Genomic DNA, 144,179 nt, shown 5'->3' with positions numbered 1-144,179 from the left:
ACAGTACTAGTGGGGATAGGTCTGTCTCTGTATAACACTGGGGTACAGTACTGGTGGGGACAGGTCTGTCCCTGTATAGCACCGGGGTACAGTACTGGTGGGGACAGGTCTGTCTCTGTATAACACTGGGGTACAGTACTGGTGGGGACAGGTCTGTCACTGTATAACACTAGGGTACAGTACTGGTGGGGACAGGTCTGTCGCTATATCACACTAGGCTACAGTACTAATGGGGACATGTCTGTCACTATAATACTGGGGTACAGTACTGACGAGGACAGGTCTGTCACTATAACATGGGTATAGTACTGACTGGGGCAAGTCTGTCACTGTAATACACTGGGGTGCAGTACGGATGGAGGTAGGTCTGTCACTGTATAACAGGTACAGTACTGATGGAGGTAGGTCTATCACTGTATAACAGGTACAGTACTGATGGAGGTAGGTCTATCACTGTATAAACCCGAGTACAGTACTGGTGGGGACAGATCTGTCACTGTATAGCACCGGGGTACAGTACTGGTGGGGACAGATCTGTCTCTGTATAACACTGGGGTACAGTACTGGTGGGGACAGGTATGTCTCTGTATAACACTGGTTTACAGTACTGGTGGGGACAGATCTGTCTCTGTATAACACTGGGGTACAGTACTGGTGGGGACAGATCTGTCTCTGTATAACACTGGGGTACAGTGATGGTGGGGACAGGTCTGTCACTGTATAGCACTGGAGTACAGTACTGGTGGGGACAGGTCTGTATAATGCTGGGGTACAGTACTGGTGGGGACAGGTCTGTCACTGTATAGCACTGGGGTACAGTACTGGTGGGGACAGATCTGTCTCTGTATAACACTGGGGTACAGTACTGGTGGGGACAGGTCTGTCACTGTATAACACTGGGGTACAGTACTGGTGGGGACAGGTCTGTCTCTGTATAGCACTGGTTTACAGTACTGGTGGAGACAGATCTGTCTCTGTATAACACTGGGGTACAGTGATGGTGGGGACAGGTCTGTCACTGTATAGCACTGGAGTACAGTACTGGTGGGGACAGGTCTGTATAATGCTGGGGTACAGTACTGGTGGGGACAGATCTGTCTCTGTATAACACTGGGGTACAGTACTGGTGGGGACAGATCTGTCTCTGTATAACACTGGGGTACAGTACTGGTGGGGACAGGTCTGTCACTGTATAGCACCGGGGTACAGTACTAGTGGGGACAGATCTGTCTCTGTATAACACTGGGGTACAGTGATGATGGGGACAGGTCTGTCACTGTATAGCACTGGAGTACAGTACTGGTGGGGACAGGTCTGTATAATGCTGGGGTACAGTTCTGGTGGGGACAGGTCTGTCACTGTATAGCACTGGGGTACAGTACTGGTGGGGACAGATCTGTCTCTGTATAACACTGGGGTACAGTACTGGTGGGGACAGGTCTGTCACTGTATAACACTGGGGTACAGTACTGGTGGGGACAGGTCTGTCTCTGTATAGCACTGGTTTACAGTACTGGTGGAGACAGATCTGTCTCTGTATAACACTGGGGTACAGTGATGGTGGGGACAGGTCTGTCACTGTATAGCACTGGAGTACAGTACTGGTGGGGACAGGTCTGTATAATGCTGGGGTACAGTACTGGTGGGGACAGGTCTGTCACTGTATAGCACTGGTTTACAGTACTGGTGGGGACAGATCTGTCTCTGTATAACACTGGGGTCCAGTACTGGTGGGGACAGGTATGTCTCTGTATAACACTGGTTTACAGTGGTGGAGACAGATCTGTCTCTGTATAACACTGGGGTACAGTGATGGTGGGGACAGGTCTGTCACTGTATAACACTGGAGTACAGTACTGGTGGGGACAGGTCTGTATAATGCTGGGGTACAGTACTGGTGGGGACAGATCTGTCTCTGTATAACACTGGGGTACAGTACTGGTGGGGACAGGTATGTCTCTGTATAACACTGGTTTACAGTACTGGTGGGGACAGATCTGTCTCTGTATAACACTGGGGTACAGTACTGGTGGGGACAGATCTGTCTCTGTATAACACTGGGGTACAGTGATGGTGGGGACAGGTCTGTCACTGTATAGCACTGGAGTACAGTACTGGTGGGGACAGGTCTGTATAATGCTGGGGTACAGTACTGGTGGGGACAGGTCTGTCACTGTATAGCACTGGGGTACAGTACTGGTGGGGACAGATCTGTCTCTGTATAACACTGGGGTACAGTACTGGTGGGGACAGGTCTGTCACTGTATAACACTGGGGTACAGTACTGGTGGGGACAGATCTGTCTCTGTATAACACTGGGGTACAGTACTGGTGGGGACAGATCTGTCTCTGTATAACACTGGGGTACAGTGATGGTGGGGACAGGTCTGTCACTGTATAGCACTGGAGTACAGTACTGGTGGGGACAGGTCTGTATAATGCTGGGGTACAGTACTGGTGGGGACAGGTCTGTCACTGTATAGCACTGGTTTACAGTACTGGTGGGGACAGATCTGTCTCTGTATAACACTGGGGTACAGTACTGGTGGGGACAGGTATGTCTCTGTATAACACTGGTTTACAGTGGTGGAGACAGATCTGTCTCTGTATAACACTGGGGTACAGTGATGGTGGGGACAGGTCTGTCTCTGTATAACACTGGGGTACAGTACTGGTGGGGACAGATCTGTCTCTGTATAACACTGGGGTACAGTGATGGTGGGGACAGGTCTGTCACTGTATAGCACTGGAGTACAGTACTGGTGGGGACAGGTCTGTATAATGCTGGGGTACAGTACTGGTGGGGACAGATCTGTCTCTGTATAACACTGGGGTACAGTACTGGTGGGGACAGGTATGTCTCTGTATAACACTGGTTTACAGTGGTGGAGACAGATCTGTCTCTGTATAACACTGGTTTACAGTACTGGTGGGGACAGATCTGTCTCTGTATAACACTGGGGTACAGTACTGGTGGGGACAGATCTGTCTCTGTATAACACTGGGGTACAGTGATGGTGGGGACAGGTCTGTCACTGTATAGCACTGGAGTACAGTACTGGTGAGGACAGGTCTGTATAATGCTGGGGTACAGTACTGGTGGGGACAGATCTGTCTCTGTATAACACTGGGGTACAGTACTGGTGGGGACAGGTATGTCTCTGTATAACACTGGTTTACAGTACTGGTGGGGACAGATCTGTCTCTGTATAACACTGGGGTACAGTACTGGTGGGGACAGATCTGTCTCTGTATAACACTGGGGTACAGTGATGGTGGGGACAGGTCTGTCACTGTATAGCACTGGAGTACAGTACTGGTGGGGACAGGTCTGTATAATGCTGGGGTACAGTACTGGTGGGGACAGGTCTGTCACTGTATAGCACTGGGGTACAGTACTGGTGGGGACAGATCTGTCTCTGTATAACACTGGGGTACAGTACTGGTGGGGACAGGTCTGTCACTGTATAACACTGGGGTACAGTACTGGTGGGGACAGGTCTGTCTCTGTATAGCACTGGTTTACAGTACTGGTGGAGACAGATCTGTCTCTGTATAACACTGGGGTACAGTGATGGTGGGGACAGGTCTGTCACTGTATAGCACTGGAGTACAGTACTGGTGGGGACAGGTCTGTATAATGCTGGGGTACAGTACTGGTGGGGACAGGTCTGTCACTGTATAGCACTGGTTTACAGTACTGGTGGGGACAGATCTGTCTCTATAACACTGGGGTACAGTACTGGTGGGGACAGGTCTGTCACTATAACACGGGTACAGTACTGGTGGGGACAGGTCTGTCACTATAACACTGGGGTACAGTACTGGTGGGGACAGGTCTGTCACTATATAGCACTGGTTTACAGTACTGGTGGAGACAGATCTGTCTCTGTATAACACTGGGGTACAGTGATGGTGGGGACAGGTCTGTCACTGTATAGCACTGGAGTACAGTACTGGTGGGGTCAGGTCTGTATAATGCTGGGGTACGGTACTGGTGGGGACAGATCTGTCTCTGTATAACACTGGGGTACAGTACTGGTAGGGACCGGTCTGTCACTGTATAGCACTCGGGTACAGTACTGGTGGAGACCAGTCTGTCACTGTATAACACTGGGGTACAGTACTGGTGGGGACAGGTCTGTCACTGTATAACACTGGGGTACAGTACTGGTGGGGACAGGTCTGTCACTGTATAACACTGGGGTACAGTACTGGTGGGGACAGGTCCGTCACTATATAACACTGGGGTACAGTACACTTGCTGGTGGCAGATCTCTCACTGTTAGTGATGACCTCTTCTGGCATTAAATTAGCAGGAACAATGGCAGAGCATGGTGACTGCATTAGACCACCAGCTGATATCAAATGTTTAGAGATATTAGGACAGTTATTAGAACCAGAGGGAAAAGTTTTGACGATGAACCCATGCTACACCAGGAGTTTCAGTCTGGTGTCAGGATGTTTTGGTCTCAAGTCCCACTCCAGATCGTGGAGCACAAAGCCCTGACTGAAACTCCCAATGCATTTCCAAGGGATTGCTGCAATTGAATGAAATCTTAAACTGAAACCCCAAGTGTTTGCTGCGCTAGATCTGAGAGACGGTCCTGTTGGAGGAAGGGTGTGGTGATTTCCATACCCCAACCAAAACTGCTTCCCCGCTCTTGGTTATCAGTCTAAAATCCATGAATAAATTAAAAGCCTGATGGGATCATAGAATAGTTCTCGTAGGCTATTCCACACGTTTATGTCAGAGCTCTGCAAAGAACACGTCACACCAAGTGAGATCTCTTTATTGTGTTTGATGAATATAAAATTCTCATGGAATGTTGCACAGGAATTCTATGTGCACTGGGAAATCTGCTCAAAACTTGCTCTGTGCAGGGACTCTCTATTTGGGATGGCTCGGTGGCTCAGTGGTTAGCACTGCTGCCTCACAGCATCAGGGACCCGGGTTCAATTCTACCCTGGGGCAACTGTCTGTTTGGAGTTTGCACATTCTCCCCGTGTCCGCGTAGGTTTCCTCTGGGTGCTCCAGTTTCCTTCTACAATCCAAAGATGTGCAGGTTAGGTGAACTGGCCATGCCAAATTGCCCCATAGTGTTCAGGGATGTGTGGGTTAAGTGCGTTGCTCAGGGTAAATGTAGAGTAGTAGGGAAATGGGTCTGGGGGGGTTACCCTTCAGAGGTTTGGTCTGGACTTGTAGGGCCGAATGGCCTGTTTCCACACTAGGATTCTCTGATGATTTGGCTTGCAACAATGAATCATTCACCATGAAACGCCTTCACTCGCTGCACAAAGAGACAATACTGTAGCCTTATGGTTTTCCATAATTCCACCCCTTACTCCCTCCCTTTTATGTTCTCTTCCCTGAGCTTAACTGATCTCTTGCAACATCAAATCCTTTTGGAAGGTTTGAGCCACAGTTGCAGGAGGAATATTTTAACACAGCAAGTGATAATAGCTAGGAATGCCCCCTAGGACAATAAAAATGAAAACTAAATGAATTCAAAATGGAACTGGATGGGCATTGGAAGATAATCAAGTAACCAGGAGTAAGAGGACAAAGCAGTCAATGGGTCTAATTGGATTGCGCTGTAGGGAACTTTATCTCTTTATGATGACAAATAAAAAGTGAAAGAACTGCAGATGCTTTAAATCAGAAACAAAAACAGAAATTGCTGGAAAAGCTCAGCAGGTCTGGCAGAACCTGCGGAGAGAAATCAGAGTTAAAGTTTCAGGTTATACGTTCCTCAGTTCTGAAGAAGGGTCACTCGTCTCGAAACTGTAACACTGATTTCTATTGATGCTGCCAGACTCGCTCAGCTTTTCCTGCAATCTCTGTTTTCGTGACCATTATTATGATGTTTGACTGTCTCTTGAAGTTTACTGGCTCATCAAAAAATATTGAGTCATGTACAATATGTTTGGCCAATAGGCTTGATGAGCTGAGATTAGCATGAGCGGTCAATATATCTAAGCATCAACCTTGAAAGTATGTTTGCAACTAGCTTTCTAAGCATTTGTTCAAAGATTCTCGTATCAAAGAATTATACAGGTGCAAAATGTGACTATAATCTTCATGGTAAGGTCCTGGGAAAGAGACCTTGGAGTGCAGGTTCCTTAAAAGTGGAGTCAGAGGTAGATAGGATAGTGAAAGTGTTTGGTATCTTTGCCTTTATTGATCAGTGCATTGATGATAGGAGTTGGGAGGCCATGTTGTGGCTGTGCAGGGTATTGCTGAGGCCACTTTTGGAATATTGCATGCAATTCTGATCTCCCTGCTATAGGAAAGATGTTGTGAAACTTGAAAAGGTTCAGAAAAGATTTGCAAGGATACTGCCAGGGTTGGAGGATTTGAGCTATATGGAGAGGCTGAATAGGCTGGGGCTGTTTTCCCTGGAGCGTTGGAGGTTGACAGGTTACCATATAGAGATTTATAAAATTATGAGGAGCATAGATAGGGTGAACAGTCAAGGTCTTTTTCCTGGTTTGGAGAGTCCAGAACTAGAGGGTATAGGATTAGGATGAGAGGGGAAAGATTTAAAAGCGACCTAAGAGGCAACCTTTTCACACAGAGGGTGGCACGTGTATGGAATGAGCTGCCAGAGGAAGTGTTGGAGGCTGGTACAATTACATTTAAAAGACATCTGGATGGGTACATGAATAGTAAGGGGTTACAGGGACATGGACCAAGTGCTGGCAAGTGGGACTAGGTTGGGATATCTGGTGGGCATGGATAATTTAGACCAAAGGGCCTGTTGATGTGCTGTATGTCCTTATGACTCTGACTGTAATTTTACAGGCTTTTACCGAAACACAGAAGAAAAGACTATTCTCCTGGAAGCAGCAAGTGTTTAAGCTGCTGAGGTCTTTTCCTAGGAAGGCCTTGCTAGAAATGCCAGGCGTTCGCCAGAGAAGGTGAGTTTTCTGCATCAAAATGACATACGTTTGTGGATTTTGGTGGTATGCAGTTCACTGTGCTGAGAATCAGAAATAAAAGTATCATAGAGATGTGCACCATGGAAACAGACCCTTCGGTCCAACCCATCCACGCTGACCAGATATCCTATATTAATCCAGTCCCATTTGCCAGCACTTGGCCCATATCTCTCCAAACCCTTCCTATTCATATACCCATCCAAATGCCTTTCAAATGTTGTAACTGTACCAGCCTCCACCACTTCCTCTGGCAGCTCATTCCATACACGTACCACCCTCTGCGTGGAAAAAGTTGCACCTTAGGTCCCTTTTAAATCTTGCCCCTCTCACCCTAAACCTATGCCCTCTAGTTCTGGATTCCCCCACTCCAGGAAAAAGACCGTGACTGTTTACCCTATCCATGCTCAAGATTTTATAAACCTCCACGAGGTCACCCCTCAGCCTCCGATGCTCCAGGGAAAACAGCCCCAGCCTATTCAGCCTCTCCCTATAGGTCAAACTCTCCAACCCTGGCAACATCTTTGTAAAACTTAACTGAAGCCTTTCGAGTTTCACAGCATCCTAGGAAGATCAGAATTGCACACAATATTCCAGAAGTGGCCTAATCAATGTCCTGTACAGTTGCAACATGACCTCCCAATTCCGATAATTAATACTCTGACCAATAAAGGAAAGCATACCAAATGCCTTCTTCACTATCCTATCTACCTGTGACTCCACTTTCAAGGAGCTATGAACCTGCACTCCAAGGTCTCTTTGTTCAGCAACACTCCCCAGGACCTTACCATTAAGTGTATAAGTCCTGCTCTGATGTGTTTTTCCAAAATGCAGTACTTCATATTTATCTGAATTAAACTCCATCTGCCACTCTTCAGTCCATTGGCCCATCTTATCAAGATCCTGTTGTAATCTGAGGTAACCTGATTCGCTGTCCATTACACCTCCAATTTTGGTGTCATCTGCAAACTTACTAACTGTACCTCTTATGCTCACATCCAAATCATTTATGTAAATGATAAAAAGTAGAGGACCCAGCACTGATCCTTGTGGCACTCCACTGGTCACAGGCCTCCAGTCTGAAAAACAACCCTCCACCACCACCCTCTGTCTTCTACCTTTGAGCCAGTTTTGTATCCAAATGGCTAGTTCTCCCTGTATTCCATGAGATCTAACCTTGCTAATCAGTCTCCCATGGGGAACCTTGTCGAATGCCTTACTGAAGTCCATATGGATCACATCTACTGCTCTGCCCTCATCAATCTTCTTTGTCATTTCTTCAAAAAACTCAATCAAGTTTGTGAGACATGATTTCCCACACACAAAGCCATGTTGACTATCCCTAATCAGTCCTTGCCTTTCCAAATGCACATACATCCTGTCTCTCAGGGTTCCCTCCAACAACTTGCCCACCACCGACGTCAGACTCACTGGTCTATAGTTCCCTGGCTTGTCTTTACCGCCCTTCTTAAACAGTGGCACCACATTTGCCAATCCCCAGTCTTCCAGCCCCTCACCTGTGACTATCGATGATACAAATATCTCAGCAAGAGGCCCAGCAATCACTTCCCTAGCTTCCCACAGAGTTCTCGTGTACACCTGATCAGGTCCTGGGGATTTATCCACGTTTATGTGTTTCAAAACATTCAGCATCTCCTCCTCTGTAATATGGACATTTTTCAAGATGTCACCATCTATTTCCCACATTCCAAATCTTCCATGTCCTTTTCCACAGGAAACACTGATGCAAAATACTCGCTTAGTTATCTCCCCCATCTCCTGTAGCTCCACATATGAGCTATCTTGTTGATTTTTGAGGGGCTGAAAAATGTGTTGCTGGAAAAGTGCAGCATCAAAGGAGCAGGAGAATCAATGTTTCGGTCATGAGCCCTTCTTCAGGAATGAGGAGGGTGTGCCAAGCAGGTTAAGATAAAAGGTAGGGAGGAGGGACTTGGGGGAGGGGCGTTGGAAATGCGATAGGTGGAAGGTGGTTAAGGTGAGGGTGATAGGCTGGAGTGGGGGTGGGGGCGGAGAGATCGGGAAGAAGATTGCAGGTCAATAAGGCGGTGCTGTGTCCGAGGGTTGGGACTGAGATAAGGTGGGGGGAGGGGAAATGAGAAAGGTGGAGAAATCTGCATTCATCCCGTGTGGTTGGAGGGTTCCTAAGCGGAAGATGAGGTGCTCTTCCTCCAGGCATCATGTTGCCATGGTCTGGCGATGGAGGAGGCCAAGGACCTGCATGTCCTTGGCGGAGTGGGAGGGGGAGTTAAAAGTGTTGAGCCACGGGGCGGTTGGGTTGGTTGGTGCGGGTGTCCCTGAGGTGTTCTCTGAAACGTTCCACAAGTAGGCAGCTTGTCTCCCCAATGTAGAGGAGGCCACATCGGGTGCAGCAGATGCAGTAAATGATGTGTGTGGAGGTGCAGATGAATTTGTGATGGATATGGAAGGATCCCTTGGGGCCTTGGAGGGAAGTAAAGGGGGGAGGTGTGGTCGCAAGTTTTGCATTTCTTGCGGTTGCAGGGGAAGGTGGGGGGTGTGGACCTGACAAGGGAGTCACGGAGGGAGTGGTCTTTACGGAACGCTGGTAGGGGAGGGGAGGGAAATATATCCTGGTTGTGGGGTCTGTTTGGAGGTGGCGGAAATGACGAAGGATGATACAATGTATCTGGATGTTGGTGGGGTGGTAGGTGAGGACCAGTGGGGTCTGTCCTGATGGCGATTGGAGGGGCGGGGTTCAAAGGCGGAGGAGTGGGAAGTGGACGAGATGCGGTGAATAGCATCATCAACCACATCAATTTCTGGGGGGAAATTGCAGTCTTTGAAGAAGGAAGCCATCTGGGTTGTTCGATATTGGAATTGGTCCTCCTGGGAGCAGATGGGACGGAGGCGAAGGAATATGGGATGGTGTTTTTACAGGGGGCAGGATGGGAGGAGGTGTAGCCTAGGTAGCTGTGGGAGTTAGTCGGTTTATAATAAACGTCTGTGTTGAGTCGGTCATCCGAGATAGAAATGGAAAGGTCTAGGAAGGGGAGGGAGGAGTCTGAGATGGTCCAGGTAAATTTGAGGTCAGGGAGGAAGGTGTTAGTGAAGTGGATGAACTGTTCAACCTCCTCGTGGGAGCACAAGGTAGCACCGACACAGTCATTGATGTAGCGGAGTAAAAGGTGGGGGGTGGTGCCAGTGTACATTCCTCTCTATTCCTTAACAAATTCCTCTCAAGGATGCCTTCCTTGAAGAAGCTCTCTTCCTCCCTCTACAAGAATTTCAGTGAGTCCGCCTTCCTAACCTGCAATCTTCTTCCTGACCTCTCCGCCCCCACCCCACTCCGGCCTCTCACCCTCACCTTGACCTCCTTCCACCTATCGCATTTCCAACGCCCCTCCCCCAAGTCCCTCCTCACTACCTTTTATCTTAGCCTGCTGGACACACTTTCCTCATTCCTGAAGAAGGGCTCATGCCCGAAATGTCAATTCTCCTGTTCCTCGGATGGTGCCTGACCTGCTGCACTTTTCCAGCAACACATTTTTCAGCTCTGATCTCCAGCATCTGCAGTCCTCACTTTCTCCTAGAAAATTCCTCTCTATCTAAATCCTTAACACTATGGCAGTCCCAGTCGATGTTGGAAAGTTAAAATTCCCGACCATAACCACCCTATTATTCTTACTCCTAACAAATTTGTCAATTTCCTGCTGACTATTATGGGGTCTCCCCCTCTCTGAGGATGAAAGATCAGTCCTCAGCAGGGGCCTCACCTTCGTTCCCCTACGCCCTCGGATTAATGAGTTCAACACGCGGCGAGATATTGAACAATTCTTCCGCCGCCTTCGCCTCCGTGCCTACTTTCACAACCAAGACTCCCGCCCACCCTCTGACGACCCCTTCTCCCGCCTCCAACACACCCCATCCACCTGGACACCCCGTGCAGGCCTCCTACCCGCCCTCGACCTCTTTATAGCCAACTGCCGCCGTGACATCAACCGACTCAACCTGTCCACCCCTCTCACCCACTCCAACCTCTCACCCTCAGAACGTGCAGCCCTCCACTCCCTCCACTCCAATCCCAACCTCACCATCAAACCCGCAGACAAGGGAGGCGCGGTGGTAGTTTGGCGCACTGACCTGTACACCGCTGAAGCCAAACGCCAGCTCGCGGACGCCTCCTCTTATCGCCCCCTTGACCACGACCCCACCTCCCACCACCAAACCATCATCTCACAGACCATCCAGGACCTCATCACCTCAGGGGATCTCCCATCCACCGCCTCCAACCTCATAGTCCCACAACCCCGCACCGCCCGTTTCTACCTCCTGCCCAAAATCCACAAACCTGCCTGCCCCGGCCGACCCATTGTCTCAGCCTGCTCCTGCCCCACCGAACTCATCTCCCAATACCTCGACACGGTCCTGTCCCCTTTAGTCCAAGAACTCCCCACCTACGTTCGGGACACCACCCACGCCCTCCACCTCCTCCAGGATTTTCGCTTCCCCGGTCCCCAACGCCTTATTTTCACTATGGACATCCAGTCCCTGTACACCTCCATCCCCCATCACGAAGGACTCAAAGCCCTCCGCTTCTTCCTTTCCCGCCGCACTAACCAGTACCCTTCCACTGACACCCTCCTTCGACTGACTGAACTGGTCCTCACCCTGAATAACTTCTCTTTTCAATCCTCCCACTTCCTCCAAACTAAAGGAGTTGCCATGGGCACCCGCATGGGCCCCAGCTATGCCTGCCTCTTTGTAGGATATGTGGAACAGTCCATCTTCCGCAACTACACTGGCACCACCCCCCACCTTTTCCTCCGCTACATCGATGACTGTATCGGCGCTGCCTCGTGCTCCCACGAGGAGGTTGAACAGTTCATCAACTTTACTAACACCTTCCATCCCGACCTGAAATTCACCTGGACTGTCTCAGACTCCTCCCTCCCCTTCCTAGACCTTTCCATTTCTATCTCGGGCGACCGACTCAACACAGACATCTATTATAAACCGACTGACTCCCACAGCTACCTGGACTACACCTCCTCCCACCCTGCCCCCTGTAAAAACGCCATCCCATATTCCCAATTCCTTCGTCTCCGCCGCATCTGCTCCCAGGAGGACCAATTCCAACACCGCACAACCCAGATGGCCTCCTTCTTCAAGGACCGCAGATTCCCCCCAGACGTGATCGACGATGCCCTCCACCGCATCTCCTCCACTTCCCGCTCCTCCGCCCTTGAGCCCCGCTCCTCCAACCGCCACCAAGACAGAACCCCACTGGTTCTCACCTACCACCCCACCAACCTGCGCATACAACGTATTATCCGCCGCCATTTCCGCCACCTCCAAACGGACCCCACCACCAAGGATATATTTCCCTCCCCTCCCCTATCAGCGTTCCGCAAGGACCACTCCCTTCGTGACTCCCTTGTCAGATCCACACCCCCCACCAACCCAACCTCCACCCCCGGCACCTTCCCCTGCAACCGCAGGAAATGTAAAACTTGCGCCCACACCTCCACACTCACTTCCCTCCAAGGCCCCAAGGGATCCTTCCATATCCGCCACAAGTTCACCTGTACCTCCACACACATCATCTATTGCATCCGCTGCACCCGATGTGGCCTCCTCTATATTGGTGAGACAGGCCGCTTACTTGCGGAACGCTTCAGAGAACACCTCTGGGCCGCCCGAACCAACCAACCCAATCACCCCGTGGCTCAACACTTTAACTCCCCCTCCCACTCCACCGAGGACATGCAGGTCCTTGGACTCCTCCACCGGCAGAACACAACTACACGACGGCTGGAGGAGGAGCGCCTCATCTTCCGCCTGGGAACCCTCCAACCACAAGGTATGAATTCAGATTTCTCCAGCTTCCTCATTTCCCCTCCCCCCACCTTGTCTCAGTCGGTTCCCTCAACTCAGCACCGCCCTCCTAACCTGCAATCCTCTTCCTGACCTCTCCGCCCCCACCCCACTCCGGCCTATCACCCTCACCTTGACCTCCTTCCACCTATCCCACCTCCATCGCCCCTCCCCCTAGTCCCTCCTCCCTACCTTTTATCTCAGCCGGCTTGGCTCTCTCTCTCTTATTCCTGATGAAGGGCTTATGCTCGAAACGTCGAATTCTCTATTCCTGAGATGCTGCCTAACCTGCTGTGCTTTGACCAGCAACACATTTGCATCTATAATACAATCCCAAGGTGATCATCCCTTTCTTACTTCTCAGTTCCACCCAAATAATTTCCCTGGATGTATTTCCAGGAATATCCTCCCTCAGCACAGCTGTAATGTTAGCTCTTACCAAAAATGCCACTCCCCCTCCTCTCTTGCCTCCCTTTCTATCCTTCCTGTAGAATTTGTATCCTGGAACATTAAGCTGCCAGTCCTGCCCAACCCTGAGCTCTGTTTCTGTAATTGCTATGATATCCCTGTCCCATGTTCGTAACCATGCCCTGAGTTCATCTGCCTTCCCTGTTAGATCTCTTACATTGAAATAAATGTAGTTTAATTTCAGTCCCACCTTGTTCTCTGCCTTGTCCCTGCCTGCCCTGACTGTTTGACTCACTTCTGTTCTCAACTGTATCAGTCTCAGATTGATCTCTTTCCTCACCATCTTCCTCGGTCCCATCCCCTCAATTTTCTCGTTTAAATCCTCCCAAGCAGCTCTAGCAAATCTCGTTGCTAGTATATTAGTGCCCTTCCAATTTAGGTGCAATCCGTCCTTCTTGTACAGGTCACTTCTAAACCAAAAGATCTTCCAATGATCTAAAAATGTGAATCCTTCTCCCATACACCAGCTCCTCTGCCATGCATTCATCTGCTCTATCCTCCTATTCCTGCTCTCACTAGCTCGTAGCACTGGGAGTAATCCAGATATTACTACTCTTGAGGACCTCCTTTTTAAACTCCTAACTCTCTACATTCTCCCCTCAGAATCTCAACCTTTTCCCTTCCTTTGTCATTGGTTCCAATGTGTACAATGACCTCCTGCTGGCCCGTCTCCCCCTTGAGAATATTCTGTGCCCTCTCTGAGGCATCCTTGATCCTGGCACCAGAGAGGCAGCACACCATTCTGATTATCCATTGCTGGCTGCAGAAACATCTGTCCGTGCCTCTGATTAGAGAGTCCCCTAACACAATTGATCTCTTGGAACCTGACATACTCCTCAATGAATTAGGGCATGTCTTGATACCAGAAACTTGGCTGTTTGTGCTAAATCCCCCTGAGAATCCATCACCCCCTACATTTTTGAAAACAGCATTTTTGTTTGAAATGGGGATAGCCACAGAAGACACCTACACCACCTGTCCACCCCTCCTACCTTTCCTGGAGTTATTCTATCTTTGTGACTGTATAGGAAGGCTTGTCTCCCTTCCTATAACTGCCATCCATCACACCAACCACACCCCCCCCCACCGCGCTCTTGTAAATTCCTTATTGCCTCCGTCTCTCCAACTAGTCCATTTGATCTGATATGATTTGCAACCAACAACATTTATTGCAGAGAATTACATTTCCTGATGAAGGGCTTATGCCCAAAACGCCAATTCTCCTGCTCCTCAGATGCTGCCTGATCTGTTGTGCTTTTCCAGTACCATAGTCTCGACATTTATTGCAGATATAATCCTCAGTAACATGGAAACTCTCCCAGAACCCCCACATCCGACAAGAAGAACATACCACTCTATTAAAGGCCATTTTTGCTCCTTCATAATCTACAGACCCAGAAATTAGCACTGTCTTACTGCTCTAAAAAACAGTACTCCAGACTAACTTAGTACTTATGGTTTATATTTTTAAATATGACACCAGGTTATAGTCCAACAGGTTTATTTGAAATCAGAGCACTGCACCTTTGTCACCTTATTTATTATTAGACTTACAGTGTGGAAACAGGCCCTTCGGCCCAACAAGTCCACACCGACCCGCCGAAGCGCAACCCACCCATACCCCTACATTTACCCCTTACTTAACACTACGGGCAATTTAGCTTGGCCAAATTCACCTGACCTGCACATCTTTGGACTGTGGGAGGAAACCGGAGCACCCGGAGGAAACCCACGCAGACACGGGGAGAACGTGCAAACTCCACACAGTCAGTCGCCTGAGTTGGGAATTGAACCCGGGTCTACAGGCGCTGTGAGGCAGCAGTGCTAATCACTGTGCCACCGTGCCGCCCTGTTGGACTATAACCTGGTGTCATGTGACCTCTGACTTTGTCCACCCTGGTCTGACACTGGCAGCTCCACATCTATGACTCTAAGTCATAGAGCAGCTTCGAACTTTGAGCATCATCAGCCTGTCCAGTTATCCAGTGATTTTGCTATGAAGATTTTCAAACTGCGCCTACACAGGACAGTATCCTTCAGCATCAGGAAAGACACTGCGAGTAACCGTTGTACCAGTCTCGACAGAGTGTAGGAGCTGTCTGAACACAGAGGCGGTAAAAGTGCAATCCTCTGTAGCAGCGGGGTTTGTGAGGAAAAGAGTTCAGTTGCTATCGACAACGATCCAGATCAGGAATTTCCTATAGTTTTTCTCAGCCTAACAGGTGCTTAGAAGTTCAACAAATCCCAAATTCTGTCTGATCTGAGGTCATCAAGCTCTGCCCCACTGAGAGTATATCCCAGGACCAAATTAAGCAGTGGCTTTATCATCGGAAGTTACTTGATGACATTATAGCCTTAAAATGTCACGTTCCAGGATTTAATGACAGACATTGCATTAATCACGTGCCAGGTGAAGATTGCATTCTGATCAATAGCAGTGCACAGTGTAATCTGACAGGCCATACACTTCATGGTACAGGAAACACAGTCAACAGATGGAGATGGAATCTCTGAAAACAACATCACTTAATTACCCACAAATAATGTGGTCCATATTTACACTCAGTCAGTGCAGCAATTAAATCTTTAACAAAGCAGCTGTCTGTAGTGGTCCCCACACTGATTTCTAGCTTCTGTTTAAGTGTGTACATTAAAGTTATAAACTGGAAGGTTTGGATTACCAATTGAATTGGGGGTGTGAGGGGGGAAAAGGAATAGGACAACACTGGGCTTTCACCTCTGAGTCTTGTGTTTCAATCCAGTCTGAATGACAGATGGAAAATCCTGAACTTACAAGTCATTCTCAACTGGGTAATCATTTGCTATTGAGGGAGCAATCACACACAGGATACCTGGTGTAGGAAGTAGATAAGCTATCCTATTGGGGCAGGAGATTGAGAGGTTTGGGGACAACAGGGTGGTGAGATGTGTTAACGGGACAGTGTCAAACGAACTTTACATTGTACATCACAGGGCGTTATGCCGCAATACTTTGGTGCTTTGACGAACATAAAATTAGCACAAAGAAAAAAAAATCCAAAGACTGTGGATTCTGCAGCCTTTAAATAAATAGTGAAATAAAGAGAGTTATTATTTAAAGTTGATTCCCCCCAGCTTGGGAGTTGGAAGGAAGTTGATTTACAGTTCAAATTCTGTTATTTCACCTGGTGTCGAGTCTCCGTACTCGCACCTTCTGTTTGTAATGATATTCCTTCAGGTATTCCTTTAGGGTGTTGGGAATCGGGAGCAGGTCGATCCCGTCATAAGTGGAGCAGCTGGAAATGGCTGCCCTGCAGATGTGCTGGAGACTGAATGGGAAAGTCCTGTTGATGGGGTTGGAGAGCAGAGGTTCGAAAAACATGCAAGAGTTTGGATCCTTGTAGTGCTCAAGGAGGCCAGTGACAGTGGGAGCGTGGAAAACACTGGGGTCGTGGACATCGAAGCTGAAGTTGTGATTCCACTGCTCGATGCGTGCGTGCAGGGAGCGGCTGTATCGGCGGAAGCTGACAGAGAAGAGGTAATCCTCCTGGGCAGAATCACGCAGCAGGAAGGCTCCCTCTGGTTTACCCTCCAGCAGAGCCTCAGCTTGGTATCGGTCCATCACTCCCCAATAGCAGGGGAACGTCGTCAACTCTAAGAGGTCGGGAACCAGGCAGTGGATGTAGTCAATCTGAGTGTGGGCGCGATAACCATCTTTGATCTCCACCTGCTCTGGGGGCAGTTGGGGAGGGGGCAACTCTTCAACCGAAGCACTCTCTTGTACCTGGAGGGTGGCTCGGTCGTCCCCAGCTAGCTCATTCATTCCTGGCGCCAGTTTGGGTCCTAGTTTGTACAAGGGGTTGATCTGTGCTGTTACCTCAAAGGTGTGAATCTGTGCATGGGGAGGAGGCTCAACTCCCTGCTCGATGCTAATCCGCCTTCTCTCCCGCAGACGGTCATCTTCATCCTCCACAGGTGTCCCGCCAGAGGATGCAGTGTCCAGCATTGGCAAGCTCTGAGAGACAGGGGCGGTGTGCTGTTTGATTAGGTACCATTTCTGTGCCAAATCCGTGCCAGCGGGGAATGGGCATTTATCGAGCATCAGTTCACTGATATGAATCTTCCTTTTGGAGGAGGATAAGATGGCAGAATGGAGGCTGTGGGATTTAATGGGGAAGCACTGACCCACCACATCCTGAATCCGCTGCCTCAAGGATCTGCTGTGCAGTTTGCATGCTCCCAAGTCACGGGAATCCTCTCGGGTCCGATCCGGACTCTGTCTCTCTGGTTTCCTGCCCTGACTCCTGACATCCTCCTCCTGCAGTCCACAGTCCGAGGAGCGAGCGGAAGGATCAGACTTGTGGGAATTTCTGTTCTTCTTTTTGCTCCGGCTTCCCCTCTGATCGTCTGGATCGCCTCGTCTGACCTTTGGCCTCACAGCCCGCTTATCTTTCTCTGGCTTGTCATTCTCTTGCGACTCTGACATGGTTTCTGGAAGTTAGCCTGCGATTCAACCGAGGCTGGGAGACTGAGCTTTAAGAAAAACCCTTGTGGAAACGCCGATGGCAGATTGAATCCACTAATGTTGGACAAGACTTGGACACATGGTGAAAGATGTGAGCAGCCATCTTGTCCTGCACTGCATTCAGAATTCTCTTCAAATCGGATTTAGAAACCTCCCTAAAATTCCCATAGAGAAGTTCACTGTAAAAACAAAAGAAAGGACACAAATGAGTGGTCACAACAGATCCCATGGTGAAGTTGGTGTAACATGGTCAGAGGACATATTGGATACAAGAGGACAGGTCACACACACAGTCCCTTGCCTGATAACTTCACCCCTTGTACCTTTCGGGGCAACAAGTCACAAGGAACGAGAGATTTTGGGGGGAAATTGGGGTCACGGGATTGGTTATCTCAGTCCTGGAGCTCCAGGTCAATGAGTGAGTTATAACGGATACACATACACACACATATAGGTGCAGACCTAGGACTATGCTGTCCGGCTTCAGCCTCAAGGAACTGGCAGTGACTCTGGTAAAATTTCAGATTTAACCAGACTGGACAGAGTGAATTTGTGGATGGCACGGTGCACAGTGGTTAGAACTGCTGCCTCACAGCGCCTGAGACCCGGGTTCAATTCCCGACTCAGGCGACTGACTGTGTGGAGTTTGCACGTTCTCCCCGTGTCTGCGTGGGTTTCCTCCGGGTGCTCCGGTTTCCTCCCACAGTCCAAAGATGTGCAGGTCAGGTGAATTGGCCATGCTAAATTGCCCGTAGTGTTAGCTAAGGGGTAAACGTAGGGGTATGGGTGGGTTGCGCTTCGGCGGGTCGGTGTGGACTTGTTGGGTCGAAGGGCCTGTTTCCACACTGTAAGGAATCTAATCTAATCTAAACACTTCCACCTGGACATGAATACCACCAAATACCTTTCTTCGAATCCGTACAGTGTGTGTGGAAACAGGCCCTTTGACCCAACATGTCCACATTGACCCTCCAAAGAGTAACCCAGCCAGATCCATTACCCTACCACATATTTACCCCTGATCTAACCTACACACCCTTGAAACTATGGGGCAATTTAGCATGGCCAATCCACCCTAACCTGTATATGTTTGGACTGTGGGAGGAAACCCACACAGACACAGGGAAAACGTTCAAATCCTCTTGCAAGGATGCTTACCTTGAAGAAGTTCGCCTTCTCTCTCTACAACATTCTCAAACTCCTCTTCCCTGAAGCTCTTCAACCATGTCCTGTCCAGTTCAGCACCGTCCTCATGACCTGTCCTACCTGCCAATCTCCCTTCCCACCCTCCTCTCTGACCATCCCCACCCCCATTCACATATTGTACTCCTCGCTACGTTCTCCCCCATTTATCTCTCCACCCTGGAGGCTCTCTGCTTCCAATCCTGATGAAGGGCTTTTGCCCGAAACCGCAATTCTCCTGCTCCTCGGCTGCTGCCTGACCTGCTGCACCTTTCCAGCAGCCCTCCGATCCAGACTCTGATCTCCAGCATCCACGGTCCTCACTTTCGCCTGGTCCACAGGACAGTCTGCCCGAGGCTGGAATCGAACCCAGGTCCCTGGCGCTGGGAGGCAGCAGGGCGAACCACTGAGCCACCGTGCTGCCCTTGTGGAACATGCATTCCCCATCCACCCCCCCATTCCCATCCCATCCCCATTAACCAGCAGCCCCTGGTAAATCAGGGTTAATACCCAGAACATAGCAACTCAATATCCATTAAATACCAGGTTATAACAGATCAGTAAATCCCAGGTAATAAAGGAGTCAGAGCAGGGGAAAGAGGGATATTATCGGGGAAAGGGGGATATTATCGGGGAAAGGAGGATATTATCGGGGAAAGAGGGATATTATCGGGGAAAGAGGGATATTATCGGGGAAAGAGGGATATTATCGGGGAAAGGGGATATTATCAGGGAAAGAGGGATATTATCGGGGAAAGGGGGATATTATCGGGAAAATGGGGATATTATCGGGGGAAAGGGGGATATTATCGGGGGAAAGAGGGATATTATCCGGGAAAAGGGGGATATTATCGGGGAAAGGGGGATATTATCGGGGGAAAGGGGGATATTATCGGGGGAAAAGGGGATATTATCGGGGAAAGGGGGATATTATCGGGGAAAGGGGGATATTATCGGGGAAAAGGGGATATTATCGGGGAAAGGGGGATATTATCGGGGAAAGAGGGATATTATCGGGGAAAGGAGGATATTATCGGGGAAAGGAGGATATTATCGGGGAAAGGGGGATATTATCGGGGAAAGGGGATATTATCGGGGAAAGGAGGATATTATCGGGGAAAGGGGGATATTATCGGGGAAAGGGGGATATTATCGGGGAAAGGGGGATATTATCGGGGAAAGGGGGATATTATCGGGGGAAAGAGGGATATTATCGGGGAAAGGAGGATATTATCCGGGAAAGGAGGATATTATCCGGGAAAGGAGGATATTATCGGGGAAAGGGGGATATTATCCGGGAAAGGAGGATATTATCGGGGAAAGGGGGATATTATCGGGGAAAGGGGGATATTATCGGGGGAAAGGGGGATATTATCGGGGGAAAAGGGGATATTATCGGGGAAAGGAGGATATTATCGGGGAAAGGGGGATATTATCGGGGAAAGGGGGATATTATGGGGAAAAGGGGATATTATCGGGGAAAGGGGGATATTATCGGGGAAAGGGGGATATTATCGGGGGAAAGGGGGATATTATCGGGGGAAAAGGGGATATTATCGGGGAAAGAGGGATATTATCGGGGAAAGGGGGATATTATCGGGGAAAGGAGGATATTATCGGGGAAAGGAGGATATTATCGGGGAAAAGGGGATATTATCGGGGAAAAGGGGATATTATCGGGGAAAGGGGGATATTATCGGGGAAAGAGGGATATTATCGGGGAAAGGAGGATATTATCGGGGAAAGGGGGATATTATCGGGGAAAGGGGGATATTATCGGGGAAAGGGGGATATTATCGGGGAAAGGGGGATATTATCGGGGAAAGGGGGATATTATCGGGGAAAGGGGGATATTATCGGGGGAAAGAGGGATATTATCGGGGGAAAGAGGGATATTATCGGGGAAAGGAGGATATTATCCGGGAAAGGAGGATATTATCGGGGAAAGGGGGATATTATCCGGGAAAGGAGGATATTATCGGGGAAAGGGGGATATTATCGGGGAAAGGGGGATATTATCGGGGAAAGGGGGATATTATCGGGGGAAAGGGGATATTATCGGGGAAAGGGGGTTATTATCGGGGAAAGGAGGATATTATCGGGGAAAGGGGGATATTATCGGGGAAAGGGGGATATTATCGGGGGAAAGGAGGATATTATCGGGGAAAGGGGGATATTATCGGGGAGGGGGATATTATCGGGGAAAGGGGATATTATCGGGGAAAGAGGGATATTATCGGGGAAAGGGGGATATTATCGGGGGAAAGGGGGATATTATCGGGGAAAGGGGGATATTATCGGGGGAAAGAGGGATATTATCGGGGAAAGGAGGATATTATCCGGGAAAAGGGGGATATTATCGGGGGAAAGGAGGATATTATCCGGGAAAAGGGGGATATTATCGGGGAAAGGAGGATATTATCGGGGAAAGGGGATATTATCGGGGAAAGGAGGATATTATCCGGGAAAAGGGGGATATTATCGGGGGAAAGGAGGATATTATCCGGGAAAAGGGGGATATTATCGGGGAAAGGAGGATATTATCCGGGAAAAGGGGGATATTATCGGGGAAAGGGGATATTATCGGGGAAAGGGGATATTATCGGGGAAAGGAGGATATTATCCGGGAAAAGGGGGATATTATCGGGGAAAGGGGGATATTATCGGGGAAAGGAGGATATTATCGGGGAAAGGAGGATATTATCCGGGAAAAGGGGGATATTATCGGGGAAAGGGGATATTATCGGGGAAAGGGGATATTATCGGGGGAAAGGAGGATATTATCCGGGAAAAGGGGGATATTATCGGGGAAAGGGGGATATTATCGGGGAAAGGAGGATATTATCGGGGAAAGGGGATATTATCGGGGAAAGGGGATATTATCGGGGAAAGGAGGATATTATCCGGGAAAAGGGGGATATTATCGGGGGAGAAGGGCAATTATCTGTAAAAAAAAGGGGAGAAGAGAGAGATTAAAGGGAAAATGGGTTAATTATCAGGGAATGGGGTAGTTATTAGGAAAAAAGAGGGTAATAATTATAGAGATTAGCTTATTATTAGGGAAATGGATTGATTATCAGGGTATTACCGAGCTGTCTGCACTCCCCCCGGGTCTCCAGCCGGTCTTTAGGCCGAGTTTCTATCGATAGACCGCAGTCACTCAAACGCCGCGATCCCCGGCTCCTGCCGCCGCCCGCGGCCTCCAACTCACTGCCGGGAGCGGTCCCGCCGCCCGCAGCAGCGCCCGCAGCTCCCCCAGCGCTCACATTGTGAACTGCAACACACAATAGCCGCCACCGGCAGCGCCCTCAGTTCCCCCGGCGCTCAAATCGTGAACTGCAACACACAACAATCGCCACCGGCAGCGCCCTCAGTTCCCCCGGCGCTCAAATCGTGAACTGCAACACACAACAATCGCCACCGGCAGCGCCCTCAGTTCCCCCGGCGCTCAAATCGTGAACTGCAACACACAACAATCGCCACCGGCAGCGCCCTCAGTTCCCCCGGCGCTCAAATCGTGAACTGCAACACACAACAATCGCCACCGGCAGCGCCCTCAGTTCCCCCGGCGCTCAAATCGTGAACTGCAACACACAACAATCGCCACCGGCAGCGCCCTCAGTTCCCCCGGCGCTCAAATCGTGAACTGCAACACACAACAGTCGCCACCGGCAGCGCTCTCAGTTCTCCCGGCGCTCAAATCGTGAACTGCAACACACAACATTCGCCACCGGCAGCGCCCTCAGTTCCCCCGGCGCTCAGATCGTGAACTGCAGGACAACACAGCCGCGGATAGCACCGCCTTCAGCTCCCCTAACGATCACATTGTGAACTGCAAGACCCAACAGCCGCCACCGGCAGCGCCCTCAGTTCCTCCAGCGCTCACACCGAGAACTACAGGACAACACAACCGCGGCCAGCAGCGCCCTCAGCGATCACTTGGTAAACTACAGGCCAACAGATCCGCCGCCGGCAGCGCCTTCAGCTCCCCCAGCGTTCACACCGTGCACTGCAGGCCAACACATTCACCGCCGGCAGCGCCCTCAACGACCACACCCTGAAGTGCAGTGTACAACAGCCGCCGCCGGCAGCGCCGGCAGCGCCCTCAGCGCTCACACTGTGAACTGCAGGTCAATCAGGCCTCTACCGTCTCTGTAAATTCTGGGATGCACGTCCTAGGGCCTCTTCAGCCATTGGGTTTAACAGCCCTTTGCAATATCTTTTCCTTGGTGTAGATGATTGCTTCAAGTTCCTCCCTCCCATCCTTCTCTATCTTGATTGTCAAATATCTTTTGGAAGATTCCTAATTCTGCTACAGGTGCAAAATGCCGTTCTATGTTTCTGCAATTTCCTCATTCCCCATTATTGTGGGCGGCACGGTGGTTAGCACTGCTGCCTCACAGCGCCGGAGACCCGGGTTCAATTCCCGACTCAGGTGATTGTGTGGAGTTTGCACGTTCTCCCCGTGTCTGCGTGGGTTTCCTCCCACAGTCCAAAGATGTGCGGGTCAGGTGAATTGGCCATGCTAAATTGCCCGTAGTGTTAGATAAGGGGTAAATGTAGGGGTATGGGTGAGTTGCACTTTGGCGGCTCAGTGTGGACTTGTTGGGCCGAAGGGCCTGTTTCCACACTGTAAGTAATCTAATCTAATCACAGTGTCTTGTTTAATTGGAAGCACACCAGCTTTTGGAGCAGTGCTTCCAAATAAACCTGTTGGATTATAACCTGGTATTGTGAGATTTTTAACTTTGTACACCCCAGTCCAACACCAGCATCTCCAATTCATAACAGTGTCTTGCTGGGATAGTAACTCCATACCCACTCTCCCGGAGGTACAGGCTCACGCATTAGTCAGTGCATTGAATACAGGAGTTGGGAAGTCATTTTGTGGTTGTACAGGACCTCTTTTGGAATACTGTGTTCAGTTCTGGTCTCCTTCCTATCAGAAGGATATTGTGAACATTGAAAGGGTTCAGAAAAGATTTACAAGGATGTTGCCAGGGTTGGAGGATTTGAGCTACAGGGAGAGGTTAAATAAGCTGGGGCTGTTTTCCCTGGAGCCTCGCAAGTTGAGGGGTGGCTTTATAGACGTTTACAAAATTATGAGGGGCATGGATAGGATAAATAGACAAAGTCTTTTCCTTGCGGTAGGGTCCAGAACTAGAGGGCATAGGTTTAAGGTGAGAGGGGAAAAGATATAAAAGAGACCTAAGGGACAACTTTTTCACACAGAGGGTGGTGCGTGTGTGGAATAAGCTGCCAGAGGAAGGAGTAGAGGCTGGTACAATTACATTATTTAAAAGGCATGTGGTTGGATACAGGAATAAGGAATTTGGGGAATATGGGCCAAATACTGGCAAATGGGACTAGATTAATTTCGGATAGGTGGGCAGCACGGTGAGTCAGCGGTCAGCACTGCTGCCTCACTGCACCTGGGACTCTGGTTCAATTCCAACCTCGGGCGACTGTGTGGAGCATGCACATTTTCCCTGTGTCAGCATGGGTTCCCTCCGGGTGCTCCAGTTTCTTCCCATAGTCCAAAGATTTTCAGGATAGGGTGGATTGGCTATGCTAAATTGTCCACAGTGTTCAGGGATGTATAGGCTAGGTACATTAGTCAGGGGAAATATAGGGTAACGAGTCTGTGTGGGATTCTGTGTGAACTTGTTGGGTCAAAGGGCCTGTTTCCACCTGTAGAGTCATAGAAATGTACAGCATGAAAACAGACCCTTCTATCCAACCAATGCCAAACAGATACCCTAACCCAATCTAGTCCTACCTGCAGCACCCAGCCCACATCCCTCCTCCTATTCATAAACCCATTCAACTCCATACAAGCTTTACCAAATGTCATCCCTGCTGTCAGTTCCATCAAAACTGGACTATTTCGATGCTCTCCGGGCTAGCCTGTCTATGACACCACACATAAAACATACTCAGCTACATTCTAACTTGCACTCAGTCCTGTGCATACTCATTTATATTGACTCCTTATCCAACAGTGCACCACAAAGTCATACAGCATGGAAACAGACCCTTCTATCAAACTAGATTAAAGTGGTGCTGGAAAAGCACAGGTCAGGCAGCATCCGAGAAGCAGGAAAATCTACATTTGGGGCAAAAGCCCTTCATCCAACTAGCACATATCGACCATGTTCTGAAATGAAACTAGCCCCACTTGCCTGCGTTTAGCCTGTATCCCTTCCAAACCTGACCTATTCATGAATTTATCCAAATATCTTAAGTGTTGTAACTATACCTGCATCCACCACTTTCTCTGGCAGCTCATTCCACGTTGTGTAAAAAGGTTGTCCCTCATGTCCTTTTTAAATCTTTCTCTTCTCACTTTAAAATATGCCCCCTAGTCTTGAACTCACCATGCCCTTCATGATTTCATAAACCTCTACAAGGTCACCCCTCAACCTCCCATGCTCCAGTAAAAAAAGGCCCAGTCTATTTTTATATCTCAAACCCTCCAATCCTGGCAACATCCTGATAAATATTCAGAAAAGATTTAAGGTTTTCAATATAGTCACTTCTTCCCCCTTACTCTGGCCAGCCCTCTGCTCCCTTAAGATCTCTGCACTCATCCAATTCTGGCTTGCTGTTCATCACCAGTTTTACTTGCCTGTCCATTGGCAATGTAGTTTTCAGGAGCTTGGGCCCTAAGCTTTGGTATTCCTCCCTGAAATCATTCATCTTCTACAACCTTAACTAAGCTCTTTGACACAACTGATAGCTCAAAGCAGATTGCTCTCAAAGCTCAGTCAGGCTGGAGTGTTCTACTTTGTTTAATATGTGATATGAAATCAAATCGAGATGTCCAGTACGATAGCCTGGAGATGGAGATGCTGGAACAAAAGTCCTTTGATGGTGGAGCCCAAGTGACTGAGAGAGGTGGCACTATGTTAATGACACATGTTCCTGATGGACTGCATGCCCCACTCTATTTAAGCATCAAGATTTCACAAGTGGATCAGGACAATTCTTCTTACCGAAGCCCTCCCCACCTCCCACTGCTTTATTCTCTAAAGAACAAAAACTCTACAAACACAATTGGACATTGCCTTTAAGCCAAGTTTACAATATCCAGTTACTCAACTACTTCGGAAAGATATGCTATAAGGCAGAAGGCATGAGATACGCAAGTTATGAGCCCAGATTGTAAAAAGATACATTTACTTCATATTCTTACAGACAGAATTAAATGTTTTTGGAGAAGATTATGACTCATTGTCAATCTCACTGGTCAAGTCAGCCAGAATCCCAGGCTAATGATCTCAGAACATGGTCTCAAATCTGACCAGAGAGATAGTTAAAGTTGAATCAAAAATCTAGAATAAAGATGCTGGACTGTGAATTGCTGTTAAAACCTTATGTGGTTCACTAATGGCCTTTAGGACTGCCTCATGACTTTGAAAACTTAGAAACTTGTATTTCCACAGCAACATTCACAATCATAAATGCAGTGATTGTTGTAATGTTGTAACAAGCACTGACGTGTGAAATGATCAGAAGTAATCAGTGTTTGAGGGATTAATCTTGTCCTCTGTCTACATCTCAGTTGACAGGTGTCAGTTTAATTACTCAGCTTAAAAAAGCACCTCTGACAACATTGCACCCCATCACTACTGCACTAGTTTTGAAACCTTTGGGGCACAATGAAACATAGTCTTCTGACTCTCAGTGTTAACTACATTGTCCAGCTAACATTTTGACTACAATGTCCTCCAAAAGTATAACAAGCAGCCAACATTTCATCCAGGTCTCAATGCCAGCTGCCACTACCTTCACAGTGAAGTTTAACAGAAACCCCCTAACTTAACATATTAGTCCACCTAATAGCCTGATATTACGAAAGAAATACAGAACCATATAATAACAAAATTTAACATGTGTAACTGCAAGTATTCAAAAAGTTGCATCCCAATCCACTTTCTTTCCCATAACTTACTGTAGATACTTTCCCTTATTAGTACAGAGGTGGTGCAGCATTGTTGAAGAAACTCTCTTTTGGCTATGATTTCAAACAGAGGCTCCGTCTCCTACTAAGAAGAGAGTGCTCAAGATCTTGCAACAAATCTTCATATCCACAGTTTTATTTCACTGCTATTTTATGGGATATTGTTTTGTGAAAATCAGCCACACTCATCCCACATGTAGAATAACGACGACATTTCAAAAAGACTTCATTGGCCATCATGCATTTCAGGCACCCTTAAGATCATGAAATATTCTTTCCAAAAGCAAATTCTTTTTGTCTATTGTGCATGCAATCAGGTATAGTCTATATCTAATGAAAGGGTGCCCATACATTTGAGTCTCACAAATAGTGTGATCGAGATGAAAAAAAACAAACTGAAACATCAACTCTATTTGCCCACAGATGCTACTTGACCTATTGAGTATTTAGAGCACATTTTTCTCCCCTCTTAGTTTAGATAAGAAAATAAGATTCTGCATTATAATAAAACTACTCCCAGCTACCTCCAGGAGTAATATTAATTTTATTCTTTAATCCCTGATTGGTTTGAAGTCAATTTTGACCACTGCTACACAGCAGTGAACAGCTATTTTAAAGGGAACGATCACAGGTCATTATAATCGTTGTTCGAGATAGCAAGTCAGGCACCAGTTTCTTCATTCACCTCACTCTTCAATAGCGACTTCAGCTCAGGTGGGCACTTCTCAACTGAAGACAAAGCAGTTGCATTAAGCGATCGGTGCAATTATAGGGTACATTAACTAAACACATTCTTTACTTACACACACACACAGTAGAATTATCACTGGACTGTTAATTGAGAAACCTAGGTAATGTCCTGGGGACCCAGGTTCAAATCCTGCTGTGGTATTCAATTGGGAAAAAGTCTGGAATTAAATTCTGATGATGACCACAGATCTGTTATCAACTGTTGGGGAAAACACCTCAGTTTCACTAATGTCCTTAGGGGAGGAAGCTGCCATCATTACCCAGTCTGGCTTACATGCGACTCCAGACCCACAGCAACATGGTTGCCTCTTAACTGCCCCTGCTGGGCAATTCCAGATGGGCAATAAATGCTGGTCTAGCTGGCAACACTCTCACCCAGTGAATGAATTTAAAAATATGTTAAAAGAATGCACCACTACTTTTATGGCAACAAAACATGACATTTATGGCTTTCCTCCTTAATTCCTCTATCCAATGGCTTCACTCCCCCCAATCAGTTCAATACCCAAATGGATAGGTCTCCTGTTAAGTTTTCCCAGTTCATGCCTCAACCTTTTCTTCATTGAATCAGTTTGAATCCAGTTGGGAATACTTTCTTTTTAAAAAAAGATGATTCACTGCAAATAATGAGGAGAATGCAAGGAAACCACGTCTAAGCAATGATTCCTTTCTCAGGGGATTTAGTGGTGGGTGGGACTGGAAAGCAAATTAAAATTCCTAGTTACATCAGAACAGTTGCATTCCAACAGCATTACTGATTTGTTAAGTCTCTTCCAACAGGATCATCCAAATGATTCATCCAGATTACAGAAAATCTGAGTAGGCTGGACAGTGTCTTCAGGCTGTAACATACACATCATGCGAACAATTCTCAGGCAAGATTAATCTGTGTTTAGAATCTTAGAGGCAACCAGTCTGAGTGAGGGTGGGGGAAGAAGAAAAGATGATATTGCCTTACATAGTCTATAAATTTAATCTTAAACTCGTCTCAAAACACAGACGAAAGGGGATCCAGATTGCACCTTCCTGCTAGCAAAACAGAGTGTTTGCATTATGAGACAATGGCAGCAGCATGTGTGCTGGCAGTTAATACATTGTCAACAAAGTCCCAGAAAAGGCGTTAAAAATATTGCATTGTAAACAGTTGTACTTCAAACTGCCAGTTTAGTTTCAAGGTGCAAGAGAAAGTTCAGCAGTCAAGGAAAAGTAATCACTATCTGTACCTGGATACATGAGCCAAGTAATTCATGCTTCCATCAAGATGGGAAGGCTACTGAGGGAGCCTTTGTGATACTGAGTCACAGGCTTTCTGAACATATCTCTCAATATTGGGGACAGGTTTATCTGTCAGAATCCGTGTAAAAGCTCATACTTGAAAAAAAACCAATTCATCAGGTGTTAAAATGAGACACAAATACACCTCGCTTGCCTAAAGATCAATTATGAAATTAAAAATGACCAGTAGAGGAAGGTAAAAGCCATAAGAACCAGGAACACATTTAGCTCCTTCATCTGCACTGCATTTAGCAGGATCATGCATATTCATATTGTACTCAGCAAAAAAGTGTCGCAACTTGTGTGGATATGGTTATTCACCTTCTAAGTAAGTGAACCTTCAGAAGCAAGGAATCACTTTGGATTGAGTCTGGGAGAACCGCATGCAGAATTAAAAGGTAGCATAATATATACCGGACTATGGGCATTCTTGTGTTAAAAGCTATGTAGTTACAGAAAGAGTGTTTGGTTAACAGTATTTTTCAATTTATTTTAAAAGTTATCAATCCTTCCAAGGACTACAAAAAAAAAGGGAAAAATTTGAAGGAATCATTGTTGAGCTGCTCTCCTGTACCATATTTCATCAATGGGTGATATGAGCAATAATGCAATATCTGCAACACAAGGCTTGTACACACAACCAACAGGACCTTGGCCAAATTTTCTCATTCCATGTAAAACTCCAATGGCCACGCAGTTGAAACCAGGTAGTATGGACTTTTGCACAAAATTGGGTAGTTGAGGCTGCAAAGGTCCTCTCTAGCCTGTGTAATATATTTCCATTCTCCCTTAATAGAAAGGTGGATAAAAGAACTTATTATAATAACAAGTACAAGTAGCTCTTCAGTGAGAGATGGAATCACATTTTACCATCCTTTTAAAGCCAACTGCACTTTTGCAGATGTAACTCTTCACAATAAAAAACACATGTAGCTAAACATGTGTTATCATGCTCACCTTCATAGTGATCTGTTTACTGCTGGCTCTTTAAACTGGAATGCCAAAAATTAAATTTTCAAAACCGAAGAGTCTCCAGAGAGAGGAAGGAAACGAGGAGTATCGTTCAGAGCAAAAGGTCATCATTAAAGAGCAGCAGGCAGAACAGACTATCTTCACCACTCATTTGGCCACTTGCAGGTACAAACAGGTGAGAGGTTGATCATCCTCTGTACTACATCTAGGATTGAACACCAATCGCAACATCCAGACTGGTTCCTCCACTCCCACTCCACTCTAGTGACAGCAGACGCACAACACTCTCATTCAAACCTGTACACTTTGACACTGTCATCATCTTAAAGCAGTAGTGCTTTCCCTTATATGAGGACTTGTGATTCTTGGACTTAAAAATCTGCATGTTAATACTTGAACATGAATTTAAAATTATCAATGGACAGGATTTGAAATTAAAACTGAAGAATCAAAGAGAGATGATCCCTGAATCCGCTAACTACATACCAGTCAGTAAAGAAAAACAGTATGAGAGGTGCCAGTAGTATCTGTTATACTTGGAGGAATCAGGAACCTGCCTTAGACTCTCCCAATCTGGGAATTGCAAATATCCTGGCTATTCCAGTTTGTTCAGATAAATAGTTCAAGGAGTGTCACTTTCCTTAGAGTCTTATGTATCATACGAAGAATAAATATTTAAAATGAAACAAACCTATTAAGCAGCAGTTTTCAATCATCATAGGAATTCTGTCTTGGCAAAACAAAAAGGTTACCGCTGAAATATTTTCCAGTCTCGTATTACACTGGCCTTTCACAAAGTAACATTCATTCCACATCTGGCTACTCACATTTTGCGCAGAACTAGGATCAACAGTTAGTTTGTTTTGTCACCTACTAAATATTTCTGTGCTCAACTCAACAGTATTCCAACCTCCCAACTCCACTTTCTGCCTAAGATGGCTCTATTCTCTCATGTCAAAAACAAATCTGGAAAGTCTGATCTCAGTTCTGAAAACTCAAAAGGAAGTGGGTCTCCACTTGTTCTGCAAGTTAGCTATTTGAAGGCTCTCTGATCAGCAACCTGGGAGCAGTCTGTGTTAAGAATGAAAAGAACAGTTTACTCCAGCTATCTATGCTCCTACTGCACAAAACAGAATACTGCAACTGGCACTTATGGTTATTCACCTTCCTCTCATCCCTGCAATTAAACTGGAGATATACTCTCCAAAATCAACCTTTGCTCCAGTCTCTTTAAGACAATTGAGCCATCATTGACTTTCACAAGCAATGAATTCCCTCCAATAAACAGCCATTGGTCTCAGAGTCTGAACAATGAGTAATGGAATGCTATTTGGTACACAGAGTCTAATCCAGTCCTAGCAACCACTTTCTAAATAGGGTTCTTGTGATACAGTGGTAGTGCTCCTACCTCTGAACCAGGAGAACTGGGTTCAAGCCCATCTGTTGTAGAGGGGTCTAATAACACTTCTGAACAGGTTGAATAGTGAAAATAACACAACTGTGTTCTGCAAGGCCATTGGATAGAAGAGAGGAACTCTGATTTTTTTTTCTTTCTTAACTCAACGATGAGAGAGTCAATGGAAGCCCACATCATTAGTCAGACATTAGCAAACTTAGAATCAAGACTGAACTGTTGACACTGTATGGCATATCGATAGAGAAACAAAAATGCACAATCACCAGATGTCACTAAACACTTTGCAGCCAATGACATGCAGTGTTAGAATACAGGAGACATAGCATCCAACTGCACTCAGCAAACACTGACACGGCAACCATATTAATTACCAAACAATCCTCTCCGTAACAAAACAGAGATTGCTGGAAAAGCTCAACAGACCTGGCAGCACCTCTGGAGAGAAATTTGACTTGGGTAGAGTGACCTTTTTGAGGTAATTCAACCCAAAATGTTAACTCTGCTCTCTCTGCACAGATGCTGCCAGATCTGTTGAGCTTTTTCAGCAATTTCTGTTTCTGACTTAGAGCATCTGCAGTTCTTTCGGTTTTTACTTTGCTGTCATGAGACTTGGTTTAGTTCTTAGTTTTTAAGACTTTTCTGTAATGGGAATGGTCAGGTCACTGGCATAATTCTTCAAGACAGTGCCATAGGATCTTTTTTAAAATAAAGAAAACATTGGGTAGGCAGAAAGAGCCTTCGTACAAAGTCTCATCCAAGAAGCAAAAATCTGACAGTTTGGTACCTGTTGTGGCTCTGTTCGCTGAGCTGGGAATTTGTGTTGCATCCTCAGTGCTTGGGAGCCTCCTGTGAAGTGCTTCTGTGATGTTTCCTCCGGCATTTATAGTAATTTGTACCTTCCGCTTCCAGTTGTCAGTTCCAGCTGTCTGCTGCAGTGGCCGGTATATTGGGTCCAGGTCGATGTGCTCATTGATCAAATCTGTGGATGAGTGCCATGCCTCTAGGAATTCCCTGGCTGTTCTCTGTTTGGCTTGTCCTATAATGGTAGTGCTGTCCCAGTCGAATTCATGTTGCTTGTCATCCGCGTGTGTGGCTACTAAGGATAGCTGGTCGTGTCGTTTCGTGGCTAGTTGGTGTTCATGGATGCGGATCGTTAGCTGTCTTCCTGTTTGTCCTATGTAGTGTTTTGTGCAGTCCTTGCATGGGATTTTGTACACAACACTGGTTTTGCTCATGCTGGGTATCGGGTCCTTCGTCCTGGTGAGTTTTTGTCTGAGAGTGGCCGAGAGGAAAGCCACACACACAGACCAAGTCCTAATCTACGAAAGCAACCACCCCAACACACAAAAGAGGTTGCATCAAGACACTGTTCAAAAGGGCCACAACACACTGCAGTACACCAGAACTGCAAAAAGAGGAAGAACACCTATACAATGTATTCGCCAAAAACAGATACCCGCACAATTTCATCAACAGATGCCTAAGGGAAAGACATCGGAATGAGGACATGCCACAACCCAAAGGACTAGCCACACTCCCATACATCAGGAGCATTTCTGAACTGACAGCCAGACTACTGTGACCACTAGGACTCATAACCGCACACAAACCAACAGCCACTCTCCGCATCCACGAATACCAATTAGCCACGAAACGACACGACCAGCTATCCTTAGTAGCCACACACGCAGATGACAAGCAACAGGAGTTCGACTGGGACAACACTACTATTATAGGACAAGCCAAACAGGGAGCAGCCAGGGAATTCCTAGAGGCACGGCACTCATCCACAGATTCAATCAATAAGCACATCGACATGGACCCTATATACCGGCCAATGCAACGGACAGCTGGAACTGACAACCAGAAGCGGCAGATTCAAACCACTTCACAGGAGGCTCCCAAGCACTGAGGATGTCACCTAGACAGGGGATGAAACGTCTGCAACACAAATTCCCAGCTCGACAAATACAACCACAACAAGCACCTGAGCTACAAATCTTCTCCCAAACTTTGAAGTTTGGTACCTACACTGGCAGCCCAGATTAGATCACTAACCCAGGAGAGGTGGGGGAGGAGTATGCATATTGGGTCAGTATGGCACACCAAGGTGTTTTCAGTTATGGAATATGCAAAAGTAGGACATAAACTGGGATCAGACAGGGAAGTAATTTCCATATCAAGCTGAAGCAAGGATCAGGTGGAAAATTTGTGCTACATGGAGCATTCAATGGATTTGGTGATGTGTGTTGCCAGGAGGTGCAGACAACAGCTTTCAGAATATTTACTGCTGAAAGGATCACACTCATACCTATTTGAGAAAGCTGCTGAGATGCTTTTACACTCCCAGCACAAACTAGAAAGTGTTACCAACATTATGAATTTAATTTTGATGTAATAATGTAGGTAAGCATTTGGCACCAAGGGATAGATTTGGAATGGAAATTAAACACGCTGATGGAGGGCCACTGCAAAACAAGCTTAAAAGATTCCCAAACAGTCCCATGGGTTCAGCATCACTAATTGTACAAGATACAATTGCAGGAAGGATACAAAAACAAAATTAGAGGGTTCACCCTGGATTATAAAGACATAACCAGTTAACTGATTTTAAAGAAACATTTATGGGGGGCTCTAAATCTTCCATTCAGCCACTCACTATGATGCATGCAGTTTCACTTTATCTCCCATCCAATCTTATTTTAGATTTTTTTTTAAAAAACTCAACGCTGGTCAATTGCTCTCCTGTATCTCCCCTTTCGGTCATCCAGCTGTTCCCAACTGTTTGCATTTAAGTCTCTAGCCATTGGCTTTTACGCCTTTTGAGAGTCCCATCTCCAGCACATATATCTCCACAAGAGATCATCATATCATTTCAAACTCAACTTTCTTGATTACTTCTTCAATTTTTAAACTGACCCCAATGGACTAGTTTCCCATCTTTGCCTTAATAGTCATACATGTCAACATTCCAATGTATTAGATCAGAAGACATAGGAGCAGAAATTAGGCCATTCAGTATCTCCACCATCCATTGCATATCAGAACTTAGCACCCATTCCCATTCAATAACAATTAAATAATTTTAGTACACAAGTTAAATGTTACAGGTTTTAACTTGTGAATCATCCAGTGTCTTTAGTACCTCCCTTGTAGTTTTCATTTTTACATAAAAACACTATGTTCAATAAACTGCTGAATGGTTTTTTGATTCTCTGAAGTATGTACTGCATCCACTCTTTCTCTGTCCACTGCACCAAGATCCACAGCACTCTCTCGAACCATTGTGGCTTCAAACGGAGGAGAAACAGAAGTAATGCAGGAAGGAGGGTGCATAGCGAAGGGTACATTTCCAGTGGATCAGAAATCAATAATCACCTGAAATTCAACTTGAGATCAAAGATTGCTGACTCCCACTTCTGTGCATTGTATATTAAAACAACAATTTTTAGGAACATATAACAGTACCATTCATTTGGGGAGACAGGTTTAAAAAAAACAACTTTTAAGCACTTTTGGATATTTATTGTTTAGTAAGAAAATTATTTTCCTGGCATCAGACAGAACACAAAGTGATGACCTAACTTTGCACCAGAGCAGAGATTCCTGGTTCCTTTAGAAACTTCACTCTGGGGTAGATTTCCTCCAACTGAAGTTTAGTAAACTGACTAATGATTGGGTCAAATTATAGATTCAGAAGAATTTTGGAGGGTGGGGGAGGTGAAAGAAGAAATCTTATTTTGTTACTGTGGAGTTTTAATCACAAGATCACAGAGTACTTTTCATGAGTTAATGGATGTGAAGAATATAAACAAATCTCACTGCACAAGAGGGGTTTTGGTGTCCAAGTTCAATTTCTCCCAGAGTGCAGCTACACAAAAGTAGTTCATTCAGGACGTGACACTGCATCAGTTCTGGGGTCAACTTCCCCCTTTTCTCTTCCAGGTGAGTCAATTAAAGCAATCTGTCTGCTCCATCAAAAAACTTACTTGGCAATGTCAATACATCAGTTGAATGAGGTGACTGGCACAAGCCAAGGGCATTTCCGTTCTCACCTAAACATCCATGTGTAGTCTCCAGGATTAGGGGAATAGCTTAATCTCAAAAATAGGAAAACAGTTGGACTTCATTTCCTCCTGAGGAACTGCTACCCCATGGAGATCAGCTTAGCCCAGGTATCAAACCCGGGACATTCTGAAACAGAGTTACCCAAAGGAACTTTCTGATGCTTCGCAAATAATATAACTGCTCAACATAAACAAAATTTTATTCAGGACTGCATCTGTCCAAACGACACCAGGATTCCTGGTCTGAGAAATACATTAATGGCTATGCCAAAACTAAACAACCTTTGATCCATTAACCACGATGTAAAGTTGTGTGCAACAGAAGTGAAGGGCCCCACAGTTAATGTGCTCCCAGAAATGGATATGTTCAAGCATGTTTAATTGTCAAGGTGCCAAAAGAATGTGAAGTGAAACTTTAGAAACCAGGAATGAGTCTGTTCTGGCCTTGAAAAGCAAAATATTTAAGGAACAGGCATATTCCAAAGTTTGGCTATTAAAATTCTCTCCCCCCTCCCCAACCCTTGTCCAGCAGCACAAACTCAGCTGCTACAGACTTGAAACATTTCAACACTGCTTTAACATTCCTCTATTCTCTCATACTTCAAACCCCCCCCCCACCCACCCACCCAGCCCTTCCCACCCAAAGCCCTCTCTAATTCGGTCTTGGAAAGTACAACTTCCCTTTTACACGAGGAAGCAAACCTGCTGCAAAGGCTTTTAAAAATAATAACTGTATAATAGAAAAGGGTAACTTAACTTGTGTTTTAAACATGTATCGTAGCTTGTACAAGAGGGGTGGGGGGGAAGCGAACCTTCAAACACAATGCTTTAAATGACTTTGGTTTAGATCCCATTCCAGTTTGATCCATTCCAGACCTTAGTTAGTCCCTTACAGCTCATGTCTGAATTAACAAACCATCCTATATTACACCTTACTTCAGAGGCATGGATCATCATAACCTTGTTACACAAAAGGGACACAGAAAGCCAGGGTTTTCTTCAATTTGAAGAATTCTGGTTGGGTAATCTCATACAGAGTTCCAGAGCAGATAGTACACTCTTTCCACAACCAACTCCCCCTTCCAGTTCAGCCCAAATTAGTGTCATGTGGAGCTCAAGATTCCAAATTGAACTCACTTATCAAATTAGTCAATTCAAGGGTCTTGACCTTCTTTCCCTTAAGCTTTACAGATAAACATGAATAGAAAAGCTTCAAATTCAACTTCACATTTCAAAGCCAAATCAATGGTGAAGCCTGAAGCCTTAAAATGCTTAATGCCATTGACTGTCCCTTAGTGAGTCTTCAACTATTGTTTCATGAATTGGTTTCAAAAATCAGATTCAATTGCATAAAACCTACTTGCCGTGCAGCGCTCTCATGCATGGTGAAAATAAGCTGGGTAGAAGGACTCAGAAAACCCTGAATTAAGTCAAATAAAACCTTTGTAAATGTGGGACAAACCCTGCATAGAGCTGAACTTTTTCTAGTTCCTAGATTTGAAAAAAAGTAGACGAGACACAGTCTCGCATCAGGGCCTGTAACAAGCTTTATTTTACATGCTCTGAGTCAGTCTGCATTTTTATAAATGAATATTACCTATTAATGGGTCAGTTAAATAGTGTAATTGCTACCATAAATTATCCACTCAAGGTCTGGAATGGAAACAGATTGAAGTGGCCGTTCGTTTCTTTTGTCAATTTACCCAGATGGTGGTGCAATATATACCTCACATAAACACTCAACACTCACAAAATATACCAGGCTGCATCATACAGTGGGCAGATGTCTGAATAGGAACTGGGTTGAGCCTTACAGGGGAGCCTGCCCCTCTATACCCAGTTCAAGCCTCTAATTTCAAGTGTTATTCTCAAACAGGAAATTGTTGCTATGGCAATGCCCTGGGCAGCTGTACAACTGTTGATACCAAAAAAGAAATCTCTTAAACAGACCAATACACTCAAGGGTGGTAAAGTGGGATATTTATAAAACCCTAATCTCGTTTTACTTGGTCTAAAGGAAAGGACAGGGAAGATTCCTTAAATGGCTTGACATTAAACGACTGCCTTGTTGCATTGGCTGAATACTAAAAGACACAGACAGCAAATTGAAACTTCTGCAGAACTGCATTCTGAAGATGCTCAGTGTGAGATTTACCAGACTGCTGTGAAAGGTATACTTATGAGTTACGATCTGCATTTTAAATTTAAATCAAGTTGACATTGTACTGTGAATAACAGAAATGATTCAAAATTATTTTATAACAGGAATTGTTCTCAGGAAAGCAAATCAATTGTTCATTAGGCCCCAATGTTTAAAATTAGTATATTTTTTGCTTTTAAAAAATTCTAATGGAACAGCGATGCAGAATGTTTATGCATTCTGCAGTCTTTCATGGCTGGGGTGGGAGTGAAAAGGAAGATCAGGGTGAGTTAATTACTAACATGTCCTCTGATATTCCAGCTCCATGCAATACATACAAAGTTCCCCTTCCCTTCCCCTCACTACCTGGGCTGCTGCGAAAAAAACGAGACTTCTCCAGGAAGGGGAAAAATATTTAAACATTCAACTCATCTGGACTTACAGTCCCTGCAGCACTTGCAACACTGATACCAATCAATAGTCTGAAAATCCACTAAATCCAATAGGCAAAATGTATATTTAACAGAAGATTCATAAGAATTTACACAATGACTTTTGGGGCATATCTACATTTTTATGTCATTTAATTTTAGCAAAAAATGATGGATAATGTAGCTCGTGACATTGTTCTCCACTTAGTCATACGTCAGCCTTTTACCAACACTGCAGAAATATCCTTTAGGGAGTGAACTTTGCAATCTCACCATGCATTAATGGCAGGGCTCCAAATGGTTTCAGAGTTCAGTTGAATAGGAAGAGGGACAGAATTGGGTTGGGGCTTAGAAAATATATTAAAAAAATGACAACTCAAAAGGGCCAAGTATTAGACTGCTTCACTGCATTTGTACAAGTACAATGTGGGGCCGAGGCAGGGGTGCACATTCCAGCTAATTGAGAAGCAAACAGCTTTAAAAGGGAAGAGATTATAAAAAAAGTTTACTATATAACAGTGCCTCCTACCTAGATGGCATAACAATTTATCTATCACCTCTACACACAGTTGGAAAATAATCACATTCTGGAGACTCCATATTGGTCTCTCATCACCACACTTTGCACCCAACTTTGTAAAGGTTGATGGAAGTTGAAAATTCAAGCCTGACTTAAATTTATCAGATCGTATTTTAAAAAAAGTCTAGATGGTGACAAGTCTTGGTTTTCCACTGACAATTTAGCACCCATGACACCAAGCAACATAAACAGATGGCAATTTCAGTGCTTAGCTGCAGTCATAAACTGTTTTTAGAGACAGTATATGAAACTGTAGCCTCTGAAAGGGCCAGGGAAACCTTGCAAGCAAAAACAAAGCCAGTCTCCCCACAGCTCAGTAACAGAAATGGCCAGCACATTGAGCAAAGTGCAATAATGAACCATGTTCTGCAGCAGTGTTCAAACAAGTGATGCAAAACACATCTAGGGACATCATTTTATGAATTATAAAACTATAAACTATAAGGGACAGGTTGCTGTATTTCAAAAGCAAAAACGATAAAGGAGTTAGAAATATTAACCCTTGCATTCTGAAGGCACATAAGGAGCAGGAAACTATCATGTATTTTGGAATGGAAAGACCACCCTCATTTTACCTTCCCTTCAGAGCCTGGATAAATCTCACACAGAGTTAAATGCCAGCAGTTAGGTCAATCAGCCAACTTGGCATACAAGGCACCCAGTTTTAGAACGTACCCATGGCTTTTGTAGAAATCTTTTTTTAAAAAGAATATTTTTCCTGCAGCTGTAAGGTAGGAGTTGTTAAAGTAAATTTCATGCAGAAGTTGCAAAAATCATGGGCACAAATCTCAACAGGGATTTCTAATTGTGTAAAATAACATGCTGAACAAATTATTTTTCCAGTTGGATCCTGTGGAAAGTACTTCTCAGGTACTTGCCTCTATCTTCTTCTATCTTGTCACTAGAATTTGGGTTTTCATGTTCTTAGAACAAGGAATTAGGTGACTAGGAAAGGTTCACTTCCATTCTTTTCATGAACAGGATGATCAGCTGCCTTATACCCCTACTTTAATTAGGGCAGCCACTCAGCATCTGTACTGAGAAACGGACAAAACAATTATGCAAAAAGGAAGAGAATTTATGAGTACAGGTGATTCCTTGCATGGGACAATCAAATTCTTTGTTCTTTTAGAGTCTGCTCTGGGAGTGGGCGCTGGTTTTCCTACCCCTGTGCTCGCCTCTTCAAGACGATGGCAGCTGGAACAGCACTGAGGCAAGTTGAGAACATGTCTATTGGTCAGTGCGACAGGATCATTATGATATCCAAAGTCATTTAAAGTCATGCATGTGTTGTGCATGTCCCCCTCCTAAAATGTAAACACATAAAACTTCTTTGCTGAAGCCACAAGACTCCAAAAAACAAAATGTGATTCATATAAACAGACCCTTATATAACTGATACCCTTTTGAGAATTAATCTCACTTTTCCATACATACATTTACTATATACATGAAACCTTCCTTCTTTGAACATACACATCCCCTCCCCCCTCCCATTCTGTGCCTCATGCTAGAAAATTATGACCTATGAATTCTCTTTAAATGCAACTGTAAGCGATCAGGGAGGGTTACACAAATACACATCTCCCTAACTTCTCGCTTCCTTAGTTAAGTTTTTCAAAAAAAATAAGGTTACCTTTCTTGCATCATTACAAGAAGAAATATTGTGTTCTGAACACACCACATTACAAAAATGCAGAAAAAGAGTTTTTTGCTGTCAATATTGCATTTGGATGAATGAAGAAAGAGACTGTTTCTTTTCCACCCCCAAACAAGTGTCTCCAATTGGAGGCAGGAGATTGTTGTTTGTGCAATTTGCCTGCATTTATAAGTTTATATATTCCCTGTCAAATGAAAGCAACATGAAATGCAAACATGCTTGAAAAAGTCAAACACCAGTGTCTCACCATTTGGCTACAAAAGATTTCTGTTCACGGGCAGCACGAACAACCAAAAAAAAACGGAATTATCAGTACAAAGTCTTAGTGAGACTGTCTGATCCCTCAGATTTATTTGGTGTTTAAATTCCTGCCATGTCACTGATCAGGAATAAAACTGGAGTGCCCTGCAGCAAAACTAGATTCATAAGCTCTTCTCCCCTGCCCCTCCCACCAACTCATTTGCTGGTCTAGATTTTGCCAATTTGGCAAAATTCATGTTAGACGTAAAGCATCAGGACAGACCCTGAATTCCATCCTAAGACACGGAGCAGAGCTTGCTGAAATGGGTGAGTGACAGGTTTAATCCCAGAGCAGGGCTTGCTGAAATGGGTGAGTGACAGGTTTAATCCCAGAATTTCTGCAGCAAGATTCTCAACTGTTCTGGTACAAGACTAAACTTTTTTTTTGCTATGTTCTACTCTGGGTTCATAAGCTCACAGTGATGAAGGTGGACATTATAGTGGAGGAGGTTGAGGGAAGGGCCAATTTCCAGTTTATTCTTCAGCGGTCAAGAAAATCAGATCCTAATTTTTAATAGTCAGGATCCAATATCAAAGACATTCCCTTAGTTTAAGCAGGCTAAGCATTGGAAATGCCAGCTCCTAGAGGGTATTTTAGACGGTCTGTTTGCTCACAGGTGTTGCTTCAACAAAACTTTAAGGTCTTTTATTTCTGTGAAATTTCTCTAAATCCAGACAAGAGTAGTAATCCCACTGGAAGAGCCAACTGCCATTTTGAACTCCTCCTGCCACCTCAAACACTTCAACTCATTGCCAGTGTTCTGGAAGTCAGTGTGATCACATTGGTCCAAATTCCCAAAATAGAGTTGATATCCATGAAATTTCAAAACAAACAAAAAAGAAATTACCCACAGCCTAAGTGAAAGGCATCAAGACTCCTTCAAGAACCCTGATAAGTTTGAAAAAAAGGTGGGAGTAGGGGAACTTCATTGTGAAATGCCTCCTATAATACATCAATATTTATGAAACCAAACTAGATCAACCATGAAGGGAGAACAAAGCGACAAGGGAGAGAATTTAGTCAAAACTGTGCTATGCGGTAGCTGTTCACAGATCTATTTCTGCTGTCAATACAAGCATAAATATGCAGATGAATATTAGCAACACTATAACATCAGATAAAAAAGGTCAATTGTTTCCTCATTTTATTTACCACAGTGATTAATTCTCCTTGCAGCCGGTTAACTGAAGGCAGTTAGAGCACACTGGATAACGATTTTTGTTTTTAAAAGTAATGTGGGCTTCAGAACAGAATACCTCTTTTACATATTCTAAAACTTTAATGGTTAAGTTGTATGCATCACTGACAGTTGACCAGAGACTTTAGGTTAAATTAGTGATAGACAGATGCAAAAGCCAGACCTGTACTACTGCCTAGTACTGTCTACACTGGGTACCAGACCTGCATGACAGTACAGCATGTACAGGTTTCTGTTAAGACCATTGTAATATCAATCAAGAGTTCCCGTCTCCGTTCTTCCTGTCATGAGCACTGCTCACCACCTTACACTGTCAATCACTAATTTTATTGTAGTTCCCAGTTTTATTTAAATTAAAATTTGAACTATATGATTTATTTGTACCGGTTCAGAACCTTTTACCAGTTGGGTACTGAAAAAAAAAACATTAAAACAAAAATATACTGGAAAATGGACCGGAAGTAGTTTGGTAATCGGTCTATTTCCCCGAAGGTTAAATAAAGATCAGCGAAGATATACATTTTAAGGTGTAGTGACCCTCAAACTTCAGTGGCATTTCCTGCAGCTGCTGTGTAATGTCAGTCTTTCATTAAGTGTTCACAAGCTAAGTACAGCGTACTAAATAGTTGATGTCTTGTCCACTCCATCTGTCAAAATAAAAAATAAAATCGTTTTAATGAAGCATCAGCCAAAGGTATTGCCATAACCTCCTCTTCAGATTTTCACTCTTTCTGCTACACATCAAATACACAACCCAGCACATTTAATAGTTTGCTTTCCCGATATGTTGAAATCCAGGCATAACGTATCTCTTCCCATAACAAGACTCCTCTAATGAAATTTGTGTTACTTTGTCTGTCTTCCACCTTATAACATTTTACCCATGCACTTCCAGGTTAGTGAACAATACCACCCTTGTCAATCTTGATGTCTAGCTCTTTACTAAAATTCTAAGAAAAGTCTTAACTTACAGCTTGAATAATGACTGAACAAAGCATGCAAGCATTGTGTAATTTAACATTCATAATAAAGTTTCATAAATCAACCATGAGAAACATTAATCGGTTTAGTGTTGTATTGCTAAGGTAAATCATATTTCTAACATCAAGACATAAAGAATGTGAAAAAGTTTAATAAAGAACAGTGACCCTTTACTGGGGAAAGGAGGACTATAGTTGCAGGAGCAGTGGTACTTGACATTCCACATTCACTGCTGCTGTGGCACAAATTACTGGATCTCAATAGCACAGCAACCATTACAAATATCTTATTTATATTTGGTTCCTGACTGACTGTGCACCAGGTCTAGAGCCAAACACTGATAGGGCTTGAATGTAAAAGCAGGGATGTAATTCCGAGGCTCTATAAGGCTCTGGTCAGGCCACATTTGGAGTATTGTTCGCAGTCTTGGGCCCCCATATCGCAGGAGGGATGCACAGGCCCTGGAGCGTGCTCAGAGGAGATTCACGAAAATGGAATGAATCCAGGAATGAACATCTTACCATATATAAGGAACATTTGAGAACTCTGGGTCCATACTCTATGGAGTTTAGAAGAACGAGGGGAGAATCTAATTGAAACTTACAGAATACCTGGACACAGTGGACTTTGAGGAGATGTTTCCATTGGTAAGAGAAGAGGATCAGAGGACACAGCCTTAGAGCAAACGGAAGACCTTTTAGAACGGAGATAAGGAGAAACTTCTTCAGCCAGAGAGTGGTGAAGCTGTGGAATTCACTGACCCAAAACGCTGTGGAGGCCAGGTCATGAAGTATATTTAAGATGGAGACAGATAGGTTCTTGATTGCAAAGGGGATCAAGGGTTATGGGGGAAAAAGTGGGAGAATGGGGTTGAGAAACTTATCAGCCATGATTGAATGGCGGAACAGACTCCATGGGCTGAATGGCCTAATTTCTGCTCCTATGTCTTATGGTTTTGGATAGATAAAAACAGAAAATGCTGCAATTACTTGGCTGCATTGCGTTGAGACAGAGATAATGTTTCAGATTGGTAAGTTTTATCAGAATTGAAAAGAGGTAGAAATTTAATAGATTTTAATCAAATGAAAGGGAGAAGGGTGAAGAAAAGTACAAAAAAAGGTGTATGGATGTGCTGGGGGTTGGGAGAAGGGAGAGATTAAATGGAAATGGGGAGTCAATGGCCTGATAGTATTATTGATAGACTCTTTAACCAGGAACCCAGCAAACTTTCTAGGAACCTGGGTTCAATTAAAAATAATCTGGAATTAAGAATCTATGGATGACCATGAAGCAGTTAGTTCTTGGTGGAATAACCCATCTGGCTCACAAATGTCCTTCAGGGAAGGAAATCTGCCTCTTCACCTGGTCTGGCCCACATGTGACTCTATATCCTCAGCAAGATGGTCAAATCTCAACTGTCCTTTGAAATGGTCCAGCAAGCTACTCCGTTCAAGGGTAGCTAAGGACAGGCAATAAAAGCTGGCTAGCCAACGATGCCCACGTGCCACAAGTGAATTTTAAAAAAGGAAAAAAGGATTGATGGTGCATGACCAAAAAGAGAGGGAAAGAGAAATACAATTCTAGAAGAAGTGTGATTGGCAGATGAAGAGCTCTCATCTAAAAGCATCAGCAAGAGGAAAACAAAATTAGAGCAAAAAACTGCAACAACAATGTTTCTTTTGGTAGTAGGGGAAGAGGAGATGGCAGAAGTCTAGTCCTGGTCTGAAATTGTTGATGTTGAGTCAGGAATTTAGAAAAGCATCCAATTGCAAGATAAGGTGCTTCTAAGCTTCACTGGTAAACTGCAGGAGATGGGGGATGGAAATGTCAGCATGAGGACAAAGACAAGAATTGAAAAGGCACAAGACCCAAGCTCAGGTTTACACCTGAACAGGAGAAATCTACATTTGGTCTCTCCACTACACAGCAAGTGCATTGTGTGTATAGTATAAACTCAAAGTACACATACGTTATTGTTTCACCTGGAAAATGTGTTTGAGGCCTTGGATGGCATATGGTTGAATAGAAAGGTAACAAGGTGAGAATGTGGGAGTGAATGGAGGAATGAAGCATGGTGTCACAGAGGGATAGGCCACTTCAGAATGCTGAAAGGGGAAGACAGGAAATGTGTTTGGTGCTGACATTATACAGGAGGCGGCAGAGGGGACAACAGGAGATGCAATTGATATCATCAGGTAGAATGCAATCCAAACTGGAGAGGAAGATCTATGGAATATGGAGGTTGGCAGGATGGAAGGAAAGAACAAAGGGAACTATTGTGGGAACTGATGATATGAAAGCAGGTACTGAAAAACGGGGTGGACCCAGTTAAACACCCAACCAAACACAGAGGAAAGAAATCCTTGAGGACGAAAGAAACTTATCAGAAACACTGTAGAAACTGGGAGTGTTAACAGGAAAGCAAATGCAAAGAATTCTAGTTGAGCCAGTGTATATCGTGCATATTTGGGGATAGCATTTGCCTGGAAAAGGAGGCAGAAAAGACAAGGAAAGGAAGGAAGAAGTTAGTGATGGACTGTGAGAGAGAGGAAATTGGAATGATAATTGATTAAATGCTCCATTTCAGAGTAAGCACAGGAAATGGCAGGCACTACAGCCTCCTGAATTAATAATTTTAAGAAACTATACTGATTAGGACCGAAACAAGGAACATTCCACATAACCCACAAAAAGACAAGTATAGCTAGGACTTAAATTCCCACTGAAACCCTTCACTTACCTCCTAAGGCGTGCTCGGTCATACTGAGACACAGAGATTCTAGTCTGGTATTAATCTCAGGTTCTGTTACTGGCACTTGGCATTCTGTAAAAACATCACAAATCTTCAGTAAAATTTCAATTTGGCCATGCAACAGAATGCCACTCCTTTCTCTGCAGGGTTTCTTCTGCGTACCCCAATTTCTCCTCTTTTGGAGAAAGATGCTTGGAGACAATAACATCTGCTGCCACAGGCATTCTCAGCACTTGAATATTCATTTGTTGAGCTGAATATAATGGCCACATGCTCAGCAACTGGAAAACAATCTGCTTTGCCGTTAAAACTCCCAAAACCCACCTTTACTGGGTGGCCTCCTTATGTAGCATACAGACTCCCCTACAATTGGTATGAGACCTTTAAAGTGACTGATTGGGGTTTGGAGCGGGGGTGGGAAGAGCATTTGATTCCAGACCGCCCAGCACACTCAAAGTAGGAACCATACTTTGCCCTGTGTGCGAGAATGTTAACAGCATGAGCAAGCCTCTCAATAATACTGGTCACTAATGAGAAGTCTGATCATGTTCTCATCCATTAGAAAGCCCATATCTGCAGACAATGGGAGTAAGTGGACATTAATTAAGAGCAGGAATCATCATTAGCTTCTCTCCTCTTACCACCCTCTCCCCATAATCAAGTTTAAGGCTCAAGATCAATTCTAATAGTTCAACTTGAATCACAAAATAAGAGAGCAGAGGCGGCCATTTGGCCCATTATACCTGTACTCATTGCTTTAACACCGTTAGTCCATTTCCTTTAGCCCTGAAAATCTTCCTGTATAGGGTGAACTCTCTCAGTACTGATCAGAGAATTTCTGATCTCAGTGTCTCAGGACCACAATGTGCAAAACATTTGTTTACTATACAGCGAGACTGGAGGGCAGGATGGGAAAGCTCTCTGCATTTTAAACCATGAATAAGTGGTCTGTTTAAAACTGTTCTTAGGGAACCTCAAGTTTCTTCCAAATTATTGATCAAAATAGCAACTATTGCTTTCGGAGAATTACAGACCAGTTAGTCTGACCTCAGTAGTGGGAAAAATGCTGGTGTCAATTATAAAAGGACGAAGTTACGACACACCTGGACAGCACTAACAGGATAGGTCAGAGTCAGCATGGATTTATGAAGGGGAAATCATGCCTGACTAATCTTCTAGAATTTTTTGAGTATGTAACTCTGAAGATGGACAAGGGAGATCCAGTGGATGTAGTATACCTGAACTTTCAGAAAGCCTTTGATAAAGTCCCACATAGGAGGTTAGTGAGCAAAATTAGGGCACATGGTATTAGGGGTAAAATACTAACATGGATTGAGAATTGGTTGGCTGACAGGAAACAGAATAGTGATAAACGGCTCCCTTTCGGAATGGCAGGCGGTGACCAGTGGTGTGCCGCAGGGATCAGTACTGGGACTGTAGCTTTTTACAATGTACATTAATGATATAGATGAGGGTATTAAAAGTAATATTAGCAAATTTGCTGATCACACAAAGCTGGGTGGCAAGGTGAAACGTGAGGATGTTAGAAGAACACAGGGTGACATGGACAGGATAGGTGAGTGGACAGATGCAGTTCAATGTTGATAAATGTATGGTTATCCACTTTGGTGGCAAGAACACAAAGGCAGATTACTTTCTAAATGGAGTCAAGTTAGGTAAAGGGGCAGTACAACGAGATCTAGGTGCTCTTGTACATCAGTCAATGAAAGCAAGCATGCAGGTACAGCAGGCAGTGAAGAAAGCTATTAGCATACTGGCCTTCATAACAAAAGGAATGGAGTACAGAAGCAAAGAGGTCCTTCTGGAGCTGTACAGGGCCCTAGTGAGATCGCACCTGGAATATTGTGCACTGTTTTGGTCTTGAAATTTGAGGAAAGACATTTTGGCTACTGAGGGAGTGCAGCGTAGGTTCACGAGGTCAATTCCTGGAATGGCGGGACTACCTTATGCTGAAAGATTGGATGGACTGGGCTTGTATATGCTTGAGTTTAGAAGGTTGAGAGGGGATCTGACTGAGACGTATAAGATTACTAAAGGATTGGACACTCTGGAGGCAGGAAGCGTGATTCCGCTGATGGGTGAGTCCTGAACCAGAGGACAGTTTAAAAATAAGGGGTAGGCCACGTAGAACATAGTTGAGGAGAAACTTCTTCACCCAGAGAGTGGTGGGTGCATGGAATGCTCTGCCCTGGAAGGTTGTGGAGGCCAAGTCTCTGGATACTTTCAAGAAAGAGTTGGATAGAGCTCTTAAGGATAGTGGAATGAAGGGTTATGGAGATAAGGCAGGAACAGGATACTGATTGAGGATGATCAGCCATGATCATAATGAATGGTGGTGCTGGCTCGAAGGGCAGAATGGCCTACTCCTGCACCTATTGTCTATTGCACTTCAACTGGTCAAGTCAGAAACGAGCAGTGGGGGAAGATTTATAAAACTTGTCTTGTAAACAAACTGCATCTCATTATTTTCACAAAGATACTTCCCATGCTGATGGTGAAATTGACAGAGGTAAAACATGACAAACCTGGCTGCTGGAACATCAGGATGGCCTGTGGGGAGGTATGCACAGGTAGTGAGTATGTCCGTTGCACAGAACTGCGACTTTGACTTGGCATGCTATTACTGCCACCTGGGTTCGCAAACCATAGGTTCTGCAGGAATAAAGAAAAATATATAATGCAGTACCTGGATGACAACATCTGGATTTATTTTCCTCATTTTAATAAAGGAAGAGAAATTACTAATCAAGAAAGCCCATTTTGAACATCAACAAATGATCATGAGAATCAAACTGAATAAGAACTTGGTGATTGCTGCCTCATCCTTCTTTACCTATGGTGCCACTTGCTGGATTGTAGTTCCACCTGCACTATCAGCTCTTTGTCACTTCATTTAAGTAATAATTTCCTCATGCAAGATGAGGCCGTTGGCCTTGGCAGGCAAACAGATTGGAGAAAGTGAGGGCTGCAGATGCTGGAGATCAGAGCTGAAAATGTGTTGCTGGAAAAGCGCAGCAGGTCAGGCAGCATTCAAGGAACAGGAGAATCGACGAAGGGCTTATGCCTGAAACGTCGATTCTCCTGTTCCTTGGATGCTGCCTGACCTGCTGCGCTTTTCCAGCAACACATTTTCAGACAAACAGATTGGCCAAGGAAGAAACAGGATCAATCCCATAATGTCCACATTTATGAATACATGAACTAGGAACAGAAGTAGGCAACTTGAGCTTGCTCTGCCATTCAGTAAGATCATGTTTCAAATTCCACATTTCAATCTGTCCCCGATAGCCTTAGATTCTTGTTAAGTAGAGGAATCTATCTCCGAGGTAAAATATTCAATGATCCTGCCTCCTCAGGCAGAGTGTTCCAAAATCTCTCAACCCCAAGAGAAAGAAAATCCAGGTGGATTTGCTGAATGCTGATCAGGGCAGAAAGCCTTCTTTCATAACCTAAGAGCACAGAGATCTCCAGTGAGGATGTGGTATCCAAGTATGGTTATAATAATGTACTAATGACTTGGAGACAAGTTCAAATATCAACATGATGGCTAAGAAATTTAAAATTTTTGGTTGACTAAACAAATCTAGAATGGGATAATGAATCTTTTGTTAAAAAACCCTCAAATTCTGAATGCTCTCTCCAGGTCCACAGCCATGTAGGTTAAACTCTCAACTATCATTTAAAATGAGGCAAAAAAAGCTGCTCTGTTGCACTGGTGTGGACAATAAATTCTGGATTTGCCAGTGATGCCTGCATCTCCCAACAAGTTATGCTAGAACTGGATTTGACTTTCACCCACTGCTCTGTCCTTACACATGATTTAACTGCTCAGCACTTGGAAAACAGGGGGAGGATCTGACATAATTAACAGATTCATGAATGGTTAAGCAAGACTACCCTATCTATTGGAATTTTGAGGACTTAACTGACACAGCTGATAAGGGAGAACAAGTGGATGTGGTTTACTTGGACTTCCAGAAGGCTTTCATTAAAGTCCCACGTAAGAAATTAGCATGCAAAATGAAAGCACATGGGATGGGGTGATGGTGTACTGACATGGATAGAGAACTGGTTGGCAGAAAGGAAATGAATAAGCAGGTCTTTAGAGTGTGGTAGACCAACAACTAATGGGATATTACTGGGATCAATACTTGGACCACAGCTGTTCACAATACATATTAATGATTTAGGTGCGGGAACTAAATGTAATATCACAGTCTAAGGTGAGCTATTTAGGATTGAGATAAGGAGAAATGTCTTCATTCAGTTGTGAGCCTTTGGAATGTCTGGCATAAAAACAGTTGAGGCCAAAACACTGAATGTTTTCAAGAAGGAGATACAGTTCTCGAGACTAAAGGCATCAAAGGGTATGGGGAGAAAAAAAAAGGAACAGGCTACTGAGTTGGATGATCAGTCATGATGATATTGAATGTCAGAGCAGGCTTAAGGACGAATGGCTGACTTCTGCTCCCACTTTCTATGTTCTCTCTCTAAAGAGAGATACGTGGTGAAAGTCCCAGTTTTTAAAAATTTGTTTAATTTTAAACTTCCTACAATTTCATCCCGAGGTGGCACAATGGAAGACACCAACATCCAATTTCATGGTAATAACTTTACAGGTTCATACACCTTTCATCATCCATGAACACAGCTCTAAGCATGAAAAGCCACAGTCACAACCCTCATTTTTTTGGGTTCATCTGCATTAGGAGGGTAAAATTGTGACAGGAAGCAGGTGGAAATGCAAGGTGCCAAAATAAAGAAGAAACTGGGCAAACAGTTACAGAAAGCAGGTGTACAATGGCTGAACAAAAAAAAAGAGGAGCAAGGTTGAAGACACCAAGTCATTAAACACATTACTTCAATTCACATTCTCAGCTTGTCAGCAATATAGCACTTTCAAAGTTAGTTTTTTTTAAAAGCAGTGCTTATTTTATAGATACTTGTTTTTTCTGTCCAGGACAATGAACACTAGGAGAAGGAAACAAATATTAGATTTTCCTTAATTCACTGGTATGTACATATGGAAAGTTTTATTGTATTTCACATGATTTATGCCAAATCTGGCAAATGAAGGAGTAGCTAGTTAATGCATTATGAATGAGATGCTGGCAAAAGAATGGTAGTTGATAAAGAATATCAACACATACTACCAATAGCTGCTGCATTCACCATTTTTCTCTGGAGAGATATCAGACCACTAAATTCTGAATATCATTTATATTTAACACTTGAAAAGATTGCACTCATCGAAGGAATCCACAGCCAATCAGCATCTCAGATTTCCACCAACAAACACTAAGCTGCAACCTTGTCGCATAACCATTTTCCTCAATAGGAACTTTACTAACCTGCCTCCCTTGACTTGTCAATGGATTAAGCGTATGCCTTGGAGAAACACCACCCAGACTAGCAGCTGAAGTGCCAATCAGACCCATGCGGTTTGCAGACAGACCCCGTGGAGGCACCTGGAATGGCCGTTGGCCTCGCCTGCCTAGTCCGCCAACCACAGAGCCGGCTGTGGGAAGGGAACTCGACTGACTGAAACCCCAGCTGGAAAGAAAAAGAAATCTATGAATTCCAGTATTCACCAAAGAACATGAAATACCAATGATAAATTACTAATAATTTCCCCACTTCCGAAGCAGTGACCCCTCGAGTCAACAGTAAAGTCCATCCAAACCTATTCGACTTATACTGATGAACGAGATGATAAACGGAGGCCAAGTCCAAGACCTTGACTGGATGGAGAAGATCACGCGGCACTACTCTGACGAAGAGCAGGAAAGCTCTCATTAAAGTCCTGTCAAATATTTATCCCTCAACCAATGTCACTAATCAACATTATTTTTGGTGAAATTTTGCCAGCACATACGTGTGTCAAATTTCTAAATTACAGAAGTGACTATTAGTTTACTGCCTGTGAAGCACAGTCATCTGATAAATGCTACAGCCAATGCAAGAACAGTTTCTTTCTTATACAGTATCTTCCATTTACAGAGATTATGTTTTGACAAAAGTATTATGGACAAATGGAGTCTTTAAACACATTGTGTGAGAAATCCTATATTTCATAGGAGAGTCTTCCTACTGGATATTATGTATTCCTACGTTGTACTTCTATTTCACAATTTCACAGACAGGGTACAACATTGACATTCTGCATCACACAGCATGGACTGATTTGTTCTGGTTAGGAGTCATTCTACATACATCAAGTTGGCACAGATAAATCTGCTTCAAGTGGCTCACATTGTACATTTTAATGAAAACAAATTGTATGGCGGTGAGTTTAATGTAGTCATGATTTGGAGATGCCGGTGTTGGACTGTGGTGTACAAAGTTAAAAATCACACAACACCAGGTTATAGTCCAACAGGTTTAATTGGAAGCAGTGTGCTTCCAATTAAACCTGTTGGACTATAACCTGGTGTTGTGTGATTTTTAAGTTTAATGTAGTAATTGAAACTTAGGAGTTCTCCTGATGTTGATAAACATCACTTCATTTACTACATCGTTTGTTACTCGTGACCAACAATTATATAAATCTTCCAACTTCAGTACCTTGGGAAGCATCAAGAAATGAATGGAGCAGGTGTGATGAGGATGCACAGATTTGAAGTCTGACAGTTGATACAGATTCCCATATGCTTTTGCAGTGCTCCAATGCAGCTTGCTGAAACGGTGTCTTTGAGTACCAGCAGGTTCAGTATTTAAAACCAATATTCAGTAGAATCCACTACAGAACTGAATCGTACAATTCTGACAATGCATAGAGGCCATTCAGCCCACCAAGTCCACACCAACCCTCCAAAAAGCATCCCACCTACACTCAGACCCCCATCCTCTCCCCATAACTCCATATTTACCATGGCTAACCCACCCAGCCTGCACCATCCCTGGACACTACGGACAATATACCCTGACCAATCCTTGCACAGCTTAGGACTGTGGGAGGAAACTGGAGCACCCGGAAGAAACCTACCCAAACGTGTAAACTAGAAGGCTGGAATCGAATCAGGGTCCCTGCTGCCATGAGGCATTAGTGCTAACCACTGTACCACTCCCACTGAGTGAGGAATAACGACATCAATAGATTATGATGGGGATGTTTGAACATGGCTGAATTCTTTTGTTAGGGAGGAAAAGGGCATAGATATACACTCAGATCTGTTAGTGAGATTCCTTCATTGGTGCTGGGAATGGACCATGTGAAGACAGTGAATGAAGCAGAGATTGAGACAAGATTAGTCTGAAGAAATTGGATATCTGGAGTTTGTTGTGCGAGACAGAATGTTGAGCAATTGAATGTAATGTTGAAGGTGATTTTTGGGTACGGGTAGCTTACTAATTAAAAGAGAGGGTTTATTGATGCATCCTAGAAAATATTCTATCTGGATGCATCACAGCTTGATATGGCAACTGCTCTTCCCAAGACCACAGTTACAATAGAAAGTCATGAACACAGCCCAATCCATCACGCAAACCAGCCTTTCACCCATTAACTTAATTTGTGACGATATTGTGGTTTTAAGAGGTGTATTTTGTCCAGGTTTTTATAAAAAAGTTAGTCGAGCAGTTGAATACACTATTTATTTGGCTTCTTTATGCACACTAAAGGTTTTACAATCAAATTCACTGTGCCAGGTTTACAAGTTACTACAAAAAAAACATATGAATAAATGGTATAAACTCACTTCCCATTACACCTCTCTAGTTTCCCCATTGTGTATACAGGCCAAATTAACGGTGAATAAATCAGTGTACAGTAACCCATTTTAAAGTAGTCTTCTGAAAAATCCAGCATCAGCAAGATGGCATCTGGTGCTCAGCTCTTAAATATGGTCCGTGAAACTGCCTCAAATATGCCATTCTGCCAGGATCAGAAATAAAGACCAAAGCATTTAAACTAAAAGCACTACAGAAGTCAACAATAACAAATTAAAGTTGGTGCCAGAACCACAGGTTTAAACATTTTTCTATCCTTCTGTGTTGTACAATTTCTTCAACTGGATCAGAGAACTGGAGATTCCTATCCCTTCTGAGTGTCAACGATCAATCAGGTCCCCAAACTGTGTTACCAGGGGCAAATTAATTCCCAGAACTTTACAATTATTGTACCTGATTATTTCAAATTGCAAATACATACCAATACTTTCTGTAACACAGACACTTTTCAGCTGAAGGCCTGTAACCAGTGACGTGCCATTAGGATCAGTGCTGGGTCCATTGCTTTGTTATATTTTGATCAAGGATTTGGAGGTGAATATAGGAAGTATGGTTCGTGAGTTTGCAAAACTCACGTATGAGAGCAAAATAGATGGTGCAGTGGACAGTGAAAAAAGGTTATCTCAGAGTACAATGGGACAAGGAGTGACAGAAGGAATTTAGTTTAGATAAATGTGAGGAGCTGCATTTTGGTAAGGCAAACCAGGGCAGGATTTGTATCATAAATGGTAGAATCCTGGTAAGTGTTGCTAAACAAAGAGACCTTGGAGTGCAGGTGCATAGTTCCTTGAAAGTAGAGTTACTGGTAGACAGAGTGGTGAAGGCAGCGTTAAGCACACTTGCCTTCATTGGTCATAATACGGAGTTAAGGAGTTGGGATGTCGAGTTGTAGAGGATGCAGAAAAGATTTACAAGGATGACCTTTCAGAGTTTTATAAAATCATGATGGGCATTGATTGGGTGAATACCAAGGTATTTTTCCTTTGGTAGGGGAGTCCAATACTACAGGGTATAGGCTTAAGGTGAAAGGAGGAGAAAGATTTAAAAAGAGGTCGAGTGGTAACTTTTTCTCACAATTGTGCACATATGAAACCAGCTGCTAGAGGAAGTGGGGGACATTACAACATTTAAAAGGCATCTGGATTGGTACATGAATAGGAAGTGTTTAGAGGAATATGGGCCAAACACTGGCAAATGGGAATAGATCAGATTGGGATATCTGGTTGGCACAGTTGGACCAAAGGGTGTGTTTCTGTGCAGGATCAATCAAATGGTGTGATAATTGCTTATCTCTTTACATACTGACAACTAATAAAATTCACCAAAAAAAAAGAGTTGTGAGCTTCTCTCATGTTGCACAACACCCAAAGTCTGCACTTTGTACTTTCTAAATTTGGCAGTTTTGAAAGCTCAATTACTAAACTTGGACTTTGCCAACCAAACAGTTTCCCCTTGATTCTCTATCCAACCAGCCCTCAGTGCAGCTCTGTTGCATTTACTTCTCTTATTTACTCTCTATTTTTTGCTCTATTCCTGGAATGAAAGCTGCAAAAGGGAACAAGTGGGAACAGCAAGTGGTCACACAGTGGAAAGTTGTACCAGCCTGAGACTGAGTGCTTACGTACAAGAGAAAACCAGAATGATCAGGAAGATGTAAATTTATTGAAATGCAAAGCCGGGCTACAAGAATCCAACATCTAGAATAGCAAACTTAAGAATCTGATGTTTTAATTGAAGACCCTCCATCAGAAGGAAAATTAGTCAACGGGTCTCTTGCAAAGATGTTCCAGATCTTGCAAGTCACGCTGTGAACCTTTAATTTATGATTTCCAGCACAATGAACTGTATACCCCACCAAAATCCACAAATTTGATGCAGAAAACTCACCTTCTCTGGCGAACGCCTGGCATTTCTAGCAAGGCCTTCCTAGGAAAAGACCTCAGCAGCTTAAACACTTGCTGCTTCCATGAGAATAGTCTTTTCTTCTGTGTTTCGGTAAAAGCCTGTAAAATTACAGTCAGAGTCATAAAGACATACAGCACATCAACAGGCCCTTTGGTCTAAATTATCCATGCCCACCAGATATCCTAACCCAACCTAGTCCCATTTGCCAGCACTTGGTCCATGTCCCTGTAACCCCTTCCTATTCATACTCTCATCCAGATGCCTTTTAACTGCTGCAACTGTACCTGCCTCCACTTCTACCTCTGGCATCTCATTCCATACATTCACCACCCTCTGCATCAAAAAGTTGCCCCTTAGGACCTTTTTATAGCCTTTCCACAATCCACCCCCCTCCCCCACCCCCCACCTAAACCTATGCCCTCTAGTTCTGGACTCCTCCAACCCAAGGAAACGACTTTCATTATTTATCCTATCCGTGCCCCTTACGATCTTATAAGCCTCTAAAAGGTCATCCCATAACCTCCGACACTCCAGAGAAAACAGCTCCAGCCTATTCAGCCTCTCCCTGTAGCTCAGATCCTCCAACCGTGGCAACATCCTTGTAGATCTTTTCTGAATGTTTCAAGTTTCACAACATCTTGCCGATAGGAAGACCACCAGAATTGCAAGCAGTATTTCAGAAATGGCCAAATCAACATCCTGTACAGCCACAACATGACCTCAACTCTTGTACTCAATATTCTGATCAATAAAGGAAAGCATACCAAATGCCTTCTTCACTATCCTATCAACCTGCGATTCTACTTTCAAGGAGCTATGAACCTGCACTCCAAGGTCTCTTTGTTCAGCAACACTCCCCAGGACCTTACCATTAAGCGTATAAATCCTGCTAAGATTTGCTTTTCCAAAATGCAGCACCTGACATTTATCTAAATTAAACTCCATCTGCCACTCTTCAGCCCATTGGCCCATTTGATCAAAATCCCATTGTATATAAATCATTTATATAAATGACAAAACGGGTGAACCCAGTATCAATCCTTGTGGCACTCCACTGGTCGCAGGCCTCCAGTCTGAAAAACAACCCTCCATTACCACCCTCTGTCTCTGCCTTTGAGCTAGTTCTGTATCCAAATGGCTAGTTCTCCTTTATTCCAGATGATCTAACCTTGCTAACCTGTTTGCCATGGGGACCCTTGTCGAATGCCCTATTGAAGTCCACATAGATCATGTCCACCACTCTGCCCTCATCAATCCTCTTTGTTACTTCTTTAAAAAACTCAATCAAGTTTGAGAGACATGATTTCCCATGCATAAAGCCATGCTGACTATCCCTAATTAGTCCTGGTCTTTCCAAACACATGGAAATCCCATCCCTCAGGATTCCCTCCAACAACTTGCCCACCACCGACATCAAGCTCACCAGTCTAAAGCTTCTGGCTTTTCCTTAACACCTTTCTTAAACAGTGGTACCATGTTAGCCAACCTCCAGTCTTCCAGCAGCTCACCTGTGACTATTGAGGATACAAGAAAGGGGCTCATAAACTCTATTCAAAAGTTGATATAGTTTGAGCAATGTCCACACTACTGATTTTCACTTCAATAATTTAAGACTCTAGATGCTTCATTCTGTGAGTTCCTTGCATTATGGCAGGACATTTGGAACAGGGCAGTGTTACTGCAAATATACGTAAGGGAAACTAACCAGTTAAAAAGGGGTCACATTTCTGTGGCAGTGTAGGAACTATTGCAAGTTTGCACTTTGGTGAATCAGACTGGTCTCCCATCAGTGTTAAGAACCATTCCACACTACTCCGCACTAACCATAAAAAAACCAGTGTCTGTGTCCACATATCTAGCTTACACAGCAACAGCAAGGACCCAGTTAGCTTAGAATATACTCTATTCCAGAGAGTACTTCCTAAGGTGGGGAGATTTAAAATAAATTCATTGTTTTATAGAAAAAGAAACAATTTACATGAAATGTATTAAATTCTATACTTCAGAATTTGTACGATTATATATAAAGTTGTAAACGTTGCTTGAATTGCTTAATCATACTTGTGTCAGAAAGAGATAAAAGTCAGCTTTTCAGAAAGAAAATCCTGCGTTTGGTGAATCAGCTGAACTTAGTATGTATTTTAAAAGGCAGGTGACAACTTGGGCCAACATTCCTGGACTAGTCATAAAGAATCAATTCACCTGGGGTTTTGTTCCTGATGATTATCTAGTGATTCAATGACAAGAATGGAATAAGTTTGCTGTGATCCATCCACAGGCTAACCCAATACATAATGAATGGCCAGTTGGGTAAGATATTTCAGAATCCTTCGAACCCAGATAGCATACTCCAGCAATCTTAAAGACTGCATGTGTGCTTACCTCACTGACAGCATTCTCACCTTTCAGTTAGATTGTTATGGCAATACTTTTCAATACAATGCATAATTTCAGGCTGATACATGCAACATAAATAATGAAGCAGTGCTGCTGCATGAAGCATTACAACGAATCCCCACTGACCAGGTCAAGTGGATGCAAAAAGACTAGAATATATTATTCAAAGCAAGCAGAAGTTCTCCTGGTATCTTGGTCAACAACTCCCCTTAATCAAAAACAAATAATTTGGTCATTCATTCTATTGCTGACTTGCGAAATCTTGCTGTGCGCTAATTGACTGCCATGGACAAAGCAAGAAATTACATTTCAGAAATAATCTATTCGCTGCAAATCACTTTACAACATTCTGAAGGATATAACACAAAAACAAGCTCTTTGCTTCTACAACAGGAGGTTAGCTACAAAATTAAATAAGGATCAATAATCCTTTCTACTTTTCAAATGCTGTTGACATCATTGCTATTAGTTTGGACTTAGAACTTGAGTTTCTTCATTGTAAAGGGATGTACATTTCAAGGGCAGATCATTAGCATACAATGACAGCATTTCTCCATCTCATGTCTTTATCACAGGATGGCACTCCTGTTATAACACAAGTACCCACCTCATGAGCCAGGCACTTCTCTAGGAGCTGCAAGTAAGAGCTTATATTTTCTTCATCTGGTCTGGACACCAGCAGCTGAGTGCAAACTATAAAAAAAAACAGACACAAAATGAAATATGTTCCAGATTAAAATGCATGAAAAAAAACAAGATCTGCATTATTTCACCCTCTCCTCTGGAATGCCCACTGCCAGAAACTCTGGTACAGTGCACCAATGCACAGTGGTTCCAGAAAACATAGGATAAGGCTATTATTGAGCAGTCTAAATGACAAGCCAAGTGCACCATGAGAAAGTGTACCCCTGAGGAAGCAGTGATTAGCTGCTTAGGTTTTAAAGTCAGCATATTCTCTGAAGAATAAAAGAGAAGTGATGAGCATTACCACTTGGAGCTCTGGTGAAAGAAGGAGTTGGAGTAGAAGATATAAGCAAGAGTTTTGGTTTCAACGCTGAAGAAAGGAGGAGGAGATAAAGCAGTACAACCAATACTATTGAGCCTGTTCATGATTAGGAAATTTGCAGACAAAAATTGATGAGTAGTTGATAGTGAAGAGGATTGCTGTTGATTTCAGGAAGAAGTCAATGGTTAACTGAGTGGGTAGAAACAGAGCAAATGGAATTCAATTTGGCAAAGGGAGTTTATGCAATCGGGAAGGGCAAAAACAAAAGAATACTCAATAAACAGCAAAGTATTGAAAGGGGTAGAGAAAATAAAAGACCTCTCGGTGCATGTTCATTAATCCCTGAAGGTGGAAAGAAAGATAAATAAAGGTGGTGTATGGGATGCTTTCCTTCCCATGGCAAGGTATTAAATGAAAGAGCAGAGATGCAATGTTGGAGCTAAACACGTTAATGGTTAGGCCACAGGTAGAGTTGTGTAGACATTGCAGGAAGGACAAATGTTCTGAAGAGGTTACAGAGGAGATTTACAAGACTGTTGCCACACTGCAGTATGAGGCGAGGTTGAATAGGTTAGGGCTGTTTTCCTTAGAAATTAAAAAAAAATCAAGGTGGTCTGACTAGCGTAGACAGGGAAGAGGGCTTCTCCAAGCAGAGGAGTCAATCAGCAGGGGCACACATTTAGGGTGACTGATAGAAAGATCAGAAGGAACAACAGAGTGTGACAGATTTTTGGAATTCCCTGTATGGTTTGTGGTTGAGGTGGAAACACTCAACTCACTTAAAAAAAGAATCTGGGATCTGCACCTGAAATGCCGCAGTCTGCAAAGCAATGGACGAAGTTCTGGTAAGTGGGATTACAATGGATGTTTATCAGTTTATTTAGCTGGTGTAGACAACGTTGGGCTACATGGCCTCTGTGCTGTAACTTTGCTCTAGTTCTATGCTCCTTATAATGAAATAGCCACTTTGCCTACATTTGCTGTAATTAATACTTATAATGATTTACAAAATCAAACACAGAGGCCCTTTACAAAATTGAGCCAATCACAAAATGAGTTTGTCATATCAACTAGCTAAAAGTCCATTTCAGCCCTACTTTTATCCTCCAACTGCCAAAGATGCTGGTCCTTTCCAAGTCCCCTGCAATGCTCTTTTGCAGGCAGGATGGTTAAAACTACAGAACAACCTAAATACAGAACTAGGAAATAAAAAAGGCCGAGCCTTGATCTCTATCCACCAACGTGCAGTAAGATTGGGCTAACTGCATAAACAAACAGTTTTATCCAATACCCTCACAGTATTGTCTTGATCGTATGACATACCACAAGTCAGTCAGCACTGTCAAAATCATGACAATGGAGATGGCAGACAAAAGAAAAACCAACTGTAGTTTGTAATCCTATTAGAACCAAACATGAACCAAACTAAAAAGAGACCTGTTGAAATTTTTCACCTTGCTCTGTCAGGACCGGAGTACAAACTATGAACCAAACCACTTGTAGTCATATTTCCTCTTATTCTGTTACTTTTGGAAATTCATTTGATTTTTGAAAGCATGGGCCACTGTTTAAATCCTTCTTGATGATTCCCAGCCCTCCACAATTAAAATGTTAAGAACTAACCTTTTCCCATGACTCTGGTGAACTGTCCAGGAATATCACCTTCAGATACAGGAGCTGCGGCTGACTCTCCATCGCACGTTGACACGCCCTGGGTCTGAAAGCCATCAGACGTAGAATCCTTCTCGGCAGCTGCTTTGGTTGTTCGACTGTCTGTGCCCAGTCCAGGTATAGTATTGCAGGAGTTATTGGGGTCTGTCTCATGACCCTCTTTGGGGGTCATTTGAGGTGTTGTATAAGCCTTGATTGGTGTTATAATTATCTGCTGCAGCTCCTGAAGAGCATTGCGAAGATTTCCTCCCTCGAGAATGTCCTATTGAAAGTATAGCAAGTACTCATTACTTCAATCACTGGGGTCCTTGGATTATATACTGGAATGATTTTCAATAATTTGATCATGATTTTGCAGTCGTTGAATTTCTTATGTTAGCACTGGTGTTATAAACAAATTAATATTTGTGCACATGACTTGCGTGAACGACAGCAAGTCAGAATAGAGCTAAATCTATGTAGAATCACAGTTGCTTGTGACAGACCTGGAGTTTGCCCAATGTTGGGTTGATGCTCATTTTGCTGAGTTGCACAGGTGAGGTCTCAGGTGTACCACAGGTTTAAATAATCAGTTTAAGACAGGTTCAAACCCAAGTCCCATTCTCAAAGAGCAAGGTAGTGCCCACTGTTACCTATTAATATCTACACTCCCACCAACACTGCCAAGTCTTTTTGAAGATCTGATGCATATGCAGAAATCGTTTGAAATTTAGCCAAGTCTACAATCCAAGAGCTGATGCAGACAAAACCACAAATTCATCTCCAAACAAGTGTTATACCTCCTGTAGTGTGAGCCCTTCAAACTGTACAGATCAAAAGATTCCTGGTCTAACAAAATCTGTTGATTTTAGCCAGGACAGCAATTAGAACATTACAATGGTGTTCCAAAATGATGCCTAGCACTGTGTACCAGCAAAAGAAAATTGCAGGAAAGGAAACTGGCAACTTATTATTTATATGGTATCGTCTCACAAAGAATTATCAACAAATAGCGCATTAGAGAAATATGGACATACAAAAATTTAAAATTAAACTCTGCCACAGGTTTGCAGATTTGAGACATTTCACACTAGTTCTATAATAGACCAGTCAATGTTCCATAACTGAGTTTACTGAGGTATGCAACCAACACATTTGACTCAAAACAGAAGTTGCTGGAAAAGCTCAGCAGGTCTGGCAGCATTTGTGAAGAGAAATCAAAGTTAATGTTTCAGCTAAAATACATTTGACTTCACCGATATTATGCAGACTACTGATAAAGCAATAAACACCTCATATTAGGAGATATTCCTAACAGGGTTTATAGGAAATCAGAAACTCATACATTGGGATGAAACAAGCAGATTTTAAACAGAAGTATTATACCGGAACAATGAGCTATACAGCTTCCCTTGACGTTAATTTTTATTTTTACTTGCTTTTATCATGACTACTGAGCTTCAGTCAGGAGGACACTGCTCATCAAGCTCTCAAATACTGCGGTGTCAAGATGCAAAGATAGCAGAAGAAACATTTCACCAAGAAAACAACTCATCTTGTCAATATTCCTCAAATGTTATGGCTCAGTGCATTACTACGCTACACGTTGCAGTAAGATTCAATGCCAAGACAGCATTGCTACCTAATCATAAACAGAATGAAACTGAGTATTGCAATTAGTTCGGTGTTTCTTGGGAGTCAAACATTGAAGAAAGGAATTCTTGCTCTCGAGTGCTCTCCAATGCCCCTTGCAGAAAAATGCATGCGAACACCAGAGATAGGTTCAAGAACAGCAGCAGCAGCAACATTCAAGATGAGTGTATGATGTTAATATTCAGAGTCTGGATTAGGACAATTGGGAAATATGTCAGAGGCCTGATTTTGTCCATAAACTTACATCTACTAATTGCAGAGGGCAAGTAATTGGGGAAAAAAAAACTTACCTTTTCTAAGGATTTCAGCACACCCTGTCGCTCACGTAACTTCTGAATGCTCAAGGCTATTTTATGCCGTGCTCCCTTTGTGACATTCTGCATAAAGATATAGAAAAGATGTTTAATGAGTTAGAAAGTAGAAGGAGAAAGGATCAGTGAAAAAAAAACAGGATGAGGAAAGGAGGGAAAGAATTAAATGCAGTGCTCTCAAACTTTAATGGTTTTTAAATCCCTTATTTGAGCAGCCTGAGTGCACTGTCCCAAAAGGTACTGCTTGTATAGCTTTTCATCTGCCCTGACCAAAGTCCTTGTTGCTCAAAATATTTTACAGCAGAAGTATTTTACTTCCATCATTTGAGGTTTAATTGAGCCAATTATTATAAACTGTTGTACAGTTCTGGTCGCCCTGCTAAATGAAGGGCTTTATTAAATTAGAGAGGGTTCAGAAACGATTTACCCAGATATTACTGGGATTGGAGGGTTTGAGTTATGGAAAGGCTGGGACTTTTCCACTGGGGTGAAGGAGGTCGAGGGGTGACCTTAGAGAGGTTTAAGGTAATGAGGAGCATGGATAGAGTAAGGAACAGTGCTACCTCTTTTCTCCAGGATAGGGGAGTTCACAACTAGGGGGCATATCTTTAAGGCGAGTGGGGAAAGATTTAAAAAGGGGCCTGCAGGGTAACATTTTCACACAGTGGGTGGGTGATGCGCGGAACAAACTGCCAGAGGTGATGCACAGGAAGATGTAAGTTCAATTAAGGTACATGACCAGGCAAATTTTAGAGGGATATAGGACAAATACAAGCAAGTGGGACGAGTTTAGTTTGGGAAACTTGGTCGACATGGACAAGTTGGACCGAAGGGTCTGTTTCCATGCTGTATGGTTCTATAAAATGATAAAAGACAAACCTGAGATTCTAGCTGGTGTTCGGTCAGGGTCATCATCTCCTCATAGGTTAGCTGAGAGAAGAGGGATGCATACTTGTGTAGCCGAAGACTTTTTAACCAAGTGGGCACGTCTGTGAAGGAAAAAAAGGAATCAGCAACATGAAGGCAAAGCATGTGCAAATGAAACACCAAACCACCTCCCAGGTTGAATGACAGGATACAGAAGCAGGCGTCTCGGTATTGGATAGGGTGTGCAGAGCAAAACAAGAGAAAGTGAGAAAGCAAATAATAGATGTGGATTGGAAGCCATGCTTCAAAGCTGAAACTATTTAATTAATTCTAATTCAGTGAAGTCCAGTTCCCCAAGGAAAGCAATTACAGAACAACTAATAGAGGCCATAAAGATCAAAATAAGTGAAGTGAAGGAAACAATTTAGACTTAACCAAACTCATCCTTCCATAGAAATGCAGTCACCATCAATAACATCCATTTGCCTCCACTTAGAAGACTACTTAAAGCATCGATCAGTGTTTACACTTCAGGTCAATGAACTTTTATTGCAGCTTTCTTTATATTGCTTCATGGGAGGTGAGCATCCTTAAATAAAGCTGCATTTATTGCCTCTCTAATTGTTCTGGAGTAGGTGCTGGTGAACTGCTGCCTTAAAAATGCTGTGGTCCTTGGTATATTGGGACATCCACAATACTGTTAGAGAGGAAGCCCCAGGATTTTGACCCAGCGATACTGAAGGAACAGTGATACTCTTCTAAGTCAGGATGGTGAGTGTTTGTTTTGAGGGGGGGGCAGGAAAGACTAGCAGGCAGTGCTGCTTTCATAAAGTAGACAACACCTTCAGCAACTCATTCTTTCTACCTAGTCCCGATTTTATTTCGGATCTTCAACAATATTTTGCTTTGTGTGTCCAACTAACCAATTCTTGAACTGGCCTTTTCATTATGCCCTTATGCTCCTACTAGAAGTTTAAATTTAGACTGGTTTCATCACTTCCTGATAGTCCTCTGATTTTGTGATCATGGTGCTCATTAAGTTATACCACCATAAACTGAAATTAGGCAAGAGAAAAAAAATCTGATTTCTACAGAATAAATGGAATGAGATTCAGTGGTGAATGCGGAAGAAAAGGCTATTAATCATAAATAAGCCAGGCTCTCTCGGCGGAGCAGGTAACGGCTGTCTGGTGGTGTTTTTTTTAAGTCGCGGTATAGTCCAGTTATTGTTTTTTTAACGGTTAAAATTTCAAGTTTTTTTTAAGCACCTAGCAGACCCGGAAGCTGGTGCCGCGCTAGCTTACCTGGGAAGGTTTTTTTGTCTCTATAAAAGCGCGCAGGCGAGGAACCCGAGGCACTACAGGGGTAGAGCCTCCCACCCGCCCTCCTCCTCTAACCTAATAATAAGACCCATTGTGGTAAGCAGGTAAGTGCTGCATTTTGCTTGTTTCTTTAGATCCAGTTTTCTTTTTAAAGTTTACCTTTTAGAGGGATGGCAGCGAAGGCAGTGCAATGTTCCTCTTGCAAGATGTTTGAGGTGAGGGAAGCCATTAGCGTCCCTGCTGATCACACTTGCGGGAAGTGCACTCATCTCCAGCTCCTCCAAGACCGTGTTAGGGATCTGGAGCTGAAGTTGGATGAATTACGGATCATTCGGGAGGCAGAGGTGGTCATAGATCAGAGCTTTAGGGAAGTAGTTACTCCGAAAGTTATAGACAGATGGGTGACAGTGAGGGGGACTGGAAGGAAGCAGCCAGTGCAGGGACCCCCTGCGGTCGTTCCCCTCAATAACAAGTATACCGTTTTGGATACTTGTGGGGGGGATCGACTTACCAGGGGTAAGCAACGAGGTTCAGGCCTCTGGCACGGAGCCTGTCCCCGTTGCTCAGAAGGGAAGGGCAGCGAAAGGTAGAGCGATAGTTATTGGGGACTCAATAGTGAGGGGCACAGATAGGCGGTTTTGCGGGGGCGACAGACTCACATTTGGTATGTTGCCTCCCAGGTGCAAAGGTACGTGATGTCTCTGATCGTGTTTTCCGGGTCCTTAAGGGGGAGGGGGAGCAGCCTCAGGTCGTGGTCCACATTGGCACCAATGACATAGATAGGAAGAGGGGTGAGGATGTCAGACAGGCTTTCAGGGAGCTAGGTTGGAAGCTCAGAGCTAGAACGAACAGAGTTGTTGTCTCTGGTTTGTTACCCGTGCCACGTGATAGAGAGTCGAGGAATAGGGAGAGAGAACAGTTAAATGCGTGGCTACAGGGATGGTGCAGGAGAGAGGGATTCCGGTTTCTGGACAACTGGGGTTCTTTCTGGGGAAGGTGGGACCTCTATAAACAGGATGGTCTCCACCTGAACCTGAGGGGCACCAGCATCCTTGGGGGGAGGTTTGCTAGTGCTCTTTGGGAGGGTTTAAACTAACTCTGCAGGGGCATGGGAACCTGGACTGTAGCTTTAGGGTACAGGACCTTGAGTGTAGGGAGGTTAGGAACATGGCATCAATCTCGAAGGAGGGTGCCGGTAAACAGGAAGGTGGCTTGAAGTGTGTATACTTCAATGCCAGAAGTATAAGAAATAAGGTAGGTGAAATTGCAGCATGGGTTGGTACCTGGGACTTCGATGTTGTGGCCATTACAGAGACGTGGGTAGAACAGGGACAGGAATGGCTGTTGCAGGTTCCAGAGTTTAAATGTTTTAGTAGGGTCAGAGGTGGGGGTAAAAGAGGGGGAGGTGTGGCATTGCTTGTCAAGCATAGTATTACAGCGGTGGAAAGGACGATGGAAGAAGATTTGCCATCTGAGGTAGTTTGGGCTGAGGTTAGAAATAGGAAAGGTGAGGTCACCCTGTTAGGAGTTTTCTACAGGTCTCCTAATAGCCCGAGAGACGTAGAGGAAAGTATTGCAAGGATGATTCAGGAGAAGAGTGAAAGTAGTAGGGTGGTTGTTATGGGGGACTTTAACTTCCCAGATATTGACTGGGAAAGCTATAGCTCGAGTTCGTTAGATGGGTCGGTGTTTGTCCAATGTGTGCAGGAGGGTTTCCTGACACAATATGTTGGCCTGTCAACAAGAGGTGAGGCCATACTGGATTTGGTTCAAGGTAATGAACCAGGCCAGATGTTAGACTTGGAGGTAGGTGAGCACTTCGGGGACAGTGACCACAACTCGATGACTTTTACTCTAGTGATGGAGAGGGATAAGTGTGTGCTGCAGTGCAGGAGTTATAGCTGGGGGCAGGGAAATTATGATGCGGTGAGGCATGACTTAGGATGTGTGGATTGGAAAAATAGGCTTCAAGGGAAGGACACAAATGATATGTGGAGCTTGTTCAGGGAGCAGCTATTGGGTGTCCTTAATAAGTATGTACCAGTCAGGCAGGGAGGAAAGGGTCTTGTGAGGGAGCCGTGGTTTAATAAGGAATTGGAATCCATTGTTAAAGGGAAGAGGGCGGCCTATGTAAAGATGAGGCATGAAGGTTCAGTTGGGGCGATTGAGTGTTATAAGGTAGCCAGGAAGGATCTAAAGAGAGAGCTAAGAGCAGCAAGAAGGGGACATGAAAAGTCCTTAGTTGGTAGGATTAGGGAAAACCCTAAGGCTTTCTATAGGTATGTCAGGAATAAAAGGATGACGAGGGTAGGTATCGGTCCAGTCAAGGATAGTAGTGGGAAGTTGTGCGTGGAGGCGGAGGAGATCGGAGAGACACTAAATCAATACTTTTCGTCAGTATTCACTCAGGAACAGGACACTGTTGCGGATGTGAATATTGAGTCACAAGTGATTAGAATGGATGGCTTTGAGGTATGTAGGGAAGAGGTCCGGGGAATACTGGAAAGGGTGAAAATAGATAAGTCCCCTGGGCCTGATGGCATTCATCCTAGGATCCTCTGGGAAGTAAGGGAGGAGATAGCGGAGCCATCGGCCTTGATTTTTATGTCGTCGTTGTCTACAGGAATAGTGCCAGAAGACTGGAGGATAGCGAATGTGGCCCCCTTGTTCAAGAAGGGGAATAGGGACAGCCCTAATAACTATAGGCCAGTGAGTCTCACTTCTGTTGTGGGCAAAGTCTTGGAGAGAATTGTAAGGGATAGGATTTATGAACATCTGGATAGGAATAATATGATCAAGGATAGTCAGCATGGTTTTGTGAAGGGCAGGTCGTGCCTCACAAACCTTATTGAGTTCTCTGAGGTGATCAAGGAAGTGGACGAGGGTAAAGCAGAAGATGTGGTGTATATGGATTTTAGCAAGGCATTCGATAAGGTACCCCATGGTAGGCTACTGCAAAAATTACGGAGGTATGGAATTGAGGGTGCATTAGAGGTTTGGATTAGGAATTGGCTGGCTGGAAGGAGACAGAGGGTAGTAGTTGATGGTAAAAGTTCATCTTGGAGTGCAGTTACTAGCGGTGTTCCACAAGGATCTGTTTTGGGACCATTGCTGTTTATCATTTTTATAAATGACCTGGAGGAGGGGCTTGAAGGCTGGGTGAGCAAGTTTGCGGATGATACGAAAGTTGGTGGAGTGGTGGACAGTGAAGAAGGATGTCGCAGGTTACAGCAGGATATAGATAAGTTGCAGGGCTGGGCAATGGAGTTCAATGTAGCTAAGTGTAAAGTCATTCACTTTGGTAGGAGTAACAAGATGATGGATTACTGGGCTAATGGTAGACTACTTGGTAGTGTGGATGAGCAAAGGGATCTTGGTGTCCATGTACACAGATCTCTGAAAGTTGCCACTCAGGTAAATAGTGCTGTGAAGGAGGCATATGGCGTACTGGGCTTTATTGGTAGAGCAATTGAGTTCCAGAGTCCTGAGGTCATGTTGCAGTTGTATAAGACTCTGGTGTGGCCTTATCTTGAGTATTGTGTGCAGTTTTGGTTGCCATACTATAGGAAGGATGTGGAGGCACTGGAACGGGTGCAGAGGAGGTTTACCAGGATGTTGCCTGGCATGGTAGGAAGATCGTATGAGGAAAGGCTGAGGCATTTGGGGCTGTTCTCATTGGAGAAAAGAAGGTTTAAGGGAGATTTGATAGAGGTGTACAAGATGATTAGGGGTTTAGATAGGGTTGACAGTGAGAACCTTTTTCCGCGTATGGAGTCAGCTGTTACTAGGGGACACAGCTTTAAATTAAGGAGGGGGTTGGTATAGGACAGATGTTAGGGGTAGATTCTTTACGCAGCGGGTTGAGTGTTCATGGAATGCACTGCCAGTATCAGTGGTGGACTCTCCCTCTTTATGGTCATTCAAGCGGGCATTGGATAAGCATATGGAGGTTATTGGGCTAGTGTAGGTTAGGTAGGCTTTGGTCGGCGCAACATCGAGGGCCGAAGGGCCTGTACTGCGCTGTATTTTTCTATGTTCTTTTGGATGGTACCCCCTCAATCACTTTAGATACATTAATGCTGCTTTAAGCTTATGCAGGGTTGGCTACTTTGATGTCCTGCTAATGCAAATCTGTCCGTAACATGACTACTGCATTAATGAAGTTTCCCTTAACATCCTTTCTTATTTTTGAAGCAGTTTCTTGGAATTAGGAATCAGGGATCTTCATAAGGAATAAGTTCACTAGATCAGCTAAAGTCAAATTCCTCCATGATCTCAAATTTAAATTGGCTAATTTTTAAGATTTCTATTTTATAAAAGAAAACAAACTTAATTCCTTCTATATTTCTCCACTTAAATTAGTGGTATGTGAAATTATTGTTGCTTCATAGAGCTTTATGCAGTAATTTTGTTTTAACTAGCATCTGAATGCCAGGACAACATATTACACAAACTGCACATCGCGTCATTACATTCATCAACTTCAACTAAGTCCTACCCAAGATTAAACATCCACAAGCTCATTAACATATAATATACATGAACATAGCTAATCAAGGTAGGAGATACAGCAAGTTGAGTGGATGTGAGCAGCAAATTAGAGTCACAAGATGATTAAGTCAGTTAGACCGTGGCAGATGTGATACAATGTGGGGGAAGTGACAGGTACTTAAACTTTAAACCAAGACAGGCAAAATTGGAATATTTTCCTAATGGCAAAAGATTCGGAAGGAATTTAGGTGCTTGCTCATGCATATAAATCACTAAAAGCTAGTGCGGAACAGCTCGAATTTTGTATAGCACCTTTGGTGCAGCAAAGTATTTCAAGAGAATGCACAGCAGCATGATAAAATAGAAAATAACAAAGCAAAACAAAAAAGTGGTATTAGCATAGTCAAGACATCATGGTTGTGGGTATGATCGCTGAGCTGGCAAGTTAATTTGCAGACGTTTCGTCCCGTCTGGGTGACCTCTTCAGAGCCTCTTGCAAACTGCCACTGTACTCTCTCTTCTGGAATTTATTTAATTGAGTTTCTGCTGCGTCCGGTTGCTTGTTGTAGTGGCCGGTATATTGGGTCTAAGTTAATGTGCTTGTTGATGGAGTCCATGGCTAAGTGCCATGCTTCCAGAAATTCTCTGGTTATCCTATGTTTAGCTTGTCTTATGATCGTTGTGTTGTCCCAGTGAAATTTGTGGTCCTGGTCATCTGGGTGTATGGCTACTAGGGACAGTTGGTTGTGGTGTTTAGTGACTACTTGGAGTTTGTGGATGGGGTTAGTGATTGCTAGGTGCCTGCCTGTTTGTCCTATAGTGTTTTGTGCAGTCCTTGCATGGAATCCTGTAAATGACATTCGCCTTGCACATGTCAACCGACAGCCCCACACAGACAACTCCTCACAGGACAAAATACCTTATACACGTCATGTGCGCAGCAAGTTCCAAAGCACTGAACATGTCACCTAGACAGGGGATGAAACATCTGCGAATTAACTTGCCAGTTCGGCGAACATACCCACAACCACGACAGTTGGCACCCGAGCTACAAGTCTTGATGCAAACCTTGAACAGTTAAGACATTTTGAGGAGAATTTTAAAAAGAAAGGGGGAAACAGGACTACAAGGTGGCAATTCCAGACTGGAAAGTTAGATATGAGAGAACAGAAATCCACTGGTGAAGTGGTGAATGCTCAAGAGGCCAAAATTGGAGTGAAGATGCAGTGACGGATAGAGTTTCATCAAAACGCTCACAGAATGTCAGTTTTGCATTTCAGCTTCCTTGATATAAAAGAGAAGGAAGACTTCCTGCAGTGTTTTAGAGCCTCAGTAAGATCTCAACTAAGAGTGCATTCAATTTTAGATGTTACATTCAAAGTTTGTGCAAAGATTTGTAGCTCGGGTGCTCGTTGTTGTGGTTGTGTTCGCCGAGCTAGGAATTTGTATTGCAGACGTTTTGTCCCCTGTCTAGGTGACATTCTCAATGTTTGAGAGCCTCCTGTGAAGTGCTTCTGTGATCTTTTCTCCGGCATTTGTAGTGGTTTGAATCTGCCGCTTCCAGTTTTCAGTTCTCAGAACAGCCAGGGAATTCCTAGAGGCATGACACTCATCCACTGATTCAATTAGCAAGCACATCGACCTGGACCCAATATACCAGCCACTGCAGCGGACAGCTGGAACTGACAACTGGAAGCGGCAGATTCAAACCACTATAAATGCCAGAGAAAAGATCACCGAAGCGCTTCACAGGAGGCTCCCAAGCACTGAGGATGTCACCTAGACAGGGGACGAAGCGTCTGCAACACAAATTCCCAGCTTAGATGTTACATCTCAAGAGAGATCTTTGGGGTAGAAATATGAAAATAATATAGAGGGGCTTAAGTTAAATTTATGAGGAAGTTACAAAACTTGGCTCGCACCACCTTCACCTCGTTAAGTCTAGTCGATTAGAGGAGAATATTACACAGGTAATTTGATATGACAGATACAAAGAAGGCATTTCGTCTGGTGAAATTTTAGGTTGAGGTGAGGGACTACTTTCCAAGATTGTAATAGGAAACCTTGAATTTCCTCCTATCTTATCTGGGATAAGACCAACACAGACTTTCATTAAAATGGTTATCAAAGGATATGGAGCAATGACAGAAATTAATTTTAGGAGGAGGAATGACATTCTCCTATTCCTGACAGCCTCGAAGTTACTGCTTAATCAACATTTCAGGGAGAAAGCGAGGACGCAGATGCTAGAGATCAGAGCTGAAAATGTGTTGCTGGAAAAGCGCAGCAGGTCAGGTAGCATCCAAGGAGCAGGAGAATCGACGTTTCGAGCATAAGCCCTTCTTCAGGAATGAGGAAAGTGTGCCAAGCAGGTGAAGATAAAAGGTAGGGAGGAGGGACTTGGGGAAGGGGCATTGGAAATGCGATAAGTGGAAAGAGGTTAAGGTGAGGGTGATAGGCCGGGGTGGGGGTGGGGGCGGAGAGGTCAGGAAGAAGATTGCAGATTAGGAAGGTGGTGCTGAGTTCGAGGGTTGGGACTGAGACAAGGTGGGGGGAGGAGAAATGAGGAAACTGTAGAAATCTGAGTTCATCCCTTGTGGTTGGAGGGTTCCTAGGCGGAAGATGAGGCGCTCTTCCTCCAGCTGTCGTGTTGCTATGGTCTGGCAATGGAGGAGTCCAAGGACCTGCATGTCCTTGGTGGAGTGGGAGGGGGAGTTGAAGTGTTGAGCCACAGGGTGGTTGGGTTGGTTGGTGTGGGTGTCCCAGAGGCGTTCTCTGAAACGTTCCGCAAGTAGGGAGCCTGTCTCCCTAATACAGAGGCGGCTACATCGGATGCAGTAAATGATGTATGTGGAGGTGCAGGTGAATTTGCGGCGGATATGGAAGAATCCCTTGGGGCCTTGGAGGGAAGTAAAGGGGGAGGTGCGGGCGCAAGTTTTGCATTTCTTGCAGTTGCAGGGGAAGGTGCCGGGAGTGGAGGTTGGGTTGGTGGGGGGTGTGGACCTGACGAGGGAGTCCCCACTGGTCCTCACTAACCACCCACCAACCTCCAGCTACATTGTATCATCCGTCATCATTTCCGCCACCTCCAATCAGACCCCACCACCAGGGATATATTTCCCTTCCCTCTCCTATCTGCGTTCCGAAAAGACCACTCCCTCCGTGACTCCCTCGGAGGAAGAGCGCCTCATCTTCTGCCTAGGAACCCTCCAACCACAAGGGATAAATTCAGATTTCTCCAGCTTCAATTTCCCTCCCCCCACCTTGTCTCAGTCCCAACCCTCGAACTCAGCATCACCTTCGTAACCTGCAATCTTCTTCCTGACCTCTCCGCCCCCACCCCGGCCGATCACCCTCACCTTAACCTCTTTCCGCCTATTGCATCTCCAACGCCCCTCCCCCCAAATCCCTCCTCCCTACCTTTTATCTTCGCCTGCTTGGCACACTTTCCTCATTCCTGAAGAAGGGCTCATGACCGAAACGTTGATTCACCTGCTCCTTGGATGCTGCCTGACCTGCTGCACTTTTCCAGCAACACATTTTCAGCTCTAATCAAGGACATTTCAGTCAAGGACTTTTCTCCACTTTCTTTTCTGATTTGTAACATATACCTTTCATTAAGGTGATGCAGGTACCCCTGCTTGGAAGTCTTTTTTATCTCAATTTGCAGTTGGGGAAGGTAGGAAGGAGGAAAAACAGAAGGGAGAGAGAAAAAAGAATTATGCTTTGGTGTACCTAATCTTTCAATTTTACCACATGTATCAGAATGGGGAAGGGAGCAGATTGAAAAATTGTTGGCAATGTTAATTTGAGACAGAATAAAAAAAAGTGATTCATCAGTTAGAAACTAAAGGTCAGCGCACCAACCCACTGGCATTGCAACTCTCAATCCACCTAAAAATAATACTTCCATGACATAATAGCTCATGGCTGTAAATATTGAATGCAACCTTCAAATATGGTCACATATACGGATTCCTGACCAATTAATTTTATCAGAACTGTTTGTTGTAAGCACTCAATTTTACACGGATTATCTGACAGCAAATTATTGAATCGAAACAGACAATGAATGTGCCGTAAACTTAAAATTGCACCGTATTCCCATATACAAGAAAATCTTAGAGCAAGGCACACATTACTCTTTTACTACCTAGCTCTGGCCAGACACTGGCAGCTGTCCAAGTTTAGTCAAGTGAAAAAGGTTACAGTACCAAAAAAACTAGAGGAATGAAAGAAACAAACAACATGGAACAGCACAAATATGTGAGAAAAATTTAAGTGAGCTTCTTTAGTGTGTAAATTTGGATTTTCATAATTTGCTTGCAGAGCCTCTACCACTAGTACAGTTTCAGAAACTTGTTATGAGGGTGTATGAGCTCTTCAACATGTTGCATTCTGAACTACAAAGAAACTCAGACATCTTTACAGTTCCAAACTAGTCCTTTGTCTTGACATTGCATTTAGATCTAAATGGCACTACAAAAGGGTAGTGTCATAAATAAGTTAGATATGAAGTATTAAGATCTCCACATATTGGCATACTTCCAAGTCTTACTCTAACACATTGGCACCAATCCACAAAAGAAGCTTGGTGATAGCACTGGAAGGTCTGAGCGAAGAATAGGTTTTGTCCTGTTCAGGTTTTATTAATTCAGCACTTCGGGAAGGGAGCTTGTCAAATGATTAGTTAAAATCTTGACATTTCCTACATTACAAGTCACTGGTTTCACCTAAACTGCTGTCTGCTTTTCAGAAAATTCCTAACACACTTGCTGTCTTGAGGAACCAGAAATGTAACTGACAGTCTTTTGATATTACCACTAATATTACAAGGTTAGGCAAAAGTAAATAAATTCCATACTTTGAGACAGTAGAGCGAATTGAGGATTATAAAGGATCATTAAAAAAAAGGATATGAGAAAACATTCATATTTTGAAGCATCCAAAATTAGAAACATACAATTTAAAATTGTGTCACAAACCAAGCACATATATCCAGCAATTTATGAATGTCATCTTAACACCTGGATGGGTTATTACCTTGTAACACCTCCAGACATTTAAAGTATTTGACAGCAAAGATATACAAGGAGAAAATATAGGCAGAGAAACAGAAATAGATTTGCATATGCTGGACTCTAAGCAAACAATTTCAGGTAATCCCATGGAACATCAGAAAATAGTGTTACTGATGCACATCCTGTTTACTTGACACACCCTCCCTGATTTTATCTGATCCACCATACACTACTCTGGACACATTCTACACTAAGAATGAACAGTTGGTTGAGATGCAAATGTAACCATGTTAGTTTTTTAAAAAAACGACTGGTAAATAAAATAATTTTAAGCACCTCACACAAAATACAAACAAAAAAAACTGAAAGCGCACAGATGCCACCGGTGATTTTGCTATGTGCTAAATTCTGCCCCCAAAACAACCAGAACAGTCTCACAGTTCACACCTGCTCATTATTCAATGACCCACCACTGGAAAGGAGCTCCGGATCTGACTTGCCCAATTTCCTTTCCTTTAGCTAAATAGTGAGTTAACAACATTTTTGAGCACGAGTCTGGATAACTATTCGGGCGAATATCAATGGCTGCCATGATGCCTTATTTCAAGACCCATCAACTTCAGTACATTAAAGTTCCAAAGAACCAACTTTTAGATAGGAGCTTACTTTAATGTCAAATCTGTTTGTTCCAACAGAATATTCAAAGAACAGTGAGTACTTCCAGTTTTGTAGCAGCATTCTTCACTCAACCAAAACCTTCCATGATGGATGATCTATTAATCTCTCTCATCAGTCCCTGCAAGGATTTTGTTGGTCGCTATATTTGTTCAAACATCCATCGCAATTCCAAACAAATTTACCATGCAGAAGGGACACATTACTGGGAAATGTGACCAAAGCTCTATAAAGTCAAGTCTCTTTCTTTCCTAAGTGGCCATAACTTCAAAATTATTTGTTCAAAGGCACTTGAAATCTGAAGCAACAACCAAAGCTGGGAACACTCAGGTCTGGCAGAAACTGTGGAGAGATACACAGTCAATATTTCAAGTCTTTCAGATCTTTCTTCAGAACTCAAAGAATTCTCTTCAGTCTACAGAACAACATTCTGAACTTACAGCAAAAATAAGGTTTATCAGCACACAATACATCCATTTACTGTTCTGGAAAAATATTCCAGGAGGATTTTGCTCCGAAATAATACTGCTACAATACACAAGAAAATAATGAGGTCAATAAATGGAATACTCAGTTACTGGAATCCACTCCAAGCTGTTTTACTAGTTAGTGATCAAGGATGTATACATTACTGTCTTTCCTGCAGACTGATAAATGAAATGAAAATCTGTGTGCTAGCAAGGCAGGAGAGTTAGTTGCAGAATGGAGACTGTACAGAACTCTACTCAAGCAGTAGTTGCTCCTTTTCAAAGTAACTGAAATACTTGCATATTCAACGTAACACTGACTAGGTTTTTCACAGATCAAACCCAACTATTCACCTCATCTCAGTTACCTTTACCTTGATTGTGGACAGGTAGCACTAATGGGCTCCTAACATACTGGTCTTTTTGCAGCTTGCACCAATCTCAGTGAAACCCAGTTACATTCACGAAGGCTAACCTCCATATTTTTAAAATCCTCATTGCTACTTTTCACTTTGACACCCGTTTCCATATCTGGGTGAAAAGTTGCACCCATTTCTCAGCTTACACCAAACTTTTTTGAAGACTTTCAACTTAAACTCTGATTCCATTACATTTTCTGATCCGATAACCTGGTCATTATCTCTTACCTTTCATGCCACTCCCCTCCTCCTGAAATGTATTGCGATTTGACCCTTGTTCTTCAGTCTGCTCACTGCCACCACTCCCAGAAGAGGCTATACTGCTCTGCGGGGAGAGGGGTGCATGGTCTGATGGGGCGTAGACGGCTCTGGTACGTAATTCATCTGGAGACATCCACTCGCTGACTGCAGACTGGTTTGTCATATTGATTGGTGGGGTGAGGGAAACTGAGCGCTTGAGAGGACTGTGGTTGGTTTGAGTTTGGCCTTGGAGAACTGAAAATTAAAAATGGCATATTAATTTATTTGAAAAATTTATAAGAAACAACTTAGAGTCAGAGATGTATAGCATGGAAAAAGACCCTTCAGTCCAACCCGTTCATGCCATCCAGATATCCCAACCCTATCTAGTCCCACTTGCCAGCACCCGGCCCATATCCCTCCAAACCCTTCCTGTTCATATACCCATTCAAATGCCTCTTAAATGTTGCAATTGTACCAGCCTCCACCACATCCTCTGACAGCTCATTCCATACACATACCGCCCTCTGCGTGAAAAAGTTGCCCCTTAGGTCTCTTTTATATCTTTCCCCTCTCATCCTAAACCTATACCCTCTAGCTCTGGACTCCCCGACCCCAGGGAAAAGACTTTGCCTATTTATCCTATTCATGCCCCTCAATCTCGTAAACCTCAATAAGGTCACCCCTCAGCCTCCAATGCTCCAGGGAAAATAGCTCCAGCCCGTTCAGCCTCTCCCTGTAGCTCAGATCCACCAACTCTGGCAACATCCTTGTAAATCTTTTCTGGACCGTTTCAAGTTTCACAACATCTTTCCGATAGGAAGGAGACCAGAATTGCACACAATATTCCAACGGTGGCTTAACCAATGTCCTGTACAGCCACAACATGACCTCTCAACTCCTGTACTCAATACTCTGACCAATAAAGGAAAGCATACCAAACACCACCTTCACTATCCTATCCTACTTGCGACTTGAGCTTTGAACCTGCACCCCAAGGTTTCTTTATTCAGCAACACTCCCTAGGACCTTACCATTAAGTGTATAAGTCCTGCCCTGATTTGCTTTCCCAAAATGCAGCACCTCGCATTTCTCGGAATTAAACTCCATCTGCCACTTCTCAGCCCATTGGCCCATCTGATCAAGATCCTGTTGTAATCTGAGGTAACCCTCTTCACTGTCCACAACACCTCCAATTTTGGTGTCATCTGCAAACTTACTATCTGTACCTCTTGTGCTCACATCCAAATCAATTATGTAAATGACAAAGTAGAGGGCCCAGCACCGATCCTTGTGGCACTCCACTGGTCACAGACCTCCAGTCTGAAAAACAACCCTCCACCACCGCCCTCTGTGGCAAAACAAAAAATAATGCCCAAAATGGGAGCTTCAAGTGTTCAGTCCTGCAAAAGTAATTAGCTTCCCAGCTCTGTTTAAATTACAAGTTAGCCTCTCTTTCTTTGTTGTTAATAGAGATGGTTATGCATTTCAATTGACTATTTTAGAATCCTAGCTACTATTGTAAATACTAACAGGGCCTCAGCAGTCTAAAGAGGTAATGCATGGGCTCCAGCTGAAGCTCCATAAACAAATCAGGTACATGTTCCTTTTCAAAGTAACTGAAATATATTCAACATAACACTTGCCCACTTCCTAAAATGCCTTCAGTCCTCCTGGCTGAAAAATCTTGAGCCGGAAAAATAAATACCCAGTGCTCTAACAGCACCAAATATTGCACCAGAAATATTATATTCTGTATGAACACCACCTCTAACATACTTCAAAACTTTGGTTAAATTAAGCTGAGGGATAACTAGGAACAGGAGAAGGCCACTCAGCACCTCAAGCCTGTCCCATCATTCAATGAGATCATGGCTGAGCTATGGCCTAACTCCATATATGGTCCATCTCTCAATACCTTTGCTTTACAAAAACTCTCAATTTTAAGATTAATTTATCTCGCATCAACTGCTGTTTTTGGAAGACGTGCCGAATTGTCACTGACATTACTCTGGCTATTCGTGCTGTGAGATTTAAGACAGGACTCAAGAATCTCAACATAACTGAGATCTAAAAAGTATGACGTGAAAGAGCAAAAACATCTCTCATACAAGTGATAATTGGAAGGTTCAAATGATAAAATATTGAACAGATGCACAAGACAATTAAAAGAAAGGACTCTTTCAAACTCCCTTTTGTAATGAATATTGGGATTAGAATATTCTAAAAAGTAAAGTCATCTTTCTACAGCATAAACAATGTTTGACATCTAAACACAGACTTCAACTAAAGGTGGGACATTCTGCTTAACAAATACTCACCTATGTTAAAACCAAGGGCTACTCAAAAACAGTAGATCACAGATAGTGAAACCTGAACACCAAGTAACTTCACTATTTACAAAGTCAAATATGCAAAATTATTCACAGAAGGGAGAATGTACTTTATTAGCCTTGGTTTACAGAAGTTTACATTTGCTAACAATTCTCACAATGAGGCCTACAAAGACTTGCCAAAAGGTCGCTGTGGCATGGTTAACAGCAAAATGAATGAATAGCACTCAAATAAAAGCAAAATAATGCAGATGCCACAAATCTGAAATACAGACAAAGTGCTGGACAAACTCAACAGGTCTGGCAGCATCTGTGGAAAGAGAGAGTTAGAAGTTCCAAGTCTTAACATGACTCTTTTACAACTTGAATTTGGTACGAGTAGTAGCCAGAGGTATACTCTCCTGGTCCCTCTGCAAGGATAGAAAGTTTGTCGTGAGAAACAATACATCACATTGATAGGTTAGTGAATGCCTGTGCTCTCAAAGGCAGTATTAAAACATTCTACATACAGCAATTTCATAGTGTGATTATATCTACAGGAAGGGGGAATCAGGGATCACTAAATCATTTGAAAAAGATACCTTACAATCAAAATAGAAGTTTGAGAAACACTGCCACAAAACAAGTCTCTCAGATAAAAGGATGATTATAGCTTATTCACGCAAACGGTGTTACATTTAGCTAATTTCCCTCCTCTACATTTTCTGGGTTACCATTCACTGAGTGCTACTAACTTTATGGCACTCACTCATGGGTCTGTTGTGTCAATATACCATTTGTTTAGATTAGATTAAATAGTTAAAGCCTTGATGAAACACTATGCACAATACTATAGGGGCTAATATACAGTGAGCAGGTGCAACATTGCTGAAATTTTCCACCACCTAGTTTAGAAATTAGCTGCTATCCTGATAGACCATACTCATTAGCAGATCACTCATTTTAGGGGGAACCTCAGCATTATGTTTTTTTGGAAAATACTTTGATATTGGATTTTCCTGCCCTCACATCATATAGAGGGCAGGATTATGCCTTGCTCTACCTCTACCAAATGCCCCTCAAATCATTAATTGTGCTAATGTTTCATGTCACAAGCTCATGGGTACTGAAGTCAATAGCAATTCCCTCATCATTCCAGCCACTGCAGTAGTAAAAGGTACCATCTGTGTTTGCCTATACTGCAATTTCACATTGAACAGTGACGACTAACTGAGAAACTTGGCAGCTTTTCAGGTCCAAGATTGGAGTTCTGAGCTGCTCATGCTCTTAATTGGACTATAGGATTGGTTGAACTGCACAGAATGATTTAAAATATTTGCACCAACTTCTATATTTTCAGAAACATCAATTCAAAGATTTGAAACTGTACTTACAAAATATGCTCTTCAGACAATCTGTTCTGCTTTCAGAGCAAGCCACACAGCACCTCAAGAATGCTTGGTGTCTATGCTCAGCTCATTCTCTCAGCAGTATCCTTTACTCTTTTCTCCTTCACAGTTTATCTAGTTTCATCTCAAAAGTTGCCAGTCTATCCATCTAGACCACTCCATATGATAATAACTTTCATAACTTTTTTGGGCGGCACGGTGGCACAGTGGTTAGCACTTCTGCCTCACAGCGCCTGAGACCCGGGTTCAGTTCCCGACTCAGGCGACTGACTGTGTGGAGTTTGCACGTTCTCCCCGTGTCTGCGTGGGTTTCCTCCGGGTGCTCCGGTTTCCTCCCACAGTCCAAAGATGTGCAGGATAGGTGGATTGGCCATGCTAAATTGCCCTTAGTGTTAGGTAAGGGGTAAATGTAAGGGTATGGGTGGGTTTCGCTTCGGCGGGTCGGTGTGGACTTGTTGGGCCGAAGGGCCTGTTTCCACACTGTAAGTCTAATCTAATAATCTCACCACACTGTTAAGAGACCCTCCTTAATTTCCTCAATGATTTCTTGCATAATTACTAAACACAAGAAATGGAAGGCATTCAGCCGCTTCAACCCGCACCAATCAATAAGATCACAGCCTTCAACTCCACTTTCCAGTTCTTGCCCCATAACCCTCATCAGTCAAAAATACAATTCATTCTACAATTCCTGAAGAGCTTACACTCGAAACGTCGACCTTCCTACTCTTCGAATTTTGCCTCACTGGCTGTGCTTTTCCAGCATCACACTTTGTGATTCTGATCTCCAGCATCTACAGTCCTCACTTTCTCCTCTCTGGTTTAACTGTCCAGCAATTAGGCCTCTCCTTGAATGGATAACTGTTTATCTATCCACAGTTACTGCCAGACATGCCGAGATTCTCCAAAAATTTTTGTTTTATTTCAGATAGCCCACATTCACTATATTTGCTTCTAATTGAGATGTCTTTTTTAAAATGTCCCCAGTTTTAGAGTCTTTCACATTACTGCAGCATTCTCAGCATCCACCCTGTCACGTCCCTTTAAGATCCTATGTTTCAAGAAGGTCATCTCCAATTCTTCTAAATTCTACTGGGTATAGACTCAACTAATTCAACCTTCAAAAGATAACCACTTCATCTCAGGAACCAGTGAACTTTCTCTGAACTGCTCCTGATGGAATTATATTCTTAAGGAGACCAAAACTGTACACAGTACTCCAGAGGTGGTTGGATTAAAATCCTGCATAACAGCAATAACACTTCTCTATTTTTAGACCCTATTCCCTTTACAATAAATGTTAATCTTCAACAAATCTCCTCAATGATATGCAAATATGACATTTGATTCATGGACCAGGATACCCAGATCCCTCTGTCACATCCCATAGTTGCTTTCCTTTCAAGTAATACACTGATTTTTCGATTCTTCCTGCTAAAGTGGATAAGTTCATGTTTCCCTACGTTATACTGACTTTTTGTCTGATCGCTTAGTTTGCCTAAATCCCTCTGCAGACTCTTGTGCTCTTGACATACTTCCCAACAATATATTATCAGCAAATTTATTACATATTCAGTCCCTTCATCCACATCATTGATATGGTAGGTATATATTTGAACCCCTAGAATTGATTTGCATGGTATTCCTTAGTGACAGCTTGACAACCTGAAAATGAACCATTCATCTCTTTTTTTCTGCCATTAGCTAGCCAATCCTCCCCCTGCTAAGACATCACCTCATTTGGTGCCATTTCATACTGCACATGGAGCAGACATTACAAAACCTTGACACTAATGATCTCAGTTGATTTACCAGATGAAGGATCCAGAGGAGGTCTAGAACTTTCCTATTTGACAGAATAAAATCTATAACCAGTCACCTTGCACCTAACTGAGGAAGCCTAACTGTTTGCTGGCAGTCATTAGATACAGTGTCAGATCTTGACTATAAATGTGTTTAAATGATTTTTTTTAAATAAATGGGGGTGTTATGCTGCTGGCTTATTAGTAACGAAACAGCATACAAAGTACAGTAAAAGGGCCACAGTTAGGAACCACAAATGAGAATAGAAGTGAATGGTCTTTTACCAGTATGCCAAATTTTAAACAAAAGTTACAATCAAAATTGACCAGGTAGAAAAGTTTGTTGTGTGTTAATGGAAAACATATGGAATGCTTCACAGGACAGAGAAAAAGAAGTTTTCAGATTCCATTCCACTTGAGGGAGACACTGGTGTAGTGCTAATCACTGGACTAATATTCCAAATCCTCAGGCTAATGCTCTGGGCTCATGGATTCAAATCCCACTAAAACAAATGGCAAAATCTGAATTCAATAAAAATCTAGAATATAAACTGGCCAAATAACTACTATGTAACCACTATCAATTGTAAAAATCCATCAGGCTCACTAATGCCCTTTAGAGAAGAAATCGATCATTCAGATCGGCCATTCTTACTTAGTCTGTCCTGCATCTAACTCCAGACCCACTGTAATATTGTTGACGCTTAACTGCTCCTTTAGAGATAAGTGATAAATAATACCCTGTTATTATTCCCATATCTCATGAACAAATAATTTAAATTATAAATGAGTGCCTGGATCAAATGGAAAGCAGCAGCAAAACTTGGAAATTTACTGAGAGGTGACAACATGAACCAAGAGTAAGTGATTGCCTGTTTCAGTGTTGCAATAAGATTAGTCTTCTGAGAAGTTAAAAATCACACCACCAGGTTATGTCCAACAGGTTTAATTGGAAGCACTAGTTTTCCGAGCGCCGTTCCTTCACCAGATGGCTGGCACAACCACCTAATGGAGCGGCGCTCCGAAAGCTAGTGCTTCCAATCAAGCCTGCTAGACTATAACCTGGTGAAGTGAGGTTTTTAAACTTTGTACACCCCAGTCTAACACTGCCATCTCCAAATCAGTCTTCTGAAAGGTCATTTTCTCCTTCTTCCCTTAAGTTACTGCTCCACCACTGGCAGTGTTGCTTCACCTGCCAGAACTTTAAGCTCTGGAATTTCCTCTCTAAACCTCTGTGCATTTATTTCCTCTTTTGAGATATTTCTTAAAACCGAACTCTAATCATTCTTCCCCAATACTTCCTTATGTGACTTACCAGGTTTTGGTTCATATGACTACTGAAGTGTGCTTTGGAGCATTTTATTGCATTATAAATACAAATTGATTTTTAAAATGCCAATAAATAGATTGCCACAAGCTTTTAATATTTGCCATTTAAATTCTACAATATCAAACAGCAAGTAGCCCAGCGAGACCTCTTCAGTAATTAAAACACAGCAAATAATAAAATTCACTGAACTTTACTTAACATGCAGGAGTTCAAATCCAGTTACTAGAATTTGCACTTTGTACAAAAAAGGTTGGGCTTTGAATCAGTGGAGAAAAGTTAGCCAATCATCTTTTCCCACTGCCTTAACCTTGACTATGTCTTGGGATGGAGAGGGGAGAGCAAGTCTACAGCATCTTTCATTAGAATTGTTGTTTCACATCCCCCACAATGTTTCTTCCCCTTATTAAATAGCAAGCACCTTCTCCCACTCGGACTGCTGAAAATAGATGCATTATTCCCCAAAGGAGCAGAATTAATTTTATATCCCATAGAAATCTGTATGCTCAAAAATCATGGTCATCACTAGAAACTTCACTGACCAAATATCTCAGTACCAGTTTTCAGCTGATAAATACAATAGCAAATAATTTTTATAGAAATGAAGTGGATTAAATAATTCAAATCGGGGAAGGGGAGGGAAGTGAAAGGGTCTTCTCTCAATGAAGGTTTTCCTCTCATTTTATCTTTTCTGTGAAAGCAATATTATTAGTTTACCTTCCTTCAGAGGAACAGGGGAAAGTAAGGATCGTGAAGGCAAGTTCGGTGATTAAAAGGAAAAATCCAGCATAACTGATGGCTTCCTAACTGATGTAATTCTGTTAGCCAGAATATTCAACTACTTTAATTATACATAATTTCTTCAGACTGGAGAATGCAGCATATTAACAAGTCTCAAAGACAAGCCAAACAATCAATAGCAAGGCACATTTCCTTCAGTATTCAAACACAGTTGTGTCATCTCTGTAGATTCAAACTGTGAAACATGTAAATATGCAGCCAAAACAAACTGTTCACAACCCTTCACGAAAACAAAAATAGGCAGCATAATGGCTCAGTGGTTAGCACTACTGCTTCATAAGGTCACAGACCTGGTGAGAATGAGTACACAGTATGGGTAGGAAGGGAAAGAGTTAAGTTTTGAGTTTTGTGAAACAAAGGTTCAGCTGAGTATGACTCAGATCAGATAAGAGCTTGCAGTTAAAAATGGGGTGCTGGAGCCAAGGGTAATGGGTTAACAAGGTGGAAAAGCATTCATTATGTAGAAGTGCTCAGTATGTCAGGTCAGTTTAATAAGGTGAAAAGCATTCATTATGTAAAGCCAGTTAAGGTTAAGAACATTGAATGTGTAACAGCAGATGGCTTAATCTTTACTGTTGATACTTGCTGATTGTAATTAATACATCACCCAATTTTTTTTATTTTTATATATCTATATCTCTCTACATCTATCTCTCTATATCTATCATCTGGATGCTCCTCCCTGTAAAATTACTATATATTTTGTTAAGAAACTGCTGTTTGAGAGAGAAGACTGAGAACTCATGTCCCTGTGCACATGGGTGATCTCTCTCTCCCTCCAGGGCCCAGAATAAAGATGAAGGAGGTAAACTATACTGTATCTGAGTGTTTTCCTTTGTTTTTGTGGGGGAGCAATGACATCGGGTTTGGTTCCACCTTCAGGCAACTGCGCGGAGTTTCTCCCGGATGCTCTGGTCCCACAGTCCAAACATGTGTAAGTTAGGTGGATTGGCCATGCTAAGTTGCCCCTCCAGGGATGTGCAGGTTAGATGGGTTAGCAATGGCAAATGAGGGGTTATGGGAATAGGATTGGTAGAGCACGTTTATGTGTGGGATGCAGACTCGAAGAACCAAATGGCCTCTTTTCACACTGTCGCAATCCTATGATTCAATGAAAACAGATGAACATTATGACAAGATGTGTGTGGGATGAAACTATGGCATCAGCATGTAAATACAAATTAGTTGGAAACATTAAAATAGCTTGTGCACAATTTTAAAACAAAAGATCTATAGGATGTATGAACAATTACTTGTCGTCATGTTAGAGTTTCACAAGAAGATTCTTCTCCCACCACTCTCCCCAAAAACAACTTTGTAAAAAAAAAGAAAAGCACTTGGTCTGGAGTGGTCAGCCCAATGAGGACTTATTCATGTTCACCATTTTCTGATGATGGTGAAAGATTACGAGACTGGGATGTGTTATTGAAGGAAGGAGACTTCCCATTAAGACGGCAAACACACAATGTAAACATGAAGGTAGTCCTAGTAGCCTGCGCAAAGCAGTGCTGCTAAAAGGCTTGGACCTCATTGCTTTGGTGAGATCACAGCTAGGAAATAATGCAGCATATGAATCATACTTCCCAAATTGGAAAAAAAAAGGCAATGGGTCACACGAGCATGATTTTTTTTAGTACTCTAATAGAGCAACAGAGACTGCAGACCGCTTTACACAGTAAGTGCTGCACTTGCCTCAATGTAATATGGGAGTAAGTATGGTATTTATATCACAGAAGAGAGCCATTAAGCTCAACAAGTTCATGATCATGATTATACTTCACTGGATTGCCAATACTACTCTTTAGAAAAAGACAACAGCAATGCGGTTGATCTCTGCTTGACAATTCCCACTGGTACCGAAGAACATTACACATGTCCTTGCAACATATCAAAATGACCAAATAAATGTTTTTACTTTAAAGGCTAATTATGTAGGGTAGTTAGTCAATTTCTTGCCCATCAAAAGTACTTGGTTTACACAGTAACTTGAGTAACTCAACACTTGTTAGGTGCAAAAGTTGAGCATTCATAGTTACTATATGGTGTATCACACTTGTGACTCGCTCAATCTACTCAGATATTCTGGCATGTTTTGAAAAAATCCCTATAGGAATGCAATGCAAAAATTGCATTTCTGGACTGTTGATAGCACATGTAAGATAGGAGAGAAAAACATGACAGCACTGGGACTTCTGCATCTCGAGTGTGTTTCAGTTCATACATTATGCACAAGAAAAAACCCTAATCAGAACTGGTCTGCTGCCAATGATTTCTAAACAGCACCATCTCATCATAACTGATTAAAATCAATCATTTATTTCTACTTGTTTCATGTGCATGTCACTCACAGAACGTACTAGATGCATAATTTTATTTGACTGCATGGAGGAGAAAAACAGCTGTAGATATATACTGCCTTCAGGCATTTTTGTTCTAATCTATATATAGGCTGACACTATTGGCACAGTTGAGCACTGAATGTTCTCTGCAGCTTTTATAACACACATGTTTTCTATTATGTAACATCTGCAACAGACATTTTCCGTTTTAATAAGTTATTTTCTCCCTCCTTTAGTACCCTCTCCTTGGACCATATTTTGCCCTTCAGCTCCCAGGCCTTGGTCAATGGCAGTCAACCAAAAACAGAACAGCTTATGAGTGTCAAAATAGATGGACATTCTTTGCGAGACTGCTGTCCTTGTTATGCTCCCCCTTCGGCCTATTCTAAGTGACATTGCCATGTTCATAAAGTCTGGTGAAATTCATAAACTAATCGTAGAACATAGTACATAGAACAATACAGCACAGAACAGGCCCTTCAGCCCACAATGTTGTGCCGACCACTAACCCTCATGTATGCACCCTCAAATTTCTGGGACCATATGCATGTCCAGGAGTCTCTTAAATGTCCCCAATGACCCTGCCTCCAGAACTGCTGCTGGCAACGCATTCCATGCTCTCACAACTCTGTGTAAAGAACCCGCCTCTGACATCCCCTCTATACTTTCTGCCAAACAGCTTAAAACTATGACCCCTCGTATTAGTCATTTCTGCCCTGGGAAATAGTCTCTGGCTATCAACTCCATCTATGCCTCTCATTATCTTGTATACCTCAATCAGGTCCCCTCTTCTCCTCCTTTTCTCCAATGAAAAAAGTCCGAGCTTAGTCAACCTCTCCTAAGATAAGCCCTCCAGTCCAGGCAGCATCCTGGTAAACCTCCTCTGAACTCTCTCCAAAGCATCCACATCTTTCCTATAATAGGGCAACCAGGACTGGATGTAGTATTCAAAGTGCGGTCTAACCAAAGTTTCATAGAGCTGCAACAAAATCTCACGACTCAAACTCAATCCCCCTGTTAATGAAAGCCAAAACACCATATGCTTTCTTAACAACCCTGTCCACTTGGGTGGCCATTTTAAGGGATCTATGTACCTGCACACCAAGATCCCTCTGTTCCTCCACACTGCCAAGAATCCTATCTTTAATCCTGTACTCAGCTTTCAAATCGGACCTTCCAAAATGCATCATCTTGCATTTATCCAGGTTGAACTCCATCTGCCACCTCTCAGCCCATCTCTGCATCCTGTCAATGTCCCACTGCAGCCTACAACAGCCCTCTATACTGTCATCGACACCTCCAACCTGTGTGTCATCTGCAAACTTGCTGACCCATCCTTCAACCCCATTATCCCACAGTGGGCGGCACAGTGGCACAGTGGTTAGCACTGCTGCCTCACAGCACCTGAGACCCGGGTTCAATTCCCGACTCAGGCGACTGACTGTGTGGAGTTTGCACGTTCTCCCCATGTCTGCGTGGGTTTCCTCCGGGTGCTCCGGTTTCCTCCCACAGTCCAAAGATGTGCAAGTCAGGTGAATTGGCCATGCTAAATTGCCCGTAGTGTTAGGTTAGGGGTAAGTGTGGGGGTACGGGTGGGTTGCGCTTCGGCGGGTCGGTGTGGACTTGTTGGGCCGAAGGGCCTGTGTCCACACTGTAAGTAATCTAATCTATCCAAGTCATTAATAAAAATTACAAACAACAGAGGCCCAAGGACAGAGCCCTGTGGAACACCACTCACCACAGACTTCCAGACAGAATATTTTCCTTCTATTACCACTCGCTGTCTTCTGTTGGCCAGCCAATTCTGTATCCAGACAGCTATGTTCCCCTGAATCCCATTCCTCCTGACCTTCTGAATGAGCTTACCATGGGGAACCTTATCAAATGCCTTGAAGTCCATATACACCACATCCACAGCTCGACCCTCATCAACGCTTCTAATCACATCCTCAAAGAACTCAATAAGGTTTGTGAGGCATGACCAGCCCCTCACAAAGCCGTGTTGACTGCATTTAATCAAGCCATGCTCTTCCAGATGGTCATAAATCCGATCCCTCAGACTTCTTTCTAACACCTTGCAGATGACAGATGTGAGACTTACTGGTCTGTAATTGCCAGGGATTTCCCTACCTCCTTTCCTTCCAGTTTGCTGGAACAACTCAGTGAACTGCTTAAGATTATTTCTACTGCTAAAAAACCCTTGAGAGGAGCAGATAGAACAAATGAATGAATCTTAAAATATGGTACAGCAAATTTCTGGTTCAAAAACTTTTAGAAAAGCAGTTAGCTAGATTCTACCCAAGTTAACTCCATACGTTTTAAAGATGCTAACCATTTTGCCAAGATCCAATTCTCAGTACCGCACAGCACTCGTACCTTGCTATTCTTCATTTAAAAACCTGATCACTACTTTTCATTATTAGTCACTAGATTGAGGGCCGAAGGGCCTTTAACTGTGTTGCTCTGTTCAAAACAACATTGGACAATTTTTCTAAGTGGTTCCAGTGCAGATACAAATTAATTAAACATTAGTATAAGCAGAGCTCAACATTAGCAGGTATTTCAGGCATTGAGTCACTCCACAAAATTATTAGTAAGCTACAACAACTGTGACGAAATAATTAATTGGCTAGAAAGTACATCAGGACACTCAGAGGACATAAAAGGTGCCAGTAATCCAAGTTTTTCTTGTTTGTTTGATGCATAACTTTTATTTTCTGGGACAAAATTAGGACTTTTAATCATTAGATGGTTAAGTGTTATTCATATGTCTTTATAGATAACGAACTATACAGAGAAAGTTTTTTCTTGCAGTAAAATAGTGGATGCTTAACCAGATTCCAGATCACTAGAAAAATGAAGGACAAAGCTATAAAAACCTATCTTCACCCTGAACCTTAAGCAGAGCAAAATGCCATTACGCTCTTCACAGGATTGTCAGTAAAAGACGTCGACGTCCACTGAGCCACACAAGGAATTTTTTTAAAAAAAAGCTTCGTCAAAACAGTGGCTTTTAAGGATCCATCGTGACTTAAATTAAGATTAGGCATACACAAGGAACAGACAAATCTGAGATTTGGAGGATATTACATAAATAGGAAGAGCCAATGACACAGACTTGAAAACCAAGGACCAGAATGCACAAGCCAGAGCATAAAATGCTTAACCACAAGTGTTTTTGGGTACATGCAATGGGGACTCTTTATGGGAAGGCATTGGATTAGCGATATTATCGGTAGATTATTAGTGCAACGACCCAAGTAATGTCCTAGGGACATGGGTTCAAAATTCTACCATGGCAGATGGCGAGGTCTGAATTTTTTTTAAAAAGTCTGGAATTAGCCACAAAATCATTACTGATTGTTGGGAAAAACCATCTGGTTCATAAACATGCTTCAGGGAAGAAATGTGCCACCCTTACCTATTCTGGCTTATGGGACTCCGGACCTAGAGGAATGTGGTTAATTCTCCACTGATCTTTGGGATGAACAATACATGCTGGCTTTGCTAATGATGTCTACAACTCATGAATGAATAAAAAAAAACTATAATCTGAAAGTGATTTTGCAAGGAGGGCAGGGCAGCATAACCAAAACTAATAACTGAAGAGCTAGCACCAACGAAGGTGCTTTAGGTTGAATAGCATCAGTTGTGCTGTAATACAAAGGATTTATAAGCCATTGAGGCACTGATTCAGCAGTGTTTGAACTTAGTTTGTCTTTTAGTTTGTATGCAAAAGCAATTTCAGAGTTATAGCAATTAAAAATGTTCAGCTAGTGTTACTGTTTCTAAATAATGCCAAGGAACCTTTGCTGGAAAGTTGTTATGTACAGAGAGGAGCATATCAGGTATCTCTATAGTGAGTTTCACAATCAAACGTCCCATCATCATTTATGATATAGATATATGGACTAAGAATAAAGATGATAATCATGGACCTTTTGGTACACAGATTAGTATAGGTCAAAACAATGACCTTTTCCTAACACACTGGGCAGAGTTTAATGACTTACAATGCCAAAAAGCGTCAGAATTACCCAATAAAGATTGTCTTTACAATGTCCATTTTTGTTGCAGGGGGCTATTCCACTCAACAAATTTATCTTTGGTAACCACAAGGTGACAACATATTGCAATCATACCAGAAACATTTAGATTAAGGCTTCAAGCATAAGCCATCTTTTGGGTTCAAACTTGATCATTAAATGTCTAAGTTACCTGTACTTGCATTGCTTCCAATGTTGTTGATAGCAGATGGCACCGATGCAGATGTATGCAGAGGCAAATGTCCATTCTCACAAGTCATTGGCTTGTCCTGCCAAGCAGGGACAGTTATGCACATGCCACTGTCTGCTCGACTCTGCCATTCATTTAGCTTGTCTTCAACATTCTGCCTTTGATTTTGGTTGTACACTCCTGTGTAAATAGAGTCTGCTGGGCTCACATTTTGTGAACTGTAGTTGGTTGAAATGCGTTCCTCCAAGTGGGTTAGCCATAAGGCTAGAGAGCTCCGGTCATCCAGTGATGTGGCAGGATGGATTAGTGCATAGGATAACAGCTGTCTACTCTCTTCGATGAAGAGATTGCTATCGATGGAATAGGCCAACACCTTTTGGAGCAGTTTCATATATTCCGACTTTGCCTCCACATTCCCAGGCTGAAGTAAAGGAAGATGGGAAAGCAATTGTAGAACAACCTTTTCCTTTGGATCCTGATGCCATTGGCTGATGAAAGCTACAAAATGAACAAAGTGAAATTCAAATAATTTGACATAAAGCTTTCTCCCATCACAAACTTTCAATATCTTTCAGTCACCCTCAAAATCAATGCATTTTCAGCTCACATGTGCAGTCAAAAGGCAGCATTTATCTGATAAATTAAAGTTTCTATATAAAAGGGAACTCTGGATTAGTGGCCTATTAAAAATGAATATCTAGATTGTTATTCCCCTGCCTTTTTGACTGTAGTGCTGCAAATTATTTTTCTTTAGAGGTCTTGAATGAATCTGCCTCCATCATCCTTATAGGCAGGGCATTCCGGATTCAAACACCTTGTAGTGTTCTAAGATTTACTTCCAATTTGTCTCAAATTTGCAATTTTTGCTTCTCAAGCCTTCTACGAAATGGAAGGGTCTCTCCATCTGTGACATTTCCTTCCAATTTTGAACACTAATCAAAATTTGCTCTCAACTTCTTCTTCTGAAGAAGACAGGCCAGCTTCTCCAATCCATACAGATAACTACAGTTCTTTACCTTGGAAGCATTCTTGTAAATCCTTTTTTTTACACTGTTATGAATACATTTACAACCTTTAAAATTGAAGTGACCAGAGCTGGACACAATAATCCAGCTGAGGGCAACCAGCACTTTAAAGACAGATGTTCACCACAACTTCCATGCTTTTGTACACTATGCCTTTATAAATAAATTCCAAGATTCCATATACCATATTAGCCATTTTTTTCAAACTGCATTACCAGTAAGGTGTGCAGGCGTACTCCCAGAAGTCTATGCTCCTGTGGCCACCTCTTGATCTTCCTGCCAAAATGCATCACTTCACATTTGTCAACATTAAGTGTCATCTGCCCAGCTATTACACAAACTCATATTTGCTGGAGGTCTATCACTGTTGTCACAAGGTTCATAATACTTTCAAGTTTGGTGGCATAGCAAATTTTGAAATTGCTCCCCATTCAAGCCTAGGCCATTAATACAAAGAAAAACTATTGTCTTGGTCCTGTTAATGACTTCCCAAGGAATCCCTCACCATATCTTCTTTCAGTCCAAAAAAAAACATTCACCACTACTGCTCCCATCATTCATTCATCTTTGCATCCAAGCCACTATCATCTCTTTATTTCCATGGAGTCTGGCTTCTGACAGAATTTGTTATGTGACACTTTAATGTCTTTGGAAGTCTATGTGCACTACATCAAAATCCCTTCAAAGACCCTCATCATCAAGAAACTCAAGCAGGCTAGGTAAACCCAATTTATCTTTACCAAATGCATGCTGCTTTTCTTCAATTAGTCCACATTCAACGAAGTGACTTAATTTCATTGAATGTTTAGAAATGATAACCCAGGACAAAATTGAACAGATTGATTTTTTAGCCTGTGTATCCCTCATCCAGTAGTTTTCTATTATGTACCACACTAAACAGTGACCTCCCAGGGAATTTTCTGCCACGGTAGCCCAGCTTTTCTCTATAGATTATGTACTTTGTTAAGGTCAAGCAGTTAAGTATATTCTTGTTTAATAATATACACATATGCAATGCATAAGGATGAAGTAGAAAATAAGAACAGTCTACAGATTAGAATGGAGGAAAACCAATGAGATCTCATCTCTACTCTACAAACTTGAGGGAATATTAGAGGCTTTCATTTTGGTTGCTATTTTAATGATCTCCTCAATCAGACCAGGCTCATGTCAATCGATGTTTCAGGTATAAGCCCTTCAGGAATTCCTGATGAAGGGTTTATGCCTGAAATGTTGATTCTCCTGCTCCTCAAATGCTGCCTGACCAACTGTGCTTTCAAGCACCATACTCAAACTCTGACATCTAGCAACTGCAGTCCTCACTTTCTCCAGGCTCAGGTCAAACTAATGCAGAGTGAATGAAGCACAAAACTCAAAGCCACGCTTCAATGGCTGAATAGCTGGCTCTCTCTCGGCCAGGTAAGTTGTGAAATGCAAGATGAACTAAAAACAACCAACCAGTCTTAAACATGAAACTATTAACTGAATCAAGCCCTTATTAGAGAACCCCAATATATGAAGATAAACAGATTAACATCCTTGGGGTTACTACTGACCAGAAACTCAAACAGAGACACTCCACATGAATTCTGGGTACAGAGGGAGTCAGAACATAAAAATACCGTAGCAAGTAACTTACCCCCAACTCCCCAAAGACTATCATCTACAATGCACAATTCTAAAATGTGATGGAATACTCATCACTTATGTGGATGGATGCATCTCCAACACTACAAGAGGTTTGACAGCATTCAGCATTATAGCATCATAGAGCTGTACAGCATGGAAACAGATCCTTTGATTCAACTCGTCCACGCTGACCAGATATCCTAAATTAATCAAGTCCCATTTGTCAGCATGTGGCCCGTATTCCTCTTAAACTCTTCCTAAACACATTCCAGATGCCTTTTAAATGCTGTAATTGTACCAGCCTCCACTACTTCCTCTGGCAGCTCATTCCATAAATGTCCACACTCTGCATGAAACGTTGCCCCTCCAGTCCCTTTTAATTCTTTCTCCTCGCACTCCAAAACTTTAAACCCTCTAGCTTTGGACTCCGCCTCTCCAGGGAAAAGACCTTGGCTATTCACCATCATGATTTCATAAACCTCCAATACTCATTGAAAAAAGCCTCAGACTATCCAGCCTAAAAGGTGAATAAATCTCCAGCACCTGATCAGGTGCACCCTAGAACTCTGTGGGCAGCTAGGGAAGTGATTGCAGGGCCCCTTGCTGACATATCTGTATCATCGATAGTCACAGGTGAGGTGCTGGAAGACTGGATGTTGGCTAACATGGTGCCACTAAAGAATGGTGGTAAAAAAAATCCAAGGAGCTATAGACCGGTGAGCCTGACGTCAGTCGTGGGCAAGTTGTTGGAGGGAATCCTAATATACAAGATTTACATGTATGTGGAAAGGCAAGGACTGATTAAGGATAGTCAGCAAGGCTTTGTGCATGGGAAATCACGTCTCACGAACTGGATTGAGTTTTTTAAGAACTGATGAGGGCAGAGTGGTGGACATGATCTATATGGACTTCAGTAAGGCATTCAACAAGGATCCTCAGAACAGACTGGTTAGCAAGGTTAGATCACATGGAATACAGCGAGAATTAGCCATTTGGATACAGCACTGTCTCGAAGGTAGGAAACAGGGTGGCGGTGGGAGGGTTACTTTTCAGACTGAAGGCCAGTGACCAGTAGTGTGCCACAAGGATTGGGGCTGGGTCCACTACTTTTCATCATTTATACAAGTGATTTGGATGTGAACATAGCAGGCATAGTAAGTTTGCAGATGACACCAAAATTGGAAACCAAAAGAGAAAAAGCTGGAAAATCTCAGCTGGTCTGGCAGCATCTGTAAGGAGAGAAAAGAGCTGACATTTCGAGTCTAACTGACCCTTTGTCAAGTGTAGTGGACAGCAAAGGAGGTTATCTCAGAGTTCAATTTGATCAAAGAGTGGCAGATAGAGTTTAACTTTGATAAATGTGAGGTGCTGCATTTTGGAAAGGCAAATCAGAGCAGCACTTCATAGACCATAGAATCTCCAAGTGTGGAAACAGATTCTTCGGCCCAACACGTCCACACCAATGTTCCCACCGAGACCCATTCCCCTACCCTATTACTCTACATTTCACCTGACTAATGCACCTAACCTACACATCCCTAATCACAAATGGGCAATTCAGCATGGCCAATTCACCTAACCTACATATTTTTAGATCATGGGAGTAAACCAGAGCACTCAGAGGAAACTCATGCAGACACAGAACGTGCAAACTCCATACAGGCAGTCGCCTGAGGCTGGAATTGAACCTGGGTCCCTGGCGCAGCGAGGCAGCAGTGCCAATCACTGATCCATTGTGCTGCCCTGAATTATACACTTTATGGTAAGATCAAGGGGAGTTCTGCTTGTAGATTTGCTTGCTGAGCTGAAAGGTTCATTTTCAGATGTTTTGTCACCAAATTAGTATCATTGTCAGTGAGCCTCCAGATGAAGCACTGATGGCATGGCCTGCTTTCTATATACATGTTTAGGTTTCCTTGGGTTGGTGATACCATGTAGACAGGATAGTGAAGACTATATATAATATGCTCTCCTTTATTAGTCAGAGCATTGAGTATCAAGTTGGGAGGTCATATGGCAGCTGTACAGGACATTGGTTAGGCCACGTTTGGAATACTGTGTGCAATTCTGGTCTCGCTACTGTAGGAAGAATGCTGTGAAACTTGAAAGGGTTCTGAAAAGATGTAGAAAGATATTATCAGGTTTGGATGGTTTGAGATATAGGGGCAGGCTGAATAGGCTGAGGCTGTTTTCTCTGGACAGGAGGCTGAGGGGTGATCGTATTGACGTTTATAAAATTATGAGGGGCATGGATAGGATAAATAGACAAAGTCTTTTCCCTGGGGTGGGGGAGTCCAGAACTAGAGGGAATAGCTTAAGGGTGAGAGGGAGAAGATATAAAAGGGACCAAAGGGGCAACCTTTTCACACAGAGGGTGGTGCATGTACAGAATAAGCTGCCAGAGAAAGGGGAAGTTGGTACAAATTACAACATGTAAATGAAAACTCAGCAAGCAAACCTACATCCAGAACATTTAAAAGGCATCTAGATGGGTGCATGAATAGGAAGGGTTGAGGGGGATATGGGCCAAGTGTTGACAAATGGGACTAGATTAATTTAGGATATCTGGTCGGCACAGGCAAGTTGGACGAAAGTGTCTGTTTCCATGCCATACATTTCTATGATTCTATTTCCCTCCATCACCGTTGCACAACTCTTAGCCTGTCCCTCTTCCCACCATCTCCCCTCCAATGCTGCTCCCTTCCACTCACTCCCATGGTATACCTCTTCCCACCATCTCTTTCTCCCTCACCTCATTTAGTTTCTTTGAGCAACATTTTAGAAACTATGCCTCAGCAGAAGACAGGATTTTTCTGAACGGATAAAAACAAAGTGGAGGAACAAAAAAGAAGCAACTTTGTTGTAAATGCATAACAGTTACACAGACTTTCCATTTAACACCAAATTTTATTTTACAAACTATGCTATAACTGCTTTATGCATATCATAAAATTCAAAAAGGCAGCAAGGTTGCAATCATACTAAGTTTACAAATTTACCTACAGCCCAGATCTGCAATTCCATTTGGATTATTCTGTACCGTAAGGTTTCAATTTGAAAATCTAATAATTTAAAAAAACGGAAATGAAAGACGACCATAGATTGTTCTGGGTAAACTTCAAAGGAAATTCTGTATCCAAATATCAAACTTAAGCTTACCAACAAGGCTCCCAATCACAGCAGCATGGTCAAGGTCAGAACATTCACATCCTCGCACATATTGACTGAATTGTTTCAAACTCTGAACAGCTTAATTGCAGAGGAGCTCAACAGTTTGAAATCAAAACAAGGTGATAAACTGCAATGGTATCATAAGATAGAATGCTTTTACTTTACTGCAACAGCAAATAAGTGATTAACTCAGTAATCATGATTGTATTAATAGGGAAATTCCACTCAGAGGTGCATAGGGAAAAGCATGCTTAATACTTAGAAAGAGTCAACTGAAGTTATATGGAGGCAATACCCGAGCTCCCACAAAACGGTTTAGTTGCACAAGCAAAACAATTAAAATCAACCCCCCCACCCCGAACAAACAAAGACACATATACCAATAAGAGGCATTTCTGCAAGCAAAAGGAAATACAAAGTAAACAATAACCCCAGCAAGTAACAACACATACCCCCCCCCGCAAAAAAAGGACATCTGAAGTAAGAAGAAAAAAGCATATGTAAAATAATCTTGCCCATATCTGCTTATTTTCCCCAGTCCGTGTGGTATCATAGAACTTCTCCAGTCAAGCAGCCTGCATATTCTCATTTAAAACAGGTTTATTTGGAAGCACCAGCTTTCGGAGCACTGCTCCTTCATCAGGTGGTTGTGGAATACAAGATTGTAAGACACAGAATTTATAGCAAAAGTTTACAGTGTGACGTAACTGAACTCATATATTGAAAAAGACCTGGACTGTCAGTCAAGACTCTCATCTTTTAGAATGATTATGTTGGTTTCAGTTCTTTCATATATAAATCACAAAACTTTAAAAAGTTACATTCTCAAGTGAACATTAACAATTGGCGTCATGTCAGCCCAGATAACGCATTTAAGGTGAGAGCTGTCCTGTGTGAGACTGTCTGCCCCACAATGGTCATCTAAAAACTGGATTCACGGAATCTTACATGGATTCATGCAGTCTTTGAGCAAAGTAAAAATTTAGTTGCCTACAACTGCAATGGATGAAGTTCAGGCTCTGATATGTACGGGGTATGCCATCTAAATTAATATGTCCACGATTCTGGCAAGGATGAAGAAAATTGCAGACCAAAAATGAACACAATTTTCTCTGCAATTCAATTTAGATCATATTATCTATAGGTGATTTAAGTTTAAACATAAATCACAGCCTAAATTATCTAAATGTTGGCAAAAACAAAACTGTCTACACTAAATGCAGTTCTTTAGGAACACAAAACAGGATCAGACCATTCAGCAACTCCAGTCTGCTTTACCAAAACAGATCATGGTTGCTCTAAATATTGTACATGGATCTGAGGTGTAAAGATGAAGGAAATAAAAAAAAACAAGACATAGGAGTTGAAGATCACAGCCTGCTTCATAATTCAGCAAGATAACTTAACTTCTAATACAATTCTACTTTCTTATATATCCCTTAGCATCTCACCCTGATCACGCTCTGAAAACATACTAATCTGTGTCTCAAATACAATCACTTACATTTTAGAATAGAGAATTCCAAGATTTCCAACCCTCTGTACAAAGACATTTCTCCTCTTTGTCCTAAATGATCAGTCGTCATCCTGAGGCTGTGACATCTTCGTTCTAGACTGTGCAGTTAAGGGAAGCAGTTTCTCAACACTTACCTTGCTTGCCCCTCATAACTATATATGCTTCAAATATGATACTTGCTCATCCTTCCAAACTTCATGCAACACTAATTCTGACTATATGACCACGCTGTTTCATGTTTCTTCAGTGCACCTCGAGGAATATATACCCCTCCTTGATCAGTGACATCAAATTATCAAGTGTGCAGGAATGCATTTTAAATGTGGTCTGAAAGTTAGTCATACAGCACTGAAACAGACCATTTAGTCTTACCAGTCCAAGCTGAGCATAATCCTAAAATTGCAACAGTTTCTTTACTCAAACTTCAATCTCCTTGTACTATATGCCCTTTTAATTGCTTTCTATAACCATATTTTGTTTTCATATGTTTAAGAGGACAAATAAGTTTCTCTCAAATGTTTGTATTCAAAGTCTCTCACGTGTTAAAAATTCTACTTTTGCAATCTGAGTAACAAAGCCATAAACTCATTCATCAAATTTAGCCTATATGCCACTTTCTACCCAATAGGGTGGCATAGTGGTTAGCACTTCTGCCTCACAGTGCTGGGGACTTGGGTTTGATTTGGGCCACTGTCAGTGTGGAGTTTGTACATTCCCTCCATGTCAGCGTGGGTTTCCTTCCACAGTCCAAAGGTGTGCAGATGAGGTGAATTGGGCATGCTAAACTACCCATTGTATCAGGTGCATTAGTCAGGGGTAAATGTCGGGGAATGGGTCTGGGTGGGTTAATCTTTGGAGGATCGGTGTGGCCTGTTTCCATACCAAAGGGAATCTAATCTACTCCATTGGTCTATATCCCTTTCCAGCATTTTTACATTACATGGTGTGCTTTCCCAATCAGCACTGTGCTACCAACAAACAGTGATATACTCCGTCCCGTCAATTACCTCATTTATAAATGAGACACCCAAGCATGTGGTATATTGTCACATCCCACATTTCATATTTTGCCATCTCATAAACATCCAGTCTCATTTTCTGTCCATTAACTATTATTTCTCAAAGATTTTGCTCATTTTTACTTCCAATTCCATGATTTTATGTTTAGAAAATCCAATGCAGTACCTCATCAGGAGTGTTCTGAAAATCCAAAACATGGTTCCACTATTCAAAATTGCTTTTATACCCTAAACAATACACTATATGCCCCTCAGATTGACTCTGGCTAACCATATGCAGTGCCCTTGTGATGTGCAAATGTTCACCACTCTATTCTACTATTGATGGCATGCACAGACAGTCAAAGCTTTCTCTACTAACCTCTACTCAACACAATCACAAACCAAAACCAAAAATAAATACACGTCTAAGAGTTAGAGCATCAGACAACATGGAGAGAATTTGAAACCCCACTCCACTGCAGAAGTGGAGATAGTAGAGGAAAAAAAAGACACTGCTGTAGACGAAACCGGAGAACCAACACTTATTATAAAAATTTCACTAAAAATGCAATTCAAACGAAAGGATTGTACAATGAAATAGGCACTTGCAAAAATGAAACTGTTTAGGTATTTTTTACCTTTGTACAAAGTCTAGTTGGTACAGTTGCATATTTGAGTGAAATTAATTATATTTACTCAACAGCCAATGTTTGATTGGGAAGTCATGTCTCACTAACTTGATTGAGTTTTTGGAAGTAGTAACAGGATTGATGAGGGCAGAGCAGTGAACGTGACCTATGAACATCAGTAAGGCGTTTGACAAGGTTCCTCATGGTAGACTGGTTAGCAAGGTTAATCACATGGAATACAAAGAGAATTAGCCATTTGGATACAGAACTGGCTCGAAGGTATGAAACAGCATGGTGGTGGGAAGATTGTTTTTCAGACTGGAGGCCAGTGACCAGTAGTGTGCTAAAAGGATTGTTGTTGGGTCCACTGCTTTTTTCATTTATATAAATGAATGGGATGTGAACAGAGGAATTATAGTTAATAAGTTTGCAGATGACACCACAATTGGTGCAGTGGACAATGAAGAAGGTTAAACCAGAGTACAGCGGGATCTTGATCAGATGGGCCAATGGCCAAGGAGTGGCAGATGGAGTTTAACTTAGATAACTGAGGTGCTGCATTTTGGAAAGGCAAATCAGGGCAGGACTTGTACATTTAATGGCAATGTGCTGGGGAGTGTTGCTTAACAAACAGACCTTCAAATGCAAGCTCATAGATCCTTGAAAGTGGAATCGTAAATAGATAGCATATTGAAGGCAGCATTTGGTATGCTGGTCTTTATTGGTCAGCATAATGAGTAGAGAAGTTCGGATATCATGTTGCAGCTGTACAGGACTTTGGTTAGACCACTTTTGGAATGCCTTGTGTGCAATTCTTCTCTCCCTGCTACAAGGAGGATGTTGTGAAACTTGAAAGGGCTCAGAACAAAAGATAAAAATCTCAACACCATGTTATGATCGAACACATTTATTTGGAAGATACTCCACAACCACCCGATGAAGGAGCAGCACTCCAAAAGCTAGTGCTTCCAAATAAACGTGTTGGACTATTACGTGGTGTTGCGTGATTTTTAACTTTGTACACCCCAGTCTAACACCAGCACCTCCAAAATCGGGTTCAGAAAAGATTTGCAATGATGTTGCTGGGGTTCGAGGTTTAGAGAGAGCCTGAATAGGCTGGTGCTGAATTACCTGCAGCATCGGAAGCTGAGGGGTGACCTTCTGGAGGCTTATATAATCATGAGGGGCATGATTCGGGTAAATAGATGAGGTCCTTTCCCTAGGTTGGGGGAGTCCAAAATTAGAGGGCATAGGACGAAGGTGATTTAAAACCGCCCTAAGGGGCAACATTTTCACAGTGTGGTGCATGCATGGAATGAGCTGCCAGAGGAAGTGGTGGAGGCGGGTACAATTATAACATTTAAAAGGCATCTGGATGGGTACATGAATAGGAAGGGCTTAGAGAGATATGGGCCAAAGGCTGGAAAATGGGACTCGATTAATTTCGGATCTGACCGACATGGATGAGCTGGACCGAAGGGTCTGCTTCCATGCTGCACATCTGTGACTCTAAGTATATTGTAGAGATAGCATGGTACAAGGTACTTCAAAATAAATTTAAAATGCATTGCATCACAGCACAGCTGTAAGTCTCTAGACTAAGACTAAAAATAAACACAAATATACATTTTAGTGGCAGTCACCACAAGCCACAAACTCTCAAACTAAGTTTAATAGATGTCATACATGAAGTGCTGACATACTTAGTTTAAGATTGACACATACTTATTGGTTTTCTAAGAAAGAAGTGCCTTATTTCCATGACCATTTTGCATTCAGAATCCAATGCTGCTCTAAAATCAACTGTTCAGATGAAAGATGGTGATACCCAAGTTTACAAGGTCTGGAATTTCATTCTCCATGTGGCTAGATGCACAACATTATTATTTTGTCAGCCACTAAGAGAAAACTGGTTTACTGGAGAGGTTCTGAACATTCATTTACAAATCTTACAAATTTACAAATATTTTATAACATTAGCCATTTTGGAATTAGGAACAAGTATTAAAATTGCCAGTAGTCCTTGCTTGAAAATGACAACATCTACGTTGAGAGAATGCTTTCCCAGGTGCTCCCTACAAAGGAATCCAACACAGCTCAGGGGTTTATACTTAGGTGCAGACCTATAACCCAACAGAAATTCTCTCCCTACTCCAACCTAGTTTAAATGCAAAAGTGCCTTGATGATATGTTTCAGAGCCAGATAACACAGACACTGAAATAATACTAAAATTTTCATTTGGCAGGGTGCTAAATATGGAAATGTATACACAACTTGGTTGATACATGCAGGGAAGCTAGTGCAATTTGAACTACATAGTCTGATGAAGTGTTAGTGGTTACAAGTTGATCACAGTGCAGGGTTGGCAGAAATTTAAGAGGCCGAATTAAAGAAGTTCATGAGAAACATATTGGCTGAAGTGATTCTCCCAATGGCACCAGCATACTAAACAGGTTAAAACACACAGGATTCAATCAGCAAACAGCTACATTCATTCATTGGGGATCTTTATTTCTGGACACTGAAACACAATCATTTTGTAATTCAGTGCAAGTTACTATTGCATACTTATTTTTAAAAAAGGCTAAGAATACTTTCAAGGATCTAGAACATTCACTTCAGGGTAAAACGGTCTAGCCTTAGTCTAACATTGGAGAATATCTGAATCCTAGAAATGTTTTTTTATTTATTCACTCATGGGATGTGGATGTCACTATTTGGGATAGCATCATTAATTGCCGTTGGATCCAACTTAGTGGTTTGCTAGGCCATTTCAGAGGTCAGAGTGGAGTGTGGGGTGCTGGAAAAGCACAGCAGGTCAGGCAGCATCTGATGAGCAGGAGATACGATGTTTCGGGCATAAGCCCTTTAATCGGGATGAGGTTTGTGGATCAGGGCTGAGAGATAAATGAGTGGAGGTGGGGGTTGGAGGGAGGTAGCTGGGAAAGCAATAGGTGGATGAAGATGAGGGAGAAGGCAATAGGTCAGAGGAGGCAGTGATGGATGGGTCCAGAGGGTGGCGCCTGGTTGGAGGCTTGGGAACTGGGATAATGTTAGGGAAGGGGAAGTGAGGAAGCTGTTGAAATCCCCATTTATCCTGTGTGGTTGCAGGTCCCAAGGCAGAATACAAGGTGTTCCTCCTCCAGGCGTCGGGTGGTAAGTCAGAAGTCAGCTGAGAGGCAACTGTGGGTCTGGAGTCACAAGAAGGCCAGATCAGAAAGGACGCACTTCCGTTCTCTCAAAAGGACGTTAGGGAACAGGATGGGTTTTTTCTAAAATCACAATCGACAGTGGTTTAATGGTTATTAGACTTATCAATTTTAGAATAAATTGAATTCCACTTCCACCATCTGCATTGGTGGGATTCCTTCATGGGTCTGGGAACATTGCCTGGATACCTGGATTACTAAGTTAGCAACACACATATCAGGCCAATTCTGTACACCTCTTCACCACCACCCCCACCACTTTATAATCAGATATTTCAAAAAGATGCTAAATATTAAAGGCAGTAACAAAACTCCAGATTCTCCAAAACTTCCTCAGCATGATTGATTTCAAGTCAGTTCTGAAAATTTATGTAGCTCTGCATATTTGACATGCCTCATTTTATGTTTGTCACAACAGGGCAAGTGTACTTCATCAATACATGGAAAAGAATTATGTTGGAGCAAAATTCTCTACAGACGTCTTGCGATAAAGATAAGTAAACATTTCCTGACAGACTAAGATCAAAGATGTAGCTAATTAAATATATGTTATTTTTACTCAAACTGTAATTTTCTGCTCCAGCAGACACACAAAACTCATCTTTAAATAAAAGTACAATTTCCCCAGTGGTCTATTGACAAGCTTAGTGAAAGGTGAAGTATAGAACCAAGACCAACCAAGTCTCCATGTTTGGTGCTGCTGGTTGGGTTGGGTTGGGTTGGGAAGGAAGGGTGGAGGTACGTAGTAGGGTAGGGAAGTTACATTGGACTTTGATGCCTCTATTGCAGAGGAGGGGTGCAAATAATTAGTTTAGATTTTTCAACAGAAAAAATGAGTTTTTTCAGAATCTTATGGCCTAAGGATACCAAGGGTACTTTACAGACAGAATTTCAGATAGCATCAGAAATTAATCACTAGAATAATAGAAAATTTGAAAACAATTTGGGATATAGATCATCAGTGTTTCAGCGATGTTCAACAAGGGATAAATAAAAAGATCAGGGATAATGCACCATGTCTTTTCTGCATAGGGATCAATCACATCACCTAAGGGACAGGTTGGGCCTGGTTTAATGTCTTATCTAAAAGACAACTCTGACAGGGCAATATTCCCGCAGTACTGCACCAGAGTGTAAGTGTAGATTTGGTCCAACATTTTCTACCTCTGATTGTATTCTCAAATGGAGGGGATAAATGAAATTAAGGCTGCATCAAGTTTTTAAATTCTGAAATATTTAAACTTATACTCTTTTCGTGTTATGGAATGACTTCCCAATGCAAAGTGCATTCAGTTGAACATTCACAGAAGAAAATCCGGTCAGTGAATCTTGTGAAATGTTTAACATGAGCAGAGGAGGGTGAAGCTAAAACGGAGTCAAAAAGGGCAGTTAAAGGCAGCATATCAAAGCAAACCACGGCTAGATGGACCCATTACCAGAGTCTTGGGTAAAGTAACACACTTAATTGCAATTTAATGGAATTGCACACTGACGTTTTGACTAGACAAAACTTCAAGGCCATGTTCAGGATTCATAACATGTCCTTGTGTTGTTGGACCAACGGAAGGCACCATTTAAAATACAAATATTTCACTCTGATGATAGAGAAAAAAAAATCTATTAATTCACCTACCAGTGGTTGTCAGTACTAAACAAACACTGGCATGGTTACCATATCAAAAACATAAGTTCAAGTTACAACACTTGAAAGTTTACACAGCAATGGAAGCACAAAGCATTATGGCTCATTTTACTCGACACTGCATCATCTGGACACAATTTAATATAACTAATAGAGTGACAACAGAAAAGGAATGAACAAACATGGTACTTCTCAAAAGACAAGATTGAAAAAAAATTTGTTATAGAGGAACCAGTGGTTGACAACTGATCAGAAATGGCAGTGAGCTGCTGTTCTCAATGAACCCACAATCAACCCTGGACAAGAAATAGAGCTGGTATTCAATAGGTACTGTACTAATATCAGCTCCATTAAAAGATCAGCAGAATGATGATAATCCTGCACAGAATGAGGCTGCTTGTGTAACAGTCCAAAATTTACAAAAGGCCAACAAAGTTATAAACACACAATTAAATATATTCAATCAGATCAGAAGAGTCTTAACTAAAACAGTAAGATTGGCATTTTATTTAATACCCCAAAGCATTTCACAATTATGTGCGAAGTGTTGTATAATTGTGTGCCAGAGTAAAGTTGATATAGTGAGATCACAAAACTATCAAATGGGTTCAATGACTTGCTTATTTTCTTTTGGTGACTTATGCTGAAAGAGTTGCATTGACCAAGTAAATATCAGGCTAGTTTGTAGGAACTTGCTGTGTATGGGATGGCTGCAGAGGTTTCATCATTAAACCAAATGGCAACATTGGAAGCATGGGAGCTAATATGCATACATAACATTCCTAAGACTTGAACGGAATATCATATTGTATTTGAAATGCTCTTGCCATGATGCTATCAGACCTGCTGTCTCTCTCCAGCATTTTCTGTGTTTGTTCCACATTAGGTAACCTTGATTGCTGAATACGTTGGGTGGCTTAACATCAGGAGGCAGCAGGTTCAAATCTATGTCACTGATTATTCAATAATTAGGGTAAAGTTCAGGTTTCTTTCCGCTGGACAGAGCCAAACAACAACACAACTTCTGGGATACTAAAGCAAAATATGCCTTTATTCAATCACAGGACAAGTGTGTCAAAGGCAAGGCCAGTATTTATTGCTGATCCCTAATTACCCAGGGAACAGTTAAGAGTCAACCACATTGCCATGGGTCTGGAGTCACGTTTAGGCCAGACCAGGTAAAGATAGCCGTTTCCTTCCCTAAAAAGGACATTAATGACCCAGATGGGGTTTTTCTAACAATTGACAATGGAGTCATGGTCATCATCAGACTCTATTCCAGTAGTTTATTTAATTCAAATTTCACCATTTGCCTTTGTGGGATTCGAACCCAGGTCCCCAGAGCATTATCTGGATTAACAGTCTAGCAATAGTACCATTAGGCCATTGCCTACCCTAAAGAAAAAGATTGAAGATGCCACAATTTGAAATAAGAACAGAAAATGCTGAGTACATTCAGGCTCAGACAGCATCCATGGACAAACAGCCAGAGTCAACCTAACCCTAATTTAAAAAAAAATTAGAACTGAGAAAATATCATGGGATTTTAAAAATGTTACAGGTAGGAAAATGGGAAGTAGGTCAAAATGGAAGGGATATAAGGAGTTGCTTGGTTGAGATCTTGAGCACTACAGAAATAGATTTTTGTTGAAGTTTTACAAACTGTCCTAAAGTGCACAAGATGTAACAGAGTTAAGTTGGTGGGGTGGGAATTCTTTTATGCTGTATAAAAGGGAAGTGGTCATTGTTCGGCAACCTGTTACTTGCCAACTAATAAAAAGGGAGATGTTGGGAGTAGACCAGGGAAATTAGAAGATTTGGAAAATGTTAAAGATCAACAGAAAGCTATAAAGTAAGATAGATTACGACAGTAAACTCATTCAAAATAAGACAGACAGCAAAGGTTTCTACAAATACATAAAAACAAAAAAGAACGGCTAAGGCAAACGACTGTGCTTTAGAGGTTGAGGGATTTAATAATGGGAAATAGGAAATAGATGAGACATTGAACAGGTATTTTGTGCCAGTCTTCACAGTGGAGGACATGAATAATATGCTAGGAAATGACGACAAGGAGACTTCAAGTAGGTGAGTACCTAGAAACGATCATTATCGTGAAAGTAGTAGCTAATGGAGCTAAAGATAGACAAGACTAATGGCCCTGATAGAATGCATCACTGGGTACTAAAAGAGGTGGTGGGAGAAAAAGCAAATGTGCTCATGATCATTTTTAAAATTCACTGGATTTTGGGGCAGTTCCAGCAGAATGACATCACATTTTTTGGTTTCCTTTGCTTAAAAGAGACAAAAGAAGGGGAATTTTAGGCCAGTCAGCTTAACTTCTGAAGAGGCGAAAATATTTGAATCCATTATCAAGGCAGAAATAGCAAGACATCTAAGATAGAGGCAGCATGGGTTCACGAAAGGCAGGTCATGTTTAATTACATTACTGGAATTCAATGAAGACATTACAAGTGTGGTGTAGTATCTTGATTTGCAAAAGGCATTCAACAAAGTGCCGCACAAAACACTGCTAGCATAAGATAAAGGTACACGGCATCACAGGCAATGTATTAAATTGGATGAGATTCCCTACATTGTGGAAACAAGCCCTTCGGCCCAACAAGTCCACACGACCCTCTGAACAGTAACCCACCCAGACCGATTTCCCTCTGACTAATGCACCTAACACTATGGGCAATTGAGCGTGGTCAATTCACCAAACCTGCACATCTTTGGACTGTGGGTGGAAACCCATGCAGACAGGGAGAATGCACAAACTCCACACAGAGTCACCAGAGGCTGGAATTGAACCTGGGACCCTGGTGCTGAGAGGCAGCAGTGCCAACCACTGAGCCACCATAGCATGGATCAAGGATTGGTTAACTAGCAGAAAGTGAAGAGTGGGATAAATTAGTGCTTTTTTGATTGGTAATCAGTGACTAGTGGTGTGCCTCAGGATTCAGTGTTGGGACTGCAATTATCCACAATTTACACAGATGATTTGGAACTGGGGGCCATGTGTAGAATGCCAAAGTTTGCGGATGACACTAAGATGAATGGGAGAGCAGAGGGATACAGATAGTTTAAGTGAATGGGGAAAGATCTGGCAGATGGACAACAATGTGGATAAATGTGAAGTCATCCATATTGGTAGGAACAACTGTCAAAAGTATGAACGGTTTGAACGGTTAAAAATTGCAGCATGCTGTGGCGCAGAGGGAATTGGGTATCCTTGTGCATGATTTTCAACAGGTAATTAAGGTGGTAAATGGAATTTTGACCGCCATTGTTGGAGGTGTTAAGTTTAAAAGTAGGGAGGTTGTATTGTAGCTGTATAGGGTGCTGGTGAGGCCACACCTGGAGTTTTGGTCTCCTTAAAGGATGTACTGGCACTAGACGGGGACACAGAGGATGTTCATTAGGTTGACTCTGGGATTGAGAAGGTTATCTGAGACAGAGGTTATGTTCATTGGAATTTAGAAGAATTGGGGGGGGTAATGGAATCTTATAGAAGCACAAAAACTGTTAAGGGTATCGATAAAGTAGAAGCAGGGAGGTTGTTTTCACTGGCTGGTAAAGCTACAAGACGACACAACCTCAAAATTAATGGGAGCAGATTTAGGATTGAATTAAGGAGGAACTTCTTCACCCAAAGGGTTTTGAATCTGTGGAATTCCCTTGCCAGTGAAGCAGTTGAGGCTACCTAGTTGAATGTTTTAAAAGCTAAGATAATTTTTTGAACAATGAAGGTATTATGGATTATGGTGACAGGATGGGTAAGTGGAGTGAAGCAACATAGTGGCTCAGTGGTTAGCACTGATGCCTTACAGTGCCAGGGACCCAGATTCAATTCCAGCTTTGAGCAACTGTGGAGAGCTTGCACATTCTCCCAGCGTCTGCATGGATTTCCTTCAGGTGCTCCGGCTTCCTCCCACAATCCAAGGATGTGCAGGTTTGGTGAACTGGCCATGCTAAATTGCCCATAATGTGTGGTGAGGTGCATTAGTCAGGATAAATGTAGAGTAATAGGATAAGGGAATGGGTCTGGGAGGGATATTCTTCAGAGGGTTGGTGCGGACTTGTTGGGCCAAATGCCCATTCTACACTGTAGAGATTCTATGATCTTTTTGAAATGCGGAGTGGGCATAAGGGGTCAGATGGTCTACTTCTGATCCTGGTTTTTAGAGAGTCATGGAGATGTACAGCATGGAAACAGACCCTTCGGTCTAACCTGTCCAGACATCCCAACTCAATCTAGTCCCACCTGCCAGCACCCAACCCATATCCTTCCAAACCCTTCCTATTCATATATGCTTCCAAATGCCTCTTAAATGTTGCAATTGTACCAGCCTCCACCACATCCTCTAGCATCTCATTCCATCCCCATACCACCCTCTGCATGAAAAAGTGCCCCTCAGGTCTCTTTTATATCTTTCCCCTCTCACCCTAAACCTATGCCCTCTAGTTCTGGACGCCCTGAACCCAGGGAACAGACTTTGTCTATTTAGCCTATTCATGCCCCTCAATTTTGTAAACCTTTATAAGGTCACCCCTCAGCCTCCAACACTCCAGGGAAAACAGCCCCAGCCTGATCAGCCTCTCCCTGTAGCTCAGATCCTCCAACCTTGGCAACATCCTTGTAAATCTTTTCTGAACCCTTTCAAGTTTCACAACATCTTTCTGATAGGAAGGAGACCAGAACTGCACGCAATATTCCAACAGTAGCCTAACCAATGTCCTGGACAGCCGCAACATGATCTCCCAACCCATGTACTCAATACTCTGGCCAATAAAGGAAAGAATACCAAACGCCTCTTTCACTATCCTATCTATCTGCGACTCCACTTTCAAGAAACTATGAACCTGCACTCCAAGGTTTCTTTGTTCAGCAACACTCCCTAGGACCTTACCATTAAGTGTATAAGTCCTGCTAAGATCTGCTTTCCCCAAAATGCAGCATCTTGCATTTATCTGAATTAAACTCCATCTGCCACTTCTCAGCCCATTGGCCCATCTGGTCCAGATCCTGTTGTAATCTGAGGTAACCCTCTTCGCTGTCCACTACACCTCCAATTTTGGTGTCATCTGCAAACTTACTAATTGTATCTCTTATGCTCACATTCAAATCATTTATGTACATGACAAAGTAGAGGGCCCAGCACCGATCCTTGTGGCACTCCACTGGTCACAGGCCTCCAGTCTGAAAAACAACCCTCCACCACCACCCTCTGTCTTCTACCTTTGAGCCAGTTCTGTATCCAAATGGCTCGTTCTCCCTGTATTCCATGAGATCTAACCTTGCTAATCAGTCTCCCATGGGGAACCTTGTCGAACGCCTTACTGAAGTCCATATAGATCACATCTACTGCTCTGCCCTCAATCTTCTTTGTTACTTCAAAAAAGCTCAATCAAGCTTGTGAGACATGATTGCCCACACACAAAGCCATGTTGACTATCCCTAATCAGTCCTTGCCTTTCCAAATACATGTACATCCTGTCCCTCAGGATTCCCTCCAACAACTTGCCCACCACAGAGGTCAGGCTCACCGGTCTACAGCTCCCTGGCTTGTCTTTACCGCCCTTCTTAAACAGTGGCACCATGTTTGCCAACCTCCAGTCTTCCGGCACCTCACCTGTGACTATCGATGATACAAATATCTCAGCAAGAGGCCCAGTAATCACTTCTCTAGCTTCCCACAGAGTTCTCGGGTACACCTGATCAGGTCCTGGGGATTTATCCACTTTTAACCATTTCAAGACATCCAACACTTCCTCCTCTGTAATCTGGACATTTTGCAAGATGTCACCATCTATTTCCCTACAGTCCATATCTTCCATATCCTTTTCCACAGTAAATACTGATGTAAAATATTCATTTAGTATCTCCCCCATTTTCTGTGGCTCCATACAAAGGCCGCTTTGCTGATCTTTGTGGGGCCCTATTCTCTCCCTAGTTACCCTTTTGTCCTTAATATATTTGTAAAAACGTTTGGATTCTCCTTAATTCTATTTGCCAAAGCTATCCGTTCTGCCCTTCTGATTTCCCTTTTAAATATACTCCTACTTTCTTTATACTCTAAGGATTCACTCGATCTATCCTGTCTATACCGGACATATGCTTCCTTCTTTTTCTTATCCAAACCTTCAATTTCTTTAGTCATCCAGCATTCCCTATACCTTTCAGCCTACCCTTTCACCCTGACAGGAATATACTTTCTTTGGATTCTTATCTCATTTCTGAAGGCTTCCCATTTTCCAACTATCCCTTTAGCTGCGAACATCTCCCTGCAATCAGCTTTCGAAAGTTCTCGCCTAATACCGTCAAAATTGGCCTTTCTCCAATTTAGAACTTCAACTTTTAGATCTGGTCTATCCTTTTCCATCACTATTTTAAATCTAATAGAATTATGGTTGCTGGCCCGAAAGTGCTCCCCCACTGACACCTCAATCACCTAAACTGCCTTATTTCCCAAGAGCAGGTCAGGTTTTGCACCTCCTCTAGTCGGTACACTCTCATACTGAATCAGAAAATTGTCTTGTACACACTTAACAAATTCCTCTCCATCTAAACCTTTAACACTATGGCAGTCCCAGTCTACGTTTGGAAAGTTAAAATCCCCTACCATAACTACCCTATTGTTCTTACAGATACCTGAGATCTCCTTACAAGTTTGTTCTCAATTTCCGTCTGACTATTGGGAGGGTCTACAATACAATCCCAATAAGGTGATCATCCCTTTCTTATTTCTCAGTTCCAGCCAAATAATTTCCCTGGATGTATTTCCAGGAATATCTTTCCTCAGCACAGCTGTAATGCTATCCCTTATCAAAGAAGCCACTCCCTCTCCTCTCTTGCCTCCCTTTCTATGCTTCCTGTAGAATTTGTATCCTGGAACATTAAGCTGCCAGTCCTGCCCATCCCTGAGCCATGTTTCCTTAATTGCTATGATATCCCAGTCCCATGTTCCTAACCATGCCCTGAGTTCATCTGCCTTCCCTGTTAGGCCCCTTGCATTGAAATTAATGCAGCTTGATTTATTAGTCCTACCTTGTCCCTGCCTGCCCTGACTGTTTGACTCACTTCTGTTCTCAACTGTACCAGTCTCAGATTGATCTCTTTCCTCTATCTCTCTGGGTCCCACTCCCCCACTGTACAAGTTTAAATCCTCCCAAGCAGTTCTAGCAAATTTCCCTGCCAGTACATTAGTCCCCTTCCAATTTAGGTGCAATCCGTCCTTCTTGTACAGGTCACTTCTACCCCAAAAGCGATTCCAATGATCTAAAAATGTGAATCCTTCTCCCATACACCAGCTCCTCAGCCATACATTCATCTGCTCTATCCTCCTATTCCTGCCCTCATTAGCTCATAGCACTGGAAGTAATCCTGATATTACTACCCTTGAGGACCTCCTTTTTAAATTTCTGCCTAACTCTCTAATCTCCCTTCAGAATCTCAACCTTTTCCCTTCCTATATCATTGGTTCCAATGTGGACAATGACCTCTTGCTGGCCCCTCTCCCCTGTGAGAACATTCTGCACCCTCTCTGAGACATCCTTGATCATGGCACCAGGGAAACAACACAACATTCTGCTTTTTCTCTGCTGGCCACAGAAACGTCTCTCTGTACCTCTGACTACAGAATCCCCGAACACAACTGATCTCTTGGAAGCCGACCTACCCCTTGTTGCATTCGAGCCAGTCTTAATGCCAGAAACTTGGATGTTCGAGCTACGTTCCCCTGAGAATCCACCACCCCCTTTATATTTTCCCAAACAGCATACCTGTTTGAAATGGGTATATCCATAAAAGGCTCCTGCCCTAGGTGCTGACCTCTCTCACCTTTCCTGGAGTTAACCCATCTATGTGACTGTATCTGAGACTTTCCCTCCATCCATCACATACTGTTGCAAATTCCTCATCGCTTCTATCTGTCTCTCCAACCGATCCACTCAATCTAATAAGATTCGCATTCAACAGCATTTATGGCAGATATAATCCACAGTAACCCTTAAACTTTCTTTAAACTCCCACATCTGACAAGAAGTGCATATCACTTTTTTTGCTCCTTCACAATCTACTGACCCAGAAAATATCATCTTACTCCTCTACAAACACTGCCCCACGTTAAATTAATAGCTATGGCTTATATTTTAAGTTTAATCAAGAAACTTATCTCCAAAAACATATAATCAAGAAAGAATCCACTATACTCACTACTGTAGCCCCTCTCTTCGACAGACTTAAAACAACAATTAACTTATCTAATTCTGTGCTGTGAACTTCGCCCAACATTGGGCGGGCAAATCTTCCTCCAAGATTGGGTGGTGGGCAGCACGGTGGTACAGTGGTTAGCACTGCTGCCTTACAGCGCTAGAGATCCGGGTTCAATTCCCACCTCAGGCGACTGACTGTGTGGAGTTTGCACGGTCTCCCTGTGTCTGGGTGGGTTTCCTCCCACAGTCCAAAGATGTGCAGGTTAGGTGAATTGGCCATGCTAAATTGCCCGTAGCGTTAGGTTAGGGGTAAAAGTAGGTTGCGCTTCGGCAGGTCGGTGTGGACTTGTTGGGCCGAAGGGCCTGTTTCCACACTAAGTAATCTACTCTAAAAAAAAAACTAATTTAATGTAATTAGTTGTGAATTTCACTGTTCATTAATTTTCCCAGATGCACTCCCATGTGCAGCGATACACGAATTCAAGCAGCAAAGGCGGTAACTGTGCAGGTCCTCTCTCTCTCCCTCTGCTGCACTGTCCTCACATGTGCTTCCTTTGTCTGCTCTTCTCCCTTTTAAACTGCTGTTGTTTTGACTTATTTTTTCCAAAGTTCCAAAACAACGCAACAGCATATAAACAGGAATTGCTGGTCCTGGAATTTGAGGAAATCACCTCCAACACTTAAAATACCTCAAAAAAAAAGGAGCAGCTCTTACAGCCAGAAATTTTTCCTGTCCTCCATCTTTTATGTTCTTTTTAAGACGGAGGGTTCCTTCAGAATACTGAAAAGGGCAGAATATGTTCAGTTGTGGGGTTACACTGGCAGGTGGTGGAAATTTCAGATGATAATCGATTAAATACGGAATTTGAGGATGAACGGATACCTTTGATTTCTTCCAATCCAGATTACGAAGAAATGAATAAAAACAGTTTGTCTATATTGAAGGGAATGTAATCAAGACAATTAATCTGCTGCATTTGACAACCAGACTCTAATCAGAATCCTTATAGCTGAAAAGTGTGGTGCTGGAAAAGCACATTGGGTTAGACAGCATCCAAGGAGGACAGTCGATGGTTCAGGCATACGCCCTTTATCAGGAAGGGGGTGGGTGTGTGTGTGTGTGTGTGTGTGTGTGTGTGTGTGTGTGTGTGTGTATATAATGTGCTATTTAGCCACAATTCTTTGATTTAGTCCCTCTCTACAAACTTTGTGGTGTTATGAAGTTAACATTGCTTTTTTTCAAACAATTTTGAAAGGAATTTATTAGACAGACGAATGTTTTCAATGGCATCAGAAAAGGAATACATTAAAAGTCAAAAGGCAGTACGTTCAGGAAAGAAGTTTGAAATCACTTCAGGCAAAAGATGAGAGAAATGTGGAACTTTTTCCACAAAAAGCCATAGATGTTAGCTCAATGATTTTTCTAGCCAAGTATATTAAGGCTATGAGCCAAGATGAGTGAATGGAGTTGGGATACAGATCAGCCACAATACCACTGAAAGCTGGACCAAATCAAAAGGCTGAAATTTAAAAAAAAAATCACTCATACGATGTGGGCATTGCTGACAGGACCAACATTTATTGCCTGTCCTTGGTGATCCTTAATGTGGTGGCGAGCTGCCTTCTTGAATGGCAGGCAGTGACCAGTGGGATACCACAGGGATCAGTACTGGGACCGCAGTTTTTTACAATATAATGTTAATGATATAGAAGATAGTATTAGTACTAACATTAGCAAATTTGCTGATGATACTAAGTTGGGTGGCAGGATGAAATGTGATGAGGATGTTAGCAGATTACAGAGTGACCTGGACAAGTTAGGTGAGTGGTCAAATGCATGGCAGATGCAGTTTAATGTGGATAAATGTATGGTTATCCACTTTGGTGGCAAGAACAGGAAGGCAGATTACTACCTAAATGGAATCAATTTAGGAAAAGGGGCAGTACAGAGAGATTTGGGTGTTCTTGTACACCAGTCAATGAAGGTAAGCATGCAGGTACAGCAGGTAGTGAAGAAGGCTGATAGCATGCTGGCCTTCATAACAAGAGGGATTGAGTATAGAAGCAAAGTACAGGGCCCTGGTAAGACCATACCTGGAGTACTGTGTGCAGTTCTGGTCTCCAAATTTGAGGAAAGACATTCTGGCTATTGAGGGAGTGCAGCGTAGGTTCACGAGGTCAATTCCTGGAATGGCAGGATTACCTTACACTGAAAGACTGGAGGAACTGGGCTTGTATACCCTCGAGTTTAGAAGACTGAGAGGGGTTATGATTGAGACATAAAAGATTATTAAAGGATTGGACACTCTGGAGGGAGGAAACATGTTTCCGCTGACGGGTGAGTGCTGAACCAGAGGAAACAGCTAATACATACGGGGTAGACCATTTAGGACAGAGATGAGGAGAAACCTCTTCACCCAAAGAGTGGTGGCTGTGTGGAATGCTCTGCCCCAGAGGGCAGTGGAGGCCCAGTCTCTGGATTCATTTAAGAAAGAGTTGGATAAAGTTCTCAAGGATTGTGGAATCAAGGGTTATGGAGATAATGCACGAACAGGATACTGATTAAGGATGATCAGCCATGGTCATATTGAATGGTGGTGTAGGCTTGAAGGGCAGAATGGCCTACTCCTGCACCTATTGTTTATTGTCCATTGAATCATTGCAGTCCATGTGTTGTAGGAACACCCTCAATCCCATCAATGAGGGAATTCTAGGATTTTGACCCAAAGACGCTAGCTTATTAAATCATTCATTTCAAAATAAAATCATAGATGATAAAAATCTCAGGTGATTATACAAATAAAAGCTGTATAAAGATTTAAAGTTTTGCATATAAATATAAATTGATAAAATCAGAGCTGTTTTTCACAGAAAAGTCATGTAGTATGGATGTAGGTTTGCTCGCTGAGCTGGAAGGTTCATTTTCAGACATTAAAGGTCTGAAAACAAACTTTCCAGCTCAATGAGCAAACCTACACAGAGCTACAAATCTTCTCAAAACTTGCTATCATCGGCATTTTCCTGAACTTGCCAATCTCCTTTGACAACTAATGTCAGTTTATTAGCTACATCAAAATCTTTCCAATATCTGATAAATTTTTAGAGCTCTCAATGAATTATCAACTGTTGAAATTAATATTGTAATAAATACGTAAAACCAAATGACTGACATCCATTAGTTGGGCTGACAATTTGCTTTGCCAAATCCATGTCTATAGCCACTAACTAAAACTATGAAATGATCTTGTGTAATTTTTAACTGAAATGATAGATAATTTCATAGACCCATATTTAAAACATGTGAAAGGTCAGGGTGAAGTGCAAATAAAGAATTGCTATCCTGTCTACTCCCAGTTAGACAAGGTCCAACTTAAATGATTTTAAGGGTGAATTTGGTTTTCCTCTCAGCTTCTAAAGTATAATCAGGCAATAGTTAACTTTAGTACTTTTGATTCAAAGATTGGGTGATTCAGTCTGCCTCAATCTGACAAGATAATCATAGACAAAATTCATTAAGTGGTCAGACATAAATGTGCATTGATTGTCTCCCAGTGCTGTTAAAATCATTTCTGTTCTGTGTAATTATAAGCAGAGAAAGATGGTAATATCACTGGGTTGATAATCCAGAGCCCCAAACTAATTTTCTAGATACACGGGTTCAAATCCCATCCTGAAGAAGGGCTTATGCCCGAAACGTCAATTCTCCTGCTCCTTGGATTCTGCCTGACCTGCTGCGCTTTTCCAGCAACACATTTTTCAGCTCAAATCCCATCATGGCTGAAGAAGAAATTTGAATTCAATAAGAAAATATGGACTTAAAAAAACTGGCCTCAGTGACCATGTCGATTGTTGCAAAAAAAAATCTGATTCATTAATGTCCTTTAGGGAAGGAAATTTGCTGTCTTTACCAGATCGGGACTTCATGTCCAGAATCACAGTGACGTAGTTGACTCTTAACTGCCCACTCACCAAATAGGATGGGCAGTCAAATGCTGGCCTAGTGACAACCATATCGCATGGATTAATTTTTAAAAATCCGACAGTACATAATCAACTACTTAATCCAGAAACTATTGTCTAAAATCTCCAATTTTAAATGCCATAAAATAGCATATTTTCAGAGATAAAAAAATCCAAGTGTTTAAATACTGACTCAAAGACCTCAGCTGGGAATTTGATTAACTACATGCATTAAGCTACTTGCTCTATTCAGCCAAGCCAACTGAACGAGGAATACAGCAGTAAGCCTGCACGAACTTGCACTACATCAGCTCTTGCTGCCAACTGCCATTCAATAATCCATACTGCAAAATGCAAGACTATGAAAATTCCAGCTTTCATTAAAACATCAAAAGACAAGAATTTTAAATTTTGATGACTGAGGCCCAGGTTGAAGGAAACAAGACTTACCAGCATCATTGGCTTCACCTTCTAGTATGTGGATGTCAGTGCAGTCGGCCAGCGAATGCTCCAAGCAGATCTGAAGAAAGCGAGCCTGGGTCCGACTGACCCTCTTCAACAGAGATAACAGGGCTACTGTCTGCTCACATTCATTCCATCCTTTAAACCACCCAGCTAGCACACCAACTTGATCCCGAAACATCATGATCGCAAGCCTGCACGATTATCAGTCTGTCTCTCTCTCTCTGGCTCCCAACTGTCAGAAGAACGTCACATGTTTTCAACTTGGATAGTAAGATTACCGACTTTGTAGGAGTCGGTGTCTTTTCTGTCCAAACATTTTTGGGCGATCCAATATTCTCTTTTCCACCAGCTCCCTCTCCTCCAAGATACAACAGTCCAAGAGACCACCGTCAACACTGGCAATTGAGTGATGAAACAATTTCAGGAGAGTTCTGATAGGAGACCATTGAAAGCTTCTTTCTTAATCTTGCCTCTTGAAGTTAGGGTTTCATGTTGTCACTGTTTAAAACAAAACAAAAACATCAATAACATAGTAATGCTAAGGACACATTTTCTAAGTGGATTTTTGAGCCAATTTCTACAATTCTCTTTTCCCCTTGGTCACACTTTGTGCAATTCATTCTGCTCTTAGGTCTGCACCAAAACCTGTATGGATGAATTGTTAAGCAATAAACTGAGAACTACTCTCTTTTCTCCAAGTGTTGCAACTAAAATTGGAAATCTGAAGTGACAAAAAAGTTCAATCTCTCTCCAACATTTATGCCTACTTTCTTTATTTTTCATGCTACACCAGTTTTCACACCTCTCTGGTTTCATAAATTCTCATTAAAAAATCAAAAATGCCAGAATCCTCAGCAATTGGGCAACATCTGTGAAGAGATAAACAAATTAAGGAAGTGTCAGAGGTCAACTGTATAAGGTGACAGAAGGCTGACTTGGAGAACACCAGTCATAAGTGTGACCATAAGTTTGCATATTGCTTTAATTCTCTCTGTAGTATTTCTGAAGTTCAATGCAAGTGGGAATCAGCAACATATCTTTCAATTAGACTACCTAAGCTTTTCTAGTGTGTGACAATTTCAAGTCATAATTTCTGTCTACATTTCTCCCCTTCTTTTGTTGCAGGTTTTGACTTTTGTCATTTGTTCTCAGATGGCAAAAGTTAGTTTGCCATTCACTCCTCATCTAGACATTTATTTCACACATTCTCTCCCTTTGGCTTGGACCCTTCGCAAAGTTAACTGCTCCTGCCTTCCACCCTATCACAGACCTTTCCCTTGAACTTCTTCGCCACCTGCTCCTCATTAACTTAAAGAGTGATCCCATTTTAAGTTTTCCTCAGTCATGATGCAAGTTCAACAACCTGAAATGTTAATTTAATTTTTATCCTCACAGACGCAACCTCACTTGCTAAGTATTTTCAGCTTATTTCAGATTTTCAACATCTGCTCTATTCTGATTTTTTGAATCCCCATACTCTGTTGCTGGCACCAGTCATGCAGCAACATACAAGACAGATTAACACAGGTGTGAGGAGAATTGAAAGCACCAATTCATGGCTTGCTACATGGATACCCACAGGTGCAGGCCCACATAAACTGACACTTGCAGAAACACCAACTTGGTTTCAGTCTTCAAAATTTTCTTTTGACAAAATCAAACGTGCATGGTTAAGTTTTTGCTAATTTAATTATAATCACATTCAATACTTTTCTTTAGAAATTATATTCTAATGGGAGCACTCTGGAGTGGGAATATTTACATTTATGGGAACGATTCCTTTTACAAACACGTTTCTCCCTGCACTCAGGACAGAGAGCTTAAGCTTAAGAACAGGAAAAATGTGCATGCTGAGGAGAGATAGTACTGGTCACAGGAGAGGAGGAGGAAGAGTACCAATGACCTTAGAACCTGTAAAATAACACAAGAAAATACATTTTTGGTTTCAGAACATAACATCAACACATACAAAAAGTGATCCATATAAATAAGTTTTCAACTGGGTAGATACTGCATCCGGTACATCTCCAAAAATTTTGAATGGTTGAATTAACACAAACTTTAGGAACATACAAAAAGCCTATTGTCTGCAATGTATTAGATTATTAGATCCCACTTACATAATGAACTCAATGAATCATACCCAAATGTGCATACAAACACAAAAACTAAGTCATAATTCTTCTAAAAAACAATATTTTTTCAACCACCCCACCTCAGGCCCACCCCTTTTGCAATCCCATCTGGAACAGTTATTAAGCCAAGAACTAACTCCCAGTGTATGACATCATTTCTGCAGCCATCTACATCTGGTATTCATTAGCATTCAAAGAGCACTCAGCATTGGCACACACTGGATAGAGAGAAAAATCTGTATAAAATCACACTGCAAATCACTTGAACGGAAACAGGACTTTCTCTTTACAGTCAGGTCTCTGAATAGTGAAAGTACCCCGTTTAATTTCACAGTACATTTCACTGCAATTAGGGCTTGCATGTGGATTTTGAAATAGGTTAAAACTAAATAATCCCACAATGGCATGGCTGAATCTGTCGCTCAGTACAGCTCAAAGTTTGATTCCTTATTTTATGCTGAGGAATGGGCCAAATCAGAGTTCTATACTACAAATGGCTTTATTGTCTGGTGGTGGGAGTGGTGAAGAAGATGGGAAACCAAGGTTTCCCCTCACAATCATGACTCCATTTTGATTGTGAGCATCAAAACAATGTATAAAGATAGGATGGCCAATCTATTATACTCTCCCACTGTCAACAGCCTGCTGACATTTTGCAGAATGATACATGAAACAGGGAAACTCAGACAAGGTATTATAGTACCAGATGGAACACCATAATCTGGAAGAAACGATCAAGTTAGACAGACCATGGAGCAGCTTCAATACAAGCTCCTGATTTCAACAGGGAGAAAGTGAGGACTGCAGATGTTGGAGATCAGAACTGAAAAATGTGTTGCTGGAAAAGCGCAGCAGGTCAGGCAGCATCCAAGGAGCAGGAGAATCGACGTTTCGGGCACAAGCCCTTCTTCAGGAATGAGGAGGGTGTGCCAAGCAGACTAAGATAAAAGGTAGGGAGGGGGGACTTAGGGGAGGGGCGTTGAGAATGCGATAGGTGGAAGGAGGTTAAGATGAGGGTGACAGGCCGGAGAGGGGGTGGGGACAGAGAGGTTGGGAAGAAGATTGCAGGTCAAGAAGGCAGTGCTGAGTCTGAGGGTAGGGACTGAGATAACGTGGGGGGAGGGGAAATGAGGAAGCTGGAGAAATCTGCATTCATCCCTTGTGGTTGGAAGGTTCCTAGGCGGAAGAAGAGGCGCTCTTCCTCCAGGCGTCGTGTTGCCATGGTCTGGCGATGGAGGCAGTGGCAGAGTGGGAGGGGGAGTTAAAGTGTTCAGCCACGGGGCAGTTGGGTTGGTTGGTGCGGGTGTCCCAGAGGTGCTCAGTGAAATGTTCCGCAAGTAGGCAGCTTGTCTCCCCAATGTATAGGAGGCCACATCGGGTGCAGCGGATGCAGTAAATAATGTGTGGAGGTGGAGGTGAATTTGTGACAGATATGGAAGGATCCCTTGGGGTCTTGGAGGGAAGTGAGGGGGGGGGGGGGGGGGGGGGGGGGGAGAGGTGTGGGTGCAAGTTTTGCATTGCTTGCGGTTGCAGAGGAAGGTGCTGGGAGTGGAGGTTGGGTTGGTGGAGGGTGTGGATCTGATGAGGGAGTCACGGAGGGAGTGGTCTTTCCGGAACGCTGATAGGGGAGGGGAGGGAAATATATCCTGGTGGTGGGGTCTGTTTGGAGGTGATTTCAACAGCACAACCAGAGGGCGGTGCTCAAACTTACTAGGCCTAATTTTTCATGATCAATTTACAAAGAGATCTTTAACACACAAACCTAAAAGCATGTCATATTTCTATTTCATGGACTGTGAATAGCAAGCTGCTTGCAAAAAGTTTCATTTGAAATTTAACTTGTTCAACAGTTAAGCCAAAAAAAAAATCACAGGGTCTTCAGAAACTGACCGCTTACACACAAATCTCCACATCCTGCAACTGGTTTAGCCAAACCCATTGGTCTTGTTTCTCCACAATACTATCCAGGAAGCTCATGATCCATAAAATGACAACACAATGCACAGCTGTGTAGAAAAAAGCCCAAACTGAATGGCTGGAATGCCACCCACTTATACTCTCAGGTAATGGGCTGCAATAGGTGGAGAAAAGTTGGGAGTAATGGCAAGAAATGTTCAATTATCACACAGTGCTCATCTTATAAACATTAAATAATAAAACAAAATATCAAGAACCTTGTTCTCAGCTTAAATGATAAATTTTACTTAGTGTTTAGTATGAAACATAATCTTCAGCATAGATGGCTACTTTGATAGCTCAATATGCAAGTGCACTGCAACATGTGATTCTAAATGACAGACAGTTGTACACTGAACGCTGGTCTTCACGGGAAACTAGGATGCACAGATCACAGCCATGGCCACTAACTAGGAGGGAGAGAAAAAATTCCCAATATTTCCCATTTCTGATCTTTCAATCCATGTTGGAAAATCCTTTTTCACATTAGGCAAAGGTTAGATAAAATCTGCCAGTAATATCTTCTATGATTAAATTTCCTGCTAACACTAGGTTGAAAAGTAAATTATCATTTGAGTGAGTGTTAAGTGAAAGCTAGATCCCATGTCACTATATTCAGGAGAGGCAAGGGGTATATTGATAGTTACATTTCCTCGTCATGAGCTACCTATTGCACCAACTACAAAAAATGCATTCAGGACTTCATTTGCATCTGTAGATTGAAATCATTAGAAATTATTGGCAACTACACAGCACCTTTAAATATAATAACACATTCTAAGCCACTTCAAAGATGCACTGAATATTAAAAAAACCACAAACACAGAGGTGTGTTTTAGGAGCATCTCAAGTGAGGACAGAAAGAAAGCAATAGTGAGATATTGAGAGGGATTTTAGATTCTGGATGTAAGTTTGCTCGCTGAGTTGGAAGGTACACTTTCAAACGTTTCATCACTATACTAGGTAACATCAGTGAGCCTCTGGTGAAACACTGTTGTTACGACCCCCTTTCTATTGTGTGTGTTTAGGTTAGAACTTTATTTCAACGAGCCACCAAACACTGCAGCACCGAGGAACTGCGAAGAGCAGAAGAATGTCATAAACGTTGTCTTCAAAACAGCACAGGTACTCAATGAACACAGTCCGACAATTTGTTTTTCTTTGTTGCTGAGAAAAAGACAAAATGCTCCCAGAAACCCTAGCCACTCTGCCCTACAAAGACATCTCTGAAATGACTGCCAGACTACTCAAGACCTCTTGGCATTATGGTAGCCCACAAACCCACAACACACTAAAATAGCAGCTAATGAACTTAAAAGATCCTATACAGACAAGCAAAACAAATGGCATTTACAAAATACCTTGCAAGAACGGTCACAAACACGACATTGAACAAACAGGCAGAAAACTAGCCACCAGGATACATGAACATCAACTAGCCACAAAAAGACATGACCCACTCTCACTAGTATCTTTACATAGAGAGGAGGAAGGACACCACTTTGACTGGGATGACACATCCATCCTAGGACAAGCCAAACAAACAGAGACATGCACAAGAATTCTTAGAAGCATGGCATTCCATATGGAACTCTGTCAACAAACACATTGACTTGGATCTCATCTATCAGCCTCGAAGAAAAATGAACAGGAAGTGACATCACAACCTGAAATGATGTCACCACCCCAAGGAAACCTAAACACAAATAGAAAGCAGGCCATAACACCAGTGGTCAACTGGAGGCTCACTGATTATGTTACCTAGCATGATGACAAGACATCTGAAAACGAACCTTCCAGCTCAGCCAGCAAACTTACACCCAGAACCTTAATCTGAGCTACAAATCTTCTTCAAACTCATTAGGAGATTTGAGAGTTTAGTGTCGAATCAGATACATTCATGGCTACCAATGGTGGTGTGAACAATACCAGGAATGCACAAGAAAGCAAAGTAGATGGAGCACAGAGAGCTAGTGTGGTTGCAGGGCTGAAGGAGATGGCAAAGATATGAAGGGGCAAGGCCATTTGATCATGCACCAATATAAATATAAGGAGGGCAGGTAGCAAAACCAGTTAAGACATAAGCTTGAGAACATTCTAAACTCTGCATGTGAATGGTAGCAGGTTGGAGATGAATCAGAAGTGCCTTGGAATAGCCAAAGGCTCAAGGCATGAATGGGAATTTCAGTGACAGACAAGAACCTAAGAAACAGGAGTATAGTTTACTGGGCCTGGTCCACAAACAAGCCGAAGAAACGACAAAGTCATGCACTACTGATCCAGAAATGTTCTTACAGATGAAGTAAATATAGAAATCTTATCCCAAGTTTGATATGACATTAAGATTCTGAACAGCGTGGTTCAGTCTGAAGAGTTGCCAAGACACAGGCTCAGACATTAGGGAATGGAGTTTGCATATTTCTTTTCTAAAAATCCTTAAAGGGGAGTCAGAGGTAGATAAGATACTGAAAGTGTTTGGTATTTTTGCCTTCAGTGGTCAGAGCATCGAGTATAGAAGTTCGCAGGACATATTCCAGCTGTACAGAACATTGGTTAGGCCACATTTGGAATATCGTGTGCAATTCCAGGGTCTCCCTCCTATAGGAAGGATGCTGTTAAACTTGCCAGGAAGGTAAATTAAACTTTTAATAACTTACCTTGTGAATGGGCAGAGCGCAGTCTGAACAGGAGCAAACATAGGACTGCTGGGTAAGTGAGGTAATATACTTGGGTGGTTGCTTTACCTGAAACACTACTTAGTGTCTCCCAACTATCCTCGTCCTCTAACCAAAAAAATAAGGTTCTGTGCAATAATTCGGTAAGGTTGCCAGTTTTTTTTCAATAGTCTCTTTAGGAATTCAGAACAGTGGAAATGCTCCTCCTGTAGGATGCATGAGGTAAGGGTCTCCATTACTGTCTCCACTGACTTCACCTGTGGGAAGTGCACCGAACTCCTGCTCCTCAAATACCATGTTAGGAGCTGGAGCGGGATAAACTTCGGATCATTTGGGAGATAGAGGGGGTAGTAGAGAGGAGTTACAGGGAGCTAGTCTCACCTCAGGTACAGGAAAAAGGTAGATGGGTTACAGTCAGTGGACAGAAAGGGAACAGGTAGAGAATGCAAGGATCCCATGTGGCTGTTCCTCTCAATAACAGTATACCACTTTGGATACTGCTTTGGTGGTGGTGGTGGGTTGTTTAACAACCTGCCAGGAGAAAACCAGTGGCCAGGTCTTTGGCAATGATTCTGGCTCTTTGGCTCAGATAATGGTGGGGGGCGAATAGAAAAACACTAGTTGGATTCCTGGAAGCTATGTTGCTGCCCAGGTGCCAGGCTCTAGAATGCCTCTGATCGAGTCTACAAGATTCTGAAGGGGTTGGGTGAGCAGCCAGAAGTCATGGTGCATACTGGCATCAATGACATAGCTAAGAAAAGGGATGAGGACCTAAGTGATTTCAGGGAATTAGGTTGGAAACTAAAATGCAGGTTGAGCAGTGTAGTAATCTCAGGATTACTACTGGTGCCACATGTTTGTGAGGCAAGATACAGTGAGCAAATGCAGCTAAATATACAGCTACTGGGCTGGTGCAGGAGGGAGGGCGTCAGATACATAGATTATTGGGGTACCTTCTGGGGAAGGTGGGACCTGTACATGAAGGACAGTCTGCACTTAAACTGGAGGGACACCAATGTCCTGGGTGGGACACTTGCTGGAGCACTTCAGGAGAGTTCAAACTAGTTTGGCAGGAGGATGGGAACCAGAGATATAGATCAGAGGAGAGGGTAGTTGTTGAAAAGGGCAGAAAAAGAAAGCAGAGAGTCTGTCAGGAATGATACATTGTTGATGGGGTAAAGAGATGGGTTAAAGTGTGTCTGTTTCAATGCAAGGAGGGTCAGGAATAAGAGTGATGAACTTAGGGGCAGGAATGGTTGCTGGATGTTCCAAGGTTTAGACCTTTTAAAAAGACCACGATAAAAGAGGAGGGGGAGTAGCATTGTTAGAGAGTGCAGAAAAGGAGACTGTTGAGGAGGGTTTGTCTATTGAGTCAGTATGGGTAGAAGTCAGAAACAGGAAAGGAGCAGTCACTTTATTGGATGTTTTCTATAGAACCCCCACCCTCCCCCCAACAGCAGCAGAGAAATGGAAGAACAGATTGGACAGCAAATCTTGGAGAGGTGCAGATGTAACAGAGTTGTTGTATGGGTGACTTCAACTTCCCCAATAATGATTGGAACCTCCTTAGTGCAGATGGTCTGGATGAAGCCAATTTTGTCAGGTGTGTCCAGGAAGGATTCCTGGTTCAATATGTCGATAGGCCAACTAGGAGACAGGCCATATTGGATTTGATGCTAGGCAATGAGCCAGGCCAGGTGGCAGATCTCTTGGTGGGACAACATTTCAGTGAGTGACCACAACTGCCTCACCTTTACCATAGCTATGGAGAAGGACAGGACAGTTTGGGAAGGTATTTAATTGGGGGAGGGGAAATGATATTGCTATTGGACAGGAGCTGGAGTATAAATTGGGAACAATTGTTCTATGGGAAATGCACAACAGAAATGTGGAGGCTGTTTAAGAAGCACTTATTGTCCCACTGAGACAGGCAAGGAATGGTAAGGTGAATGAGCCTTGGATGACAAGAGGGGCTTCTCGTCAAGAGGAAGAAGGACGCTTATTTAAGATTGAGGAAACAATGATCAGGCACAGCTTTAGAAAAAGGGTAGCTCGGTAAGAACTCAAATGGACCGAGGACAGCTAGGAGGGGACACAAAACCGCCTTGGCGGGAAGGATTAGGGAAAACCCAAAGGCGTTCTATGCTTACTGGAGGTATAAGAGAATGATCAGAGGGAGGGTGGGGCCTATCAGAGATAGTGGAGGGAACTTGTGCCTGGTATTTGAAGAGGTGGGGGAGGTCCAAACAGTTTTCTGCTTCAGTATTCACTAGAGAGAGGGACATTGTTGATAGTGAGAACACTATGGACCAGGTTAATAGACTTGAACAGATTGGTATTAAGGAAGTGGATGTGCTGGAAACTCTGGGAAGCATCAAGATAGAAAAGTCCCTAGGGCCAGACCAGATATATCCGAGGTTACTACAGTAAGTGAGGAATGAGATTGCTGCGCCTCTGGCGCCTCTTTATATTCTCACTCTCTATGGAATATTACCAGATGACTGGAAGGAGGCAAATGTTGTTCCTCTGTTCAAGAAAGGGAATAGGGGAATCCCTAGGAATTATAGACCAGTGAGTCTTACATCTGTGGTAAGCAAGGTACTGGAAAGGATTCGGAGATAGGATTTATGATTATTTGGAAAGACATATTTTGATTAAAGATAGTCAGCATGGCTTTGTGAGGGGCAGGTCATGCCATGCTTCACAAGCCTTATTGAGTTCAAAGTTTGTGCGAAGATTTGTAGCTCGGGTGCTCGTTGTAGTGGTTCTGTTCGCCGAGCTGGAAGTTTTTGTTGCAAATGTTTCGTCCCCTGGCTAGGAGACATCATCAGTGCTCTGGAGGCCTCCTGCGAAGCGCTTCTTTGATGTTTCTTCCGGTATTTATAGTGGTCTGTCCTTGCCGCTTCCGGGTGTCAGTTTCAGCTGTCCGCTGTAGTGGTTGGTATATTGGGTCCAGGTCGATGTGTTTGTTGATGGAGTTTGTGGATGAATGCCATGCCTCTAGGAATTCCCTGGCTGTTCTCTGTCTGGCTTGCCCTATGATAGTAGTGTTTTCCCAGTCGAATTCATGTTGCTTGTTGTCTGAGTGTGTGGCTACTAGGGATAGCTGGTCGTGTCGTTTTGTGGCTAGTTGGTGTTCATGTATGCGGATGTTCAGGCATGGCATTCATCCACAAACTCCATCAACAAACACATCGACCTGGACCCAATATACCAACCACTACAGCGGACAGCTGAAACTGACACCCGGAAGCGGCAAGGACAGACCACTATAAATACCGGAAGAAACATCAAAGAAGCGCTTCGCAGGAGGCTCCAGAGCACTGATGATGTCTCCTAGCCAGGGGACGAAACGTTTGCAACAAAAACTTCCAGCTCGGCGAACAGAACCACTACAACCTTATTGAGTTCTTTGAGGATGTGAGGAGACAAGCTGATGAAGGTCAAGCAGTGAATGTGGTGTATATTGATTTCAGTAATGCATCGGATAAGGTTCCTCATAGTAGGCTCATTCAGAAAGTTAGGAGGTATGGGATACAGTGAAATTTGGCTGGCCGAAAGAAGGCAGTGGGGGGAAAGCATTCTGCCTGGAGGTCAGTGACCAGTGGTGTCCTGCAGGGATCTGTTCTTGGGCCTCTGCTCTTTGTAGTTTTTATAAATGACTTGAATGAAGAAGTGGAAGGGTGGGTTTGTACGTTTGCCGATGACACAAAGATCGGTACTGTTATAGATAGTGTCAAGGACTGGTGCTGGCTACAATAAAACACTGACAGGATGCACAGCTGGGCTGAGAAGTGGCAAATGGAGTTAAACCTGGATAAATGCAAAATGATTCATTTTGGAAGATCAAATTTGAATGCTGAATACAGGGTTAAAGACAGGATTCTTGACAGTATGGAGGAACAGCAGGATCTTGGAGTCCACGTACATAGGTCCCTCAAAGTTGTCACCCAAATTGAAAAGGTTGTTAAGACAGCATACGGTGTTTTGGCTTTCATTAATGGGGGATTGAGTTTAAAAGCTGTGAGGTGTTGCTACAGCTCCATAAAACCCTCGTTAGACCACACTTGGAATATTGTGTCCAGTTGCATTATAGGAAGGATGTGGACACTTTAGAGAGGGTGCAGAAGGGATTTACCAGGATACTGCCTGGATTGGAGGGCTTGTCTTATGAAGAGAGGTTGAGCGAGGTCAGGTTTTCACACTGGAGAGAAGAAAGGGGTGACTTGATAGAGGTGTACAAAACAATGAGAGGCATAGATAGAGTAGATAGCCAGAGACTTTCCCCCAGGGCAGAATTGGCTGTCACGAGGGGTCATAATTTTGAGGTGATTGGAGGAAGGTATAGGGGAGATGTTAAATGTAGGTTCTATACGGAGAGTGGCGAGTGAGCGGAATGCAGCACCAATGGAGGCAGTAGAGTCGGAGACATTAGAGTCATTTAAGTGACTGCTGAACAAGCACATAGATGGCAATAAATTGATGGGAATGTAGTTAGGTTGACCTTAGATTAAGATAACAGATAACACTGTTCTGTGCGCTAAAAAAATGGTCATTTGGATGAGGTATCAGACAGCAAATGGTGTTCACAAAACTGCCTTTTTTTCTTTTGAATCTACATTTTTCTGAAATAAAAGGGAGTGTGCTAAAATACCTGAAATGGTATTCTTTCATATGTTCCTGTGAAGAGGAAAACAGAAAACATGAAAAAATGTTGTTCTTGTACTCCTCTTGGAAACCAGAATGTGAATGACAAAAAAGCCAAAAATATTGCAGACATGAACATCTGAAACAAACTAGAAGATATAGTAAACACATGGGTCAGTATTGATGAAGACAGAGACTCAGATTTTGAAGATTTAACACTAAAAAAAAATCAAAATGTGTTGATTCTCTTAGCTGCTGATTGACCGGTTGTATTTCTAGCATTTTTGTTTTAAGATACTGGTGATGGTTTGAGAGAAGGTGATACTCAGTTCCTTCAACTACAAAAGGCACATGTTGAAGAAGAAACACAGTATGAGGGGTAAAATGGTAAATGGGTTTACCTAGGAATAAATATTGAGATGTATAACTATTCATGTTATACATTAATGATTTGCAATTTTTGAGAAGATTTGTAGCTCAGGTGGAGGTTCAGGTTATAAGTTTGCTCGCTGAGCTGGAAGGTTTATTTTCAGATGTTTTGTTACCATGCTAGGTGACATCATCAGCAAGTCTCCGGTGAAGTACTGGTGTTCTATCCTGCTTTCTATGTGTGTTGGTCTGTTAAGATGGATGATATCATTTCTGGTTCTTTTTCTTAGAGGTTGGTAAATGGGGTCCAAATCAATGTGTTTATTGATGGAGGTCTTGTTTGAATGCCAGGCCTCTAGGAATTCTCATGCGTTTCTCTGTTTAGCCTGTCCTAGGATGGCTGTGTTCTCCCAGTCTTAGTGGTGTCCTTCTTTGTCTGTATGTAAGGATACTAGTGATAACGAGTCATGTCTTTTGGTGGCCAGTTGGTATTAGTGTATCCTGGTAGTTCGTTTTCTGCCTGGACTGTCCAATGTAGTGTTTGCTACAGTCCTTACGAGGTATTTTGTAAATGATATTAATTTTACTAGTTGGTGATAATAGGGTCCTGAAGGTTTATTAGTAGCTGTTTCAGTGTGTTGGTCAGTTTTTGGGCTACCATGATGCCAAGGGGTTGGTGTTGTTAATGATTTAGATTAAGGAACTGAGGGCATTGCTGCTAAGTTTGCAGACAGATAGTGTTGAGGAAGCAGGGAGGCTGCAGAAGGACTTGGACAGGCTAGGAAGGTGGGTGAAGAAGTGGCAAATGGAATACAATTTGGGAATGAGAGGTTATGCACTTTGGTAGGAAGAAAAGGTGTCGACTATTTTTTTTACATGGGGAAAGGCTTCAGAAACCTGAAGCACAAAAGGACCTGGTGCCTTAGTTCAGAATTCTTTTAAGATTAATGTGCAGGTACAAATGGAACATTAACAATCATTTCAAGATGGTTAGAATACAAGAGCAGAAATATACTGCTATGGTTGTATAAGGCTCTGGTCAGGCTGCATTTGGAACACTGAGAACACTTATGGGCCCTGTATTTAAGGATGGATGTGCTGGCATTGGAGAGGGTCTAGAGGAAGTTTACAATGATCCCAGGGATGACGGGCTTGTCAAATGAGGAAGTATTGAGAACTCCGGATCTGTATTTGGAGTTTACAAAGATAAGCGGGATCTCGTGAAACTTAGAACATCGAGAGGCCTAGGTAGAATGGACGTTTCCACTAGGAAAGACTAGGACCTGAGGGCACAGCCTCAGAATGAAGGAGTGGCCCTTCAGAACTAAAATGAGAAGGAATTTCTTCAGCCAGAACTTGGTGAATCTGTGGAACAAAGGGCTGTGGAGGCTAAGTCATTGAGTGCATTTAAGACCAGGTTATACAAGTCCTTAATTAGTAAGGGCATCAAAAGCTATGGGAAGAAGGCAGGAGAATGAGGTTGAGAAACATAACAGCCACAATCTAATGGCAGAGCAAATTAGAGGGGCTGAATGGCTTAAGGTCTTATGGCCTTAACTCCTCAAACATTCGCACTACAGTATCCAGAAGGACAACTTCACATTCATTAAGAGCAAATCTAGAACAGGTCACCAGACAGCTCTTTTATCCCCTGGATGACTAAAGGTGGAAGGACTCAGGGATATGTTCCTGTGAAGATGAAAACAGAAAACATGGACACAATTCACATGTGGGAAAATGATAGCATTGGTGCGTCAAGAACACAGCTCAGATGGACTGAGTTATTCATCGACCAAATTAATTTCAAAAAAGTGAGCTGGGGGGAAAAGTGTTCCTGCTTGAAAAAGGAACAAGGACAAATGGACATAGATTTAAAATTGTATTCAAACAAAGCATGGGTGATAAAGAAAAGCTTTTTCACAAGGGTGGAGAATGCACTGTCTCAAAGAGTAGTGGAGGTAGTTTCAATTGAGGCATTCAAGAGGGCATTAGATGATTTGGATAAAAATAAAACAAGCGTATGGGAAAAGAGCAAGAGATTGGCACTAGGCAATGATGCTCACTTGAAGGGACAATGCAGACGATAGGCAGAACAACTTCCTTCTATAAGATAAGACATCTGCTTTCTGTGAAGACTACAATTTTAAAACCCACAATTAAAAAAGAAAATGTCTTCAATTGCTCCTTTGCATCCTGAAAACCAGGATTCCTGACTACCAGGAAACTGAAAAACAATTGGTTTCAAACCAATTATATCATCCAACCTCTCTCATGTGCTCAGTGTTCAGCTGGGAATCTTTGTTGAATTTTAGTTGTGGTTTGGTAAATAACATTCACATACTAGCTTGAGTGTTGTAGATTAGAGTCCCACTACAGACACAAATAATCCAGACTGACACTCCCATGTGCAATCCTAGGGTGCACTGAGGCGTTACTTTTCAGACAAGATGCTCAACTAAGAGAAAAGACTGATTCTCAATCTGATATCAAATATTGCCATGGGATGTTTTCAGAGACAAGCCCCGGTCAGTATTTCTCTCTAAATCAGGTGAAGTAGATGGGATGATGTTCTTTGTGGAGCTTACTGTGCACAATTGGCTGCCACACTGTACTTTTAAAACATCATCATGGTTTTAAAGTACTTTGAAACATTCTGACTTATGAAGGTGTTGTATAGATGCAAGTCTATCTTTCTTGAGCAATACAATTTGTTAGCAGCAACAACCCTCTGGAACCTCACCCAAAGAACCAGCCAAGACAGCCCACGTCATGATCTTGTACAATCTCTTAGGACCAATCCCATTACTGCTTCTATACACTTGGGACCAGGGCTCACTAAATTGCAGCCAGGTACAGAAAGCCTGTTTTGTGTTTTCTCTTCCATGATCCAGTGGTATTAAGCTCACTGACATGAGCCCTCACTGCCACCACAGTTCAGGAATTAAGCTAGAGATATTCAGGTCCACATAGCCTCGTGCAAGCCAAATGAGTACATCATCACAAATCATAGGATATAAAATATCAGTACCCCTGTCCTTGCACTTATTTCTAATCTATACACAGAATCAGACGACAAAACAAAACTACTTCAGCTTCAATGTACTTTTTTGTATTCTGCTGTCATGCAATATTAAAATATTTCCAAATTAAACATCAGCCTTTTCTTAAACATCTCTTTACCTACAAATAACTTCAAACAATTTCAAAGGCAGCATAACTGATATACATCATAAAACACAAGTCAGGTCAGCTGCTGCATCACTGCCCTGTTGTGCAACTGAGCCATATAGCAGCAGAATGTCCAAGGTCTGATCTTGGCTGATCATAAAGGAGGCAACAACTATGGTGCTACAGGTAGTTTTGCTTTTAAGCTGACAGGTGGAGAATAAATCAGCCAGAGTCATACTGCTTATCATAAGGGTACCCTGCCCTTCCTGAAAAGGCTTCCATAAGACCATCCTGAAAAATGTAGTCAAAAGTCAGACTCATCATTCACCCACAACAGAAGATTGATAGGTGACAAATTGTTAACTGTCAGAATTATGGAAAGACAAATTGGAAAAAGGGAAGTTTGGTGATAGATACTGGAGAGGAATTGTAAAGATGAAACAGATTCAACCAACAAAGAAAACTAAGACTTATTTTGAAAGTATCAGATGCTTTTGGTGTCATTACTGCCTTTCTCAAGTTAGTCAAATACTATGCTGCCAGAATTTTAAAAAGAGCCACACAACCCCACCCCAAACTCCATATCACTGCCCCCAAGCCCACATTTTGGGCCATCAGCCAGATTAGACTAACTGCTGACACCCAACCTACCAAATGCACTTGCACTCTTCCAGAAAGATCGTTGTTAACTACCGGCTGAGGTCCTCACCAAGGTGCAGAGATGGGAGACTGATGTCAAGCTTACTTTGGTGAGCCTTGATTGTGGGAAAGAAACCAGCCAGTGACCCTGCTCTCATTACTGACCAGGCTACCTCACACGGTTGAATAGCCAACGATAACCGCCACAAAGACTCAGACGAATAAAAAGGGAACCTGGATGGTACAAGTCATAAGCAAAATACATCACGGGCAGCAAATAAGAATTCTCAATAAACTTATCAAATAATAAGGCAAAAGTGAGGACTATAGATGTTAGAAATCAGAGTCTAGATGACAGTGGTGTTGGAAAAACACAGCAGGTCAGGTAGCATCCAAGGAGCACTTGTCAAATAATCAACCTAAAGTGAATTTCTCTTCTATGGCTCAATATAAAAAAAACCCTCCAAAGTTGGGCTCAAACCCAGAATAAACATTTTGCCCTGGGAGCAAAGAAAACCCAAGCACAAGACTGTCAAGCCAGACTTCTTGACAGTCTCAATGCATTCACAACATGAAGCTCACAGCAAAAAAAATCCTCAATTCAGAAATCTAACTCTGAATGGGTACAGCAAAATTATAGATTGTAGCCAATCCCAGGTTCACCAGTGTCCAGGCATGAGAAAGAGGGGGGGGGATCCACTGTATATTTTAATGAGGAATTATTTCATGTTCACATTATGTCCAAAGTGGGAAGGTACAGCACTCAATATTAATCATCTTACCATATTTAAAGTAATTAATATCATTACACTGCTTTGGAATACTCAACCATAAACTGAAACGTTGAATGTAATTGGCATTCAGCCTTTAAGAGAGTACAGTTTCCTTCCACCATCAGTTGTTAATTCATAATTCACGTCAGAAGATAATCATGAGCAACAGGTAACTCACAGGTTGCAGTTAGCCAACCACAACAAAAACTGTACTAATAAAGTTAGCCAAGGTGCTTTTCAAAAATATTAAACTTGTTAATCACAACTTTTTGACATCCAGTTTAAGAGACGTTAAAACATGCTAAAACTCCCTAATGAGTAGTCAGTAGTACACCATACCAAACAACTCAATATTTTGAATAGATGTAAAATTCATTCATTAGACTAATCATACACTGTGTACATAAAAAACTCTTGACAACACACTGATATTTATAACTTTTAGGTAGATACAGCAGGACACCAAAATTATAAATAGAACAGGACCAGTTCTTTTTTAAGCTACAAAATGATCTGAAACTGATGACATGAACAGTTCAGCTGTGTCATGCAATCTTTTTTCAATCAAACTCACTAAAAGGCTGCAATGAGTTCTATTTCAGAGTAAAAGTCATCTTCCTCCCTTAAATATGCTTTCCCACAAGAGGATATAAAAAAGAACCAAAGAGACTGAAATTCCTTTGAAAACAAAATAAAAAAAAGAATTTAAAAAAAAGTGGCGGGGAAGCAGATCTGGAGGCAAAAGAGGGAGAAGATCTACATACCAACGCTCAGACTTTCCACCAGGATGGAGGAGGTTTGCCTTGGGAACTGGGGTGGGTTTCTATTTGGTGTGTTGAGAGTGTGAGTGGGAGATAAATGTTAAAACGTGAGGCTGAGCAGCTTTGGCTTCTCCTCAGCCACCTTCCCCCCCACCCCTTTCCCACACACGCAGAGACATGAGATGTTTGTGGTTTTAATCCCCTCCCTTTCCAGGCCAGGGGAATGGTCAACACCCTCTGTCCAGCCCCACAGCCAAACCCCTCCAACCCTCAGCCCGTCATGGAGGCACTTCAACACCCATCACCCACCCCACCTCCACTCCTTCCCTACCCTCCCTCAAGTGATGTTCGAGGCCTAACCCTCCTCTTCCCGTTCCCCGTCTCTCTCTCTCTCTCCCCTCCAACATGTTTCTAAAAGGGGGGCTGAGGAGAAAAGAAAAATAAATGTCATCCAATCGATCCCACTCCAGCCCCGTTCGACAGCCCGTACCCGACATTTAGTCAAAAACATCAATTATTTACCCATCCGCCGTCGAATTCTCTCGATTTTTCCCCCCTCCTCACCTGTGGTGCTGAGGTGGATGATGGGGGAGGGGGGGGTTCAATGGCGGGCCCCCACGTCGGAAGGGGAGGGGGGGAGGGGGGGAGGCGGGGAAGGAGGGAGAAAATCGGCCGCGCCAAACCTGCCGGGTCGCACTAACTTGATAGGGGCCTCGCCGTCGGCCTTCGCTCATTGATGGGTGCTGTGGCCTGCCCCTCTCATCTACCGCGATCCCATTGGTTAACCGAGCCGTCCATCTTACGGTAGCCCCGTCATCACGTTCGGTTGCCATCGGAGGAGCGGGCGGGATTAGGACGTGATGTCACAGTGTTCCGGAAACTATGGTTAGCGTAGGCGCAGGGCACGCCGGGGGTTGTAGTTCTTAATCCTCCCATCGCTCACAGGGCGCATCCCGGACAACAACAACTTGAGTTTATATAGCGCCTTGTCATCGCAATGGCAATGTCTTCCCTCTCGAGATGATGGAATGGGGTCATTAAACAAAATTCGAGGAATGAGCGACCCATGAGATGTTTTAGGATAATTTTTTGATGAAAGTTTAGAGCAGAAACATTATAGAGAAGAGTTTTTACGGAGGGATTACCAGATTTGGGACCCTCCAACCACAGCAGAGCCATTAAGGGGAATGCTACCAATGGTGCATGGTCATGTACAGCACTGAAACAGACCTTTTGGCCTAACTCGTTCGTGCCGACCAGATATCCTAAACATATTTAGTCCCATTGCCGCACTTGGCCTATACCTCTCTAAACCTTTCCTATTCATACACCCATCCAGATGCCTTTTAAATGTTGTAATTATACCAGCCTCCACCACCTTCTCTGGCACCTCATTCAATACATGCACCACCTTCCACCTAACAATATTTCCTCTCTCAGCTTTAACCTATGCCCTCTAAAAGACCTTGATGGTTCACCTCTGACACTCCAGGGAAAATAATCAGAGACCAGAATGAGAAGGAGAAGGTTACGGTGGAAAGAGGAGGGGAACCAGGTCTTTATGAAGAGTAAGTAACAAGGGGGAGAATCTTAACTGTTTTTTCTGGACTAGGAGTCATTATAAGTCAGCGAGCTCAGGTATGAGTGCTGTACAATTTATTTCTCACAGAATGGATCTTGAATGGACTGATTCCTGTCCACAACCATTACACAACAATTAACGAGGGTCACTGGCAGATCATACATTTAGAATCAAAATAAAACATTGGGAAACTGGAGACTAAAACACTTTCAATCTCTCCAATCCAAATCTATGTTTCTATAATGTGGCTTTTAATTTATTTAAGCGATTGCCAATATTAAAAATTATCTTCAGGAACAGTGACTAAAGATCAATGGTTAATCAATCATGTGCCTCGTGAGTTAACTAAACTTCAACTCAATCTTTTCAAAAAGTAAGAAATAACTTCCTGAAACTATTTTGCATTTTATTTTAATTCCAGCAAATGACATCCAGTGTGAGACTAAAGCTCTGATTAATTACAGCCTTGTTATGTGCTACCCATTCTCTTTACCTAAGTTGATAAGAATTTGTAATTCAGGTTTTAAGGTGCATAAAGTTATACAATTTTTATGCTGAGAATACAACTTTCCCATTTCACTGGTCAAACGTTAACATCAAACATTCCCAGAGTAGGCACAGTATATGGATAGATACAGAATAAAGCTCCCTTTACACTGTTCATATCAGGGCAGATATATCCATGGGGTTTGATACAGATTAAATCTCTCTCTAGTCTCTTAAACTGAAAGTAATTCTCTCTCTACACTATCTCCTTCAAATACTCCCTAACCGGGTACAGCATAGGGTTAGGTACATCGAGGGCAAAGCTCCCTTTACAGTTTTATATACAACATTTTGTTCCATGATTGATTCCCCTGAATCTCCAATGCATACTCATTAGTAGGTTCCCATAAAGTTAAAAAGTTTGGACAGTATGGCATTTTAAATCAGTAACCAATTAGGTAAAAGCAATTTGACAGTTTGTTTGAGAGTAACGGTATAAATGATAGGCAAGCAAGATTTTATTTGAAAGATGTTGCAACTTGTTTTAAGGTGAGCTTTTGCACTGCATGTGACTGAATCAGTAAGATCTTCTCAACTGGTATATGTTTGAGCGAACTAGGTCTCAACATAGTGTGTGACTGGAGAACACAAGACTGATTTAGTCAACAGATGATTTAAAACCAATCCCAGGTGGGAGGGTTACTCTCAGGTGCAAGCTACCCAAGGCAAAATTTTAAGAAGCTAAAATGGGAAGTGTTAAAAGCAGCTGGTTGCAACTGTGACACAGGGGAGAGCCACGTAGCCTCTTGTTTAATGTGTACTGTGGACACTCCAAGTTGCTGGCTTTCTTCCAGTGACAGTAAAGAAATATAAGGATTGGATTTGCCCAGTGACTCACATCATCACCTTGCTCACATGCATCTCAAATTACTTTGTATGCAATCAATCATAGCACAAAAGGAAGCTATTTGACCCATTGTGTTTGTACTGGTTTTCTAATAAGAGTGTTACAAATTATACTCACTCCCTCTGCTGTTTCCCTATAGACTTGCAGTACTTTCCTCTTCAAGTATTTATCTAGTTCCCTTTAAAAGGTTCCTATTCAATCTGTTTCAGCCACTCTTTAGGGCAGCACGTTTCAAATCACAGCAACTTGCTGCACAAAATAATTCTCCTCACCTCCCTCTACTTGAAGTAATATTTCTAACTGCACAGTGTAACAATGCAGGAACTCATTCTGCATACACAAACATTCTCTGGCAGTGATGCTCAGTAGCAGCAGTGTATGCTATTTACAAGATGCACTGCAGAAATTCACAAAGTCTCCTCAGCATTGTTTGAACCCGCAACCACTTATACCTAGAAGGACAGGAGCAGTAGATACATCAGTCCCAGCACATTCCCCTCTCAGCCACTCATCATCTTGGCTTGGAGGTACAGTGCATCACTGTGCCTCTACTGTCGCTGAGTCAAAATCCTGAAACTCCCTCCCTAATGGTATTGTGGGTCTATCACATGACAGCTGTGGTTCAAATAGCTTACTGCCACTTTCTCAAGGGGCAATTACAGGTAGGCAATAAATGCAGGCCCAATCAGCAATGGCCACATCCCACGAGTGAATTTAAAAAACACAGTAAGATCCCACAAAGAACAATGAGAAGAGTCGTCTGGTGGTGTGTGGCAGGCAAATTTCAGCATTGCTAATTCTACTGCAGGGCTAAAATTTACGTGACTTTTTGTGTTACTGCAGACATGAGGATAGCCTTCCATTTAAGCAAACATTAGTGTAGTGGTAATGTCCCTACCTCTTGGTCAGGATGCATGGTTAAAGCCCCAGCTGCTCCAGAGGCATATTACAACATCTCCGAACAAGTTTATTAAAAATATCTAAAATAAAATCAAATCACGGCAATGCACTGATTCTAGATTTGATTTGACTTTGGTTAGTCTTTGCTTTAATTGACGAACACCCTTTACTCCTGATGAAGGTGATGATTTCTGATGACACATATAGAGTTATAGAGATGTACAGCACAAAAACAGACTCTTTGGTCCAACTCATCCATGCCGACCAGATATCCTAACCTAGTATGGTTCCATTTGCCTGCACTTGACCCATATCTGTCTAAACCCTTCCTATTCATATACCTGTCCAGATGTCTTTTAAATGTTGCAATTGTACCAGCCTCCACTATTTCCTCTGGAAGCTCATTCCAATAACGCACCATCCTCTGAATGAAAAAGTTGCCCCTTACGACCATTTTATATCTTTCCCCTCTCACCCTAAACCTACGCCCTCTAGTTCTGGATTCCTCCACCCCAGGGAAAACACTTTGTCTATTTATCCTATCCATGCCCCTCATGATTTTATAAACCTCTAGGAGGTCACCACTCAGTCTCCGATGCTTCAGAGAAAACAGCCCTAGCCTGTTCAACCTCTCCCAAAGCTCAAATCCTACAACCCTGGCAACACCCTTGTAAATCTTTTCTGAACCCTTTCGTGTTTCATAAATTATATAAGAAGAATTCATTTCCAGTGGTTTCAATGATGAATGTTCTCTGGTTTGGACGAAGAAGACTCCTTTTAAATGTAGAAAAAGGCATAGGAATATTGAACATTCATGGCACGAAGAGGCCATTCAGCCTGTCGTATCTGTGCTTACTGAAAAAAGAAAGCTTTTAGCCTGACCTTAGCATTGTCTGTAACCCTGCAGATTACTGTACTTTGAGTGATTGTTTTGGACCAGGTGAAGAACAGAATTTGGATGAAGACTCTTCCGTAAAATTGAACATATAATGTAAAACAGTACAGGACAGGAACAGGCCTTTCAACCATAATGCCATTCTAAACTATACCATCTGCCTGTACAGTACCCATATGCCTTTATTCATTCCTGTTCATGTATCTGTCTGAATGCCTCTTAACCTTTTCTATCATATCTACTTCTACCACTGAGGAGAAAGTGAGGACTGCAGATGCTGGAGGTCAGAGCTGAAAATGTGTTGCTGGAAAAGCGCAGCAGGTCAAGCAGCATCCAAGGAGCAGAAGAGTCGACGTTTCGGGCATGAGCCCTTCTTCAGGAATGAGGAAAGTGTGTCCAGCAAGCTAAGATAAAAGGTAGGGAGGAGGGACTTGGGGGAGGGGCGTTGGAAATGCGATAGGTGGAAAGAGGTCAAGGTCAGGATGATAGGCTGGAGTGACGGTGGGGGCAGAGAGGTCAGGAAGAAGATTGCAGGTTAGGAAGGCGGAGATGAGTTCGAGGGATTTGACTGAGACAAGGTGGGGGGAGCGGAAATGAGGAAACTGGAGAAATCTGAGTTCATCCCTTGTGGTTGGAGGGTTCCTAGGCGGAAGATGAGGCGCTCTTCCTCCAGCCCGTCGTGTTGCTATGGTCTGGTGATGGAGGAGTCCAAGGACCTGCATGTCCTTGGTGGAGTGGGAGGGGGAGTTGAAGTGTTGAGCCACGGGGTGATTGGGTTGCGGGTGTCCCAGAGGTGTTCTCTGAAACGTTCCGCAAGTAGGCGGCCTGTCTCCCCAATATAGAGGAGGCCACATCGGGTGCAGCGGATGCAGTAAATGATGTGTGTGGAGATGCAGGTGAGTTTGTGATGGATATGGAAGGATCCCTTGGGGCCTTGGAGGGAAGTGAGGGGGGAGGTGTGGGCGCAAGTTTTGCATTTCTTGCGGTTGCAGGGGAAGGTGCCAGGAGTACCCTTCCACTGACACCCTCCTTCGACTGACTGAACTGGTCCTCACCCTGAATAACTTCTCTTTCCAATCCTCCCACTTCCTCCAAACCAAAGGAGTAGCCATGGGCACCCGCATGGGCCCCAGCTATGCCTGTCTCTTCGTAGGATATGTGGAACAGTCCATCTTCTGCAGCTACACTGGCACCACCCCCCACCTTTTCCTCCGCTACATCGATGACTGTATCGGCGCTGCCTCGTGCTCCCACGAGGAGGTTGAACAGTTCATCCACTTTACCAACACCTTCCACCCTGACCTCAAATTTACCTGGACTATCTCAGACTCCTCCCTCCCCTTCCTAGACCTTTCCATTTCTATCACGGGCGACCGAATCAACACGGACATTTACTATAAACCGACCGACTCCCACAGCTACCTAGACTACACGTCCTCTCACCCTGTCCCCTGTAAAAACGCCATCCCATATTCCCAATTCCTTCGTCTCCGCCGCATCTGGTCCCAGGAGGACCAGTTCCAATACCGTACAACCCAGATGACCTCCTTCTTCAAAGACCACAATTTCCCCCCAGAAGTGATCGACGATGCCCTCCACCGCATCTCCTCCACTTCCCGCTCCTCCGCCCTTGAGCCCCGCCCCTCCAACTGCCACCAGGACTGAACCCCACTGGTCCTCACCTACCACCCCACCAACCTCTATATACATTGTATCATCCGTCGTCATTTCCGCCACCTCCAAACGGACCTCACAACCAGGATATATTTCCCTCCCCTCCCCTATCAGTGTCCTGAAAAGACCACTCCCTCCGTGACTCTCTCGTCAGGTCCACACCCCCCACCAATCCAACCTCCACTCCCGGCACCTTCCCCTGCAACCGCAAGAAATGCAAAACTTGTGCCCACACCTCCCCCCTTACATCCCTCCAAGGCTGAAAATGTGTTGCTGGAAAAGCGCAGCAGGTCAGGCAGCATCCAAGGAACAGGAAATTTGACATTTTGGCATAAGCCCTTCATCAGGAATGAGGAAAGTGTGTCCAGCAGGCTAAGATAAAAGGTAGGGAGGAGGGACTTGGGGGAGGGGCGATGGAGATGTGATAGGTGGAAGGAGGTCAATGTGAGGGTCATAGGCCGGAGTGGGGTGGGGGCGGAGAGGTCAGGAAGAAGATTGCAGGTTAGGAAGGCGGTGCTGAGTTCGAGGGAATCGACTGAGACAAGGTGGGGGGAGGGGAAATGAGGAAACTGGAGAAATCTGAGTTCATCCCTTGTGGTTGGAGGGTTCCTAAGCGGAAGATGAGGCGCTCCTCCTCCAACCGTCGTGTTGTTATGGTCTGGTGATGGAGGAGTCCAAGGACCTGCATGTCCTTGGTGGAGTGGGAGGGGGAGTTAAAGTGTTGAGCCACGGGGTGGTTGGGTTGGTTGGTCCGGGTGTCCCAGAGGTGTTCTCTGAAACGTTCCACAAGTAGGCGGCCTGTCTCCCCAATATAGAGGAGGCCACATCGGGTGCAGTGGATGCAATAGATGATGTGTGTGGAGGTGCAGGTGAATTTGTGGCGGATATGGAAGGATCCCTTTGGGCCTTGGAGAGAAGTAAGGGAGGAGCTGTGGGCGCAAGTTTTGCATTTCTTGCGGTTGCAGGGGAAGGTGCCGGGAGTGGAGGTTGGGTTGGTGGTGGGTGTGGACCTGATGAGGGAGTCACGGAGGGAGTGGTCTTTTCAGAACGCTGATAGGGGAGGGGAGGGAAATATATCCCTGGTGGTGGGGTCCGTTTGGAGGTGGCGGAAGTGACGGCGGATGATACGCTGTATGTGGAGGTTGGTGGGGTGGTAGGTGAGAACCAGTGGGGTTCTGTCCTGGTGGCGGTTGCAGGGGCGGGGCTCAAGGGCGGAGGAGCGGGAAGTGGAGGAGATGCGGTGGAGGGCATCGTCGATCACGTCTGGAGGGAATCTGCGGTCCTTGAAGATGGAGGCCATCTGGGCTGTACGGTATTGGAACTGGTCCTCCTGGGCCCTCCAAGACCCCAAGGGATCCTTCCATATCCATCACAAATTCACTTGCACCTCCACACACATCATTTACTGCATCTGCTGCACCCGATGTGGCCTCCTCTATATTGGGGAGACAGGCCGCCTACTTGCGGAACGTTTCAGAGAACACCTCTGGGACACCCGGACCAACCAACCCATCCACCCCGTGGCTCAACACTTTAACTCCCCCTCCCATTCCACCAAGGACATGCAGGTCCTTGGACTCCTCCATCGCCAGACCATAGCAACACGACGGCTGGAGGAAGAGCGCCTCATCTTCCGCCTAGGAACCCTCCAACCACAAGGCATGAACTCAGATTTCTCCAGTTTCCTCATTTCCCCTCCCCCCATCTTGTCTCAGTCAAATCCCTCGAACTCAGCACTGCCTTCCTAACCTGCAATCTTCTTCCTGACCTCTTCGCCCCCATCGCCACTCCAGCCTATCACCCTCACCTTGATCTCCTTCCATCTATCGCATTTCCAACACCCCTCCCCAAAGTCCCTCCTCCCTACCTTTTATCTTAGCCTACTTCTACCACCTCCCCTGGCAGCTTGTTCCAGGCACCTAAAAATAAACTTTCCTTGTACATCTTCTTTAAACTTTCCCTCTCTCACCTTAAACCTATGACCTCTAGTGTTTGACATTTCCATCCTAGAAAAAAAGAGTCCAACTCTATCGGTGTCTGTCATAATACTTTCTACTTCTATTAGATTGCTCCTTAGCCTCTAACATTCCAATGAAGACCATCCAAGTTTTTCCAAACCCTCCTTATAGCTAATATACTTCAATCCAGGCAACATTCTGGTAAACCTCTTTTGTACCCTTTCCAAAGCCCCCCATCCTTCCTATATTGTGGCAACCAGAACTACACACAATTCTCCCAATGTGGCTTGACTAATGTTTTATACAGCTGCAACATGATCTGCCAACGTTTATACCCTTCCTGATGAAGGGCTCTGGCCCGAAACGTCGAATTTCCTGTTCCTTGGATGCTGCCTGACCTGCTGTGATTTAACCAGCAACACATTTTCAGCTCTGATCTCCAGCATCTGCAGACCTCACTTTTTACTCGAAGATTTATACTCAGTGTCTCAAACATTGAAGGCAAGCATGCTGTGTGCCTTCTTTACCATCATTTTGGGATTAGCACACTTTTAGTGGTAGTTATGTCAGTGCAGATTGATGAGCCAAAGGGCCTTTTCTGCACTGTATAAATCTATGAATCAAGTATCTGGGAGCTATGGGCTTGCCTTACAAGATCCCTCTGTATCTCAATGCTCCAAAGGGTCTTGCAATTTACTGTATACTTTCCTCTTATATTTGACTTCCTAAAATGCATCAGCCCACACGAGTCCGGATTAAACTCTATCATTTCTTTCCCCAACTTTCAAACGAATCCCTATCCTGTTGTATTGTTTGACAACTTCCCTTACTGTCTACAATTCCACCAACTTCAATGTTGTTTGCGAAGATACTAATCAGATTACCCACATTTTAATTCAAACCACTTATGCCAAATAGCAGAGATCCCATGCTGATCCTGTGGAATGCCACTCACCACAGACCTCCAGACAGGAAAATACCCCACCCACAACTACCCTCTGTCTTCTATGACCAAGCCAATTTTGTATCCAACTTACCAACTCGCTGTGAATTCCTTGTGAATCTTTTGGACCAGAGTCAAAAGTGTGGTGCTGTGAAAGCACAGCCAGTCAGGCCACATTCGAGGAATAAGAGAGTCGACGTTTTGAGCAGAAATTCCTGATGAAGAGTTTATGCTTGAAACTTTGACTCTTCTGCTCCTTGGATGCTGCCTGACTACTGTGCTTTTCCAGCACCACGCTGTTTGACTCTGATCCCCAGCATCTGCAGTCCTTACTTCCTCTTAATCTTCTGGATTGAATGAATTGAATTGAATTTAATTTATTGTCACGTGTACTGAGGCACAGTGAAAAGCTTTGTCTTGTGAGCAATACAGGCAGATCACAGAGTTAAGTAGCGTACATAAGCAAATAATAGGTAAACAGTGGCAAAAAAACACAGGTGCAGGCGAATGTTAAGAGTTTGAGTCCATTCAGTATTCTAACAACAGTAGGGTAGAAACTGTTTCAAAACTGGCTGGTGCATGTGTTCAGCCTTTTGTACCTTCTCCCCAATGGTAGAGGTTGTAGAAAAACATTGCCAGGGTGGGATGGATCTTTGAGAATGCTGGAGACCTTTCCTTGACTGCGGGCCTGGTAGTTGGATTCTATAGATGGGAGGTTGGCCTTTGTGATTGTCCGGGCCAAGTTCACCACTCTCTGTAACCATCGCCGATCTTGAATGGTACAGTTGCCATACCAGGTAGTGATACATCCAGACAGAGTGCTCTCGATGGCGCACCTATAAAAGTAGTCACGTGTATTTGTCATCATGCCAAATTTCCTCAGCTCCCTGAGGAAGAAGAGATATTGTTGGGCCTTTGTAACCAGTGCGTCCACACGAAGAGTCCACGAAGGCTTGTTGTGGATGACCACTCCCAGAAACTTGACACTCTCCACTTGTTCCATCTTTGTGCTGTTAATGAATCAGCCTACCATGAGGGACTTTGTCAAGTGCTACAGTAAAGTCCATGTAGACAACATCCACTGCTCTACCCTCATCAATTATCTTTGTCATTTCGTCAAAAATCTCAGTCAGGGTTGTGAGACAACACCTCCCCTGCTCAAACGCATGCTGACTATCCCAAATACGTCCATTCTTGTCCAAGCGCAAGTAAATCATGTCCCTAAGAATCTTCTCCAATAATTTCCCTATCTTTGGTGTAAGGCTAACCATCCATTAATTTCCTGGATTATCACTATTGCCCTTCTTTAAAAAAGGAACAACTTTGGCTATTCTCCAGTCTTTTGGGACCTTGCCTGTGGCTAAAAAAGTATACAAAGATCTGTCAAGGCACCAGCAATCTTCAGCCTGGCCTC

At 43.1% G+C, this 144,179-nt stretch overlaps 2 protein-coding genes across 3 annotated transcripts; both read right to left on the bottom strand.

Moving 5' to 3' along the window:
• Positions 1-15,623: 15,623 nt before the first annotated feature.
• Positions 15,624-22,168, bottom strand: socs9 (suppressor of cytokine signaling 9). Its single transcript, XM_060856279.1, has 2 exons — positions 22,035-22,168; positions 15,624-17,943 (listed from the first exon to the last, which is right to left on the bottom strand). Exon 2 carries the CDS (start codon positions 17,723-17,725, stop codon positions 16,421-16,423), a length of 1,305 nt encoding a protein of 434 aa, XP_060712262.1. The 5' UTR covers positions 17,726-17,943; positions 22,035-22,168; the 3' UTR covers positions 15,624-16,420.
• Positions 22,169-36,914: 14,746 nt separating this feature from the next.
• Positions 36,915-134,070, bottom strand: LOC132836804 (protein Smaug homolog 1-like). Of its 2 annotated transcripts, none has more exons than XM_060856273.1 (13): positions 133,943-134,070; positions 116,283-116,795; positions 89,815-90,330; positions 75,595-75,861; positions 62,984-63,093; positions 62,084-62,170; positions 60,114-60,423; positions 58,092-58,177; positions 55,070-55,185; positions 50,806-51,007; positions 47,980-48,106; positions 45,422-45,505; positions 36,915-42,347 (listed from the first exon to the last, which is right to left on the bottom strand). In XM_060856273.1, exons 2-13 carry the CDS (start codon positions 116,476-116,478, stop codon positions 42,319-42,321), a joined length of 2,130 nt encoding a protein of 709 aa, XP_060712256.1. In that variant the 5' UTR covers positions 116,479-116,795; positions 133,943-134,070; the 3' UTR covers positions 36,915-42,318. The 2 variants fall into 2 exon arrangements, with proteins under 2 accessions (XP_060712256.1, XP_060712257.1); XM_060856274.1 differs by having other exon boundaries at positions 133,985-134,054.
• Positions 134,071-144,179: the final 10,109 nt, after the last annotated feature.

The sequence above is a fragment of the Hemiscyllium ocellatum genome, chromosome 47 (assembly GCF_020745735.1).
Source record: "Hemiscyllium ocellatum isolate sHemOce1 chromosome 47, sHemOce1.pat.X.cur, whole genome shotgun sequence".
NCBI lineage: Eukaryota > Metazoa > Chordata > Chondrichthyes > Orectolobiformes > Hemiscylliidae > Hemiscyllium > Hemiscyllium ocellatum.
Note: the sequence above shows the minus strand (reverse complement) of the source record. Positions and strands in the feature narration are given on the sequence as shown.

Bases quoted from the DNA above. Each gene is read 5' to 3' on its own strand.
- socs9 (XM_060856279.1), bottom strand. From the start codon at position 17,725: ATGTCAGAGTCGCAAGAGAATGACAAGCCAGAGAAAGATAAGCGGGCT.
- LOC132836804 (XM_060856273.1), bottom strand. From the start codon at position 116,478: ATGATGTTTCGGGATCAAGTTGGTGTGCTAGCTGGGTGGTTTAAAGGA. The intron at 90,331-116,282 runs GTAAGTCTTGTT...TTCATTTTGTAG, and splicing joins AGGTGAAGCCAATGATGCTG to CTTTCATCAGCCAATGGCAT. The intron at 55,186-58,091 runs GTGGGTACTTGT...GTAATTTTACAG, and splicing joins AGAAGTGCCTGGCTCATGAG to GCTTTTACCGAAACACAGAA.